At 42.0% G+C, this 130,541-nt stretch overlaps 6 protein-coding genes and 5 gene segments (V, D, J or C); 8 read left to right on the top strand and 3 right to left on the bottom strand.

Moving 5' to 3' along the window:
- Window positions 1-20,930: 20,930 nt before the first annotated feature.
- LOC138608609 (Ig kappa-b4 chain C region-like) lies at window positions 20,931-22,476 on the top strand (the record flags this gene model as incomplete). The annotated part of the segment is given in 2 exon segments: window positions 20,931-20,970; window positions 22,151-22,476. Coding segments are annotated over 2 exon segments (366 nt in total), but the record flags the coding sequence as incomplete, so codon positions are not given.
- Window positions 22,477-25,113: 2,637 nt separating this feature from the next.
- On the top strand, window positions 25,114-27,425 carry LOC138608608 (Ig kappa-b4 chain C region-like). The segment is given in 3 exon segments: window positions 25,114-25,149; window positions 26,023-26,098; window positions 26,964-27,425. Coding segments are annotated over 3 exon segments (441 nt in total).
- A 10,986-nt stretch (window positions 27,426-38,411) lies between these two features.
- Window positions 38,412-42,993, top strand: LOC138608607 (Ig kappa chain V-III region MOPC 63-like). The segment is given in 4 exon segments: window positions 38,412-38,498; window positions 38,606-38,928; window positions 41,820-41,853; window positions 42,668-42,993. Coding segments are annotated over 4 exon segments (735 nt in total).
- A 5,567-nt stretch (window positions 42,994-48,560) lies between these two features.
- On the top strand, window positions 48,561-52,588 carry LOC138608604 (Ig kappa-b4 chain C region-like). The segment is given in 2 exon segments: window positions 48,561-48,744; window positions 52,122-52,588. Coding segments are annotated over 2 exon segments (510 nt in total).
- Window positions 52,589-55,666: 3,078 nt separating this feature from the next.
- LOC138608603 (Ig kappa chain V region 2717-like) lies at window positions 55,667-56,148 on the bottom strand. The segment is given in 2 exon segments: window positions 55,667-55,989; window positions 56,097-56,148. Coding segments are annotated over 2 exon segments (375 nt in total).
- A 3,837-nt stretch (window positions 56,149-59,985) lies between these two features.
- On the bottom strand, window positions 59,986-61,096 carry LOC138608692 (pro-opiomelanocortin-like). Its single transcript, XM_069681251.1, has 2 exons — window positions 60,980-61,096; window positions 59,986-60,522 (listed from the first exon to the last, which is right to left on the bottom strand). The coding sequence occupies exons 1-2, from the start codon at window positions 61,094-61,096 to the stop codon at window positions 59,986-59,988; spliced, it is 654 nt and encodes a 217-aa protein (XP_069537352.1).
- A 4,841-nt stretch (window positions 61,097-65,937) lies between these two features.
- On the top strand, window positions 65,938-74,490 carry LOC138608602 (angiopoietin-2-like). Its single transcript, XM_069681193.1, has 7 exons — window positions 65,938-66,006; window positions 68,487-69,041; window positions 71,272-71,506; window positions 72,415-72,549; window positions 72,839-73,055; window positions 74,062-74,257; window positions 74,344-74,490. Exons 1-7 carry the CDS (start codon window positions 65,938-65,940, stop codon window positions 74,488-74,490), a joined length of 1,554 nt encoding a protein of 517 aa, XP_069537294.1.
- Window positions 74,491-76,225: 1,735 nt separating this feature from the next.
- Window positions 76,226-79,958, bottom strand: ndufb9 (NADH:ubiquinone oxidoreductase subunit B9). Its single transcript, XM_069681657.1, has 4 exons — window positions 79,832-79,958; window positions 78,111-78,303; window positions 77,838-77,951; window positions 76,226-76,605 (listed from the first exon to the last, which is right to left on the bottom strand). Exons 1-4 carry the CDS (start codon window positions 79,918-79,920, stop codon window positions 76,480-76,482), a joined length of 522 nt encoding a protein of 173 aa, XP_069537758.1. The 5' UTR covers window positions 79,921-79,958; the 3' UTR covers window positions 76,226-76,479.
- A 248-nt stretch (window positions 79,959-80,206) lies between these two features.
- On the top strand, window positions 80,207-84,947 carry tatdn1 (TatD DNase domain containing 1). The gene is made up of 12 exons (XM_069681741.1): window positions 80,207-80,285; window positions 80,951-81,016; window positions 81,094-81,143; window positions 81,492-81,555; window positions 81,661-81,804; window positions 82,164-82,206; window positions 82,547-82,632; window positions 82,725-82,765; window positions 83,119-83,195; window positions 84,039-84,109; window positions 84,420-84,546; window positions 84,669-84,947. Exons 1-12 carry the CDS (start codon window positions 80,207-80,209, stop codon window positions 84,769-84,771), a joined length of 951 nt encoding a protein of 316 aa, XP_069537842.1. The 3' UTR covers window positions 84,772-84,947.
- Window positions 84,948-85,921: 974 nt separating this feature from the next.
- rnf139 (ring finger protein 139) lies at window positions 85,922-96,264 on the top strand. The gene is made up of 6 exons (XM_069681372.1): window positions 85,922-86,237; window positions 88,805-89,460; window positions 90,373-90,520; window positions 90,780-90,886; window positions 92,080-92,331; window positions 92,494-96,264. Exons 1-6 carry the CDS (start codon window positions 86,075-86,077, stop codon window positions 93,274-93,276), a joined length of 2,109 nt encoding a protein of 702 aa, XP_069537473.1. The 5' UTR covers window positions 85,922-86,074; the 3' UTR covers window positions 93,277-96,264.
- A 1,760-nt stretch (window positions 96,265-98,024) lies between these two features.
- Window positions 98,025-128,375, top strand: tmem65 (transmembrane protein 65). Its single transcript, XM_069682158.1, has 7 exons — window positions 98,025-98,593; window positions 121,390-121,434; window positions 122,568-122,635; window positions 122,767-122,821; window positions 126,646-126,688; window positions 127,265-127,370; window positions 128,198-128,375. The coding sequence occupies exons 1-7, from the start codon at window positions 98,329-98,331 to the stop codon at window positions 128,327-128,329; spliced, it is 714 nt and encodes a 237-aa protein (XP_069538259.1). The 5' UTR covers window positions 98,025-98,328; the 3' UTR covers window positions 128,330-128,375.
- Window positions 128,376-130,541: the final 2,166 nt, after the last annotated feature.

The raw sequence follows: 130,541 nt of genomic DNA, 5'->3' as shown, positions 1-130,541 counted from the left end.
GGAATCCCTGATGCTCGACCGCTAGCAAGGTAAATCAACAGTTTAGGAGTTCCTCCATCTTTCTGTTGGTACCAGGCTAAGAAGTCATTGTTATGAACATCCTGACTGGTCCTACATGTGATGGTGACGGAGCCTCCCAGAGCAGAGCTCACTGCTGCTGGCTGAGTCACTGTGACCTGGCCTCTGGACTCTGAGGATACAGAGACAAACACATAAAGCAGCGTCATGGTTTTGTCGGCTTCATTTCAGAGGGACGGATGTTCATAGAGGAGAGGAGTTTGATTCTCTGGACTTTACCTGTGAAGCAGCAGCAGAGGAGAGTCCAGATGAGGACGGAGGTCAAAGTCATGTTTTTGATGAGGAGGATTTCTGTGGCTTCTGTTGTCATGAAGGACAGCTGTCAGTCATCCAGTGTTCAACTGTCAGGACTATAAACTCTCCCAGAGCACTGGAGCATGGTGCTGCTGATGCAAAGTGGCTCTCTATGGAAATGCTCTGACCGACTCCAACAGGGACTCTGCTTCTGTCTTCACCCTGCTGTTGCTCTCAGTCTGCACTGTGTTGAGCTGTCTCTCTCTGTTTTGCATGTTTGTCTGTTACCATTAAAATTGGTTATATTTGGTATATAATCTACTCATAATGATAAAAGCATAGCAACAGAAAAGCAACGAGTCACATCACTGAAGTCTGCTTTTGATGCTTCAGATGTTGTCAGTTCTTAACTTGTGAGAAGAAATAATGAATTCTTTGAATAAATTTAAACAGGTCAGAAAATTGATTAGAAATATAAAGCAGGATATCATCAGCATGGACTCAGACTTCTTTGAAGGCTTCAACCAAGTCCAGTTACCTTCACAGACAATAACTAGTTAATATTGTGAAGTCAGACTTGGAATGGGTTTGAATTTATTTACATAAAGAAGAAGACTCTCAACATGCTTCAAGAAAATATCAGAATCTTATTTCTTAACTTTTTACTGAAGTCACAATAATTGCATCTAAATTTAGTCTTTAGGTTCAACCAATGTTGATAGAAAATAATCTCCCAAAACTTTAGAAAACGTGTAAGTCAAATAAAAATTATAAATGTTTATCTGAGATTCATTGGAAATTCCACATCATCTGTCCCATTTCAGCCAAGGCGTTCCTCAAGGGTCAATATTATGTCCGTAACTGTTCTCAATTCATATGCTTCCCCTGGGTCGAATCACCAGTAACCATAATGTACAATACCTCAGTTATGCAGATGACACCCAGCTATATGTACCTTTGCATTCCACTAATCACAACAGTCTAAATCAACTTACCACCTGCCTTTCTGACATCAATTGCTGGACATCCCAAAACTTCCTTAAACTAAATGACGACAAAGCAGAAATGATCGTGTTGGCCACACCCAATTCTTCAAGCATCATAATTGGCAATCTCTGACCAATGTCACAAAACGTTACGCCAACTGCAAGGAATTTAGGTGTTGTTGATTCTGAAGTGTTTTGGTGTTCAGGTAGAGAAGGTCGTTAAGGCATGTTTTTTCATCTCTGAAATTAAATTCTTTTTATCCTTTAATGACATACACAGGGTTGTTCAGGCTTTTGTTTTGTCCCATTTGGACTTCTGTAATGCTCTTTATACTGGATTATCTCAGACGTCCGTTCACTGCCTTCAATTGGTACAAAATCCTGCAGCTAGACTGATCACTGGTTCAAGAAAACATGATCATAAAACTCTGATCCTGGCCTCCCTGCATTGGCTTCCTGTCCATTTCCATATTGATCTTAAAATTTTACTACTGACTTTGAAAGCTGCACATGACCAGGCCTCTAAGTATATCATTGACTTACTAAATATCAAGAAGGGCTACAGGGCTAGACCACTGCCACACCTGGGCCAGTCTAACCACTTGTCACTGCTTTTAATCCCGGCATATGCCCCCCTCAGGAAAACTGTTCTCACCACCATAAAGACAGTTAAAACTTGGCCTGATGGTGCCTCCCAGCAGCTGCAGGACTGTTTCAGTAGGACCAACTGGGACATTTTTGAACATCCAGATCTCGAGGTGTTCACTGACAGTGTGTTATGTTACATCAAGCAACGCATAGACACTGTTACTGTGGACGGACACATCCGGAAGCCCTGGATGAATCCGGAGGTTCAGCAGCTGCTGAAGAAGAGGAACACCGCCTTTAGGTCTGGGCATAGAGCTCTCTACAGCACGGGCCGAGCCAACCTGAAGAGAGGCATCAGAAAGGCCAAGTTGGAATATAAGAGGAGCATCGAGGACCACCTGGATAGTAACAACGGCAGGCAGGTGTGGCAGGGGGTCCAGCACCTCACCAACTACAGGACCAACCTCAGTGCTGCAGATGGTGACGCCTCACTGGCAGAGGAGTTGAACATCTTCTTTGCCCGTTTTGAAGCAGAGTCACCAGATGCAACCATACACCACCCGACAGCCCACAGCAGCGCCACTCTCACAGTGGAGGTGAGTGAGGTGAGGGGCGCACCCTGCGGACCGTCAATCCAAGGAAGGCAGCTGGACCCGACGGCGTATCAGGACAAGTACTGAAGAACTGCGCGGATCAGCTGGCTGGAGTCTTCACCAGGATCTTCAACCAGTCACTGTCCCAGTCCATGGATCCACCCTGCCTGAAATCCTCTACCATAGTCCCACTCCCAAAGAAACCCCACATCACCAGTCTCAATGACTACCAGCCAGTTGCACTCACTCCAGTGGTGGCGAAGTGCTTTGAGAAACTGGTACGGGGTCACATCACCTCATTCCTTCCACCAACCTGGGACCCACACCAGTTTGCCTACAGGGCGAACAGATCCACGGAGGACGCCGTAGCCACAGCCCTTATGCTGCACTATCCCACCTGGAGCAACAGAGGAGCTACATGCGGCTGCTTTTCGTGGATTACAGCTCGGCGTTTAATACGATTCTCCCGCACAGACTGGTGGACAAACTGGTGGACCTGGGTCTCCTGCATGCTACCTGGATGTGGATGAGGAGCTTCCTGTCTGACCGCAGTCAGAGGGTGAGAGTGGTCCCTCATACATCCACGGCCCACTGAACCTCAGCACCGGCTTGCCACAGGTCTGTGTGCTGAGCCCCCTGCTCTATACCCTCTACACGCATGACTGCACCCCCACTCACCACAGTAACACGGTCGTCAAATTTGTTGACGACACCACGGTGGTGTGACTCATCTCTGGGGGGGATGAGACCGCCTACCGGAAAGAAGTGGAGCGACTGACTGTGTGGGGTGGGGAGAACAACCTGCTGCTCAATACCTCCAAAACCAAGGAGGTTTTAATTGACTTCAGGAAAAAAAGTACGGACATGTTACCACTTCACATCGGCGGGGATTGTGTGGAGAGGGTGACTGACTTCCGCTTCCTGGGAGTCCACATCTAGGAGAACCTGACCTGGAGCATGAACACCTCTGAGCTGCTGAAAAAGGCCCAACAGAGACTGCACTTCCTGAGGGTGCTGAGGAAGAATAACATCTTTCAGAGACTACTGGTGTCCTTCTATCGGTGTTGCATCGAGAGCACACTGACCTACTGTATATGTGTGTGGTACAACAGCTGCACAGTAGCTCAGAGGACAGAACTTCAGAGGGTGATCCAAACAGCTCAAAAGATCATTGGCTGCCCTCTCCAATCACTGGAAGAACTACACAACTCCCGCTGCCTCAAAAAGGCACACAACATTATGAAGGACAATACACACCCTGGACACACTCTGTTTGAACTGCTGCCGTCAAGCAGACGATACAGAGCATTGAAAACAAGGACAACTCCGTTGGCCAAATCTGTCTCTGCTTTCAAATCTCTTCTTAAAATATTCTTTTTTTTAAAAGGCTTTTATCTCTCTGTGAATTTCCCCATGACAGCTTTATCTATTTAAATATGTCACTTCATAATATAAAGGAGAGAGAATAGGTTTTAATTCCTGGTGACATTATGGACTTGAAGAATAGATCGGGTGTTTTGGGATGTATAACTGGATATCATCAGCGTACAAGAGAATCTTCACTTTGTGTTACTCTGAGAAGAAATGCTGAAACTTTTCTGTCTTATAAAAGTTTAAATATGAAAGTTTTCAGATGTTTCTATTTCATCATGTCTTAATTATGTGTGCAAAAATGTCTGTGTGACTTCTGACCAGGCATTGACTCTTGAGCAGAAGGGGACATGTTTGATTCACTTCTGTTTTGTCCTGTTGAGATTCGATTTTAAACTTAGGCCCATTTACCTCAAGCTGAGGTGAAGCTCATCATACACACACTTGTTGTAACTTTCTTTAGCCTCACCATAATACTAACAAGTGGTCCAGAGGGCTGTTGTATGACTCATGATTTCAGTTCATTAAACGACCTCATCACACCTGTCTAGATTTCTTGTTCCCACTGGCTCCCCTTGAATTGAGAATCACATCTAAGTTACATGTGGTGACTCAGAAGTGAAGGTAACAGTGCCTTTGACATGAGGACTTTTAACCTTTAGGAGTCACTCCAGTGAGACACTGAGGACCCTGAGGAACTTTTCAAAGGCAGGTACCAGTTAAGAGTTGTGTGTGTGTGTGTGTGTGTGTGTGTGTGTGTGTGTGTGTGTGTGTGTGTGTGTGTGCGTGTGTGTGTGTCCTCAGTGAAGTGTATCAGTCTCTGCAGTAGCTTCCAGCTGCAGCAGTCAGTTCAGTTTCTGTTCAGTCTGACTGAGGGAGGTTTTTGTACGACGCTTTTTCACTGTGTGAACACCCACTGACTGTTGATGATGTGAAAACTCTGACAGTAGTAAACTGCTGCATCTTCAGCCTGGACTCCACTGATGGTCAGAGTGAAGTCAGAGTTTGATCCACTGCCCGTAAAGCGACCTGGAATCCCTGATTCTCGAGTGCTGGCAGCATAAATGAGCCGTTTAGGAGTTCCTCCATCTTTCTGTTGGTACCAGGCTAAGGCATGGTAAGTAGGGCTGCTGCCCCAACTATGAACATTCTGACTGGTCCTACATGTGATGGTGACGGAGCCTCCCAGAGCAGAGCTCACTGCTGCAGGCTGAGTCACTGTGACCTGGCCTCTGGACTCTGAGGATACAGAGACAAACACATAAAGCAGCGTCATGGTTTTGTCGGCTTCATTTCAGAGGGACGGATGTTCATAGAGGAGAGGAGTTTGATTCTCTGGACTTTACCTGTGAAGCAGCAGCAGAGGAGAGTCCAGATGAGGACGGAGGTCAAAGTCATGTTTTTGATGAGGAGGATTTCTGTGGCTTCTGTTGTCATGAAGGACAGCTGTCAGTCATCCAGTGTTCAACTGTCAGGACTATAAACTCTCCCAGAGCACTGGAGCATGGTGCTGCTGATGCAAAGTGGCTCTCTATGGAAATGCTCTGACCGACTCCATCAGGGACTCTGCTTCTGTCTTCACCCTGCTGTTGCTCTCAGTCTGCACTGTGTTGAGCTGTCTCTCTCTGTTTTGCACGTTTGTCTGTTACCATTAAAATTGGTCATACTTGGTATATAATCTACTCATAATGATAAAAGCATAGCAACAGAAAACCAACGAGTCACATCACTGAAGTCTGCTTTTGATGCTTCAGATGTTGTCAGTTCTTAACTTGTAAGAAGAAATAATGAATTCTTTGAATAAATTTAAACAGTGTTCAACTGTCAGGACTATAAACTCTCCCAGAGCACTGGAGCATGGTGCTGCTGATGCAAAGTGGCTCTCTATGGAAATGCTCTGACCGACTCCAAAAGGGACCCCTGATTGGGTTATGTATGTTGTGGTTATGTAACTAATATTATATATACTGAGCAAACTGACACAAACACATTCCCAAAGTCAGTGAGCCGTGTCTCTGCAGTGAGAGTTTTTTGTAAGGCGGCTCGATGAGTTTGTGTCACTGTGGTGGACTTTTGGTGGAGGAACCAGACGGCGTGTTGGACATAAGTTTCTGCACAAACACTAAATTTAATGTGTAAAGGCATTTTTAAGTTCAGCACTCTGTTTAAAGTTGTCTTTTTTTAAAGTCATAATATCTTGGTTCAGAGCCATTTCATTAAACAAGTCTTCACACATTTCTGCATACTGATATTCAAACCGCTTCAAGCTTGTTCTGCCTTCACACCGTCGACAGCCGTGGCTGGAGGCATTATGTTTTCCAGGAGTCCGTACATACGTCTGTCTCATTCTTGTGAACACGATTTCTCAGAAACACCTTGAGGGAATTTCTTCAAATTTGGCACAAACGTCGTCTTGGACTAAAGAGTGATCTGATTAGTTTTTGGTGGTCAAAGGTCAAAGGTCAAGGTCACTGTGACCTCATGTCCATTCTATTCTTGTGAATGCTATATCTTAGGAACGCCTTGAGGGAAAGTTTTGCACAACTGTTCACTTGGAGTAAATGATAAACTGATGAGATTTTGGTGGTCAAAGGACAAGGTCACTGGGATCTGCGCAAACATGTTTCTGGTTATAACTCAAGAATTCCTACACTAATTATGTTTCAATTACAACGTTACAATGTTACAATTTCATTTAACAGATGCTTTTTTCCAAAGCGGCGTACATCTGAGAGTTAATCCAACACAAGCAACGATCAAGACAGGAGGGAACAAAGTCAGTAAGAGCCAACAAACAGCTTCAAGTGCGATCGGACACTGGTGCCAACAGGCAGTGTAGAGGACGGTTTTTTTTTTTCTTTTAATAATAATCATCATCAGCAACATCAACAAGACGAGTATAGTCATCATCATCATGAAAATCCTAGTCAGCATAAACTTTAGAAAACATTATTAAGTGAAATTATATCAGTTCAGTTTCTGTTCAGTCTGACTGAGGGAGGTTTTTGTACGACGCTTTTTCACTGTGTGAACACCCACTGACTGTTGATGCTGTGGAGACTCTGACAGTAGTAAACTGCTGCATCTTCAGCCTGGACTCCACTGATGGTCAGAGTGAAGTCAGAGTTTGATCCACTGCCTGTAAAACGATCTGGAATCCCTGATTCTCGACTGCTAGTATCGTGAATGAGAAGTTTAGGAGTTCCTCCATCTTTCTGTTGGTACCAGGCTAAATCATCAGAGTGAATATTCTGACTGGTCCTACATGTGATGGTGACGGAGCCTCCCAGAGCAGAGCTCACTGCTGCAGGCTGAGTCACTGTGACCTGGCCTCTGGACTCTGAGGATACAGAGACAAACACATAAAGCAGCGTCATGGTTTTGTCGGCTTCATTTCAGAGGGACGGATGTTCATAGAGGAGAGGAGTTTGATTCTCTGGACTTTACCTGTGAAGCAGCAGCAGAGGAGAGTCCAGATGAGGACGGAGGTCAAAGTCATGTTTTTGATGAGGAGGATTTCTGTGACTTCTGTTGTCATGAAGGACAGCTGTCAGTCATCCAGTGTTCAACTGTCAGGACTATAAACTCTCCCAGAGCACTGGAGCATGGTGCTGCTGATGCAAAGTGGCTCTCTATGGAAATGCTCTGACCGACTCCAACAGGGACCTTTATTACCCTGATGACTGTGTTACTCTTGTGCTTTTAGATTTGACTGCTGCATTTAACACAGTTGACCATGCAATCTTGATATCTCGTTTGGATCGGTGGGTGGGCATCAGGGGCGTAGCTCTGCAATGGTTCAGGTCCTACTTGGCAGATCGAACTTCTGTGTCAGCCTTGGTGACTCTGTGTCCTCCTCTGCTCCTCTCTCGTGTGGGGTCCCTCAGGGCTCACTTCTAGGCCCTCTTCTCTTCTCTCTCTATTTGCTCTCACTTGGTTCCATTCTTCAGAAGCATGGCATTTCATTCCACTGTTATGCAGATGACGCATACTCTGTCAGAACGCTACTCAGGTGTCTTGACAACATAAAGGCCTGGATGGCTCTTAACTTCTTAAATTTTAATGAAAATAAGACACAAGTGATGGTTTTTGGTGGCACCTCTGGGACCTCCCTTGGACACATGTGATTCAAGGAATAACTAGTTCATGTTGTGAAGTCCGACTTGGAATGAGTTTGAATTTATTTACATAAAGAGGAAGACTCTCAACATGCTTCAAGAAAATATCAGAATCTTATTTCTTAACTCTTTAAATTATTTAAATTGAGTATTAATTTAATCATCATGTTCAACAAATGTTGATAGATTCAGATTAATTAGAGAAATAATCTCACAAAACTTTAGAAAACATTATTAAGTGAAATTATATATGATCATCTGTTTTAACCTGCTTGTTGAAAGAGTTTACATAAAACTGATGATGATAGATTTATCAGAGAGAATTGGTCAAAACAGTATAAACATGTTTTAATGTAGCTGCGCGTAAGTTCAACCAGGAAGACTGTTCCTACTCATTCATTCATTAGCATCATTCATTCACGTCACGTTCTCTCTCTCTTGTCCTTCCTGTCTGGTGATCAGCTGATTATGGGCGTATACTATTCAAGTACTAAACCAACCAGATTCAGTCTCAACGTCTGTCGACCAATCATCCCCATGCTGTCAAATTTTAAATCTGTTCTCCTCTCTTCCGCAGACAGTTTGTCGTTTCAGCTCGATCATTGCGAACGCTCACCTTTTCAGTTCATGTCGGAAGCGGTAGTAGGCTAGCCTATGTTTGCTCTCAACCTCATGTGTATTCCACGACTCTGCGCTGCAGAAAACGCCCGATCACAAATAATGCTGTGTCTGGTAATTCATCTGTGGCAATCATCTGTCACGTAAAATATCTGTGTCATCTTCAGCGTCTTCATGGCTGCAGGCCGGCCGCAGCATGCCTTCACGTCCGTTTCACAGCCACGCCGTACAGCACGAGCAACACTGGCTTCTGTCGCTTCAGCCTCTCACAGGTGGGCAAGTTTGTTGGCAGCAGCTCCTGCTTTACTCAGGTAACAGGAAACGTCCTGCTAACCTTCTCATCTGATGTGTTATGATCGCTCACATCCAGAAAGGTAACAATATATGTTTTTATGTATGTTTTTGCCATTGACTGGTTCCCTTATAATAATTCAGGGACTTTGTGCTTCAGGAAAAATAATCGGATATTCATTCTATCGTTTTTCTCTTTATCTGCCTCATTCAGTGTTGCATGCAGCGACACTTTCTATCAGCTTTCTCGTCATTATTTAATTACAGGACTCATTATTTAGTAGGTGAAATAAACTTGTGGGGGTTGCCGTGGTTTAATTATAAGACTCCAGTTAACGCCATTGTGACAGTGAGGCTGGGCAGGCGCGAGTGTGGCGTGCATCGGATCCACACGGCCTCCGCCTGCGAGGTTAATCCCGGTCACAAGAGCTCCAGCCGCTCAGCGCAAGTTTCAGGCACTAAATTTCACAGCATTAAATTGACGCGGTTATTTCCTGTGGCCTTTCTCTTTAAAAGTTCCATCAACAGTCGTATCACCTGGCTCAGTGTTAAAAACGCATTTCATGCATTCGGGCGTGTATTTATCACAGTTTTAGTCAGAGGTGCTCATTTAGGGTGTCATCACACAGCGTTCCCCTGTCTGACGGGGAAACATATAACAATCAAATAGCCTCTGTATTTGGTCAGTTCTGTTTAAGTAAGCTATAAGAATTTATTTAAGCAGAGGAGTGAGAAGCACTGTCAAACTGAGTGGTAATACTCAGTACATAAAATCTGTCTCGAGTACAAGTCTGACACTGATATAAATACGCGTGCATTAACTAATAAAGTAAATGTGCATTCCTTAGTTATATAAAAATAAATAATAAAAAAATATCAGCATGACTATTCACATGTATATGGTATATTAATTCATCTATGCGTTCATCACCTTCATGTTCATTGGTTTAATCATCATCTCATCTTTTTAGATTCTACATTCATAAAATGGCAAGCAGTATTTTGCATGCATGTCTCTATACGATCAGAGAAATATATGCACAAGTCACTTAGTCAGTTAATATCATATTGTGTCAGCAGTTTAACTCATACCTTGGGTCAGGCATTACTAGAAGTTTGTGCTGCAGGAAGATGCGTAACAATATGTCATCAGGCTAGTTTCTTTCCAGCATGATTTTAGTAGGGCATGGTCTTATCTCGTCATGGTTTGTTTGTAGTCCGAGTTCCTTGAACAATCACCTATCAGCGGGTTCGTCTGCAGGAATGCACTCTGTGCGAATGCAAAAGCAGCAGATCGCAATCCGCCTATTACATCCAGCTCCCATCTGTGATCATCTGACAATTCGCTTCAGATTGAGCTCTCATTTATCGCTATCAACATACACCTGCATGTCAGTAAGCAAACAATTCATCTAGAAGCTGAGACATCTCTGATGACCATGTCGCACAAGCCGTTCAGTGCTTAGATTTCCAACTTTCTCGAAGGCATCAGAATGATGGATCCGACCTCTTCAACAAACGAGCGCCTTAAAAGCTGTTCTTCTCTTGATGTAAGAATGGACTTAACGTGTTCATTTTACTAATCTGCATCATGATGGTATTATTCAGCTAAGTTAAAGTAACATTCTCAAAGATTCTCATGTAAATAAATGTCCTTTAAGTCCGCAAATGCCGAATGAGGTAACACAATGTGTTTGAGCCTATGGCCCACTGATGAAAGCCTTCGTTTCCGCAGTATATAGTATTATTATGGACTGGGTGTTTGTAACGCGTCTTCCATCACCCAGCAGTGGTTGGTCTGCCAGAGAGGGTAGGCGGAGCTAGTGGCTGCTTTTCCATCTCTGAAAGTGTCTCGAGTAAACAGTAATCTACTACGGCCGAGTAAATAAAAGTTCAATGACTACAGATACAAGGGGATGTTATGAACCAAGAATGACGCAGTTTATTTCGCTGATATATCTGGTGTGACATTCGCTTCATTTTATCTGAACACACGGCCACTTCTCAAGTTGCCTGGTCCCTAAACAATCCAGCACGGGCTGTCATCTAATTCTGTTTGCCTTGTTCTCATGTTAAATACAGATCCTACTCTGTATGAAGTTCTCACAGTGCTTCATCAATCTAAGGTTATTATTTATGGAATGTGTAATCCCACACTCTTGTAGAGATCAATAGCATTTCTACATTTAGTCATCACGACCTCTTCAAGCTAGTGAAGGTCATCGTACCTCATTCAGCAATCGCTGGTCAAAGGTCTATCCTGACCTCACTCATGCACGGTCAATCGCTGGCTATCAAGGTGAATGTGAATGTCTAATTGTTTTAATAAGGCAATCAATTATTCATGTTACTGTGTTATGTTCTTTTAACTCTTGTTAGAATCCTGTTGCTGCCTGTAAGGTAAGGCCTGCATCACTGAGAGTGGTCGTATGGCTCTCCTGTCTTTTCTTCACATTATTGTTTGGGGGGTATCCTATCCTGCTCTCGGCCTCTCGACATCTTCATTCTTTCCAAACTTGTAAATAAATAATTGTTCAATCTTAATGAAGTCTCTCCTGATTGAAATAAAGTTAGCGTTATTAGTGTAAATTGTTTGAATGACATGTTTATAATGAGGTTTGTTTAGTTCCGTTGTTGTCTTTCAGTCTCAGTCTGGACTCCTCTGATGGTTAAAGTGAAGTCAGTTCCAGATCCACTCCCACTGAAACGATCTGAAACTCTGGATTGACGAGTTTCAGCAAAGCTAATCAAGAGTTTGGGAGATTCTCCAGGTTTCTGAAGATACCAGTGAAGGTTGGTACCGATGCCTGAACTGGCTTTACATCTGATAGAAACAGTCTGTCCTGGAACAACAGACTGAGCTCCAGGAGACTGAGTCAGGATGATATCACCTGAAGAACCTGGAAAACATGAAAAACAGGAGAAGAGTTATTGAGACAAATACAGCTTGGAGAAAGATAATTAACATTTGAACAAAGAAGTGAACTTTCTTGATCATGGAGAATAGATGTAAGACAGTAGATGCTGCTTGTTTCATTGTTCTTTCATCACAGCAGAACATCATTGAGGTGAACCTGGCTTCATCCTGAAGCAAAGTTTTCAGAAGAGAGTCTCACCCTGAAGGGACTCTGCTTCTGGTTTCACCCTGCTGCTGCTCTCAGTCTGCACTGTGTTGAGCTGTCTCTCTCTGTTTTGCATGTTTGTCTGTCACCATTAAAATCAGTCAAGGCAGGTAAAAGTGCATTGATGTAAATTGCCACACATTAGTATTGAACATGCATATTAAATATATTGCACATATTGTATAATAAATAAAATGTCACAGAAACTGTTCAACAGTCTAGTGGTTCGTCTTTTAATTGACCTGTATCGCCTCCCTGAGGTCAGGAGGTCAAGCAGGTGGTGGCCGGGGTGAGGAGAGTCCTTGACAATGTTCTTTGCCTGGGAGAGGTAGCGGGTGTCTGCAATATCCTGGTGTGAGGGAAGAGGGCAGCCGATGATTTGCAGTGCTGTGTTAACGACCCTCTGTAGTGCTTTTTGTCAGCTGCTGAACAGCCCACATACCACCCTGAGAGGCAAGATGTTAGGATGCTCTCTGTGGCGGAGCAGTAGAAGGCCAGCAGCAGCTTTCCACACAAGTTGTTTTTCCTCAGGACCCGCAGGAAGTGCAGCCGCTGCTGAGCCTTTTTCACGGCAGCTGTGACGTTGGTTGACCAGGAGAGGTTGTCTGATATGTGGGTCACCAGGAATTTAAAGCTGTGCAGTCTTTCCACACAGTCCTGTTGATAAAGATGGGAGGGTGGTCAGCTCTGTGTTTCCTGAACACCAGGGTGACTTCTTTGGTTTTCTTTGTGTTCAGGGTCAGATTATTTTACAGAGCACCACAGCGTCAGAGTCTGGACCTCATCCTGGGAGGTGGATTCATCCCCACCTGAGATGAGTCCAACCACCGTCGTGTCACCCGCAAATTCTATAATAGAGTTTGAGGCATGGGTGGGTGTGCAGTCAAATGTGTAAAGTGAGGACAGTAGTGGGCTCAGCTCCAGCCCTGTGGGGAACCAGTGCTGAGAGTGAGGGTGGAGGAGAGGTGGGGGCGGAGCTTGACAGACTGAGGGCGATTTATGAGAAAGTCCATAATCCAGGGTCAGAGGTGAGCGGAAAGGCCGAGGTGAAGCAGTTTCCTTATCTGTATGTCTGGTAGGATTGTTCTTAAGGTGGAGCTGTAGTCAATGAAAAGCATCCCGACGTAGGTCCCTCTGTGTGATTTTGCCTATTGGCAGCATATAAATGGAAAAGAGAAATGGGCCTAGGATGGAGCCTTGTGGCACTCCGCAGTATAAGTTGGATGTAGAGGAGGTAGAGTTGCCTGAATTTACCGAGAAAGTTCTGTTACTGAGGTAGGAGGTGAACCAGCTGAAGGCAGTGCCACAAACCCCAACCCAATGCTTGAGACGGTCGGTCAAAATGGCGTGATCCACTGTGCCGAAGGCGGCACTGAGGTCCAGTAAGACCAGGATAGAACAGTTTCTAGATTCGACAGTCAGAAGAAGGCCGTTATGGACTTTCAATAATGCAGACCATGTACTGTGAGCCGCCTGAAAACCTGACTGAAAATTATCCAGGATGTTTTTTTGGACAAGACGTGGCAACAGTTTGGACTATTAGGACCTTGGACAGGAAGGGTAGTTTTGAGATGGGTTGGTAGTTACGAGGTAATCCAGGGTCTAAGTTGGGCTTTTTTAGAATGGGCTGGAGTGTTTGAAACAGGAGGGAATGGAACCAGAGGACAGAGAGCAGTTTATAATGCAAAGGATGCTGGAACTTATAAAGTCAAAGGCCTCCTTACAGAGATGACTTGGGACTCCATAAAGGGGGCAGGTGGCAGAATTCATGGTAAAACCAATCTTCCTGAGTGAAGCCAAGGAGATCAGTTGGAAACTGACTAGAGAGACAGCCCGGTCTCTGGTGGGGGCAACAATGTTTAAAACTTTATGTGTGAAGGACTAAAATAATTCTTCACATTTAGATGAAGACACGTCTAAGCTTGATGTGGGAAAGGGCCAAGTGAGAGACTTTATAGCGCTGAAGATGAGCTCATGATCATGTTCTTGGAGATGAGACGAGATCGGACGTATGTCCTGTGAATTGTAAGGAGTTTTAGACTAATCAATGAAATACAAGTTTGCGTGTTTGTGTGTGTGTGTGTGTGTGTGTGTCCTCAGTGAAGTGTATCAGTCTCTGCAGTAGCTTCCAGCTGCAGCAGTCAGTTCAGTTTCTGTTCAGTCTGACTGAGGGAGGTTTTTGTACGACGCTTTTTCACTGTGTGAACACCCACTGACTGTTGATGCTGTGAAAACTCTGACAGTAGTAAACTGCTGCATCTTCAGCCTGGACTCCACTGATGGTCAGAGTGAAGTCAGAGTTTGATCCACTGCCTGTAAAACGACCTGGAATCCCTGATGCTCGATAGCTAGCAGCATAAATGAGCAATTTAGGAGATCCTCCATCTTTCTGTTGGTACCAGTGAAAATAGCTAGTACTAGCAACATTCTGACTGGTCCTACATGTGATGGTGACGGAGCCTCCCACAGCAGAGCTCACTGCTGCAGGCTGAGTCACTGTGACCTGGCCTCTGGACTCTGAGGATACAGAGACAAACACATAAAGCAGCGTCATGGTTCTGTCGGCTTCATTTCAGAGGGACGGATGTTCATAGAGGAGAGGAGTTTGATTCTCTGGACTTTACCTGTGAAGCAGCAGCAGAGGAGAGTCCAGATGAGGACGGAGGTCAAAGTCATGTTTTTGATGAGGAGGATTTCTGTGGCTTCTGTTGTCATGAAGGACAGCTGTCAGTCATCCAGTGTTCAACTGTCAGGACTATAAACTCTCCCAGAGCACTGGAGCATGGTGCTGCTGATGCAAAGTGGCTCTCTATGGAAATGCTCTGACCGACTCCAACAGGGACCAACCCCCTCCAACCCCTGATTGGGTTATGTATGTTTTGGTTATGTAACTAATATTATATATACTGAGCAAACTGACACAAACACATTACCAAAGTCAGAGAGCCGTGTTTCTGCAGTGAGAGTTTTTTGTACGGCGGTTCGATGAGTTTGTGTCACTGTGGTGGACTTTTGGTGGAGGAACTGTTGTACCGGTAAAAAGGGGAAATAGTATTGGAATAAGAATGAGGGAAACACACACGCAGCTCTTGCTTCCGCTCGTCTGTATTCAGTCATGTGCAGATACAATTAAAACTAATCAAATGTACGTACTTAAAAGCCCATTCCAAACACATTCTGAAACACACTCAATTACAGGGCCACAGGTACCATTACAAGTGTATCTTTTTAACTAAATATATCATACAAAATATAAATACGCTGCTACATGACCTAACATTGGCAAAATACATATATTGATCTTAAAGTACAAATGCACTAATGTAACTACTTTAAACGCCGTGGACTCAACAGTTGAAAACGTCAGCAGAGCTTGTGGTCTCCTGGCGCTAGCTTACACATTGTCTGAATTAGCTGGAAACACACTCAACAGTTAATCAGTACAAAACATATCTTTCTGTCATTTAAAATCACAGTAACATAAGGAGAACTATTGCTAACATGTGTCCACAAGTTAACGGTGCTTTATGTACGGTAATTACCTTAAAAAGGGGAAATAGTAGTGGAATAAGAATGATGGAAACACACACGCAGCTCTTGCTTCCGCTCGTCTGTATTCAGTGAGGAAGCAGAGCGCTATCTCCCCTACTGGAACCCCAAGGCATTACCAATGGATCACAGAGCAGTTAACCCATTCATTCAAGAATCTGAACTATTATCTTTGTTCCTTGCTTGCTATTACTACCCATGTAGCCTTACCAAGAAATACTAATGCACAATAATAACTAAGAATGAAACCACATCTTATGAACAGTTAATACATTAACAACTGAAATAAAGGGAGAATGAAATTAGATCAATTATCATTTACTTTAGTCTGTCACATACAACCTGTCACAGAACCAGACGGCATGTTGGACATAAGTTTCTGCACAAATACTAAATTTAATGTGTAAAGGTATTTTTAAGTTCAGCACTCTGATTGAAGTTGTCTTTTTTTAAAGTCATAATATCTTGGCTCAGAGCCATTTCATTAAACACGTCTTTACACATTTCTGCATACTGATATTCAAACCGCTTCAAGCTTGTTCTGCCTTCACACCGTCGACAGCCGTGGCTGGAGGCATTATATTTCTCAGAAACACCTTGAGGGAATTTCTTCAAATTTGGCACAAACGTTGTCTTGGACTAAAGAGTGATCTGATTAGATTTTGGTGGTCAAAGGTCAAAGGTCAGGCTCACTGTGACCTCACAAACCACCTCTCCGGTTATAACTCAAGAATTCCTACACTAATAAGGTTTCAATTTCAACGTTACAATGTTACAATTTCGTTTAACAGACACTTTTGTCCAAAGCGACGTACATCTGAGAGTTAATCCAACACAAGCAACGATCAAGACAGGAGGGAACAAAATCAGTAAGAGCCAACAAACAGCTTCAAGTGCGATCGGACACTGGTGCCAACAGGCAGTGTAGAGGACGTTTTTTTTTTTAAATTTTAATAACAATCTTCATCAGCAAAATCAGCAAGATGAGTATATTCATCATCATCATGAAAATCCTAGTCAGCATAAACTTTAGAAAACATTATTAAGTGAAATTATATATGATCATCTGTATTAACCTGCTTGTTGAAAGAGTTTACATAAAACTGATGATGATAAAAATGTTTTAATAAAGTTAGTGTTATTAGTGTAAATTGTTTGAATGACATGTTTATAATGAGGTTTGTTTAGTTCTGTGGTTGTCTTTCAGTCTCTGTGCAGCTGTTGACTCAGATCAGTTCCTCTAAGCTGAGGGAGGTTTTTGTACGACGTTGTATCACTGTGTGAGCGGGAAGCTGTTACCCTGCTGACAGTAATAATCTCCTGCATCTTCAGTCTGGACTCCTCTGACGGTTAAAGTGAAGTCAGTTCCAGATCCACTCCCACTGAAACGATCTGAAACTCCAGACTGACGAGTTGTAGCCCTATGAATCAAGAGTTTGGGAGATTCTCCAGGTTTCTGAAGATACCAGTGGAGCCAGCTACTGACGCTTGAACTGGCTTTACATCTGATAGGAACAGTCTGTCCTGGAACAACAGACTGAGCTCCAGGAGACTGAGTCAGGATGATATCACCTGAAGAACCTGGAAAACATTAAGAACAGGAGAAGAGTTATTGAGACAAATCCAGCTTGGAGAAAGATGATCATCAACCAAACAGAAGAAGAAGAATCATTCCTTTAACATGGAACAGTTTGAACAAGATCTCAGAACAGTTTTCAGAAGAGAGTCTCACCCTGAACAAGGAGCCCCAGGGTGGTCACAAGTAGAATCAGTGACATCATCATTGTGCTGCCGGCGTGTCAGTGTCTCTGAAAGACCTGGACAGCCACTGATCAACAGCGGCCTCTTAACATCTGGGAGCAGAGAGGCAGGACACATATGCAAACACACAGAGTCAGTGAACTGTAAGCAAATAAGAAGACAACATCACATAACAGCAAGTCTGTAAAAGTGAGTTTGGAGAAGCGGTTTAAAAGATGTCACTGATTCTCTCTTATCTCCGCTTGTCGGCCGTTCCAAAGTCATTGTGCTGTGATGGCAAAAGCACGATCACTTTGGTTTGAAGCCGCAACTTTGGAACGACCTGAAGGCCCCCACCTGAGGATCTAAGGCTGTGGGCTGGCTCATGGTTAGGGATGGGTACCGTATTCGGTACTTTTATAGGTACCGACCGAATTCCGTTGGTACTACCGAGTACCGATTCACGTAAAATCAAACGGTACCATGTTTCGGTACCTAAACGCATCCTCGTGACTGTGAGGGAGTGGAAGAGTAGGTGATTTTCCATGCCGGACTTGAACACAGCATTGCACGTACAAGAGCGTAATGACGTCAGTAGCCGCAGGTTCAGTCAACAAAGCAAGCATGGCTGATAGAAAGCGCTCGAAAGTATGGCTCCACTTTTCAAAATGCGATGCAGATTACGCTCGCTGCAATATTTGCTGCGCGAAGTGCAGGCCAGCGGCGGGAATACTTCCAATCTGAGGAAGCACCTGGTTAAGCACAAGATTTTTATCAAGGCTAAAGAGTGCACAATTTTCGACAGCCTCAGATCTACGGCTACAACTCCTGCATTCGGCACCGTTTGCACGCCTGCATCCGTTAGCGACTCGTCGCCTGCAGCCAGTAACATGGGAGAAGAAATGGCCTTAACATTTGGTGATGGCAACAGCGACAATGACGATGCAAGTGAGGCATCATCATCTTCGTCTGCTCCAGGTAAATAAGCCCAGTGTTTAAGATGACGTTAGCTTGGCATTTTAACTTAGCATTAGTTATCATTATCAGCTCGGTTCCTCGTACTTTGTAACGGAAATGTAAATGCTTGTTTTCATTTACAGGTCCGTCAGACCCATTGTCAACCCGCCCTAAAGTTAAAGTGAGAGCTGCAACGGTGACTCCCTTTACAAAAGCCAAGGAGACAGCCTTTTCCCGTCAGAGGGCAGATGAGTGTCACAGGGCTGTGACTGCTGTGGAGCTGCGTTTTAATTTGTGCATTATTAAGAAAAAACACTGCGTAGTTGTAGTTAAGGCTTCATGTTGAAGAAATTTGTGAAACAACTGCGATGTTACAATACAAACAGTTGGATGTTGTTTTGATATATTTGTCGAAGTTTATATAATGAGAAATAAATATGTTAAATACAAAACATTTGAGATTTTATTATTAAACAAATTAACATTTATTACCACATAAACACACAAAAGTACCGAAAATTGGTACCGTTGAGTACCGATATCGATTCCCAGGTACCGGGTATCGGTACCGTATCGGTTCAAATGTGAACGGTAACCATCCCTACTCATGGGGTTTCAAAAATTGTAGCTTGGAGCCAGACCCATACGTGCTATAAAAGGTTTCAGTAAATTCTTAAATCAAGTCTAAAAGTAACAGGAAGCCAATGTAGTGAAGCCAGGACTGGGATCATGTGATGCCGTCTTTTAAAACCAGTAAGAAGCCGAGCTGCTGCATTCTGGACTAGTTGGAGGCGAGAGAGTGATTTGTGGTTGATTCTGGAGAGGAGGGAGTTACAGTCGTCCAATCTGGAGAAGATGAGTGACTGAATTACTTTTTAGAGGTCCGGTTGAGAAAATATTAGTTTAGTTCTGGAGATGGTACGTAATTGGTGGAAGCAGGATGGTACGACTTTCTTTATGTGGGTTTCAAATGTCAGGTCAAGGTCAAATATTACACCAAGATTTCTGGCAGTCGGCTTCACGTTGGCAAATAAGGCATCAAGGCCACTCTCGATATGATGGGTGGAGTTATGTGTATTGATCAGTCTTATTTCTGTTCTTGAGTTATTAAGTTGAAGAAAGTTTTCAGCCATCCAACAGTTGATGTCACTGAGACAATCTTTGACAGCACCTCGGCTTCTAGAGTCCCCAGGTCTCAGTGGAGGGTATATCTGTGTGTCGCTGGATTATTTGGCCGAGTGGAAGCAAGTAAATCGAGAATAAAATCGGACCTAACACTGAACCTTGCGGTACGCCACAGGTAATGTTAGTGGTAGAGGAGGATAATTACCTGTGGTGACCGCAAAGGTTCGTTCTAAAAGGTAAGAATAAAACCAACAAAGTGCAGCGTCCCTGATGATATGATTATAATTATAAGACAAGAAAGTTTTATTACGAAACTTTGAATACATGTTGGTGAGTAGGTAAAGCAACTGTTGGAGGGTTCATTCTGCTTAATGAAAGTGTGTGTGTGTGTGTGTGTGTGTGTGTGTGTGTGTGTGTGTGTTTGTTTGTGTGTGTGTGTCCTCAGTGAAGTGTATCAGTCTCTGCAGTAGCTTCCAGCTGCAGCAGTCAGTTCAGTTTCTGTTCAGTCTGACTGAGGGAGGTTTTTGTACGACGCTTTTTCACTGTGTGAACACCCACTGACTGTTGATGACGTGAAAACTCTGACAGTAGTAAACTGCTGCATCTTCAGCCTGGACTCCACTGATGGTCAGAGTGAAGTCAGAGTTTGATCCACTGCCTGTAAAACGACCTGGAATCCCTGATGCTCGATAGCTAGCAGCATAAATGAGCAATTTAGGAGATCCTCCATCTTTCTGTTGGTACCAGTGAAAAAAGCTAGTACTAGCAACATTCTGACTGGTCCTACATGTGATGGTGACGGAGCCTCCCACAGCAGAGCTCACTGCTGCAGGCTGAGTCACTGTGACCTGGCCTCTGGACTCTGAGGATACAGAGACAAACACATAAAGCAGCGTCATGGTTTTGTCGGCTTCATTTCAGAGGGACGGATGTTCATAGAGGAGAGGAGTTTGATTCTCTGGACTTTACCTGTGAAGCAGCAGCAGAGGAGAGTCCAGATGAGGACGGAGGTCAAAGTCATGTTTTTGATGAGGAGGATTTCTGTGGCTTCTGTTGTCATGAAGGACAGCTGTCAGTCATCCAGTGTTCAACTGTCAGGACTATAAACTCTCCCAGAGCACTGGAGCATGGTGCTGCTGATGCAAAGTGGCTCTCTATGGAAATGCTCTGACCGACTCCAACAGGGACTTTAATTACCCTGATGATGCTGTTTAATAATGGATCAATCAATGAATCTGACTATTGATTAAACATCTTTTAACACCAATCCAATCTGATTTTAGGTTCATGCTTCTGGACAAATTGATGTAGAAAAAATGTCTTTGGTTCTAACAAATTAAACACTACAGAAACAAAATAGTTCCAACATTAAAACATGATCAATAAAAACATGCTGTCTTAAACTTTGTAGCATTGTATTATTGTCAGTTTTGATTGAATGTGTAAAAATGTTGCACACAGAGACTCATTTTGGTGAGTTTGTTTGTGTCAAAGTCAGAGAGCCGTGTCTCTCTACAGTGAGAGGTTTTTGTACGGCGGCTCAATGAGTTTGTATCACTGTGGTACACGTTCGGTGGAGGAACCAGACTGGAGTTTGGAAGTAAGTCAAATATTTACACTTGAAATGATTTCAGGAGCTTCTTTTCTTTATTGTTTCTTTCTATTCAAACTGGAGGACAAAAGTTTCCTTTCACTTTTTAATTGAATGTTTTTACAGGGATATAGACAAAATTCAGCCCAGCAATAGAAATACAAAAAATCATTGTAATGGAAAATATAAAGCTGGGTTAATTATAGTTTCTCACTTTCATTGTAAAATTGCATCTTGGTAGTTTGAAAGTTTAGTTCAGTGTGTCAAAGTCAGAGAGCCGTGTCTCTCTACAGTGAGAGGTTTTTGTACGGCGGCTCAATGAGTTTGTATCACTGTGGTGGACTTTTGGTGGAGGAACCAGACTGGAGTTTGGAAGTAAGTTTCTGCACAAATACTAAATCTAATGTGTAAAGTAATGTTTCAATTCAGTTTGTTCATGTTTGATGCAGAAAATATTTCTTTTTTAAATGTGACACTTTAACTATGAATGTTTTTCTTTGTCCTCCTTTACCATGGAGGTTCACTCAGGACAGTTCACTAAACAGTTCTTTACAAATTAGTGTCAGACTGAAAGTTCAACTTGAAGCTTGAAGTGCAGAAAATATAAAACCTGTGTTTCAAATGTTTTGTCAATATTACATTTCATTTTACAAATCAATGATAACCGTTTGGACATGAATTAAGTGTCATTGATTGAAGTCAAATGAACGATGTAAAGATAAATCATTCCATTTAAAAATGAACACTATCTCAGATATTTTCAAAAACTGTTTGACATTTTGAAAATCTATTGACCTGTTTGATTAGGATGGTCATTTGATTGTTACTTCATATTTTCACTTTGCTTCTGTTTTGACTCAAAAGTTTATAATACTGTTTGTTAACGCTTGTTATAATTATGCAGAAGAAGTTTTAAAATCAGGCCAAATTTCATATTTCAATTCAAGCTTAGTTCTGTGTATTTCAGGTCATTCTGTGTGATGATTGTCTCTGTGCTGATGTGCATGAGAGGCTTCTTAAAGGGAAGTGAAACAATGTGTGAGTGAGTGACTGATGGAGCAGAAAAAACATCTGACAGAAACTCCTTAAAGCACAAAATCAACTCTCACACAGTAAAGGTGTCCAAGTGTCTGCTGTTTGATTGACAGCTGTGTGCTCCCTGTCCTCTAACCTGATTGGTGTCTCCTAGGTGATGTCCGTCCCACCCTGACGGTGCTGCCCCCCTCCAGTGAGGAGCTGCAGCAGGGGAAGGCCACGCTCATGTGCCTGGCCAACAAGGGCTTCCCCTCAGACTGGAGTCTGGCCTGGAAGGTGGACGGCGGCAGCAGCAGCAGCGGGGCGCAGAGCAGGAGCCCCGGGGTGCTGGAGAAGGACGGCCGCTACAGCTGGAGCAGCACCCTGAGGCTCACTGCAGACCAGTGGAGGAAGGTGGGCTCTGTGACCTGTGAGGCCTCCCAGGGCTCCCAGACTCCTCTCTCAGAGACTCTGAGGAGAGACCAGTGTTCCCAGTACTGATCTGACTCACTGGGACTCTGCTCCTGGTTTTCCTCTGCTCCTGCTCTCAGTCCGACCCCCTGTCTCTTAAACTCTTTTTCTCTCTGTTTCAACATGAACGTGTTTCTGCTTGTGTTAATGGTTTCACCATTTCAAACAATAAAGATTTGATCATGTATATTCTAACAGTGAATTGTCCTGAGACTTTCTTTCTTTGATACAGACTGTATCATTAAAGATAAGATTAGATAAGATACACTTTATTGATCAGCTCAAAGTAAAGGAAAGGGGAAAACAAGTGATGGATAAAAGAGGCAAGACAAAAAGACAATAAAATACAATAATATAAAAAGAATCATAAATATATACACTATGTACACCTTTCACTTATTGTGGATGGTTACGTTTTTGTGCAAAAAAACTGCACCAAAAACACACACGGTGTGTATCATGGTGATATGGTTGATGATGAGTAAAGTGAAATATTGCAGAATAAATAACAATTGCACATGAGAGGTATTAGCACAGACATAATTGCACGGTATGGATGAGGTAATAAAAATGCATCAGTACATGTACCAAAGTATACTTTAATAATATGTTACAGTAGATATGCATACATAGAAAAACAGTGCAAAGCAGCTGCCATGTAGTGACTGGTGGATGAGTGACAGAGTATTGTGATCAGACAGTGATGCTGATGTTATAAAGTCTGACTGCAGATGAGCTGAAGGATCTGCGGTAGCGCTCCTTCTCGCAGGGTGGGTGTCTCAGTCTGCTGCTGAAGGAGCTGCTTAAGGTCCCCACAGTCTCATGCAGGGGGTGGGAGGGGTTGTCCATGATAGATGTCAGCTTGGCTAACATCCTCCTCTCACCCACCTCCTCTATGGAGTCCAGAGGACAGTCCAGGACAGAACCGGCCCTCCTGACCAGTCTGTTTAGTCTCTTCCTGTCCCTCTCTGTGCTCCCTCCTCCCCAGCAGACCACTGCATAGAAAAGTGCAGACGTCACCACAGTGCCGTAAAATGTCCGTAACAGAGCCCCGCATACTCCAGAGGACCTCAGTCTCCTCAGCAGGTGCAAGACGTCTGTGTTGTGTGACCAGTCCAGTTTGTTACTGAGGTGAACTCCCAGGTACTTGTAGGTCTCCACCCTCTCAATATCCAATCCCTGGATGTTCACCGGTGCAGTCCGGGGTGTCCTCCTGCAGAAGTCAATCACCACCTCCTTCGTCTTGCTGGCGTTGAGCTGAAGATGGTTGAGCTCACACCAGTCGACAAACTCCGTGATGACCTCCCTGTACTCCTGTTCGCTCCCCTCAGATACACACCCGATGATGGCTGTATCATCGCAGAGCTTCTGGAGGTGACAGCTCCCAGAGTCGTAACTGTAGTCCGAAGTGTACAGGGTGAAGACAAAGGGGGAGAGCACTGTACCCTGTGGAGCCCCTGTGCTGCAGACCACCATGTCCGAGTCAGTGAACTGTAGCTGACATCAACATATCATGCTGTTTCCCCCTCAGAGCTCAACAACTTGAATAATCTTATAGAACACTGATCTGGTGATTTGTGGACATGTTAGTCACATGTTTGGTATTTTTTCTGTGTTGGTTCTTTTTAATTCTTTTCATAAAATGTAAAACTGAGATGAATTTTCAATAAACAGGTGTTTGTGAGTTATTTGTGTCCTGTAATAAAAAAGGGAACAACTCTTCATATAAAAACTGTGACTCCAGTCTGAGACCTTTATCTCCTTCATTTTTAGTCCTATAAAAATCACAGCAAAGAAAAAGCATTTTAAGAAATCAAACGCTTCATGTTTTCTGAAGAGACTCTGATCAACTCATAATAACAACATTAACTGTGTGCCACAGTAGGTACGAGGGAGACGCTTCACAGAATAAGATGGTAGTAACTTTGTGTTGAGCATGGACCTAGAAATGAATGAGACTCTTTGTTCTTTCACTCATCACCTGAGTCAAAGTACCTGATCCATTAATTACACTTTCATTGGAATAATGGATCATCTTGGAACGTGTCCAGTCTCCTTGTGGAATAATAGAGTTTCAGTTTGATGTACTTTGTGCACAACAATTAGCCCTTTAGCTCCACTGTTTTATCTTGTTTGATGGTTTTACTGCAGAAACAGACGACTGACAGATGTTACCAACTGGCTGAAGTGATAACAGAGTTCTCACAGCTTCATCTTTGGACATTTAACTTCAGTGAGGAGCCAAATATATGTGAGCTAACATATAAAAACATATCATTTAAAGGATGTAAAGCTTTGTTTGGACCTTATAAGTTCTCAGATGATCATCTGTCTTTGTGTTTTCTTGGAATTATGAGGTTGAAATGGTACTGAGTCAGTGTGCAGGAGGGGTCAAAGGTCATGAGGCTTCTCTTTAATTGTCCCAATTTGCCTTTATGTATGGTGTGTGTGTGTGTGTGTGTGTGTGTGTGTGTGTGTGTGTCCTCAGTGAAGTGTATCAGTCTCTGCAGTAGCTTCCAGCTGCAGCAGTCAGTTCAGTTTCTGTTCAGTCTGACTGAGGGAGGTTTTTGTACAACGCTTTTTCACTGTGTGAACACATACTGACTGTTGATGCTGTGAACACTCTGACAGTAGTAAACTGCTGCATCTTCAGCCTGGACTCCACTGATGGTCAGAGTGAAGTCAGAGTTTGATCCACTGCCTGTAAAACGATCTGGAATCCCTGATTCTCGAGTGCTAGCAAAGTAAATGAGCAGTTTAGGAGTTCCTCCATCTTTCTGTTGGTACCAGGCTAAAAGGTGGTAGCTGCTCAAAGTACCAACATTCCGACTGGTCCTACATGTGATGGTGACGGAGCCTCCCAGAGCAGAGCTCACTGCTGCAGGCTGAGTCACTGTGACCTGGCCTCTGGACTCTGAGGATACAGAGACAAACACATAAAGCAGCGTCATGGTTTTGTCGGCTTCATTTCAGAGGGACGGATGTTCATAGAGGAGAGGAGTTTGATTCTCTGGACTTTACCTGTGAAGCAGCAGCAGAGGAGAGTCCAGATGAGGACGGAGGTCAAAGTCATGTTTTTGATGAGGAGGATTTCTGTGGCTTCTGTTGTCATGAAGGACAGCTGTCAGTCATCCAGTGTTCAACTGTCAGGACTATAAACTCTCCCAGAGCACTGGAGCATGGTGCTGCTGATGCAAAGTGGCTCTCTATGGAAATGCTCTGACCGACTCCAACAGGGACTTTTATTACCCTGATGATGCTGTTTAATAATGGATCAATCAATGAATCTGACTATTGATTAAACATCTTTTAACACCAATCCAATCTGATTTTAGGTTCATGCTTCTGGACAAATTGATGTAGAAAAAATGTCTTTGGTTCTAACAAATTAAACACTACAGAAACAAAATAGTTCCAACATTAAAACATGATCAATAAAAACATGCTGTCTTAAACTTTGTAGCATTGTATTATTGTCAGTTTTGATTGAATGTGTAAAAATGTTGCACACAGAGACTCATTTTGGTGAGTTTGTTTGTGTCAAAGTCAGAGAGCCGTGTCTCTCTACAGTGAGAGGTTTTTGTACGGCGGCTCAATGAGTTTGTATCACTGTGGTACACGTTCGGTGGAGGAACCAGACTGGAAGTTAACTGTAAGTAACTTTGACTTCTACATGAACTCAAACTCAGTCATTTTTCTTGTTTATTGAATAAAAACAAAACATTTTGTCTTTGAAACTAAATCTTAATATAATTGATGTCAGCATTACTCCAGTGTTGTACAGATAACATTGTGTCTGATGAAAGAAGTCTTTAGCTTCACTCAAATGTTCATAATGACAGTTAGTATACGATCATCATTTTATTGTTCTTCAAAAGTTAGATAACAAACTTTTCCCTCATTAAAAGATCTTTTTGAAACTCAGACTGAAATAAATGTTACATTGTTTAAATGTGATAATTATTATATTTCAGATCAAGAAATCTACAAAGTATTTATTTAGTGAGAGTATTATCAGTAACAATTGCATGTGTCTTACTTGCTCTTCCCACAGTCGGATCATTTCACATACTCAGTACAATCAATGGATATTATAATGTCACTGCAGCTACTACACACTGTATTTTAGCAGTGACACAGTTTCTCAGCAGTAAAGTGTCTCTTTTGTCCTGTTTAAATAGTGATGTTTGTGGAAATGGTGAGAATTAAAACACTCTGATGAGTTTGGAACGAGCTGAAGGTGAAGGCTTGTTGTATTTTTCAGAAAGTGTAATGATTGAACACTGAAGACTTTCCCGCTTGAGACGTTATCTTTAGCACTGAAACCTGTCTGTTTCATGGTTCAGCAGTGACGCCTGTCTGTTGTCATGGTTACTCAGCTCAGAGAGGGAAGTGAAACACAGAAGACCACGTTGATCCAATCTGAGGAGGAGACCCAGCAGACTTAGGCTGCATCTAACAGGGTGGAGTTTTCTTCTTCTACTTTCTTCATGTTGTCTCTCTGTTGCCTCCTCCAGTGGGACGACTCGTCCCCACCCTGACGGTGCTGCCCCCTTCTGATGAGGAGCTGCAGCAGGGGAAGGCCACGCTCATGTGCCTGGCCAACAAGGGCTTCCCCTCAGACTGGAGTCTGGCCTGGAAGGTGGACGGCAGCAGCAGCAGCAGCGGGGCGCAGAGCAGGAGCCCCGGGGTGCTGGAGAAGGACGGCCGCTACAGCTGGAGCAGCACCCTGAGGCTCACTGCAGACCAGTGGAGGAAGGTGGGCTCTGTGACCTGTGAGGCCTCCCAGGGCTCCCAGACTCCTCTCTCAGAGACTCTGAGGAGAGACCAGTGTTCCCAGTACTGATCTGACTCACTGGGACTCTGCTCCTGGTTTTCCTCTGCTCCTGCTCTCAGTCTGCTCTCTCTCTGTGTCACTTACTCTCTTATTATATGTTTCATTGATAAAGTTTGTTGCTTGTTTTATTATTTTTTTCCCAACACAATAAAAATCAGATTTCAAATCACTTTTTTCCTGCTTGTTATTCTATATCTAAAACGTGTTGATATCTTAATCTGTTGTTTTCTATTTTTGTAACAAAAATAAAAATATACAAAAGAAAAGCTTAAATAGTCACAGATAACATTGTAATGACTTTCACTAAATTCCTAGGAGTCATAGTGGATTAAAAACTAACATGGAAACACCATATTGAACTTGTCTGTAAAAAGTCAATGAAGTCACTTGGTATCCTGAGTAGCGTTCATTCACTGATGAATCATTCCTGTATGTTAACCCTTTATTACAGCTTAATTTACCCTCATATTATACACTGTGATACTGCTTGGGCTGCCACATGTCCAACTCATCTTCATAAGATCTTTCTAATCCAAAAGACAGTTTTGACAGTGATCAGCTTTTCTAAAAGATGTGACTCATCTGCTCCTCTCTTCAGAAAACACAAACTTATTGTACAAACTAAACGTGTACACGTCACTCATGACCTGCCGTGCACTTTCCAGAATGTTTCTATGATTTCGTCAGATATTCACTCAAACTCCACGAGACACTCGCATGACTTTCATCTTCTGTATTGTCGGACTTCTCTTCATCAATATTCTTTGAAACACAGAGGAGCATCTCTTTGGAACAACCTACCTCCATGACTACAATCATCACATTATCATCATTCAAAAAACATCTGAACATTAGCCAAGACTTTGAACACTTCATGGATAGCATTTTAATGCATTTCCTTGTTAAAAATAATCCTCAGTTGAGTCAATATATCTTTAATAATGTTGCATTACGACTGCTTAGTCTCAACATTTTGGTTTTTATCTTTCATTGATATCTACCAGGCGAGGTATCTTCACAAGCCTTTCTTGGCTTCTAACCTCTCCGGCACAATGTGCATCTTTTTACTAAATTGTCATCATCTGTTTTGCGTGTGTGTATATGTGCAAATAAAATCAAATATTAAATTATAACATTTGAACGCCTCTGAGTTAGAGTTAAAATGTGTTGAATGGTTTTAGAGATAAACTATGATTTAACTCAATGTTGTGTTTAATATGCCTCAGATTATAAAAACAATAAACTGTCACATCGTCAGCATGTGAGGTAAATGTGATCCAGACATGAAAGCAGTAAATTCATCTTTTGTTCCACATTCCTTAAAGACGTCAGGAACTACTTCATTCATCTATTTGTTGACTTATTTTCCTTTTTGATCACATCAAATATTATAAAGAACGTCAGTGGTCGTGTATGCTTCTTAACAGTGAGTTGAAAAAGTGTCCAGAAAGTAAAATGAATCAGTGTTAAACACAAAGTCAGAGAAGAATTATCCTGATACCATCACAGTATCACCTATATATATAATATAGATTTCAAATCATGTTTAATATCTCAACCGGGAACAAACCTGAAAATGAACATTATATTTCATGTGCTCTTTATGTGTTGTTCTCTTAATGAACTGATCTACTCTGCAGCTTTTCTACAGCAGATGTTTGTTCAGACTGTAAATATGTTGAAAATACTTTGTTCAAAAAAACTCAACATTATTAAATAATACATTATAAATAGTGTTTACGTATATTATTCTGTTATTGGAACTATGTTGTCAGTCAAACTTCAAAAGTGTCTCTATGACTGTGCAGCTGTTGACTCAGATCAGTTCCTCTAAGCTGAGGGAGGTTTTTGTACGACGTTGTTTCACTGTGTGAGCGGGAAGCTGTAATCCTGCTGACAGTAATAATCTCCTGCATCTTCAGTCTGGACTCCTCTGATGGTTAAAGTGAAGTCAGTTCTAAATCAACTCCCACTGAGACGATCTCAAACTCCAGACTGACGAGTTGTAGCCGTATAGATCAAGAGTTTAGTAGATTATCCAGGTTTCTGAAGATACCAGTGGAGCCAGCTACCAACATGTGAACTGGCTTTACATCTGATAGAAACAGTCTGTCCTGGAACAGACTGAGCTCCAGGAGACTGAGTCAGGATGATATCACCTGAAGAACCTGGAAAACATTAAGAACAGGAGAAGGGTTATTGAGACAAATCCAGCTTGGAGAAAGATGATCATCAACTAAACAGAAGAAGAAGAATCATTCCTTTAACATAAACATTTTGTGGATGTCAGAACAGTTTTCAGAAGAGAGTCTCACCCTGAACAAGGAGCCCCAGGGTGGTCACAAGTAGAATCAGTGACATCATCATTGTGCTGCCGGCGTGTCAGTGTCTCTGAAAGACCTGGACAGCCACTGATCAACAGCGGCCTCTTAACGTCTGGGAGCAGAGAGGCAGGACACATATGCAAACACACAGAGTCAGTGAACTGACATCAACATATCATGCTGTTTCCCCCTCAGAGCTGACAGAATGATCCTACACATTTACATATTTACATGGATATTTTTTAAAAAGCCATTGATTGATTAGTGGACAGTTTGGTAACACGGTTAAGTTTTCACGTTCAATGTGGAGCGTGGCACTAGACAGGGTTGTCAGGCCTCCCTCCTTCTGTTTGCCCTCACCATAGACCCCTTGGCAGGCCCATAAGAAGTGATCCATTAGTAACAGGTATAGAGGAGGGTCTCATGCAGCATAAAATCTGTCCATACGCAGATGATGTTCTGCTATTTTGAGTCAAACCTGAAGGTTCTGATGGAAGAGCAGTCAAGATGATTAGATCCTTTGGCCAAAATTCAGGTTACAATATTATTAACTCTTACTCTGAATGCCCCAGACCTCCAGTGTATCCTGGTCTCCATCAGGTTTTATCTACCTGGGTATACATACCCTCTAGTATCTCTCTAGTATAAACCAAGCTAATTGTGTGCCCCTGATTCACAAGGTCAGAGTGGACGTGCCTTTCCACTGTCCCAGGTTCTGATTCATTCATTTAATTTTGTTTATGTCTGATTCATATTTTCTTTCAACCAAATATAGTGGAAATATGTTTAATCAAGTGTAAGGTCAAAGGTCATGAACAACTCTTTCTTGTCCTACACTGATTGTCTGACAAAACAGATTAGATAATATTATTATAATTGACCCTTCGCTAAGTCCCACCCCCATTGGTTACTGTTGCTACGCCTGTGAAGCTGACACACCAGCATGTAAATATTATGGCATTTCCAACTATAACAGTGAGAGGTGTTCCAAGGGAAATAAGAGCAAATGTCTGGAAAAATAGAGCGTTGAGAATGAAGAGAACGTAAAAATGGAGGCAACAGCTCACAGGTATGAATGTGAGCGACAGTCACCCCGCGTCTTGACAATTCATGTTCAGGACAATCACACAGGATCAACAACGTTCTTGCACAGCAGGGTAAGTCAATATATTGTGTAGCGTGGCATCAGGATAGGCCTGATCCAGGCCTGACCTGGTCATTTGACCCCACCAGGAAGAGAGCTAGATCACTAGCTCTGCTCTGGATCAAAGTGGATACTGAAGGGGAATCAGAGAGAGGGACACACTCCAATGAACTGAGTTGATTGTGGCTTTGTTTTATAAATTTGCATTTAGAATAATATGTGTATGATTATTATCCAAATGCTTCATTAAAGTACTGTGACACAGCAAGAGAGAACTTGCACCCCAAACTCCTGTAAAGAGACGCAGGAGTGTGTGAAGGTCTCTGCTGCCCAGCTCTTCCCCCTCTCCCTCACACAGAGAGGAGAAGGGAGGGGTGAAACAGAGCTAACCCAGGACAGAGAAGATGTTGATTCATCACTGTGGCTCTTTTATTTGGTTTAATAGTCTGTAAACACACGCACACATATATATATGCACACACATATCCACACATATACATTCACATATAAATGTGTGTTCACCATGATATGCTTATTGCTGAATTAACTATTACTTTCATGAAGTGTTTATTTAATCTCATTCTGTGTATCATAACCCAGCGATGTTTGGAGTCTACACGCAGCTGAGAGTCCAGAGGTATCGAAATATGGGGGGTTTATATTGATGAGATTGACTACTTTAAGTTTAGGTAGAAATAGTTTATTCGATAAGAATGTTTTGGACAAAGGATTGGTCAACTTCGCGCCGTTTTGCTTGGACACTGCCCTCGGGAGAAGAGACCCTTTAAATAAGAGACGACACCCCAAGATCTCTCTTTACGCTCTTACCCTCTTTTCTCTCTTTTCACCCTTCTCGTTCCTGCATCCTCTTCGACCGGGCAGATGACCAGCACCACACCCTGCTCTGGAAATTTTTAACCCTTTCTTTATCTTTTAAGTTTTGCCCCGCGAGAAGGCCCAGAGCCTGTGTGCGCCATGGCGCGCTGAAGACCTCGCGAGTAGACATTGCCCCAAGTAAACTTCAAGCTGTTCTAGCCCTGTGTCCCAAGAACTGAAGACAACAGCTCTCTTTTTGCTCCAATCCTTGCGCTCTGAACTGCCTCAAACTCAGAGCCCAGAAGACGCACCCAGCCTCCATCCAGTACCAGTCACAACACGGAGTGACCTGCGCATTGTCATCTAGAGAGACCGAACCGGCCGTGCCGTGATGTTACCCGGGTCTAAGCCCAGGGCACCTGAAGCTCCAGGCCACGCCGGTCCGACGGCCTCCATGCGCCTTACCGACAGCGCGGTTGACCCTCTCTTCCATCAGAATAGGTCTAACTTTGCTTTACTGTATATCGGAGTTGATGTGGTAGTATTAAGGGTATTAGGGGTTAGAGTAGAACTTTAGCAAAGATACCTCCCAATAGCTGCTGCACCGTGCTCCCTTTATAGGTTTCATGTTCAGTCCATCTTTCCATCATATTCATCCTGTTATTAATCGTTTTCATGCTCATCACCATATTCATTTCTCTCATGTATATTTAGCCCGTGTAGACTGTAACTGTCACTGTAACTGTTGTCCTCACTTTTTCTCTTGTTTACCCATTTGGCCTCTTTGATGCCTCTTTTGAGGTCACTAACATATTCTTACATCACATGTGTTCTAGAACAGGTAACAGGTAGAGGGTACACATTAATGTCAGTCAGCTGCTGTGCTGTACAGACACCATGGAGCAGATTGTAATTTAAGCTCTTTGGACCATATCTGAAATTTATTGTGCTTTAATGAAGAGAACATTGTTTTAATCTGCTTTCCTGCTGAATGCTTCAATTATGAACTTTAATTTTCTGTGTCAGTGTCTTTACCTCAATGAAGGATATCATATTTGTCAGTCAGCCTCTGAGTTAAACTGTGTGTGTGTGTGTGTGTGTGTGTGTGTGTGTCCTCAGTGAAGTGTATCAGTCTCTGCAGTAGCTTCCAGCTGCAGCAGTCAGTTCAGTTTCTGTTCAGTCTGACTGAGGGAGGTTTTTGTACGATGCTTTTTCACTGTGTGAACACAGCTTGACTGTTGATGATGTGAACACTCTGACAGTAGTAAACTGCTGCATCTTCAGCCTGGACTCCACTGATGGTCAGAGTGAAGTCAGAGTTTGATCCACTGCCTGTAAAACGACCTGGAATCCCTGATGCTCGATAGCTAGCAGCATAAATGAGCAATTTAGGAGTTCCTCCATCTTTCTGTTGGTACCAGCCTAAGTAGTGGTAGCTACTATAAACATTCTGACTGGTCCTACATGTGATGGTGACGGAGCCTCCCACAGCAGAGCTCACTGCTGCAGGCTGAGTCACTGTGACCTGGCCTCTGGACTCTGAGGATACAGAGACAAACACATAAAGCAGCGTCATGGTTTTGTCGGCTTCATTTCAGAGGGACGGATGTTCATAGAGGAGAGGAGTTTGATTCTCTGGACTTTACCTGTGAAGCAGCAGCAGAGGAGAGTCCAGATGAGGACGGAGGTCAAAGTCATGTTTTTGATGAGGAGGATTTCTGTGGCTTCTGTTGTCATGAAGGACAGCTGTCAGTCATCCAGTGTTCAACTGTCAGGACTATAAACTCTCCCAGAGCACTGGAGCATGGTGCTGCTGATGCAAAGTGGCTCTCTATGGAAATGCTCTGACCGACTCCAACAGGGACCCCTGATTGGGTTATGTATGTTGTGGTTATGTAACTAATATTACATATACTGAGCAAACTGACACAAACACATTACCAAAGTCAGAGAGCCGTGTCTCTGCGGTGAGAGTTTTTTGTACGGCGGCTCGATGAGTTTGTGTCACTGTGGTGGACTTTTGGTGGAGGAACCAGACGGCATGTTGGACATAAGTTTCTGCACAAATACTAAATTTAATGTGTAAAGGCATTTTTAAGTTCAGCACTCTGTTTGAAGTTGTCTTTTTTTAAAGTCATAATATCTTGGTTCAGAGCCATTTCATTAAACACGTCTTTACACATTTCTGCATACTGATATTCAAACCGCTTCAAGCTTGTTCTGCCTTCACACCGTCAACAGCCGTGGCTGAAGGCATTATATTTCTCAGAAACACCTTGAGGGAATTTCTTCAACAAACGTTGTCTTGGACTAAAGAGTGATCTGATTAGATTTTGGTAGTCAAAGGTCAAAGGTCAGGCTCACTGTGTCCCACACACCACCTCTCTGGTTATAACTCAAGAATTCCTACACTAATTATGTTTCAATTACAACGTTACAATGTTACAATTTAATTTAACAGACGTTTTTGTCCAAAGCGACGCACATCTGAGAGTTAATCCAACACAAGCAACGATCAAGACAGGAGGGAACAAAGTCAGTAAGAGCCAACAAACAGCTTCAAGTGCGATCGGACACTGGTGCCAACAGGCAGTGTAGAGGACGTTGTCTTTATTTTAATAATAATCTTCATCAGCAACATCAACAAGATGAGTATAGTCATCATCATCATGAAAATCCTAGTCAGCATGAACTTTAGAAAACATTATTAAGTGAAATTATATATGATCATCTGTATTAACCTGCTTGTTGAAAGAGTTTACATAAAACTGATGATGATAAAAATGTTTTAATAAATTTAGTGTTATTAGTGTCAATTGTTTGAATGACATGTTTATAATGAGGTTTGTTTAGTTCTGTTGTTGTCTTTCAGTCTCTGTGCAGCTGTTGACTCAGATCAGTTCCTCTAAGCTGAGGGAGGTTTTTGTACGACATTGTATCACTGTGTGCACGGCCAGCTGTAACCCTGCTGACAGTAATAATCTCCTGCATCTTCAGTCTGGACTCCTCTGATGGTTAAAGTGAAGTCAGTTCCAGATCCACTCCCACTGAAACGATCTGAAACTCCAGACTGACGAGTTGTAGCCAAATAAATCAAGAGTTTGGGAGATTCTCCAGGTTTCTGAAGATACCAGTGAAGGTAGTTACTGACGGTTGAACTGGCTTTACATCTGATAGAAACAGTCTGTCCTGGAACAACAGACTGAGTTCCAGGAGACTGAGTCAGGATGATATCTCCTGAAGAACCTGGAAAACATTAAGAACAGGAGAAGAGTTATTGAGACAAATCCAGCTTGGAGAAAGATGATCATCAACTAAACAGAAGAAGAAGAATCATTCCTTTAACATAGAACAGTTCATAGAAGATTTCAAAACAGTTTTCAGCAGAGAGTCTCACCCTGAACAAGGAGCCCCAGGGTGGTCACAAGTAGAATCAGTGACATCATCATTGTGCTGCCGGCGTGTCAGTGTCTCTGAAAGACCTGGACAGCCACTGATCAACAGCGGCCTCTTAACGTCTGGGAGCAGAGAGGCAGGACACATATGCAAACACACAGAGTCAGTGAACTGTAGCTGACATCAACATATCATGCTGTTTCCCCCTCAGAGCTGACAGAATGATCCTACACATTTACATATTTACATGGGTAGCATTTTAAATAAATTAATCCTTTAATTAGAGGACAGTTTGGTAACATGGTTAAGTTTTCATGTTCAATGTGGAGCGTGGCACTAGACAGGGTTGTCAGGCCTCCCTCCATCTGTTTGCCCTCACCATAGAACCCTTGGCAGGCCCATAAGAAGTGATCCATTTGTAACAGGTATAGAGGAGGGTCTCATGCAGCATAAAATCTGTCCATACGCAGATGATGTTCTGCTATTTTGAGTCAAACCTGGAGGTTCTGATGGAAGAGCAGTCAAGATGGCCCAAATTCAGGTTACAATATTAATAACTCTTACTCTGAATGCCCCAGACTTCCAGTGTATCCTGGTGTCCATCCACATTGTTGGTCTCCATCAGGTGTTATCTACCTGATGGAGGAGCGGCTGTGGCTCAGTGGTAGAGTCGGTCGTCTTTCAATCGGAAGGTCGGAGGTTCGATCCCCAGCTCCGTCAGGCATGTCGAAGTGCTCTGAAGACACTGAACCCCAAATTGCCAATGGGTATGAATGTGGTATCTGATTGACAGTTGCGCACTTTACGTAGCAGCCTCTGCCATCAGTGTGTGAATGAGTGAATGTGATATGTAGTGTAAAAGCAGCTTTGAGTGGTCGCAAAGACTAGAACATAACAAGACTAGCGCTATATAAGTACAGTCCATTTACCATTTACCATTTACCTGGGTAAACACATCTCCAACTCCCTCTCTAGCATGAACCAAGCTTACTGTGTGCCCCTTATTCACAAGACCATATCGTTTTCCACTGTCTGTCCCAGGTTCTGATTCATTCATTTCATTTTATTCATTTCTGTTTCATGTTTTCTTTCAACCAAATGAAGTGGAAATACCTTGAAGCACATGTAGGGTCAAAGGTCATGACCAACTGTTAAGTCATGAGTCCTTGGACTGTGCTTTTTTTCTCTTTTACGTTCTTTTCTTGGTTTGGTATATTTCGGATCATAGTTTAAAATCATGTAAATAATTAAGTAGCGCACAAGAGGTCAGCGTTGAGCCGATTGAGAGGTGTGGCAGCTCAGGCTCCAGGCGTGCAGGTAGAGAGAGAGAGGCTTTGATTAGGAGGTTCACCTGTGCAGCTGCGTTTTGTCTTTTGTTTGCCCAGCATGGCAGGCTCCTTCAGGGAGAAACGTGCCGATGAAAAGTTTGTTTGCATCAATGCTTAGAGCACAGAGACGCTATTGGTATGTATATGTTTGATTGATTGTAGATAATATGATCTGTTAGTCGGCACGAGAACAGTTGAAGTTTGATGTGGTGTTATGTTGTGCAGGCGGTCTGCTTGATTCATTCATTCATTGTTACTTTGGTTATTTTGGATTGTGTGTAACTTTGTGTGACTGCGCTGCATTAGAATCAGATATGTTTGATCGCTTTATGTAGCATTTAATGCGATAATCTGTGGTTGATGCCTGAATTATTTAAGGCGGCTGATGTTAGTTTGGAGCCTTGTTGTGTTTGTGATCTGCATTTTTGATGGGCTTAATTATATTTCAAATGTTATATGGAAATTTAGACATTTAAAGCTGCCATGATATTTTTGGTCAAGCTTATTTTCTGAAAGTAATTTGATTAATTAATGTAATTTTAAATTGAAATTAAATTAGTAATGATCGGTGAAAAAATGACTGATTAATTTTAGTTTGTAGAAATAAAGTTCTTAAGTTAGTAATGAGGAAACTTTAATCTTTAAAAATCAGCATTAAAAAGTGAGATTAAACTTGATGTAAAATGAATAAATAGTATTTAAAAACAGTTTAAATGGAATGATTTACAATTGGCATAAATATGATTAAAATTGTAATGACTACATTTAATATTTACCATGACATGAGATTGATTATGCTAAATGAATGATGGCTTCAACATGATTTAATGAAGATGATTTTCAATGAAGAGATTTGAATGTTACCTTATCTGATTGAATTGACTGATTTAATTAACATGATTTTATGTTTCCTATTTCCTTAAATCAAATCAAATCAAATCAAATTTTATTTGTATAGCGCCAAATCATAACCAGAGTTATCTCAAGACACTTTACAAAAAGAGCAGGGGTCCGTTTCAGAAAGCGGGTTTAGTGAAAACCCCGAGTTTGTTAACCCTGAAATGAGGGAAACCTCGGGTTTGCCGTTTCAGAAAGAGAGGTAACTTTAACTCTGAGTTGGTTACTATGGTAATTGTGTCTGTGAACCTAACCTGGTCGCGAGCAGGTTTTCTTCAGGAAAGTTTCGCTCTGTCTCCTCCCTCTAGAATATGAAACCCTCATTCGACTTCCTCATTCATTCAGCCCGTCTCACGCGTGTGTTTGAGCGGTTACCGAATTAAAAGAAGAAACGTTGCGTCTCTGTGCTGCTCTGACCTCTTTGCAAAAGTCTTTTATAATCATGATAAAAAAATCAAAAGACAAATCTGTGTCAAAGTCATCATTATTAGATTTTCCACCACCACTGCCGAGAGCGCTCAAATAAGACGGCGTAAGATATTGGATGTTTTTAAACTAACACAATTCAGTTTAATCAACATGAATTATAATGTATGTGAAGTCAGCATCATGTTAGGGATGAAGCTAATGCACATTAAAACAGCCACTGAATGATTTTTCATTAGTTTAATATTTAAAATAGGATTGAAGTGAGGTTCAGCCATGAGCCTGTTCTGCCTGAGCCGCACCTTTGAATGATGTTCTGGTATTTTATTTTCAACTGCTTCCATGTACATTTTTCTCCCGCTGGATTGCTCCTAAATTAAGATACATTTTATAATTAAGTATTAAATAAATAGACCAGTTCAAACTTGCACATTTACTCGAGCAGCAGTTTCTTCCCAGTTAAGGACTTACAACATCTGAAGCATCAACAGCAGACTTCAGTGATGTGACTCGTTGGTTTTCTGTTGCTATGCTTTTATCATTATGAGTAGATTATATACCAAATATGACCAATTTTAATGGCAACAGACAAACATGCAAAACAGAGAGAGACAGCTCAACACAGTGCAGACTGAGAGCAGCAGCAGGGTGAAACCAGAAGCAGAGTCCCTGTTGGAGTCGGTCAGAGCATTTCCATAGAGAGCCACTTTGCATCAGCAGCACCATGCTCCAGTGCTCTGGGAGAGTTTATAGTCCTGACAGTTGAACACTGGATGACTGACAGCTGTCCTTCATGACAACAGAAGCCACAGAAATCCTCCTCATCAAAAACATGACTTTGACCTCCGTCCTCATCTGGACTCTCCTCTGCTGCTGCTTCACAGGTAAAGTCCAGAGAATCAAACTCCTCTCCTCTATGAACATCCGTCCCTCTGAAATGAAGCCGACAAAACCATGACGCTGCTTTATGTGTTTGTCTCTGTATCCTCAGAGTCCAGAGGCCAGGTCACAGTGACTCAGCCTGCAGCAGTGAGTTCTGCTGTGGGAGGCTCCGTCAGGATCACATGTAGGACCAGTCAGAATGTTTTTAGTTTGGGCAGCAGCCACTTTTTAAACTGGTACCAACAGAAAGATGGAGGAACTCCTAAACTGCTCATTTACGATGCTAGCACTCGAGAATCAGGGATTCCAGGTCGTTTTACAGGCAGTGGATCAAACTCTGACTTCACTCTGACCATCAGTGGAGTCCAGGCTGAAGATGCAGCAGTTTACTACTGTCAGAGTGCACACATCATCAACAGTCAGTGGGTGTTCACACAGTGAAAAAGCGTCGTACAAAAACCTCCCTCAGTCAGACTGAACAGAAACTGAACTGACTGCTGCAGCTGGAAGCTACTGCAGAGACTGATACACTTCACTGAGGACACACAAACATGCACGCACACGCACACGCACACGCACACGCACACGCACACGCACGCACGCACACACACGCACACACACACACACACACACACACACACACACACACACACATACTTTAGTCAAGTAGAAAAAGCTTTTCTCCACCTATTTTATACAATCATGGTCATACTTTCTCATTTGTTTTCTCAGACAATCACTGTTGGACAAGAAAAGATTGATCATGACCTTTGACCTTACACTTGATAAAAGACATTTCAACTAAATTTGGTTGGAAGAAAATATGAACCAGAGCACACACACATACACACACACACAGTAACTTTCACTACATTTATTAGATTTAAACACTTTACACTTTACACAAATACACATACTGTCTATGAGTCCCAAAAGAGGTGTTGGACAAACATCCAATCTTGGAGTCTAACTCAGTGACTGACAAACATGATATCCTTCATTGAGGCACAAGACACTGACACAGAAAATTAAAGTTCATAATTGAAGCATTCAGCAGGAAAGCATTGAAACAATGTACTTTTTATTAAAGGTTCTTAAGGCCTGCGCCGACGAGCTTGCTGCTGTCTTCACTAACATCTTTAATCTGTCCCTTGCACATGCTATCGTCCCACCCTGCCTTCAATCAGCCATGATCATCCCAGTCCCAAAGAAGCCTGCTGTCGACAGTCTAAATGATTACAGACCCGTCACTCTCAGTCCCATTGTTACAAAGTACCTTGAGAGACTAGTACTGAGGCATATTTAAACCAGCCTCCCTCCCACCTTCGACCCTCATCAATTTGCAGACAGGGAAAACAGGTCCTTGGAGGATGGCATCACCTTAGCTCTTCACACGACACGAGAACCTCTGGAACACAGAGGGACCTACGTCGGGATGCTTTTCATTGACAACAGCTCCGCCTTCAGTACAATCCTACCAGACATACAGATAAGGTAACTGCTTCACCTCGGCCTTTCCGCTCACCTCTGACCCTGGATTATGGACTTTCTCATAAATCGCCCTCAGTCTGTCAAGCTCCGCCCCCACCTCTCCTCCACCCTCACTCTCAGCACTGGTTCCCCACAGGGCTGGAGCTGAGCCCACTACTGTCCTCACTTTACACATTTGACTGCACACCCACCCATGCCTCAAACTCTATTATAGAATTGGCAGGTGACCGGACGGTGGTTGGACTCATCTCTGGTGGGGATGAATCCACCTCCCAGGATGAGGTCCAGACTCTGACGTTCAATCAATCAATCAATCAATCAATCAATCCAATTTTATTTGTATAGCGCCAAGTCATAACCAGAGTTATCTCAAGACACTTTACAGAAGGAGCAGGTCTAGACCGTCTCTTTGTTATGTTATTTAAAGAGAGGCCCAACATGAATCACCATGAGTAGCACTTAGCAATATTCGGCACATTGGCAGAAAAACTTCCTTTTAACAGGCAGAAACCTCGAACAGAACCAGACTCATGTTGAACATCTGAAGAGACTGGACAGGCCGAAAATGGGATAGAAGGAGATGCAGGATAGAGACAGGCAAAGAGGCACCTCTGGGACCTCCCTTGGAGATCCTGGCTCCTTGTCCCAGTATATTAAGCCCACCATCACAAACCTAGGGGTTAAAATGGACTCTGATCTTGTGCTCGACAGTCAGATCAGGGCTTTCGTTAAATCAAGCTTTTTCCAGTTGAGGCAGCTGGCCAAAATAAAGCCAATTCTTCCGAGGCAGCACTTTGAGACAGTAATCCACGCCTTTGTCACCACTCGGCTGGATTACTGTAATGCACTGTATGTGGGGGTTAGTGGGTCCTCCATCGCCTGTCTCCAGATGGTACAAAACGCTGCTGCGTGTCTTTTAACTGGCACACGTAAACATGAGAACGTTTCCCCCATTCTAGCCTCACTCCACTGGTTGCCCGTACATTTTAGGATCCATTTCAAAATTATTTTATTTGCTTTTCAATCTGTCAGTGGTCCTGCCCCGCCCTACCTCTCAGAGCTGCTACACCCCTATACACCCACCCGTGCTCTCAGGTCCGCCGATCAGCTGCTTCTGAGTGTGCCAACAACTAAGCGTAAGCTCAGAGGGGACCGTGCCTTTGCTGTTGCGGCTCCAAAACTGTGGAAAGATCTGCCTCTGCACATTAGACAGGCCTCTTCACTGTCTGTTTTTAAATGTCTTCTTAAAACCCACCTCTTCTCCTTGGCCTTTGACACCTTGTAAGAAGTTGATTGTATTTGTATTTTATGTCTATTTTATTTATTTCTTATCTCTTTCTATTTATTAATTTGTATCTTATGCCTCGTGTGAGCTGTGTATTTTGTGTCTTTTATTCTTCTGTACAGAACTTTGGTCCTCTGTGGTTGTTTTAAAGTGCTTTACAAATAAAGTTGGATTGGATTTGAATGATGCTGTTTAATAATGGATCAATCAATGAATCTGACTATTGATTAAACATCTTTTAACACCAATCCAATCTGATTTTAGGTTCATGCTTCTGGACAAGTTGATGTAGAAAAAATGTCTTTGGTTCTAACAAATTAAACACTACAGAAACAAAATAGTTCCAACATTAAAACATGATCAATAAAAACATGCTGTCTTAAACTTTGTAGCATTGTATTATTGTCAGTTTTGATTGAATGTGTAAAAATGTTGCACACAGAGACTCATTTTGGTGAGTTTGTTTGTGTCAAAGTCAGAGAGCCGTGTCTCTCTACAGTGAGAGGTTTTTGTACGGCGGCTCAATGAGTTTGTATCACTGTGGTGGACTTTTGGTGGAGGAACCAGACTGGAGTTTGGAAGTAAGTTTCTGCACAAATACTAAATCTAATGTGTAAAGTAATGTTTCCATTCAGTTTGTTCATGTTTGATGCAGAAAATATTTCTTTTTTAAATGTGACACTTTAACTATGAATGTTTTTATTTGTCCTCCTTTACCATGGAGGTTCACTCAGGACAGTTCACTAAACAGTTCTTTACAAATTAGTGTCAGACTGAAAGTTCAACTTGAAGCTTGAAGTGCAGAAAATATAAAACCTGTTTTTCAAATGTTTTGTCAATATTACATTTAATTTTACAAATCAATGATAACCGTTTGGACATGAATTAAGTGTCATTGATTGAAGTCAAATGAACGATGTAAAGATAAATCATTCCATTTAAAAATGAACACTATCTCAGATATTTTCAAAAACTGTTTGACATTTTGAAAATCTATTGACCTGTTTGATTAGGATGGTCATTTGATTGTTACTTCATATTTTCACTTTGCTTCTGTTTTGACTCAAAAGTTTATAATACTGTTTGTTAACGCTTGTTATAATTATGCAGAAGAAGTTTTAAAATCAGGCCAAATTTCATATTTCAATTCAAGCTTAGTTCTGTGTATTTCAGGTCATTCTGTGTGATGATTGTCTCTGTGCTGATGTGCATGAGAGGCTTCTTAAAGGGAAGTGAAACAATGTGTGAGTGAGTGACTGATGGAGCAGAAAAAACATCTGACAGAAACTCCTTAAAGCACAAAATCAACTCTCACACAGTAAAGGTTTCCAGGTGTCTGCTGTTTGATTGACAGCTGTGTGCTCCCTGTCCTCTAACCTGATTGGTGTCTCCTAGGTGATGTCCGTCCCACCCTGACGGTGCTGCCGCCCTCCGATGAGGAGCTGAAGCAGGGGAAGGCCACGCTCATGTGCCTGGCCAACAAGGGCTTCCCCTCAGACTGGAGTCTGGCCTGGAAGGTGGACGGCGGCAGCAGCAGCAGCGGGGCGCAGAGCAGGAGCCCCGGGGTGCTGGAGAAGGACGGCCGCTACAGCTGGAGCAGCACCCTGAGGCTCACTGCAGACCAGTGGAGGAAGGTGGGCTCTGTGACCTGTGAGGCCTCCCAGGGCTCCCAGACTCCTCTCTCAGAGACTCTGAGGAGAGACCAGTGTTCCCAGTACTGATCTGACTCACTGGGACTCTGCTCCTGGTTTTCCTCTGCTCCTGCTCTCAGTCCGACCCCCTGTCTCTTAAACTCTTTTTCTCTCTGTTTCAACATGAACGTGTTTCTGCTTGTGTTAATGGTTTCACCATTTCAAACAATAAAGATTTGATCATGTATATTCTAACAGTGAATTGTCCTGAGACTTTCTTTCTTTGATACAGACTGTATCATTAAAGATAAGATTAGATAAGATACACTTTATTGATCAGCTCAAAGTAAAGGACAGGGTAAAACAAGTGATGGATAAAAGAGGCAAGACAAAAAGACAATAAAATACAATAATATAAAAATAATCATAAATATATACACTATGTACACCTTTCACTTATTGTGGATGGTTACGTTTTTGTGCAAAAAAACTGCACCAAAAACACACACGGTGTGTATCATGGTGATATGGTTGATGATAAGTAAAGTGAAATATTGCAGAATAAATAACAATTGCACATGAGAGGTATTAGCACAGACATAATTGCACGGTATGGATGAGGTAATAAAAATGCATCAGTACATGTACCAAAGTATACTTTAATAATATGTTACAGTAGATATGCATACATAGAAAAACAGTGCAAAGCAGCTGCCATGTAGTGACTGGTGGATGAGTGACAGAGTATTGTGATCAGACAGTGATGCTGATGTTATAAAGTCTGACTGCAGATGGGCTGAAGGATCTACGGTAGCGCTCCTTCTCGCAGGGTGGGTGTCTCAGTCTGCTGCTGAAGGAGCTGCTTAAGGTCCCCACAGTCTCATGCAGGGGGTGGGAGGGGTTGTCCATGATAGATGTCAGCTTGGCTAACATCCTCCTCTCACCCACCTCCTCTATGGAGTCCAGAGGACAGTCCAGGACAGAACCGGCCCTCCTGACCAGTCTGTTTAGTCTCTTCCTGTCCCTCTCTGTGCTCCCTCCTCCCCAGCAGACCACTGCATAGAAAAGTGCAGACGTCACCACAGTGCCGTAAAATGTCCGTAACAGAGCCCTGCATACTCCAGAGGACCTCAGTCTCCTCAGCAGGTGCAAGACGTCTGTGTTGTGTGACCAGTCCAGTTTGTTACTGAGGTGAACTCCCAGGTACTTGTAGGTCTCCACCCTCTCAATATCCAATCCCTGGATGTTCACCGGTGCAGTCCGGGGTGTCCTCCTGCAGAAGTCAATCACCACCTCCTTCGTCTTGCTGGCGTTGACCTGAAGATGGTTGAGCTCACACCAGTCGACAAACTCCGTGATGACCTCCCTGTACTCCTGTTCGTTCCCCTCAGATACACACCCGATGATGGCTGTATCATCACAGAACTTCTGGAGGTGACAGCTCCCAGAGTCGTAACTGTAGTCCGAAGTGTACATGGTGAAGACAAAGGGGGAGAGCACTGTACCCTGTGGAGCCCCTGTGCTGCAGACCACCATGTCCGAGTCAGTGAACTGTAGCTGACATCAACATATCATGCTGTTTCCCCCTCAGAGCTCAAAAACTTGAATAATCTTATAGAACACTGATCTGGTGATTTGTGGACATGTTAGTCACATGTTTGGTATTTTTTCTGTGTTGGTTCTTTTTAATTCTTTTCATAAAATGTAAAACTGAGAAGAATTTTCAATAAACAGGTGTTTGTGAGTTATTTGTGTCCTGTAATAAAAAAGGGAACAACTCTTCATATAAAAACTGTGACTCCAGTCTGAGACCTTTATCTCCTTCATTTTTAGTCATATAAAAATCACAGCAAAGAAAAAGCATTTTAAGAAATCAAACGCTTCATGTTTTCTGAAGAGACTCTGATCAACTCATAATAACAACATTAACTGTGTGCCACAGTAGGTACGAGGGAGACGCTTCACAGAATAAGATGGTAGTAACTTTGTGTTGAGCATGGACCTAGAAATGAATGAGACTCTTTGTTCTTTCACTCATCACCTGAGTCAAAGTACCTGATCCATTAATCACACTTTCATTGGAATAATGGATCATCTTGGAACGTGTCCAGTCTCCTTGTGGAATAATAGAGTTTCAGTCTGATGTACTTTGTGCACAACAATTAGCCCTTTAGCTCCACTGTTTTATCTTGTTTGATGGTTTTACTGCAGAAACAGACGACTGACAGATGTTACCAACTGGCTGAAGTGATAACAGAGTTCTCACAGCTTCATCTTTGGACATTTAACTTCAGTGAGGAGCCAAATATATGTGAGCTAACATATAAAAACATATCATTTAAAGGATGTAAAGCTTTGTTTGGACCTTACAAGTTCTCAGATGATCATCTGTCTTTGTGTTTTCTTTGAATTATGAGGTTGAAATGGTACTGAGTCAGTGTGCAGGAGGGGTCAAAGGTCATGAGTCTTCTCTTTAATTGTCCCAATTTGCCTTTATGTATGGTGTGTGTGTGTGTGTGTGTGTGTGTGTGTGTGTGTGTGTGTCCTCAGTGAAGTGTATCAGTCTCTGCAGTAGCTTCCAGCTGCAGCAGTCAGTTCAGTTTCTGTTCAGTCTGACTGAGGGAGGTTTTTGTACGACGCTTTTTCACTGTGTGAACACATACTGACTGTTGATCTCGTGAACACTCTGACAGTAGTAAACTGCTGCATCTTCAGCCTGGACTCCACTGATGGTCAGAGTGAAGTCAGAGTTTGATCCACTGCCTGTAAAACGACCTGGAATCCCTGATGCTCGCTGGTTAGCATACTTAATAAGGAGTTTAGTTCCTCCATCTTTCTGTTGGTACCAGTGTAAGTAGCTAGAAGCAAAAACATTCTGACTGGTCCTACACGTGATCCTGACGGAGCCTCCCACAGCAGAGCTCACTGCTGCAGGCTGAGTCACTGTGACCTGGCCTCTGGACTCTGAGGATACAGAGACAAATACATAAAGCAGCGTCATGGTTTTGTCGGCTTCATTTCAGAGGGACGGATGTTCATAGAGGAGAGGAGTTTGATTCTCTGGACTTTACCTGTGAAGCAGCAGCAGAGGAGAGTCCAGATGAGGACGGAGGTCAAAGTCATGTTTTTGATGAGGAGGATTTCTGTGGCTTCTGTTGTCATGAAGGACAGCTGTCAGTCATCCAGTGTTCAACTGTCAGGACTATAAACTCTCCCAGAGCACTGGAGCATGGTGCTGCTGATGCAAAGTGGCTCTCTATGGAAATGCTCTGACCGACTCCAACAGGGACTCTGCTTCTGGTTTCACCCTGCTGCTGCTCTCAGTCTACACTGTGTTGAGCTGTCTCTCTCTGTTTTGCATGTTTGTCTGTCACCATTAAAATCAGTCAAGGCAGGTAAAAGTGCATTGGTGTAAATTGCCACACATTAGTATTGCACAAGCTTATTAAATATATTGCACATATTGTATAATAAATCAAATGTCACAGAGAGTCAATGTGTGTGTGTGTGTGTGTGTGTGTGTGCGTGTGTGTGTGTGTGTGTGTGTGTGTTGAGAGATTGTATGGCTTTGGGAAAGAAACTGTTCAACAGTCTGGTGGTTTGTGTTTTAATTGACCTGTATCGCCTCCCTGAGGGCAGGAGGTCAAACAGGTGGTGGCCGGGGTGAGGAGAGTCCTTGACACTGTTCTTTGAATGGGAGAGGTAGCGGGTGTCTGCAATGTCCTGCTGTGAGGGAAGAGGGCAGCCGATGATTTTCAGTGCTGTTTTAACGACCCTCTGTAGTGCTGAACAGCCCACATACCACCCTGAGAGGCAGGATGTTAGGATGCTCTCTGTGGCAGAGCAGTAGAAGGCCAGCAGCAGCTTTCCACACAAGTTGTTTTTCCTCAGGACCCGCAGGAAGTGCAGCCGCTGCTGAGCCTTTTTCACGGCAGCTGTGACGTTGGTTGACCAGGAGAGATTGTCTGATATGTGGGTCACCAGGAATTTAAAGCTGTGCAGTCTTTCCACACAGTCCTGTTGATAAAGATGGGAGGGTGGTCAGCTCTGTGTTTCCTGAACACCAGGGTGACTTCTTTGGTTTTCTTTGTGTTCAGGGTCAGATTATTTTACAGAGCACCACAACGTCAGAGTCTGGACCTCATCCTGGGAGGTGGATTCATCCCCACCTGAGATGAGTCCAACCACCGTCGGGTCATCCGCAAATTCTATAATAGAGTTTGAGGCATGGGTGGGTGTGCAGTCAAATGTGTAAAGTGAGGACAGTAGTGGGCTCAGCTCCAGCCCTGTGGGGAACCAGTGCTGAGAGTGAGGGTGGAGGAGAGGTGGGGGCGGAGCTTGACAGACTGAGGGCGATTTATGAGAAAGTCCATAATCCAGGGTCAGAGGTGAGTGGAAAGGCCGAGGTGAAGCAGTTTCCTTATCTGTATGTCTGGTAGGATTGTTCTGAAGGTGGAGCTGTAGTCAGTGAAAAGCATCCCGACGTAGGTCCCTCTGTGTTCCAGAGGTTCTCGTGTCGTGTGAAGAGCTAAGGTGATGCCATCCTCCTAGGACCTGTTTTCCCTGTCTGCAAATTGATGAGGGTGGAAGGTGGGAGGGAGGCTGGTTTAAATATGCCTCAGTACTAGTCTCTCAAGGCACTTTGTAAGAATGGGACTGAGAGTGACGGGTCTGTAATCATTTAGACTGTCGCCAGCAGGCTTCTTTGGGACTGGGATGATCATGGCTGATTGAAGGCAGGGTGGGACGATAGCATGTGCAAGGGACAGATTAAAGATGTTAGTGAAGACAGCAGCAAGCTCGCAGGCGCAGGCCTTAAGAACCTTCCCGGGTACTCCATCGGGGCCTGCAGCCTTCCTTGGGTTCACCGATCTAAACACCTGTCTCACCTCGTACTCCTGTACAGCCAGTGCCTGGGTGCCTGTAAGAGGAGGTGGTGTGTGTGACAGTGGAGTTCTCACTTCGGACCATGCAAAGAAGCAGTTGAGCACCTCTGTCAGTGAAGCGCTGCTGTGAAAGGTGGTGGTGATGCTGCCCGTGTAGACTGTAATTTTCGTGTGTTGTTGTCTGTCAAGTGGTCCTCACTTTTTCTCTTGTTGACCCATTTGGCCTCTTTGATGCCTCTTTTGAGGTCAGCTCTCGCGGTGCTGTAGAGCGCCGTGTCCCCTGAGCTTTGAGGAGTGTGTGGACTTCTTTTGTCATCCAGGGTTTCTGGTTTGTAGAGACCCTAAATGTTCATGCTCACTAACATATTCTTTCATCACGTGTTCTAGAACAGGTAACAGGTAGAGGGTACACATTAATGTCAGTCAGCTGCTGTGCTGTACAGACACCATGGAGCAGATTGTAATTTGAGCTCTTTGGACCATATCTGACATTTATTGTGCTTTAATGAAGAGAACATTGTTTTAATCTGCTTTCCTGCTGAATGCCTCAATTATGAACTTTAATTTTCTGTGTCAGTGTCTTTACCTCAATGAAGGATATCATATTTGTCAGTCGGCCTCAAAGTTAGACTGTGTGTGTGTGTGTGTGTGTGTGTGTGTGTGTGTGTGTGTGTGTGTAATTGCGCTTTAATGTTGACCTGTTCAGCTGCATTGTATGGGAGTTTGATATACCTGGCTGAAATGCGGATAATTCCGTCCCACACGGCCGGCATGGCTCCACTCAGGGTCGACTGGCACAGTCCCAATCGGTCGGCCAGCTCCCTCTGGAATGTCCCGGTTGCTAGGAACCCCAGTGTGGTCAGCACCTGTATGGGCACAGGCAGCGCATGGCTCCCCGCTGTGTTGTGCTCCAAGGCTGGCCGCAGCTCTGTGAGCCAGTTGTCATCATGTGCCAGTAAATCCCCTCTGTCTCTGAACACACGCTCTCTTCGTATTGCACCATTTACAATGTCTTCTAATACTGCTAAAGCAGCCATTGTTTTTAACGGTATTTTTTGCACCACTTTGCGCATGCTTTTATATCCACTCATGTAATTGCAGACACGTGGGTGTGTTAATTGTTCACCAGTGTTAATTGTTCATGTGTCTCTGATGTGCACATCACTCAGTCTGAGGACTACTTGTTTTCACATTTCCCAGCATCACCTCTAAATGTCGCCAAAGGATCAACAGCTGTAGAAATGTGCGTACGCCAGCCATGAAGTTGGTGTGAGGCACCGCACATTTCCACGATCATTTCACTCTCGATACATCTGAACTTTGCAGTGAAAAAGAGCGTACGCCACGTTTTTGTGCATACGCACCCTTTGTACATGAGGCCCCTGGTGATTTGTGGACATGTTAGTCACATGTTTGGTATTTTTTCTGTGTTGGTTCTTTTTCATTCTTTTCATAAAATGTATAACTGAGATGAATTTTCAATAAACAGGTGTTTGTGAGTTATTTGTGTCCTGTAATAAAAAAGGGAACAACTCTTCATATAAAAACTGTGACTCCAGTCTGAGACCTTTATCTCCTTCATTTTTAGTCATATAAAAATCACAGCAAAGAAAAAGCATTTTAAGAAATCAAACGCTTCATGTTTTCTGAAGAGACTCTGATCAACTCATAATAACAACATTAACTGTGTGCCACAGTAGGTACGAGGGAGACGCTTCACAGAATAAGATGGTAGTAACTTTGTGTTGAGCATGGACCTAGAAATGAATGAGACTCTTTGTTCTTTCACTCATCACCTGAGTCAAAGTACCTGATCCATTAATTACACTTTCATTGGAATAATGGATCATCTTGGAACGTGTCCAGTCTCCTTGTGGAATAATAGAGTTTCAGTTTGATGTACTTTGTGCACAACAATTAGCCCTTTAGCTCCACTGTTTTATCTTGTTTGATGGTTTTACTGCAGAAACAGACGACTGACAGATGTTACCAACTGGCTGAAGTGATAACAGAGTTCTCACAGCTTCATCTTTGGACATTTAACTTCAGTGAGGAGCCAAATATATGTGAGCTAACATATAAAAACATATCATTTAAAGGATGTAAAGCTTTGTTTGGACCTTATAAGTTCTCAGATGATCATCTGTCTTTGTGTTTTCTTTGAATTATGAGGTTGAAATGGTACTGAGTCAGTGTGCAGGAGGGGTCAAAGGTCATGAGTCTTCTCTTTAATTGTCCCATTTTGCCTTTATGTATGGTGTGTGTGTGTGTGTGTGTGTGTGTGTGTGTGTGTGTGTGTGTGTGTGTGTGTGTGTCCTCAGTGATGTGTATCAGTCTCTGCAGTAGCTTCCAGCTGCAGCAGTCAGTTCAGTTTCTGTTCAGTCTGACTGAGGGAGGTTTTTGTACGACGCTTTTTCACTGTGTGAACACATACTGACTGTTGATGTAGTGATAACTCTGACAGTAGTAAACTGCTGCATCTTCAGCCTGGACTCCACTGATGGTCAGAGTGAAGTCAGAGTTTGATCCACTGCCTGTAAAACGACCTGGAATCCCTGATGCTCGACTGCTAGTCTCGTAAATGAGCAGTTTAGGAGTTCCTCCATCTTTCTGTTGGTACCAGTGTAAGTAGCTTGGATTCTGACTGGTCCTACATGTGATGGTGACGGAGCCTCCCAGAGCAGAGCTCACTGCTGCAGGCTGAGTCACTGTGACCTGGCCTCTGGACTCTGAGGATACAGAGACAAACACATAAAGCAGCGTCATGGTTTTGTCGGCTTCATTTCAGAGGGACGGATGTTCATAGAGGAGAGGAGTTTGATTCTCTGGACTTTACCTGTGAAGCAGCAGCAGAGGAGAGTCCAGATGAGGACGGAGGTCAAAGTCATGTTTTTGATGAGGAGGATTTCTGTGGCTTCTGTTGTCATGACGGACAGCTGTCAGTCATCCAGTGTTCAACTGTCAGGACTATAAACTCTCCCAGAGCACTGGAGCATGGTGCTGCTGATGCAAAGTGGCTCTCTATGGAAATGCTCTGACCCACTCCAACAGGGACTTTTATTACCCTGATGATGCTGTTTAATAATGGATCAATCAATGAATCTGACTATTGATTAAACATCTTTTAACACCAATCCAATCTGATTTTAGGTTCATGCTTCTGGACAAATTGATGGAGAAAAAATGTCTTTGGTTCTAACAAATTAAACACTACAGAAACAAAATAGTTCCAACATTAAAACATGATCAATAAAAACATGCTGTCTTAAACTTTGTAGCATTGTATTATTGTCAGTTTTGATTGAATGTGTAAAAATGTTGCACACAGAGACTCATTTTGGTGAGTTTGTTTGTGTCAAAGTCAGAGAGCCGTGTCTCTCTACAGTGAGAGGTTTTTGTACGGCGGCTCAATGAGTTTGTATCACTGTGGGACACGTTCGGTGGAGGAACCAGACTGGAAGTTAACTGTAAGTAACTTTGACTTCTACATGAACTCAAACTCAGTCATTTTTCTTGTTTATTGAATACAAACAAAACATTTTGTCTTTGAAACTAAATCTTAATATAATTGATGTCAGCATTACTCCAGTGTTGTACAGATAACATTGTGTCTGATGAAAGAAGTCTTTAGCTTCACTCAAATGTTCATAATGACAGTTAGTATACGATCATCATTTTATTGTTCTTCAAAAGTTAGATAACAAACTTTTCCCTCATTAAAAGATCTTTTTGAAACTCAGACTGAAATAAATGTTACATTGTTTAAATGTGATAATTATTATATTTCAGATCAAGAAATCTACAAAGTATTTATTTAGTGAGAGTATTATCAGTAACAATTGCATGTGTCTTACTTGCTCTTCCCACAGTCGGATCATTTCACATACTCAGTACAATCAATGGATATTATAATGTCCCTGCAGCTACTACACACTGTATTTTAGCAGTGACACAGTTTCTCAGCAGTAAAGTGTCTCTTTTGTCCTGTTTAAATAGTGATGTTTGTGGAAATGGTGAGAATTAAAACACTCTGATGAGTTTGGAACGAGCTGAAGGTGAAGGGTCGTTGTATTTTTCAGAACATGTAATGATTGAACACTGAAGACTTTCCCGCCTGAGACGTTATCTTTAGCACTGAAACCTGTCTGTTTCATGGTTCAGCAGTGATGCCTGTCTGTTGTCATGGTTACTCAGCTCAGAGAGGGAAGTGAAACACAGAAGACCACTTTCATCCAATCTGAGGAGGAGACCCAGCAGACTTAGGCTGCATCTAACAGGGTGGAGTTTTCTTCTTCTACTTTCTTCATGTTGTCTCTCTGTTGCCTCCTCCAGTGGGACGACTCGTCCCCACCCTGACGGTGCTGCCCCCCTCCGATGAGGAGCTGCAGCAGGGGAAGGCCACGCTCATGTGCCTGGCCAACAAGGGCTTCCCCTCAGACTGGAGTCTGGCCTGGAAGGTGGACGGCAGCAGCAGCAGCAGCGGGGCGCAGAGCAGGAGCCCCGGGGTGCTGGAGGACGGCCGCTACAGCTGGAGCAGCACCCTGAGGCTCACTGCAGACCAGTGGAGGAAGGTGGGCTCTGTGACCTGTGAGGCCTCCCAGGGCTCCCAGACTCCTCTCTCAGAGACTCTGAGGAGAGACCAGTGTTCCCAGGACTGATCTGACTTGATAGCTCTCTGCTATGGTTTTACCCTTCTCCTGCTTCCTGTCTGCACTGTGATACACCGTCTCTTTCTCTCTGTGTCTCTAGTTAAACATTTGTTCTTGCTTGCTGTATTGGTGATATTTTTAATTGTTCAACATAATAAAAATAATCACAATATGTTGATTTCTGTTTGGTTTTCTTTGCCATTTATTTCACATTAGAACCATAAGTTAGGCATGAATCCAAAAGTAACACGAGTTGTTTCCAGACCTTAATGATTGGAGAAAGTAGTTCATAGTTGTTGTAGGTTTGTCTCTTATAATGAATCAAAGAGTCAATATATGGTATATAATCTCCACATAATGATCAGCTGCTCTCTGCTGCTGTTCTCTGTCCACACACTCTGTTTCTGGTTCTTTCTTTCTCTCATGACACTTTTCAACATTTACATGTTCCTGCTTCTGCTGATGAATTAAATCCTTTAAAACTCCAGTTTTTATTGTGTACATTATAAAAGTGTCATGTATTTTCACTTGACCTCATATCCACAGTCAGAGCATTGGTTGAATTCAGGCTCTTTCATAGCTAAATCAAATGTTTCTTATCTCACAGCTAACTGAAAAGAAGATCATTGTTTATGTTTCAGTGTTGCTGAAAAATACATTATTTCTTAAGATGTGAATAAACAGGTTATTTTCAGGATTATGAATGTAAATCAGGGTATCATCTGCATAATGTCGTATAGAATTGGTCTGATTCAAGATTTAATACCGATTAATATTTAAAGGAGAAAATAACAGTTCACAGAAATACTCAACATAAACTAGACGATAATACACTCTTTCTCTCTCTTGCTTTCTGTCAGCACAATAAATAAATTGTCTTTTTTATATCAATAAAGAATAAATATTGATTAATCAAATCATCAACAATTGCGTCCTGCCTATATGAGCTACTTGCTTTAATGAGACAAGAGATCCATGTAATCCTACAACAATGATTTGTTTATGAATGATTAAAGGAGTTTTATCATTTGATGTGCATTTTTTACCAAGAGAAATTCTCAGTATGAACTCTGAGCTGAATGTTAATGCATGATGTGCTCTGTTGACATATTTTAATTTATATAACATACTTAAAGTCTTGGAAGGAATAAATAGTGGAATAAAATAAATGTACAAATAAAAACATTCTAAAATAATGAATGTATCAATAAAATGCATATTATAACAGTATTTAATCAAAGTAAACTTTGTTATTAGTTGAAATTCTTTCTTATTGTGCTGCTCTGAATCTGAAAATATGAAGCTCTGACATTTTCAAAACAAACCATAAAAGTCAGAATTAAATGTGACATTTATCAAATATTTAAACTTCAACACCTCAAAGTAAATAATTTTAGTGACTGTGATACTTTAAAAACACAATCTGAAATGATGCAGCTTCTGTTCTGAATTTAAACAACTTTCCTTTTTCACTTTTTCTATTTACCAACAAACTGCAGCAAAAATGCCTCCAAAAGTGTATTTCAGAGGAGGATGTTCTTTGATGTGATTGACCTTTAAATCTATTTTAATCAAACATCGAGTGTTTCAGTCTCTGTGCAGCTGTTGACTCAGATCAGTTCCTCTAAGCTGAGGGAGGTTTTTGTACGACACTTTTTCACTGTGTGAGCGGCCAGCTGTAACACTGCTGACAGTAATAATCTCCTGCATTTTCAGTCTGGACTCCTCTGATGGTTAAAGTGAAGTCAGTTCCAGATCCACTCCCACTGAAACGATCTGAAACTCCAGATTGACGAGATGTAGCATATCTAATCAAGAGTTTGGGAGATTCTCCAGGTTTCTGAAGGTCCCAGTTAAGGCAAGTACCTGCACTTGAACTGGCTTTACATCTGATAGAAACAGTCTGTCCTGGAACAGACTGAGTTCCAGGAGACTGAGTCAGGATGATATCACCTGAAGAACCTGGAAAACATGAAAAACAGGAGAAGAGTTATTGAGACAAATCCAGCTTAGAGAAAGATGATCATCAACCAAACAGAAGAAGAAGAATCATTCCTTTAACATAAACAGTTTGTAGATGTCAGAACAGTTTTCAGAAGAGAGTCTCACCCTGAACAAGGAGCCCCAGGGTGGTCACAAGTAGAATCAGTGACATCATCATTGTGCTGCCGGCGTGTCAGTGTCTCTGAAAGACCTGGACAGCCACTGATCAACAGCGGCCTCTTAACGTCTGGGAGCAGAGAGGCAGGACACATATGCAAACACACAGAGTCAGTGAACTGTAGCTGACATCAACATATCATGCTGTTTCCCCCTCAGAGCTGACAGAATGATCCTACACATTTACATATTTACATGTAGAGAAGTTACTGATTAATTAGTGGACAGTTTGATAACATGGTTAAATTTTCACATTAACTTTTCGGCATGGCACTAGACAGGGTTGTCAGGCCTCCCTCCTTCTGTTTGCCCTCACCATAGAACCCTTGGCAGGCCCATAAGAAGTGATCCATTAGTAACAGGTATAGAGGAGGGTCTCATGCAGCATAAAATCTGTCCATACGCAGATGATGTTCTGCTATTTTGAGTCAAACCTGAAGGTTCTGATGGAAGAGCCGTCAAGATGATTAGATCATTTGGCCTAAATTCAGGTTACAATATTAATAACTCTTACTCTGAATGCCCCAGACCTCCAATGTTTCCTGGTCTCCATCAACATTGTTGGTCTCCATCAGGTTTTATCTACCTGGGTAAACATAACCCCCACTCCCTCTCTGACATGAACCAAGCTAACTGTGTGCCCCTTATTCTCAAGATCAGAAACGAGAGTGGAAATATCTTTAATCAAGTGTAAGGACAAAGGTCATGACCAACCTTTACTCATCCTACATTGATTATCCCACCAAACAGATAATTTTATGGCAAGAAAAGTTGTATTATTGAACTCCTGAATTATTGAATTTTGGTGAGTCGTTTAAACAAAACTATTGTAAGGTTCATTCTGCTTGATGAAAATGTGTGTGTTTGTGTTTCTGTGTGTGTGTGTGTGTGTGTGTGTGTGTGTGTGTGTGTGTGTGCGTGTGTGCGTGTGTGTGTGTGTGTGTGTGTGTGTGTGTGTGTGTGTGTGTCCTCAGTGAAGTGTATCAGTCTCTGCAGTAGCTTACAGCTGCAGCAGTCAGTACAGTTTCTGTTCAGTCTGACTGAGGGAGGTTTTTGTACGACGCTTTTTCACTGTGTGAACACATACTGACTGTTGATGTAGTGTCCACTGTGACAGTAGTAAACTGCTGCATCTTCAGCCTGGACTCCACTGATGGTCAGAGTGAAGTCAGAGTTTGATCCACTGCCTGTAAAACGATCTGGAATCCCTGATTGTCGAGTGCTAGTATAGTAAATGAGCCCTTTAGGAGTTTCTCCATCTTTCTGTTGGTACCAGTGTAAGTAGTTATTACCATAAACATCCTGACTGGTCCTACATGTGATGGTGACGGAGCCTCCCACAGCAGGGCTCACTGCTGCGGGCTGAGTCACTGTGACCTGGCCTCTGGACTCTGAGGATACAGAGACAAACACATAAAGCAGCGTCATGGTTTTGTCGGCTTCATTTCAGAGGGACGGATGTTCATAGAGGAGAGGAGTTTGATTCTCTGGACTTTACCTGTGAAGCAGCAGCAGAGGAGAGTCCAGATGAGGATGGAGGTCAGAGTCATGTTTTTGATGAGGAGGATTTCTGTGGCTTCTGTTGTCATGAAGGACAGCTGTCAGTCATCCAGTGTTCAACTGTCAGGACTATAAACTCTCCCAGAGCACTGGAGCATGGTGCTGCTGATGCAAAGTGGCTCTCTATGGAAATGCTCTGACCGACTCCAACAGGGACTTGAAAAACTGTATCTGGTTAAGAAAGGATCAATCAGTTTATCAAAGTATTGATTACTAATATTCAAGTGTGACATGCTGATGTGCTTATCTGTATGTGGCTTTGGTTTGAGCTCAAAAGACACATTAAGCAAGATAATTAATTGTGAATTCTTCACATTCATAACCACAAAAATTAACATCAGTGTTGAAAACATTAACGCAAAACTTCTTTATAATCTTTATAATAATATATTTTTTGTACGGCGGCTCGATGAACTTGTGTCACTGTGGTGGACTTTTGGTGGAGGAACCAGATGGCATGTTGGACATAAGTTTCTGCACAAATACTAAATTTAATGTGTAAAGGCATTTTTAAGTTCAGCACTCTGTTTGAAGTTGTCTTTTTTTAAAGTCATAATATCTTGGTTCAGAGCCATTTCATTAAACACGTCTTTACACATTTCTGCATACTGATATTCAAACTGCTTCAAGCTTGTTATGCCTTCACACCGTCGACAGCCGTGGCTGGAGGCATTATGTTTTCAGGTAGTCCGTACGTCCGTACATACGTCTGTCCCATTTTTGAGAACACGATTTCTCAGAAACGCCTTGAGGGAATTTCTTTAAATTTGGCACAAACGTCGTCTTGGACTAAAGAGTGATCTGATTCGATTTTGGTGGTCAAAGGTCAAAGGTCAAGGTCACTGTGACCTCATGTCCATTCTATTCTTGTGAATGCTATATCTTAGGGATGCCTTGAGGGAATTTCTTTAAATTTTGCACAACTGTTCACTTGGAGTCAAGGATAAATTGATGAGATTTTGGTGGTCAAAGGTCAAAGGTCAAGGTCACTGGGATCGGCGCAAACATATTTCTGGTTATACTTACAGAATTCCTACACTAATTATGTTTCAATTACAACGTTACAATGTCACAATTTCATTTAACAGATGCTTTTGTCCAAAGCGACGTACATCTGAGAGTTAATCCAACACAACCAGCGATCAAGACAGGAGGGAACAAAGTCAGTAAGAGCCAACAAACAGCTTCAAGTGCGATCGGACACTGGTGCCAACAGGCAGTGTAGAGGACGTTTTTTTTTTAAATTTTAATAATAATCATCATCAGCAACATCAACATATTAAGTGATATTATATATGACTTGAGTTCAGCACTCTAATGTTTGAAGTTGTCTTTTTTTAAAGTCATAATATCTTGGTTCAGAGCCATTTCATTAAACACGTCTTTACACATTTCTGCATACTGATATTCAAACCGCTTCAAGCTTGTTATGCCTTCACACCGTCGACAGCCGTGTGGGGGCATTATATTATGAACACGATATCTCAGAAACACCTTGAGGGAATTTCTTGAAATTTGGCACAAACATTTTCTTGGACTCAAGAGAGATCTGATTAGATATTGGTGGTCAAAGGTCAAGGTCACTGTGACCTCACAAAACACGTTTGTGGCCATAAGTGAAGAAGTCATATGATATTCATACACATTTCTAATAGGTTTAGAATGATAAAGTGATGACATTTTAACCCAAGACAGAAATGCAACTCCAACTTGACTAGTTGGCAGAGGCAAACAACTGTCAGGTGGTAATTCCAGTTTTATGGATGTTTTTCCGTAAAAACATTATATCTTGTGTTGTTTTTCATTATGAAAAACTTTGAATCAGAGTGGTAATGATGATTGAAATCAAAATAAGATATTTATTTTCTGTATATGTTCAATTAAAGTCATGTAAAGTTTTAAATATTTCGATTGTTGTTAGAATTTGTTTCAGTGTACTTTGATATATTTCAGATCATTCTGTTTGGTAATTATCTCTGATGTGCATGCGGGCTGCACGGTGCAGTGGTTGCAGCAACTTGAAGGATTCTGGTTTCAATCCCGGTTCAGACGTAGTGGGCCTTTCTGTGTGGAGTCTTCAAGTTCTCCCCGTGCATGCGTATGTTCCCTCTGGGTACTCCGGCTTCCTCCCACAGTCCAAAGACATGCTCGCTAGTTTCACTGGTGACTCTAAAATTTCCTGTAGGTGGGAATGTAAGCGTGAAAGGTTGTGTGTCTCTGTGTGTCAGCCAGGTGTAACCCCGCCTCTCGCCCATTGAACCTGAACAGGATAGCGATACAGATAACGGATGGATTGATGATGTGCATGAGGGGCTTCTTACCGGGAAGTGAAACAATGTGTGACTGATGGAGCAGAAAAACACCTGACAGAAACTGGAAATGAATTTTTCTGTGTGTGAACCTGTGCTGCCCTCTGGTGGAAGTGTTTTGGTCCAACACAAGATTTCAGATTGCATTATAAATAAAATGTATTATTATTATTTTTAGAAAGCAGAAAGGACATTGGTGACATTTATGCTGACTGACATAGATAGACAGACAGATAGATAGATAGATAGATAGATAGATAGATAGATAGATAGATAGACAGACAGACAGATAGATAGATAGATAGATAGATAGATAGCAATCGATATGTAAAATAAACATGTCTGATCGATTTTGCTTGCAAATAACTTTATGTTTTCACGTCATTTACAGTTATTTACATTCATTAACATATAAAACATCTCTCCCTCTTTATCTTTCTATGTCTCTCTCTCGCTCTCTCTCTCTCTCTCTCTCTCTCTCATTTAAAACCACCTTCCTGTGAGCGGAGGTTCAGACAGGCAGAAGGAAGAAGTCCAGCCATTATGCAAAGTCTCTTCTTATTAATAACGAGCAGCCTTTGCAAAACAATTAAGTGAGCACATCATGGGGAACAGATGCAGCAACATGTGTGTGTTTTTGTCAATAGAAACCAAAGGTTACATCATTTTTCTTTCTGAGTGTATAAACAACCTTACTTTACAAGTTTTAGTTGCCTGAACCCAATCACTTTAAGAGACACTGAGCAGCAATCTGATCCTGCAGTGTCTCCCAGGAATGTCTGACTAAATAAGAATACAACATCTTCAGGTAATATCTGTTAAAGGTTAGACCCTCTCCTTGTCCAAAGTGACCGAACTCAACAGCAAACAACCGACCGTCGTCACATTCTGTTTCATTTTGTTTCTCTGAACCCTGATTGGTCCAAAGACGTATGTGACATCACTATGTTCCAGGCAAGCCTCGCCCACTTTAAACCACTGAGAATACAGAAACTTAAACCTAAGTTCAAAGGGCCTCTGAGGTTAGACATCTTGTTTTATTGAACATTTACTTTAATATTATTTAACCTTACAATTCTTTCTTTACCCTGAACCAAAGTGCTTCTGTTGGCTCATCATAATCTCACACAGGAATCAGGATATGAACCTTGATCTGTGATGTCCACGTCCTTGCTAAAGAGTCTAACCTGCACATATTTACTGTGTTCCTGTGTTTTATCTTGCAGACTGGATTTATTTCGGTTGTAGACTGTTGGTTCGACAAAACAAGACTTCTGACAACGTAATCGGGACATAAATCTGAAGTTTAACTGCTGATAGGATAATCCTTTGCTGAGACATTTTCCTATTAAAGATGACATATAGGAGACAGGGTTGATGTCGATTATTTTGGAAGGCATGAAAAACAATATAATTAGCATTTAGTTTGAAGATTTGTCAGCCTGTCAGATGAATATTCTCTCTCTGTCTGCTCCTTTTCTATCCATGTCTTCCCTCCCCCCTCCTCCCTCCCTGCTCTCACTCCTGCTGCTGTCCTTCTTTGTTGATGACGTTTTTGAAGAGCGTGAGCAGCGGCCTCTGGCTGCGCTCGTCCCAGCTCTTCATGAAGCCACCGTAGCGTTTGCTGGCCGGCGGGCCGCTCCAACGGAAGTGCTTCATCTTGTACGTGCCGTCTTTTTTCTCGTGGGTGTCGTCCGGGCGCTGCTCCTCCTCCTCTTCCTCTCCCGCCTCCTCCTGCTCCCTCTCCTCATCTTCTTCTGCGATCATTTTGCTAGCGAGCTCCCGCCTCTTCATCTCTCCGGGGAAAACCTCAGCTGACTCCTCCTCCACGCCGTTGGAGGTGTAGACTTTGATTGGGCGACGCTTCCGCCCAACAGGCTTCCCCCAGCGGAAGTGCTCCATGGAGTAGGAGCGCTTGGCCTGAGGAGAGGTGGAGGAAGATAAAAGAGGAAGCAGAGACTCGAGGTCTGATGGAGGAGGAGGTTGGAGGTGGGCATCGCCCGGGATGATGGGAGTCTCAGCTGTGAGGTCGGAGCGGCAGAGCTGGATACAGTCCTGCAGCAGAGGACCGACAAGTTGTAAGAGGATGGTTGTTGGAAATAAGTGAACAGAGAAGAGCACAGAGGAGAACTGATGTCATCACAGGCAGCATAGTAGAATAGTAGCCAGCCCAAATTTTGAACTCTTTCTAAAGCTGACCGAGTAGTTTTTGTGCAAATCAAAAATCAGTCGTTGTTTTGTTTTGTTTTGTTTCGGCTTAAAAAACTTTGTGCAGACTGACACGATTAACACGGACATTTTTGCCCATGTATTTGATTCATTTCTTGTCTATTTCACAAACTACCATGAGGCCAGGTAGCAATTTAACAGTGTCATTAGTAGTGCCACACACACTTGTTGTACAGCTCTGACAAAAAAGTTATATTTCATTCTTTATTTTTGCCTGTGTGTGTGTGTGTGTGTGTGTGTGTGTGTGTGTGTGTGTGTGTGCGCGTGCGTGTGTGTGTGTTACCATCATGCTGCTCTCAGAGTTGACGTCCTGACAGCTCGGATGATCCAAGCACTTACTGACAGCTCCTCTGGCCACGCCCACCATCGCCACAGCCACCAATAGCCACACAGGACACATTCTCCTGTTGGCCAATCAGAGAAAGCCACACATATAAACATAAAGGGCATTTTTTAAATTATGATGTTCTGCAGAAATGATAAAATAAAAGCCTCTTGTAACGACACTTGTGCAGTATGGAGGCGTATTACATTCACTTGTGGGCTCAGTTTTTCTGAATTCTGAGATAATTATCTCGTCAATTCAGAAAAACAGAGCAGACAAATTTTTTTTTCTCAAGTGAATGTAATTTTCTGTACCAAAGTTTAAAAAGCAGCGTTAAACATGTAAAGAAATACAGTATTCAAATTTTATACATTTTGTACTAGTTGATACACTTAAAGGGCTATTACAATTAAAACAACTAAAATGTAAAGAGACTAAACTTTTTAATAAACATAATAGAATAAGAAACAGTGTTAAGTAAATCTGAAGGAGTAAAAGTTTTTAAAAATGCAATAATATAAAAAAAAAACAACATGAGCCAGAATTGTTGAACAACTGAAACAGTAAATATTAGAATAGAACTTTGATGTGCTTGTTCTTTACTCGAGTTATTTCATGTGCTGTTACTCTGTGCTCCTACTGCACCACATTTCTAAGGAAAAATATTATTTTTACATCAGAAATCCAACAGATTAAAAATTCAAAGTGTAATTAACAAACAAATTATATTGTATTCTTGCAAGTTAAGAAAATGGAGAGATATCACAGGCTAGCACCGCATCCGCTCGACTTTTACCGGCTGCAACACTGAAGTGATTCTTACACATCTTAACTCGATAACCATCCATATCTGTACCGCTTATCCTGTTCAGAGCTTCTTACACCCTGGACTGATCACCTGTCAATCACCGGGCGGACACACAGAGACAGACAACCTGATGTGACTTTTCTGTTGTTGTTTTTTAAAACACTCTGAGCTGCATTTCTTGTGAAAGATACATTAAATATAAAAATAATATAACAGTTATAATTAAATGTTGTTTATCTCAACAGCATTATTTAGTTTTCAAACTTTTACAACAAACTTTTACTGAATTGTCGACTGATACAAGTTCTGTCTGATTTTTATTTTGTTTTTATTTATTTCTGTGTTTTTTTTCTGTAGTTACATTATGTTATTGTACATTGTGTTGTGTTGTTTGTTAGATTAATTTATAATGTGTTGTAATCATTTGACAGGGATTATAAAAAAGACACACAACAACTACACATGCAATAATAATGATAATATTGGTTAATATATATTAGCCTGTGTAAAGTATGTTTATTAAAGGCTCTAGATATTCTAATTTGTAAAACAAAAGTAAACATACATTAAAAGAATAAATAAGTAAACAGATTCTCACCGCTGTCCTGCCTGTCTCTCTCTTGTCTCTCCTGTTTCTCTTGTCTTCGTTGTTTCTAGTTGTTCGGCCGTTGGACGGATATTTCTGCTTTCCCCTCCACTTATGTCCCTCTGATCGAACGGACGATTTTATATCTTGTCAGCCAAGGACACACGCACACACACACACACACACACACACACACACACACACACACACACGATGACGTCATTACCTGAAATCTCCCCATCACTCTCTCGTTCCTGCTTGTAAGCACACACTGCCGCAAGAAAATGGACAATAATTGAAATCTCATCCTCCTCCTCCACCCACACACTCCATCATCACCATCATCATCACCATCACCACTCTCTAATAAAAGTCTGCAGCTGCTAAGAGGCTGTAAAGTTCAGTGTAAAGAATACCCAACTGTTAGAAAGTTCTGGTTATAAGTTTGGTTTCTGTCATTCCTCCGGTTCTGTTTAACAAAAGGAAAAAAAAAAATGCAAAACTGATCGTATGATATTGTTTATAGCTTGTTAGCAAGAATGTGCCTGTCTTTCACAGGATTTCCTGGTCCATCTATATTTATATTTTTATAATATCTTTGTTGTTTATTGCTGTGCAGTACTCATCAGATAACTAAATTAACAATGCAAACAGATAAACCAAATCATCCTTTGACTTGTTCTTAAACTCCAGACACAAAGTGAGAACAACAACAAACACAACGCGCAAGTCTCCATTCAGCGCCTCTGCTGCAGCTAAGTGTTAAATGTCAGCCGACATTTCAGGCAGATTAACACCAAGCCGACATGTTGTCAGAGGGGGGAAAGGGAGATTTTAAACCTGAGGGTCAAAGTCTACAGTTACACACACGCCCACCTGCAGCAGCATCTTTCCATTGTTGGAGCTAACTGCATGACTAATAATTGATCTACAGGGGATTAACTCAATTAAACAACCTTTTCCCTATAAGACTCCATGACTACTGGTATGGTCTCTTTGAGACTTAACACCCTCCAGGGGCAAGACCCCTCATGCACCAGGAACCTCTCTTTAACGGCTTCAGCACTTCAGCAGAAGTGCTAGTTATATGGTAAGACGGTATCTGCAAACTCCCATTGGAACACAAGTCACAATGTATGTTACACTCATGTATAGAGCTTAAGTATGCTTGCATGATAGTATAAAATAGATGGCCGACATGACAGCTCCCTAAAAGTGAAGCCAAACCCTCTCTATCGCCCCCTGCCGACTGGCTGCAGTATAGCTCATAAAGCCCGCCTCCTCCATGTTAACAGATGGGACATGAGTCAAACTATAAAATCAAAATACACGTCAAATACATTTTTCTCAAACATGGTTTCTGTCATTATAGTTAGTTCTTATCATGCTGATTTATGTCCAAGTGTTCATTTTCCTGACACGTTTAAATTTAATTAGTTATTTGATGCTATAAAAAGGGGGCGTGGCCTCATGATTGAGAGCTCTGTTGACAAATGGGGCTCCTGCAGCGTTCTGTTCCCGAGTAGCAGAGTAGAGGAGGAACGGCAAGAGGAGACGTAACGAACACTAACACGACAGTCATTGAACTTTCCATCAGCGTGAATATCTGCTTCAGACCGACACAAGAAGCTGTTCTGCTGCAGACTGAGCCCACCTGAGGGCTCCAACACGCCAAGGACACCTGAGGGCTCCAACACGCCAAGGACACCTGAGGGCTCCAACACGCCAAGGATACCTTAGGACTCCAACACGCCAAAGACACCTGAGGGCTCCAACACGGCAAGGACACCTGAGGGCTCCAACACGCCAAGGACACCTGAGGGCTCCAACACGCCAAGGACACCTGAGGGCTCCAACACGCCAAGAACACAAGGTAAAGGTGTGTGTCAATTAGAGGAAGGGGCGGGATGTCAATACTGCGGCTCCACCAGCCGATCTCTACTGCACACACTCTGGATACAAATGAGCACGATGGCAGCGCCCGCTCGTTTGTACAACAAGAGGAGGTGGAGATGTGTCGTCCATCTTTACATGGTCATGGGTTAGGACGTATAGGTCCAGACATAAATTATACTGGATTAGCTCTATGCTTTACATACTCTAGGGCCTCCCTTTGATCCTTTACGACCACCTGTCATTAACAGCACACTCACATCAGTCTCCAAATTTCCTCTCTGGCGATCAATAAAGGATTGTCTTATCTGGTTGTCACAATATTCACATTTCTCCTGCTGTGTTCTTAAAATTGAAACAAACTATAGCAATGAACTTAGCTGTAACATGAATTCATGTTACAAGCTTATTGTTGAGAATTGTGCTCTGTCTTGGATGATCAAACTAATGGTTTCGGATGTCGGTGTCTAAAGCCATTAGAGAAAGAATCTGCAGTCCTTTCCGTCAGTCGCTCATGGTAAAGTTCTTTCTATCAGTTCTTCAGTTTTTTCTTTTCTTTTAATGGAACAAACTGAGGCAGGCAGGTAAATATAAACCCATTAGAGGAATCCCACAGCCTTGAACCTCCATTTAGTCCTTTTCAGACAAATACACGCGCGCACACACACGCACACACACACACACACACACACGCGCACACACACACACACACACACACACTCTCTCTCTCTTATATGTTCAGGAAGAATATGAGGAGGTAATGGCACGATGACACAAAAGTCAAACCAATGGCATTGTTGAAGCAGAATTGGAGGAACTTCATTCACTATTTTCCTCTTTATCAGGCTTAATGTTATACTTCTACATTTAAACTATCGTGATCTTTGGCATCGCCTTCAGGACGAACTTTATGTTCTGGTAATATCAATATGGGGTTTTTAAATTATGAGATTGGTATGTTTTCAAGGCTGCCCAATGACCAAATACCTCAAAAGCGCAATGGGTAACAGTTTCAAATCCATCCATCTGTTCATTATCTACACCGCTTATCCTGTTCAGGGTCGCAGGGGGCTGCAGCCGATCCCATTGGCGAGTCATTGGGCGAGAGGCAGGGAACACCCTGGACTGATCACCACCACGTAGAGACAGTCAACCTGTCCCGCTCACATTCACACCTACGGGCAATTTAGAGTAACCAATGAACCTAACGAGCATGTCTCTGGACTGTGGGAGGAAGCCAGAGTACTCAGAGGGGACCCACACATGCACGGGGAGAACATGCAAACACCACCAGAAAGCCCCCTATGTGCAAACTGGGATCCGAACCAGGAACCTTCTAGCTAAAAGGAGACAGCGCTAACCGCTGGACCAGTGGTATCAGTTCCTTAGTGAGAGTAATGATTTGAATGATTATGACACTAGATGAGAAGTTAAGGGATCCGATGTCACACCATCCATTCAGTGGATCACCAAATTCAGGATCTGTCCTATGAGGACCATGAATGTTATTGATGGAGTTAAAGCATGGCACAAGAATGTTGGCGATTTTCATATATATTTTCTGATTCCTGTGACTGGGTCTCAACGGTATCATCAATATCCCTGGCAGAGGTTGCTGGGGAAGTCAAGATGCTTCTCAGCAGCAAGGTGCCAGGTGTGGACTCAATTCGCCCTAAGATGCTGAAGGCTCTGGACGTTGTTGGATTGTCTTGGCTGACACGCCCACTGGGTTTCCAGTGGAGGTCTAGGACAGTGCCTGGGTAGTGGCAGCTCAGGTTGGTAGTTTCTATATTTAAAGAGGGGGACCGGAGGATGTGCTCCAGAGGAAGATTTTTTTAAGGATGCTAGAAAGGACGCCCTGCTGTTAGTCGAACATCGGATACAGGAAACACAATGTGGAATCTGTCCTATACGTGGAACAGTGAACCAGCTCCTTACCCACGAGGGGTTACCGGGGAGGTCACTGGAGTTTAGTCATTCCATTTACATGTGTTTTGTAGGCTTGTAGAAGGCCTATGGCAGTGTCCCTCGAGTTCTGTGGGGGTACTGTGAAAGTTCTGGGCTGCTGCTGCCAGTCATTTGGTCCTTATGCAACCAAAGTGGGAGCTGTGTCCAAACTCTTGGCTTGGGTGGGTGGTGGCCTTCACCAGGGTTGTCACTTGTCACCTACCCGTAAGACACTGCCAGGGGGGGAAAGAGTCAAGTTTCTGGAACTTTCATCCCTGCTTTTTGCAGATGATGTGTTTCTGTTGGTTTCAATAATCTGTGACCTCAAGCAGGCACTGAGGGAATTTGCTGTCAACTGTAAAGCTTTCAGTATGAAATTCAGCACCTCCAAGTCTGATGCCACCATCCTCTAATGGAAAACTGCGGATTGCTCCGTCCAGGCCAGGACTGAGTTACTCATCAAGCAAATACTTCAAGTATATTAGGGGCTTGTTCACGGCTAAGTGCAAAATGGATCACGAGACCAACAGGCATTGGTGTACCATCAGCAGTGATGCAGGTGTTTTGATGAACCATAATGTTGAAGAGGGAGCTGAGTTTGATTTACCAAGTGACCTATGTTCCAACGCTTACCTCTGGTCATTAGCTTTGAGTAGTGACCAAAATGAGGTTGCAGATACAAGTGCAAGAAAGCAGTTTCCTCCTTAACTCAGCTTTAATGATGAGGTAAGTGAGCTCAGACATCCGGAGAGAGCTCTAAATAGAGCTTCTGCTCTTTCTCGTGGAAAGGAGCCAGCTGAGGTTGTTTTAAGTAACTGATTAGGATGCCTCCTGGACACCTTCCATTGGAGATTTTTGGGGCACATGCATTCGTTAGGGGCCTCGTGATAGACCCAGGACATGTTGGAGTAAATTCATATCTCATTTAGTCTGGGAATGTCAAGGGATCTCCCAGAAGGTGCAGGAAAATGTTTCCAGGTAAAAGATACCTGTACTAGTTTCCTTGGCTCGCTGCCATCCTGTCCCGGCCCCGGATCAATTCTGTCCCTTTTCTTTGCTGTGTTGCGTCAGTTACTGTTACTTATAGTGACTTTACTCTAATCCCATTATATGTAATCTATTACCTTCCAGGCCAATGGCTGCCAATCCCCTTAGTGGATTATCAGTATAAGATGTCATACCCGGTGCTGAGTACACACACCCACATACAAACAAGTCTCCTGGCTGTCCTAATGGTTTTCCACTGAGTTGTATCCAGTGCTGAGGCTGGGACATACAGGGCGACAGGTAGGAATGTAGTTTGAATATAAACTGTGTGTTTGAACTTTCATGTTAACAACACCGGTAACTTTTCACAACTTGACTCATTGAAAAAATGTCCTGTGCGCTTCATTTATACATTTTCTAAAATTTCGTATCATCAGACTGTTTTGGAAACTTTCTGTGAGGTGCATTTAAGGTCAATGAAAGGTCAAACACATAATATGTAGACAAGTTTGTGAGGATTAGGTGATTGTGTTCAATGATCATGTTTTCTTAAGACCAAGATACTGGAATCCTAATTCCGAAGATTTCCAGTATCTGAAATTTGGTCCTCTCCCAAAGGTTAATGTTCATCAGCTGACTCTCAAATCTCAGATGTAGGAGCATCCTTTGGGAGGCTTCCTGTGTAGCCAGCGGTTATTCTGAGCTAAGACTTCCTTTTCCGCGCGCTGTTCATTGTTTACAGTTAGACTTGCATCACCTTGATCTTGTTTTAGCTGGTCAACAGTTTGTTTCCAACTTCAACCAGCAGGTTTGACCTTTGAACCTTTGACCTGACTGAGATCTCTGCAGGGTTTACATCTGGTTTCACAGGAACAGCATCCTCATATTTACTTGGCTAAGCAAGCACTGGCACTCCTTTCATTGGACCAGGTTCAGCATCTTCACAGAAACCTGGCAGGGATGATACCGAGTTTGAGGGGATCGAGCTGCTATAGTTGTAAGTCACAATGTATGGAAAGAAATTTCATAACTTTCAGCAAGTCTGGGCAACTTAGTGCTTGTCTGGACATCTTTCTTATATGATGCCTGACCCTGATGATGCTGTATTTCAAACTAATCGTACTTGGGACTTCAATCAAAGTTGCTATGGATAAAAGTCACAGACGAGTGTACGTTACTGAATAATCAGGATGAAGTGGCCATTTGTTTTACTGACTTTTTTACTGACCTGGTGGTGTTACCAGCCTGTCACTGGGAACTTTGCTGCCTCTGATGAACACCCCGATGTCGGCCATGATGATGTATACCCAAACACCCTTACAGAAACAAACGCAGATGCACTGGACATGAACATACAAACAAGCAGAGACGTATCAGACACAAACTGGGACCTACCAGACATCAACAAGGACAACTATGAGGACGCTGACTGGCATCCTCCGTCATCCCACCTGGAAACACACTACGATCTGCACCCGGATGCCCCGCCAAGGATGCGCAGCAGCAACACCGGTGTTGGAGAAATTACCAACCAAAGTTTAGCAAATCTATGTGGCGAGTACAGCAGCCAGCTTACATCTAATGGCCAGTGCAGGCTGATGGCAACACTGCCGCCCATGCCGGTGGGGGCCTTTCAGAAACGCTGCCCAGATATGTTCCGCTGTACAGACGACATCTCATATTGGCTCCACGAGAACCAGAACAGAAAAGAGCAGCTGGATGAGCTGAAGGAGACGATGTCAGAGCTGCAGGAAGAGTTGAGGAACCATCGGCATCGAGTGAAGGCCCTGGAGATGCAGGTACACTACTGTATGCTAGGTTCAACATTTTGGGGATTATACTAAAGTGTGTGTTAAGAAGACTGTAGAAGCTCTGCAATGGGAAGGTGGCAGAAGACTGTATTTTTGCTCAGGGCGCGTGTTTGACCAAGTTAAGTTACATGATTCCCATGGCTTATGAATTTGCCATAATTACATAATTTGTAAGGAGGTGCTAGGGAAAGGGACTGGAGGGAAGGAACAAAAAGTTGGGCTTCTGTTGAGTCCTGAGATCAGACAGAGGCTGAGCTGAACACACACTCCCAATGAAACGGTCAGAGCATCGTTTTTTAGCAACCTAAACATCTGTACAGTGTCCGGACATTTTCTGTTTTGGTTGTATAAAAGCCAAGAGAACAGAAAATGCTTTGCTTTTTGACCGAACACACGTCTATTTGCCTCTACTGAGAATTGGAAGGGGTCATATCTTTTGAACGGACATTCTCATGTTTTCATGGGTTTCACATTTTTGGGTGTTTATTGTTCACAGTGAAAAAGTGAAAACTGCATAATTTTGTGGTTTTCCAGAATTACATTTTTAAAAAGGCGAAAAAGCCGTTCAGAACAGCTACAGGTTTCTGCGTAGAACCGTGCTTTCGCTTTCTCAACTTACCGTTCTGATACCTCCCTGCGATTCTGGCTCGTACTTTTAAGGCTGAATAAGCGATCCTAGAGCAGCCATGTTTTCTACAACTTAGTTCGTTTCAGGAGGAAGGAGAGGCTCCGAAAAATAATTACATTAAAATACATATACAATTTAAAACAGGTTCAGGTTTAAGGTTATGGTGCACAATTAGCTGCTATTTCTAATGAGCTGCTCGCAGTTGCGTGAAAGTGGTAGTATTCTTCTTACATGGTAAATGGACTGTGCTTATATGGCACTTTTCTAGTCTTCCAACCACTCAAAGCACTTTTACACTACATGTCACATTCACCCTTTCACACTCACAATCACACACTGATGGCAAATGCCTAAGGCCAATCTCCAGTCAGGATCTATAGGCATTGATACGGCAATTTGGGGTTCAGTGTCTTGTCCAAGGACACTTTGACTTGAAGACTGGAGCGGTCAGGGATCAAAGCTCCAACCTTCTGATTGACAGGCGACCTTCTCTGAGCCACAGCCGCCCCTATAATGCCAAATTGATGACCAATGACCAATAGGAGCTGTGCACAACTGCAAACATGGCGAACAAAAGAGGAAAGAAGTAGGGGGTGCTTTAATGGCTGTTATTGCAATTACATGTTTATGACAAGCTTTCCTTTGATATTGTACTTATTTGTACACCTTTTTAACGATGGCATTTAAACAACTTTCTCCCAGAATCAATCATTTGTTAACAAAACTGATAATACAAAAAGGTGGTGTTTCCAAATTTACAACTTCGTCTGAAACCTGGAAGTATGGATTACCATTTACAAAACGCTGTTAGCATATGACTTCAGTTATTTATGTAATTTAAGGTTGTCAATATATATGAACCGGCTGAACACTCTGAAACAATACTAAAGATGCTTCAAACACTTACAGTAACACTGATAATACTACATGTGTGTATTTATAAGGCAGGTAAAACTTGGCACCCTTCTTTCACAACCTCTGTCATCTGTTAATCTCTGCCTGCCTGTTTTTATTCAACTCAATTCACTCAAACTGGCTTTCTTGGCACGGATGTTTGCTTTGCCAAAAGCAACAGTGTAATTAAAACAAGAACAAAAAACAGTAAGACAATATAAACACAGCCTGCCTTTATCGCACTGTTTCTCTTTATCTCTCTGTCTTCACACCCACTAAGTCCTCCTTAACCCTGAATGCTAACAGGATTAGATGCAAACCTTTTGTCGGGCCCAGCATCCTTATGAGCCACCGTGACCCAGAGAGCTTGTTGCTGGGCTGCAGTGTCCCCAGGCTGCCCCTTCTCAAAATCCAGTTAAAACTGCAGTCTGACCTTGTGACATCTGTTTCATTTACAAGCTTAGATCTGACTACACGTTTTTTCCTTTAAATTGAAAAGTACCAGTTTTTAAGATCCCAAATTTCAGTTTTATAAAAAGCTATAGCAGCCTAACCTAAAGGGAACTAGTGGACAGCAGTAGTGGCTTGTTGTTCTGTTGAGATTCATGTAATTTGGAGCTGGCCACCTTTAAATTACACAAGACAAAATCACCTAATGCAAAGTATTCTTCTTTCTTCTGTCGTTCTTTTTCTCAGGATGTAGAACCTGTTACTTTAAACTCGACCTTTGACCAGCGGTTGCATTCTCTGGAGTTGCGTCAGTCCGAGGCAGACACGTTGCTCCATGTGCATGCAGCGCTGCTGTACGAGCTGCAGGGGCAGCTCCGGAACCTGTCAGCCACTGTGCAGCGCATTAGCCTCAACACGGGCTGCTCCATCAACGTCATCAGAACTTCATCACTGCTCAGCATGCGAGACACACTGCCACCAGGTACACGTCATGCACCACCTTGGCAAATAAAGGAGTTCCTCGGCTAACCACCAAGCTGGCTGCAAAAGCGAGTCAATCCCCAGAGAACAGCAGAAAATAACACGTTTAAAGACCGGTGCAAAGATCAGTTTTGGTCTCCAGTTCCCTGTTCATGACAGCTGCACGGGGGTTGAATTTTTAAAGGACTTATCCAATTAATTATATCAAGGCTTAAAGTTATAGATAATTAAGGGCCTATCCACTTTGAGTGGCAGGTGGGGATGGCTAGCTAAACTTAACTTGACCTCTTGAGTATCCACTCTCGTCCAAATATTGTCCCTTCTAGCTCCAAAAAGCTCCAAGACGGTGATGAGCAAAATGCCAAACATTAAACTTCCAAACCGAGGCTACATCCACTTGTCTACGATACACATGCAACAAACAAAGTGGTGGGTTTCACGTGTCATGATGTTTGTGCAACCTTCATACCCCATGGATTATTTTACTGGAAGCCTTGCTCTTACATCAGCAGGTCTTAAAGATGAAATTTTATTCTATTCAAAACAAGCTAACAATCAAAATCCAGGCGTAGAAGTTTCATGCATTTTAAACTCTGGAAGTGTTTAATGCACGTTACATACTTATCAAACTCCAAGTACCATGATGCATTGCAGCTGACCCCGAAAGTGTCCAGGTCCATTGAATTTAAGTAATTATGAATACAAGGAGCAAAGTACGCCATTGTTTCACAAACTTGTCGGGTTAATCATTGGTATACGGTCACTTAGTTATGACTAATAATGCCGTTATTAAGAGAGATTATGGATAACGTGTTTACCTGCAGCTCTTTGTCATTTGCAGTTTAAAATAAGAGCAGCTCAGTATTTTACCAGTTTGAGTGTTTCATGCTGTGTCTGTCTCGCCCTCAGATGGAAAGCACCTGTCTCTCTGTCCATCAGACTGTGCGTCTCTGTATTACAATGGTGTTCGTCGCTCTGGTGTTTACAGCATCGTCGTGTCACCAGGCTCCTCCCGGCCCGTCTACTGTGACATGGAGACTGAGGGTGAGACACACACTGTATGCTGCATAATGTATGTGTGCACACAGCAGTTCAAACACCACCTCTGGAAGTATATATGTACATCCATGTTTACCTTTATCCAATCACTGTTGTTTTTGACCAAGCGTCAAAAGCCTATTTTCACTCCGCTTTATAGTTCCAGCAATATCTATATTTACCTTGCTGTGTATTTATGTAAACATCTTTGTATGTCTTTGTTAGTGTGCATACCTTTGTGTGTATTTATGTAGCAAATACTTACATGTACCATATTTCTTTGTGTGTACCCCAGGCGGGGGCTGGACGGTGTTTCAGCGGCGTCGCGATGGATCCGTGAGTTTTAACCGCGGCTGGTTGGACTACCGTGAAGGCTTCGGTGAGCCGCGTGGAGAACACTGGCTGGGAAACCAGCAGCTCCACCTGCTGTCCAACCAGGGACACTACAGCCTCCGTATCAACCTGCAGGACTGGAGCAACGCCCACAGACACGCCCTGTACCACACCTTCAGGTAGAACGACAGGTAGAAGGCGAGACTGTGGAAAAAGGGTGTCATACTTGTAAGGAGGGTGGTGTCGTTTTTTTACTTTGCTCTTCCAAAACTGAAAATAATCATTACTGGATTTAACAGTGTGAACAGAAATGACTTCCATTATTAGAGATCACAGCAAACCTGGACTTAAACATCAAGGTTCAGGAAGTTTCAATTCCATAGAAGTTTCTAGCTTCTAGCACGGGTTGGTGCAGCGTCAGCAGTAATGCGGGCGTGATACCGGACCGTCGTGGTGAAGAGGGAGCTGAGCCTGAAGGCAAAGCTTTCAATTTACCAGTCGATCTATGTTCCAACCCTCACCTGTGGTCACGAGCTCTGGGTAGCGACAGAAAGAATGAGGTCGCAGATACAAGCTGCCGGAATGAGTTTCTTCTGCAGGGTGTCTGGGCTCAGCCTTAGAGAGAGGGTAAGGAGGGAGCTCAGAGTAGAGCCGCTACTCCTTCGCATCGAAAGGAGGCAGTTGAGGTGATTCTGGCATCTGATCAGGATGCCTCTTCGGCATCTCCCTGTGGAGTCGCGTCGAAGTGGGAGGAGACCCAGAGCTCGCTGGAGGGATTATTTATCCCACCTGGCCTGGGAAAACCTCGGGATCCCCTTAAGAGGAGCTGGAAAATGTTGCTAGGGAGAGGGACGTCTGGGCTACCGTGCTTAGCATGATGCCACCGCGACCCCGGATAAGCAGAAGAAAATGGATGGATGGATGGATGGATGGATGGAGTTGTTATTGAAACTAGTTTCTAGATGTCTGGTTAAAAGTTTTACAGATATCTTTTGACAGTTGTGGTCTTTGGGAAATATGCTTTTTGGAATGCAGGGGAATTTTTCGCTGCAATACTGAAGAGACAACCTCACAAAACTGGAAGCCAGGCTTAGTGGCAGCACCATATTCAGTTGTACAGTAAATGATACCTTGAAATGATTGTTTTACCGTACAGTTTGTAGAGTATTGTGTGTTCTCTTGCAGGATAGAGGACGAGGAGAACCACTACCGCCTCCATGTGTCTGGTTTCAGTGGGACGGTGAAGGATTCGTTCAGTTGGTACCACGACCTGCAGAGCTTCAGCACGCCAGACACCGGAAACATCTGTGCCGAGATCAGCCACGCCGGTTGGTGGTTCCACCAGTGTTTCTACGCCAACCTCAACGGCATCTACTACAAGGTCAAACTGCCTGCTAAAATAGACTGAAACATGTAGGAGGGCTGTGCCCAAAACTGTATTTCTCATGAAATTTTGTTTTCCTCCAGGGGGGGCGCTACTCTCTGAAAGCTCAGAACCTGCTCGGACCGGACGGCATCGTCTGGTTCTCGTGGAAGGAGTCAGACTTCTACTCTCTGAAGGCGGTCACCATGATGATACGACCGAGCAACTTCAGACCGAGCTTCTCGCCATAATGATGGAGCGTTCATCATTAAGCGACAAGAATCTGAGTCCCTGCTGCTCAAGATGCTCACTACAGTTCAAATGTGTATGCGTTTGCTGCTGAAAATAGACCCTGCCTGATGCACTTTCCACTTACTTTATAACAGTTTGAGAGACTCTGTGTTTGGAGCCACAGGTGGGGAGGGGAAGTCAGAAACTATTGAGAGATGGACTAACACATTGTTGATTTGAGGCCTTAGAAGAACCCTGCTTTCTTGTCATTTGAATAATCAAAGATGGGTTCCTGACTTCAAAGGGTCAGTAATTCTTTTTGTACACGGCTATGTAGAAACGTGGCACACGGAAGCATATGTTGTTTTAATGGAAAGAATCTTTGGCTTACATGTAACCTGTAATACGGTAAGAGCTTTAAACTGTTTGTTGCTGCTTATGTAGAGTGGCCTAGATACTTATTTATGAGCATTACCCCTGGACAAGTCAGGTAAAGTTATATTGTTATGGTTTTAGAGAACAAACTGGAGCAGCAACAAGTCCGAGACAAAACTGCAATATCAATAATAGTGTTGTTTAAAGGCTCTGAGTATTAACATACAACACATCTTCATGTAGCGTCCATGTTGGTATCACAGTCTGACCAAAAGCTCTTGGGCACAATGTCTGGACAACGATGAATGCAGCAACAAAGGAAAGTACTTATTTACATTATCACAAGTCAAAAAGTCCTGGAGTAAAGGTTTAAGAAGCAGCACTGACAGAAAGAAGGCTACTTCACGTTTAGGTCTAATCAATCTTGGAACCCATCGGCTATCATCTGAGACGATATATCCTCTGGGAGCAACGGTGAACATGTCAGGCGTGCTTGGTTTAGCAAGCAGTTAGCAATAAACGACTTCCAGCCGAGACTTCCTTCTCCGTGCGCTGCTTTGTTTACAGTCCAGTTAGCAGCTTGAGAAGCGACCGTGTGTTCAGATCATCCTCAGATCCATCCCCTGGAGGAGCGCCCGTTCATCTGTCTGTGCTGAGTCTCAGTCTCACTGTAAACAGTAAGTTACACAGAGGCTGCACTCTGGCTTACTGCAGCGGGATGAAGCCCAAACAGAAACAGATTTTCTTGTGATCGACTTTAATTAACGGCTCTCCAGTTTCATAACATCATGATGCAGATTAGGAACAATATGAAGCTTTGTCAGGTCTGTCCTCAAGAGGAGAAGAAAACTACTTTAACATGAGACGTCAGAGCAATCATTTCTGATGCATTCAGGGAAGTCGGGAAATCTGAACGCTGAATGGCATTCGTGACACAATGTCAGGGAATTAGTCTTAAATTGAAATTTTTTATTATAGAGCTTAATAATGACCAATCACAGTTCAGTGGGACCTGACATCCCGGCTCCCATTGGCTGCCATCTGACAACAATTTAGCTTCTTATTAATCTCTATAAACAGACATCTGTATGCATGTGTAGCTAAATATGCGCTCTTAGACATTGTGCTCTATGCAGCGCTTGGACGAAGAAATCTCGGCCCACGCTCCCAGAGGCTAATTGTTGCAGACTATAGATGATGGATTTCAAGATTGCAAGGCCATCAGGTTCCCCGTTTCCATTTTTATATGCTAAGCTAACAATCCCCTGGCTGTAGCATTATTTAAAAAAAGATGTGATTGGAATATCAGTCTAATTGTCCAATTAAAGACAATGAATGACACAATGAGTCTCCTTGTACACAAAACACAAACACAGTATGTATCATACATGTATTTATTGGAACAGTTACAGGTATTCAGTGATACATCTATAGGACTCCTCAAAGTCCCCGACCACCTTAAACTGACTACAGAAGAATCAGGTGAACTCAGGCAGGTTGTTTTCTCAGTCATGCTAACTGTACAGACATGACTCGAATAAACATTCTTTACAGACAGATGGTAAACCGACAGGGTCAGGACTGGTTCTCCCTCAGGCTGCAGGGGCTGACTGACCTCAGGAGGTGGGGGGTGTTTATGTGGGGCGCTCCCTGGGGCGGGTGACAAACTGCCACCACAGAGGGGGGAGCTCGCCCTCCTTGCGGGCAGGAGGGAGGGCCTCGGTCTTGATGTTGCTGCCTTCAGCCTGCAGCTGGGCGACCTGGAACAAGAGGTGGGACAAAAGATTACACAATGGTTTCAACACACATGAAATGTCAGAGAGAAGGGAAACGGTCCAATCAAGATTTCACAAAGAAGCAATGTTTTCAGCAAGAGTTCAATGGAGAGGACACATTTTTCTTCCATCATGATGGTGGTTAACTTCTAATGATTTAACATGTCGTGTACATAATGTATAAGACGCACTTTTATTATGTTTTTTTTTCATCTAAAAAGTGGGCTGTGTCCGATACACCAGTGTGACCATTTTTATCAGTATAAAGGCAGAGAGGTATTTTATTGTTTTATGTTATTTTACCCAGATGATGGCCATCCTCACAACAATCAGTGTTACTGTAGGCTGAGCTCAACTACCGTACGTGTAGCGAGCAGGATTACTAACCCGACATGGTGAAAACAGACGGTAGGATATAATTTGTGTGTTTTGAACACGTTTCAAACGAAGATAGATTGAAATACTGTTGAAATAACTAAAACATTTTTATTAATAAATAGTGATCAAAAACCTTTTTCCCTCTGGAATACCCCGAAAGAAAGAGTGCGACTTCTTTCCAGTGCGATTTATATTCCAGATTTTACGGGAATAATTATTTAGATTATCAATGAATCTTGTGATTCTGCCGTTTTCCAATTGAACTGAAAGACATCTTGTCTACAGAAAAGGTTAAAGAATACTTTGGCTAGAAAACAAACTGCACCTATTAAAATACAGAATGATATATGTACAGTCAAATCGACAAATTGTTTAATCTCTAACTTTAACACAGAGATGGGCTCTGACATGCTGAGTGGTACCCTGTAGTCTTATTTCACTCTGGTGCCACCAAGTGGAAATAACCGATACCTATGCTCTTGTTTCAGACTGAAGTTTAAACTATGCCGGCAGGTGGAAATGTTCAAATATTTTTAGTGTTTACTTCTTCTAACATAGACATCTTACAGCAACAGGTCCCAACCTTAATCTTTGTTTACAACAGTATGCAATATGTCCCAAAGTGCTGCAAAGGTTTTGTTTTAAGGGGCTCATAAATCAAAGAGCAAAACAGAAATCATACATTTGTCATTCCTTCATAAAAAGAAGTATCTGGTACTGTAATGTCTATTTTAATTTAGGTATATGCTACACCATGATATAGCACAAGCAGAGGGGACATGAGCGCTGGTGGGGAGTGAAGTGTGTTGCGTAGACAGACAGGACGCTGAACAGCTCACCTCTTTGTCCCAGCTCTGCATTCTCAGTTTCTTCCACTGCTCTCTCTTGGAGAAGTAGTCCGGGTACATGGCCTTCTCTGAGGGATGCCAGTGCTCCAGAAGCCACTCGGGGACCTACAGGAACAAAGCAGGGCTCAGGACTTTCATCAGGCAACATAAGGTCAGTCAGTCTTAACACAAAGTTATTTTAATAACAAATGAATCTATAAAATGAATCCTTACTAGCTAAAAAAAAAGAGCATTCCTCTCCAGATAAAGCCCAAGCAGCCTCACCTTATAGCACTCGTATCTCTCGTAGGAGGTCCCACCAGGAGAGTCGGGGAAGATGTAGGGCTGAGGATGTTGGTTGGCCCAGAACTCCTCCTCTCCTGCCTTCAGCATCACTGTGGCCTTCACCATGTCCTTCTCACTTTTGCTCTCATCGAAGCGAGCCCGCAGCATGCAGGCGTAGAACCTGTATTTGTCTCTATATCAGGGAAACAACACAACATTTAAGATACTTTAAACTGCTTAAATCACTGACAATAACTGGCAGTACTGAGGGGGACATCTAGGCATCACAAACACATCTAATTCTAGTAAAAAAAATGTAGCTACATACAATAAATCTAATTGTAAAAATGTTTTTTAAATTCCTGATAAGTCTGCTCATTATTTTCTTTCGTTAGTTTGGTTTGCTTTAAAATAAGACCAACAAAATGCTTAAATCCTTACAATGGAGAAGCTGAAACTCATGAAAGACAAATGTGTTCACTTAGTCTCACATTAGTTGCTTATAATTTTTTCTACAATTTATGCCTTTCAACTCTAACAAAGATCATTTCTTCTTCTTGAGAACACCTTCCAGCCGAAGCCTTAGTTTGCACCGTAACATTTAGATGAACACTTTCCTAATTATTTTAAATGGCAGATCATTATAACACAAATGAGATGGCCTATATGATCATGTAACTGTCAGACATGTAAAAATATATTCCAGCACAAGAAAGCACTTAGTATTGGCAATTATTAAAAACTACATACAAGTCATGTACATCTTAAAACCACATTGTTATCTGTTTTAAAGCCTCACAAGTCCATAGTCATTCAGGCTTAAATTAAGTTCTTGGGTCATAAAAGTCTTCTTTTAATGTGACTTAAAGACATGTGAAACTTTTTTCAGTATGAGTTATATATCAACTACATCAAGAGTGAATGACATTATAAAATCTCAGTACCTTACTCTTCAAATACAGTTGCCTTAAATTATTTTCTTATATGATAAATGATATAAATCATAAATCCTTGTTACTATCATCCCTTACAGGAGCACAGCTTGTTTTTACACTCCTTATCCTGACCAACAAACTACTACAACAAAAACGTACACATTTCCTAATTTTGGACATAGCTGAACCATATAGGTGTGACTTACGGGGTAACTTCATTAATTCAAACTGAGTTCATTCCTTATACTTTCACTAAGTGTGTATATGTAGAGCAGGACCTACTAAAACCTCATGACATTGTTGTGAGGATGTGTGGATATGAGGTGACATCTGTAAATATGCCTCATAAGTATTTTCTAAACTTTAAAATATGTCAACTTGTATAAGAAGATTAATGGTTATAATAAGTCACACGTGAGAAAAAGTCAGCTTATGGTTTTGCTGTAACTTAGCTGTCAACTGTTTTTGACGCTAGCTAGCGCCAGGTGAAAGAGTACATGAGCAACGTATCTCTCTCAATATAACTTTATCTGTTCAAAATATACAGATACCGTCATATTGGTAGTTTCAGGGATATATTCTTTTTGGATTTAGAGTGGTTGGGCTGACGATGTTGATCATTTTGCTGTAGAACTGACTGACTTAAGGAATGAGTGACCTGGCTAGCACCAGCAAGCAGTTAGCTTAGCTGTTGTTAGCAGACAGCAGACAGACTGCACTACAGACGCTGTATTCTGTATTTTCGTCTCTACACATCAGAGCACAAACAAAGTCAGCTCCTCTTACCTAAAGATGCACCATGACTCGAGGTGTCTCAGTGATTTCTTGTAAAGCCGCAACACTTTTTGCTGGTGAGTAAGATAGGCAGTGGCCATTTTCACCGTCCCCTGTCACCTTCTCGCCGACCGGCGCGGAGGACTCTGGGACTTTGTGGCGATTGGACGTTACGGCCGTAAAGACCTGCAACGTGCGCAAAATATTTCACATCTTTTTGTCTTGGTGGGGATTTAATCGCAGGTGTTGGATATGATTACTTATATAAAGCTAATACCTCACAAAGTGTTTTTTTTTTTTTAGATAAGATGGGTAAAGTAACCAAAAAACTAGCTATGTCAATAATCTGAATTCCCTCTATTAGTGTAATTACGGTATTTTAGCATTATGGGACTGGTGAGAACTGCATGTGTGGCTCTCTTTAGAAGTGTTGCTCTCACAACCATGGCTCAACACAAATTCATTGGTAAGACAGTTAATTAATGAGTTTAAAGGCTACATTAATACAAGTTGAAGATAAACTAGAAATGGTTCAGTGTCACTCCGTGCTGTTGTTTGTTGTAAGCAGACATGCCTGCATGTTGGGTTAGCATAGGAGCTATGAGTTAGCCCTGCAAAAAAATGACAACACAGCAATCACAGAGCTTTGCAGCTGTGCAGGGAAGTGTCAGATGGTCAGTTTTTAGGTGTCAGCAGTTCATTGCTTCTCATGACAGCTTACATTGTACAACAGCTTCTACCAGCAGCAGACAATGTGTTTGCATTAAAGTTAGCAATCCAAACTTAACATGAAAGGGATGTTAGCACAATAGTTGACTTCCCTCTGTTAAAATCAACCCACATGGAAGTTAAAGCCTTAAAAAGCAGCCTGTGCAGGTACAGATTACAGAAATGCTCTCTTTAATCATCAACAGTTACTTAAAACGGGGTACATGGGTCTAATGTGTGTCAGTCATGAACCCCAGGATGTACCACACAGTGCAGGAAGAATACACCGGTGGATGTTTGTAGCTGTATTACAGTACTTTATGACATGAGACCATGTTATTACTTCCAGTTCAACAATGTATTATGATAACAATCTTAATGATGTGCTGCAAAATTGATAAGAAACATCCTATCCCTGTCCAGATATCGGTGTGAACCTGACAGATCCCATGTTCAGAGGACTCTACAGAGGGAAGCAGAAACACGACGGTAAGCTGCTTCTCTGATTTTGATTCATGGCCTTTTGTCACAAAGTTTGTCTGAGAACTGCTGCGTGTTTCTGACAGACGACTTCAATCAGATCATCGACAGAGCTGTCAAAACCGGAGTAGAAAAGGTAAGCAATGTGTTATCACTGTAATATAAGTGCATCTATTCAGGTGATAAACCTTGCTGGATTTGGTGATTCCCTCTATTTTCCTCTAGTACCATCCTCAAGTCCAACTTGTAATTTGTCCAAAACTTTGGATTATGTCCAAATACCTGCACAAATGATGACATCTCAATCTTTCTCTGCTGCTATAAGCAAATTTAGCCTGCTAGCAGACTAAACAAAGATGTTGAACATGTTAGCATGCTGGCATTAGGATTTAAAGCACAGCTGCACAGCCTCACAGAGCAGCTAGCCTGACTTTAGACTTGAGTCGTCATTGTCTGCAATGCAATATGTGTTTCTGCTTTGCAGTTTATGATCACAGGAGGAAACCTTGAAGATGGCAAGGAGGCGCTTAAACTAGCAGAGAGCAGAGGTAATGATCCATTTCTTCATGATTAAATTAAGCCAAATCTTCCTGATGCTTTCCTCTTTATTCTACCTTTATAACTTTACATAAACTCCCTCCTTTTTATTACAGATGAGTTCTACTGCACGGTCGGCTGCCATCCCACGCGCTGCAGTGAGTTTGAGCAGAACGGAGAAAGCGAGTACTTCTCGGGGCTGAGGGAGCTGGCGACAGCTCACAGAGGAAAGGTGGTGGCCATCGGAGAGTGTGGACTCGGTGTGTACTGTTCACAGTGTTTTAAGGTTCACTTTCTCTCGCTTAAAGAAATTAATTACGTATAGCTCCTTGGTTTTTCTTCCCTTGAGCGTTTGTTCTGCATCTATTCTATACATAAAGTATGTTCAATAATAAGATAAGATCATATAAGCTTTTTTGACAGTGCTATGGCACAAAGACAAGTCAGTGAGTACAGATAAAAAGGTGGTAAAGTAATAATTACAAAATAATAAGTCAAAATAAGTATTATCAATATTTAATAGTTGAAGTTGGATGTTTGGATTGTAACAATAATTATTTTCATTATTTAGTGATGCGTTGAGGCTGAATGGTCTACCTGTCTTTCCTCCTTGTTCCAGATTTCGACCGGTTGGAATTTTGCCCAAAAGAAACTCAACTCAAGTAAGTTAGTTTGTCTCTACTGATTTTTAAAAGCGGCTCTAATCGGCCGCACAGAGTGAAATTTTAACTGTACCTGTGGCTAGTTGTGATGCATCCTTACTGATTGTGGATGTGAGTTAGCTGGGAAGAGGAGTTTTAAATGCCCAAAGAGGTAATACCATCAAATCTTTTCACCAAAAAGAGGATATTCTGAGGCGTCTGAGGCTAAGGAAACATAAAAATAACAGCTTATTTTAACATAGTTAAGTGATCGTCCGGTGATGGGTAATTTTACCTTTGGGATACACTCTTCACATTTAATTCTTCTCTCTGTCTCTTTTCTGTTTCCGGGCTGAAACAGATACTTTGAGAAGCAGTTTGATCTCGCAGAAGAGACCAAGCTTCCCATGTTCCTGCACTGCAGAAACTCCCATCAGGAGTTCATCGGTACGTTCAAACACCAAAGACCTGGTCTGGTTCACGAGAGGCGACTTTAATACAAAGCTTTTCACTGTTTCTTTGTCTCTGTTTTCAAAAAGACATCATGAAGAGAAACCGAGACCGATGTGTTGGAGGAGTGGTGAGGACATTTGTTTTTAATTACTCCAAAGCATTCACTGTGCACTGTTCTTCAAAGTTAGCTGTTTGGTGAAAGTATAAAAAGAAAGTAATACTAAGTAACGTGGATGCAAGGATGTTACTCAAACTGTCTTATGTTTATGATGTAATTCTGATGTGCATTGCATTCTGGGATCCTGGGAAGTCTACAGGAAGTGATGCATTTAAGAGGCATGTTATGTAGTAAAGTCTGTACTCCAAAGATTACCAACCTTAGAGATTGGATTTGCAACAAATTCCCTGAGGGGGAAACATCGACAAAGAAATGAATGCATTTGTGTAAGAATGTCTGATTACTTTGATTTTCCCCTTTAGGTCCACTCATTCGATGGAACTGCAGAAGACGCTGCTGCTCTCATTGACCTGGACCTTTATATTGGAATAAACGGATGGTGAGAGGATTTTCCAACTTGTCCTTTCATGAACCACATCAGAGCTTTGTCCTGCATCAGGTTTAACTTTACTTTTTGAACATGACAAGCAAAATATTTAGTTAGAACCATCCATGGACAGATTTGAGAGAAGACAGGACACCACATGCTGTGATTTTGGAGCTTGAGGCTTGTAAATCAACTTAGAATTTGTTCACAGAGTCGAGCAGTTTTCATTCTTTTATGTCAATACGCCCTGATGAGATTATGAAAAGACAGAAGTATGTAGCTGCTTATTTTGATGATGTAGAGGAGAGAAAAGAAATTCGACCAGCCCAGCCCTGGGGAAGTGTTCAAACGTGTTCTGTAATAGCTTCAGAATCTCCTGGGACAAAGGAGCTTGACATGACTCGTATGATAAGCAGCTTTTAGAAGATTTTGGGGCTCCTCCTGTTTTTAAAAATATGTTAAGATGAGGCCTGCAACATTGTGAACAATAAGGCACTGAGATAGATTAGATGAAATATTTTACCTTATACTAACAGTCGCAAAGGTTCAACAGGTGTATTGTGCATTTCCAGTATATATTAATTGAATATTCTCAATCCTTATAGCCTGGCCAGGCTTACACCTGTCTCTGAGAATATATAGTGCTTATAAAGCTGACACCACAAACTGATTCAACGATGCATTTCCTGTCTTTGTGCAACCTTGTGGCCTTGCAAAGTTCATGTTCCCTCAACCTGGCTTCGTTTTATACCTGAGGTCTAATTTCTTCCCTTATCTCCTCTAAAACAAGATAATGTCTTTATTTAAAGGTACATATTTACAATACTGCAACTTTGAATGTGTTTTATTTTTCAGTTCTTTGAAAACAGAAGCCAATATTGAAGCGATGAAATCTGTCCCCACTGAGAGACTCATGATAGAAACAGGTGACTTGTTGCCAGTTTATTGTTATAATGAAGGTCTAATGTGGCCTCTGGAAAAAAATAAATAACAAAATAGTTAGCTGTCATATTAAAAGCAAAACATCCTGATATTTCAGTTAAATAGCTACAGACTTAATGTTTATAACATCAGCTTTATCACAGTTGTAAACATGCAAATCCAAGATGTTTTTCATGGCTTAGTCATTCAATTTAAAAAGAAAATGTAGATGATTTTTGCATTATGTTGCTGTTGTTAATGTGATGAGAACACTTGTATTTATTTAAACATAGATACTGTCCTTATCCTTCCTAGATGCTCCGTGGTGTGGCGTGAAAAACACTCATGTAGGCTCCAAATACATTAAAACTACATTTCCCACGAAGAAGAAATGGGAGGCAGGGCACTGTCTGAAGGACAGGAATGAGCCCTGTCACATCATGTGAGTAATGTCTCGGTGAAGTGTCCTTTTTAGAATAAGTTTTTAGTGTATAGATCAAGCAGTGTTTTTCAGTACATCTAGCATTTAATTTGAATAAGTTATGAATGGATGTTTTCTTCCAGACAAGTTCTAGAGGTGATGGCAGCAGCGAGGGAAGAAGACCCGCTGGAGCTGGCAAACACAATCTACAACAACACCATAAAAGTCTTCTTCAGCTCCAGCTAATGAAAAACCTGATTAAAGCTTCATAAAACAGACTGACATGGCTTTATTTTAGTTCCAGGCCTGATAAATGTTTATATGTGTCTAAATGATGGATCCAGGGGTAACTATTGAAATGGGTTGCTGATCGGTTAAACTTTGCCAAGCATTGCCAAGTTTGAAAAGTCAAATTGTTTAAAATCTGTCTTCTTTTTTAATAAAAAAAATGACCTTTTCATTGATTGCTGTTATTTAAATGTGTGTGTGTACCTGTCAGTTAAGTTCCTATTGTTTTTAACTGTTGGATGCATAAATTATATCATGATTATTTAAAGTGTGTCTCAATCCAAATATTTGAACTTAATGCTTACTTTATACAAATAACTTTCAATGTATTTTTTTCCATTAAGTGAACTTTAGTCAGAATGCAAAAAACATTTTCAAATCCTATCTTAGGGTATATATCAATTAACATTTGCGTATTATTTACATAAAAATATAGTTTGGGCATTTTGTTTTCAACTTGGTGCAGAATAGAGGAACGCAAATATGATTGAATGTTGATTCAGAGATGATACCCACTGCATTTATGTCTATTAAAAACTTTTTTCCAAAGTCTATTAACCAAATGTATGTTGCCATTCACAGCAAAAATGGAGTTGTGCAAAAGTGCAAAAGTTTAGGACAAAGAAAAGGAAGTTAAAGAAAAATATAAAATTTAAACAACCACTTTAATACATTTTAATACTGATTTTGCAGGATGACATTAATATATAACTAAAAGTAAAATTATTTTAAAGCTATATAATAACAAAACAAAAATATTTGAAATTTGCTACGTCGGCTTCCGCGCCCTCTGGCTCCTAAAGTCACGTGATAATATCTCGCACTCTCATTGGTCACACCCAACTATCAAACAAGTTTTCTGTCTACCCGTAGCTAATGTTTTTATTTTTAAAATGAATTGAATTAAATTAAGCTATTTGAAATAAAAATGTAATTGTTTTTTTAAATTGTCAATTGAGATATATCCTAATATTTTTCATGATACCAAACGACACATGTTTTGATGTGAGCTTCGAGGAGTAACGGTTGGTGGCGGTAACACTCCGGATGGAAGCAACCCGAAATTAACCAGAAGAAGAAGAAGCAACAGGAGGTTGAGCTGGGCGGATATGGCGGACGGCAGCAGGTTCACCGCTATCAAATAAACGCCAGGCAAAGTGAAACCAAAGACGAGAGGCGGCTGCTGGGGGACTTTAACTTATTTTGATGTTACATGGATAGCACGGACTCACGGGGACTGTAAGCCCTGTACTGAAGCCGCATGGCGTCCACTCAAGCCCGGATAGGCCAACAGGCCTTAGCGGTGCTAGATGTGGCTCTGCGAGTTCCCTGTATCTTTATTATCGACGCCATTTTTAACTCCTACTACGACCCCGGTTCGGGGTGGGCCGGTGCCATGGGGAAAGTGTTGGTCAGAGTCATGGGTATGTATTTTAAAGTCCAGTAAATGAGGTTTCAGATTCTGTCAACAGCACACAACAAACTGACAGCTAGCTAACTGACGCTGCGTTAGCCATGACGTTCAACAGCAGTGTGAAGCTATGTCACCTGTCAGAGGGACTAAAGCCGATTTAGCTACCAGCAGTGATATCAATAAGCCAGACTGGTCTGACACAATGCTTAACTTGTTTCCCTCCAACTTTATTCAGCCTGATCTGATGCTAGCAACTTGCTAACTAATAGCTAACCTCAGGTATGTTATCACAGGTGTTACGTCAAATAATCTATCCGACGAAAGTCCTTAAGTTGCCGTTGGGGATAATTCTAGTAGCCTTTCCTTCTGCCTGTCAAAAAAATACGTCTTTATCTGAGGACAAAGCACACGTATCAATGTATCTGAAAATGTGTCAGTGTTTGCAAGCTGGGTTTCAGATGTAAGCCATTGGCCAGGTGTTTTGGAAGCAATTTACCTTGAAAGTTGCTCTCCTGAACTCTGTATATGACTTGGTGAAGGCATGGGGGGTAATTATCTACATTCATATACGTGTGTTGTAGCTATCTTTTTTTATTGTATTGTTTGGTTTGTAAAATGTCAGAAAGTAGTGAACAATGGCCTTTACAAATGTCCCAAAGCCAAATATGATTTGATGATTTCTATCTGCACCTCAAAACCCAGATATGTACAGCTGACTGCCATAGAAAACTACAAGAAAAATAGAAAATAGTCTATATAACTATCCACTAACTATATCGCAATTAACAGATAACCTAAAGGTTTCTTCTGTAGATAATTTATTTTCCCAAGCGACTGATTAAAGCATGATCTTGATATTCCTCTGAACTACAAATTAACCCTCCAGTACTTATGAAGAAACATTGAACCTTTCTCATAATAGTGGATTATTCATATTCTAATGGCAATAAGTAAGATATTGTATTTAAGATTTGACTATATGACAAATGTTGCTCAGCTTTTAACTGTTTTAGTATTTATGAAATTACTTACATAATTGTTTGGGGGGATTCAAGTCTGATGCCCTTTCAGTTTTTCTTTGACAGCGGAGCAAATCACAGCTCATGACATGACATTTTTATTCTTATCATTCGACTCAGGGCAAATGTTTTGTGGCACTTTCCAGGCTGAACTTAAGCTCTTCAATGCCTTTCACCCAGTCTACAAAGGTCCCAGCTGTTTTTATTCTCCTCACAAAGAACAACCTGGTTAACTTAAAAGAAAACTCTACACAGACAAACAACTACAAGGTTGCATAACTCTCCGTTTGAGCAGTGTGAGGACCTTTGAACAGCCCAGCTCAAAGGAAAGTCCTCTTGGTGCGAGCAAAGAGCCCGGTGTTTCGAAGAGGCAAGGGGCCAAATAAGGTGCCTTTAAAAGTGGGTCAACAAACAGTATTATGTTACTTGAAGCCAGTAACAGCACAGAAACCCTGAAATGAAGCTAAAAACACACTTTGAAAATCTGCTGAAAAGTGTTAAAACTAAATGTGAAAGATATTTCAAAATAATTAAAGTGAAAACAACAATTTAACAATACAGTTCATTAACCTCAGTCCTTTTAGTCATTGAACTCTTACATTGAACTCATACAAGATCCAAGGTTAACTTTGAACTTGATTAAAGATTTGCAGTTTGAGGTAAACGTGCTTAGGTGCATAAGGTCAAGGTGGCTCTGTGTACAAAGGTAACTGAGACGCAATAATACAGACATAGATTCACATACCAAAACTACATCAGCTTTAACACCTGTATGGTTTTATTGCTGCCTTTCATTTTGCTGCTGGATATTGTTAGTTTAAGCATAAAAAAAATATAACAGTATACATTGAAAAACACACATTTTGAACCTTCCTTTGATCCTACCTGGAAGAAAACGTAAAATAATGAGGGTAAAATAATTTACAACAGAATGACAGAATAATACAAATGATGCAGGGAAGGGGCTGTTACATACATAACACACAATTAAATAATATTAGGACATGGAGGTTCATGTCAGTCAGTGTGTTGGATTGGTGCTGTAACTGTGCTCATTATGTTGAAACTAACATCTCATTATGGTCATACACCACAAGAATAAGTGCACGCAAACACAGCTTAAAAAGTTATCTTTCATTTGTGCACCTGGAACATGCCAGTTTTTCTTTTTTAATTGTCTACGTTTTTAGTAGCACGTACACACGACAACCCCCTGCCACTAAACGGTTATTTCTTTATTTTTAAACCCTTATTTTTCTATATTTTGGGGGTCTAAATGACTACTTGTTATGTAAACCCTGTTTTTTTTTTTTTTGCAAAGACAAGCACTTAGTGGACTAAATTTGCCCTAAATGTTGCAGCCATTATAGCCTGTTTGATTAAATGTCTGATTACTTCTCTGTTTGCCCTGTTGCTTGTCCTGTCATTGGGCTCTTAGTTTTCAGACTACAAATCATACAGTCTGCTATTGTCTTCTATTTATTTTCTGTTTCTGGGTGAAATAATTCAAAATTCCATCACTGAGTTTTTGTCTAACTGCCTCTCTTTCGTTTCTCAGGAGTCCTCATCTCCAGCGTGGTGCTGCTGCTCTCCCAGAAGGCCTTGTTCAAGTTCTACACCCTCTTCTTTGCCGTTCTCCTCGGCATGGCGGCGGTCCTCTTTAACTACTACGCCACCTCGCACATAGACTTCTACAGCGCCTACTACAAAGCGGCGCTGGGGTTCAGATTGCTGCCCAGAAACGGGCCGACGCTGTGGCTGGGCATGGCCGCAGTCCAGCTGGTTTTTGGCATTGGCTACGTGTTCCTGCTTAACCTCCAGTCGCTGTTTGCAGCACTGGTGGTCTTGGACATCATGATCCCTCTGTGGGGGCTGATGATTGAGCTGCCCGCAGACGTAAGACAAATGGTGGCTGTGTTCTCGGGCCTGGCGCTGGCTCTGAACACGGCCGTGTGCCTGGCCATGAGGCTCAAATGGTTCTACTACTCGTGTCGGTATGTCTATCTGCTTGTACGGCACATGTACAGGATCTACGGCCTTCAGCTGCTGCTAGAAGACACGTGGAAGAGGATCAGGTTCCCTGATGTGCTGCGGGTGTTCTGGCTGACCCGGGTTACAGCCCAGGCGCTGATCCTGGTCTACGTGGTGCGGGCAGTCAGAAGGGAGAGTGGTGACGCTACAGGCGGTGCCACAGACGGGAGCGCCGACTCACAGGTAGGATCAGAACCTTTAAGATTGCCTTAAATCAGGTTACCTGCATGTCTGGAAAAACCTTAAAAAGCACTGAATATAGTTCCTTCAAAAAGACCCTTAAAGGCTATTTTAAGTCTTTTTTTTTGCCTGCTGTAGACACGAACAGTAGGTATACATCTTATTGTATGTGGTGGCAAGTGGGAGATACACATCCACAAATGGGAAGTGTGATGTTTGCAACAGTGGATTATTTCTGCAGGAGGCTGTGAAATTATTTTTGTGGCGTCAAGTGTAAAGTAAAAACTTTAATTAACATATATGAATCATATGTAATTGTTTAATAAACCATACATTTTCTGCTGTTGATCTGGGTCCAGGTCACAGTAACAAATGTGTAAAATATACTGCATGTCAGAAAAGGCTTTATTGTGCGTACCTGTTTCCTTTTGTTTGACCAGTAAAACTCTGAAATGTGATCCTGTGAAGGATTTACAAAGGTCCTAAAAGTCTTAAATCAAATATGACTCCAGAAGAATTATTAAATGGAAGTATGAAGGGGTAGTGATATAACAATATGTTCTTTTTTCACTTTTTTTAGATGTATAAAATTTCCCTCGGTACTACATATCATAGCTATAACTCCAACCTTGTCCAAATTTAAAGATTTTCTATCTAAATATGTCTTCATTTAACAAGTGATAAAAATAGATATTGGTTAATATATCACCATTGGTACTCAAGAACACAACATGGAACTTTTATGATAGATGTCTTCATTTCTTATCCCTGTTTGGAAAGCAGAGTTACATCTGATGCTAAAATCTTGTAGCGCTTTGGACCTAAAAGTAAAAAGAATTCCTGGTCTGTATGCAAAGATAAAGGGACTTACAGGTAATGTTGACGTGTGTTAATGTGTGACTGCATGGTTTTCAGGGTTACCTGCTGAGCTGGGACGTGTTCTGGGATCTGACGAGTAACCTGATCATCTCCGGCTGTGACTCCACCCTCACTGTGCTGGGCATGAGCGCCGTCATCTCCTCTGTGGCACACTACCTCGGCCTCAGCATCCTGGCTTTCATAGGTACCACCCTGTGTGTGTGTGTGTGTGTGTGTGTGTGTGTGTGTGTGTGTGTGTGTGTGTGTGTGTGTGTGTGTGTGTGTGTGTGTGTGTGTGTGTGTGTGTGTGTGTGTGTGTGTGTGTGTGTGTGTGTGTGTGTGTGTGTGTGTGTGTGTGTGTGTGTGTGTGTGTGTGTTGCAAGTCTGCTGTACAACTTTCATAACATGCGAAACATAACTGCTTGTTCCTGGAGTTTAAAGTCTGTCTCATTGTGACTCTTCAGGTTCTACAGAGGAGGAGGACAAGCGTTTAGGCTTCGTGGCTCCTGTTCTGTTCTTCATCCTGGCTCTGCAGACCGGCCTCAGCAGCCTGGACCCTGAGGAACGCCTGGTACGTCACAGCAGGATACACACCCCTGCTCTCCTGTTTATTGATAACTGTGACTGGATGAATAAGTGGATGTGAGATGTTGGATGCTCTTTGTGTTCCTGAATCTGTTTTCATTCTTCTTCCTGTGTCACTATCTTCTCTTTGACTCCAAACCACCAGTAACAAAACTGTACCAACGCTCCTGAAATACCTGCCTTCATACAGAATACCATACAGAAACCTGTAGTTTGCCATGTTGTGCAAAATCTGAAGGATTTGTTTTATCCGTCTTTTTGCCCTTGGTTGTTTTTCTTATGACAGTTGAACCTATTGATGGTATGAGGTACTCGAGCCTACATTGGTCATCACTACATAAAAACTGTGTTCGTGTATTAGAGACAGTAAAGAGACGACGGGAAACAAGGTTGCGACCGAGTCCAGGAAGGTCTGTAGCCGGACTTGAACCGGATGTTGTGGTTTGCTCCACTTGTCTCGTCGCCAAGGAGGCTTTAAGTTTTATTTTTACTTGTAATTGGCTGAGATAGGTCATATGTCAGGGCAACATCACCTGCCTGAGCTGCAAGTGTGTGTCACTAAGCCTCATGTTTGACATTTTGGTGCCCTGCTAACAGGTCACAGTTTGGGGTTGGCTGTACAATAGGTGAAAATTCAGTTTCGGGCCGCACCAACTCTTCTATCTTTTACAGCGTATGGTTGGACATAAAAAAGTTTTCAGCCGACTACTTTGTGTGTTAAAGTCACAATACTCTTGTTTTTGTATCATGTATCATCCAACAGGATGCCTGGATTTGAAGTCCACAGAATTGAGTTAGTTTGCTTGCAGCCCCTTCTGACATCCTTCCCCTCCTGTGTCTGTGGAAAAATGTCAGAGAACCTGTGATTTTTAATGTTTTAAAGAGTTTGAATCACCTGACCCTTTTGTTTTGGAGAGGAGAAGAACTCTACGTATAAATCAGCTCACGTTAAAAAGCCTTGTGAACACTGAAAGGTCATTTTCAGACTTGTTTAGTAAAGTTCACAGCCTGCCCTGCTGTGGCTCCTGCATTGATCTGTGTCTGAGTTAATAAAACTTAAAGACACTGATAATGTGAGAAACGTCTTGTTGATTGTCTGGTGTATGATTAACAAATCTCACTCTAGCAGATGTTATGATCTTACACATCAGTGACTGAGACTATCTCTTTGATCCAAAGGTCCGTCTGAGCCGTAACATGTGCCTTCTGCTGACGGCCATCCTGCACTTCATCCACGGCATGACTGACCCTGTCCTGATGTCCCTCAGCGCTTCCCATGTCTCCTCTTTTCGCCGCCATTTTCCCGTCCTGCTAGTGTCCACGGCGCTCTTTGTGCTCCCCGTGGTGCTCAGCTACGCCCTCTGGCACCACTACGCCCTCAACACCTGGCTGTTTGCCGTGACCGCCTTCTGTGTGGAGCTCTGTCTCAAGGTGAGGGTGGTGAAGTTACAACAATATTATAATTTAAAACGGAACATTTAATGTTTCTTTTGTTTGCAGTTATATTTTGATAAGCCAGAATGATTCTTTTCTACTGGACATAAAACTGATACAAGCTGATACAAGCTAATACAACTCATTCCCTCCCTCCAGGTGGTGGTGTCACTGACAGTCTACGGCCTCTTCATGGCGGACGGCTTCTCCAACGTCCTGTGGGAGAAGCTAGACGACTACGTCTACTATGTGCGCTCCACAGGAAACATCATCGAGTTCCTGTTTGGCGTCATCATGTTCGGGAACGGCGCCTACACCATGATGTTTGAGTCGGGGAGCAAGATCCGAGCCTGCATGATGTGCCTGCACGCTTACTTCAACATCTACCTGCAGGCCAAGAACGGCTGGAAGACCTTCATCAACCGCCGCACAGCCGTCAAGAAGATCAACTCCCTGCCGGAGGTGCGGGGGGACCAGCTGAGGGACATCGAGGACGTCTGCGCCATCTGCTACCAGGAGTTTTCCACCTCGGCCCGCATCACGCCCTGCCACCACTACTTCCACGCGCTGTGCCTGAGGAAGTGGCTCTACATCCAGGACACGTGCCCCATGTGCCATCAGAGAGTTTATGTGGAGGATGATAGCAGAGACAGAGCCGCTTTTTCTAATAACAACGGAGGCTACGCAGCGCCGCAGGACGCCGCTGCTGCAGCCCCGCCCGCTCCAGGGGAAAACCAGCACGGACAGCCAGGTGCCGAGCTGCCGGACGACGGAGCCGCAGCCGGCGTCCAGGCTGCAGGAGGACCAGGCGAGCTGGACAACGAGCTGCTGGAGGACAACGACAGCATAGAGTATGACGAAGACGAGTGGGGGACTCAGAATGGCAGCACGCCAATAGAAGAAGACTATATCAATGACGACACAGACTCCACCGAGGACTGACGAGAGAGATCTATTGAAGAAAATAAACATATATCTTTATTATATTTAAGTTAAAAAGAATTCTAAAACTTCAGCATCTTAATTTCTTCTTGAAAAATGTCAGGGATGTCATTCTGTTTCTTCTTGTTAGTTTCTTTTGTTTGATTTTGAGTTTGGTTTTACTCTAAGGGCTCGTGGAGGAGTAACAGCTGCTCTCATTCTTTCAGTGTGTGTGTGTGTGCGTATGTGTGTGCATGCGTGCCGGGGCTGCGTGATGTAGACCAAAAACTCATACTGTTTATCTTTTTACGTTATCTCAACATTAGCTGAGATCCTGATCCAGGATTCACTGCTGTGATACTGATTTGGGAACAGCCGACTCTACACACTTCTTTCTGGATGCCTCAAAGCTCATGCATTTCAGTTCAACTCGCATTTCTTGCGTGAGATTCTGCAGAAGAGTATTGTGGCCAGGATTGAAATGAGTAGAGGACTTTGTTTATAGGGAATAATATTGAAGTGCCAGATATTAGAATAAACAAGTAAGAGGAGGACGTTTTTTTACTTTAAGGATTAAAGGCGCAATTTTGCCCTCTCCAAAAAAAATGTAAAAATGAAAAGAAGCCACACTTCAGTAACATCTTATCTTTGTTTAGATTCTGTGACTTATGCAGCCTCGGTTTGAATGTGAGTGTGTGTGTTAGGATATGTGCAATCCTGTGTGTGTGTGTGTGTGTGTGGGCCTGCCGACATGTAATGTGCTTAGACGATGTCTTAAAGATGCAGTTGATGTTCCCTCGCAGTGTATTACAGGGGAAACGCTGGAGTGTGTTAGTTTGTTAAGGACGAAACTGTGGAGCGACTAAACAAATCTACGCTTTGATCGATCTGCTTGTTTGTGAGTTTGTAGAAAGACGCTTTGTATGCTCTCATTACTTCTCCAGCCGTTTTTAATCAGTCTAAGTTTCAAGTAAATTCTTGCACGTTTAAACAATCGGCTACACTCAGAGGTCCGGCTTCACTTCCTGTTAAAATGTCTTTCTAAACCAGCTGCTCAAATCCTGACTTGCAGATTGATCAAGCTGAAGTTTGTGGCACACTTGTTCAACGTTTCTGTCCTTAACTGAGAGAATATTTGTGAGCATGTTCAGATTGAGTGAAAGCCAGAGAATGAAGCAGTTTTCTATCAACTCTGCGCCAACCAGAGATAAACAGAGAGGTGTGTCTGATTAAAAAACAATGACTTGCTACTGTAATCACTGATATACCTCTATCATTACTTACTACTGGTCTCTTGTGTGACCTCGCTTACATTTGTGTACATTATTGTACATATAATAAAACAAAAACATGCACACTTTCTCCCGTAGGATAAGAAAAGAGTTTATTTTCACATTTTTTTCTTCAATGATTTAACTTCACATAAATCAGTATTTAGTTTGGTTAAACGCTTCAGACCTGGAAGATGATGTTTGTGATAAAGAAGCTGGTATGGAGTCGAAGGGCAAGACACAACTGAAGATCTCTGTTCAAAAAGAATGCACATATTGCATTGTGTAACCACCATGAACTTTAAGGACTTGTATTTTAATTCATAGGGTGCAAGAGAACTGTTTAAGTGTCCGTTTATTAATCTTGTTATAAGAGCAGATTTTTGTTTCGTCATATTCAGTACGATCACGGCACCTTCCCCAATGCTCAAACGCTGCCTCTCGTCTCTGCTGGGCTGGAAGAGTGTTTTTAATCCATCGAAGAATTCAAGAGCTGCAGAAAAGTCTGGAAAACACAGACATTGTTTATTTGGCAGTAAACTTATAAAGAACTTATAAAGAGGTTAGGGTCACATGTGGAAGTTTTATTTAAGTTCTGAAATTTAAAGTCGGAATCTTAAGTTTATTTACAGAACATAAAACATTTAAAGTCTGGATTCTGAGGTTATTTGCAGAAAAAAGTTAATTATAAAAACATTAAGAAGTCAGAATACTAAAATGTTTGTCATATTTCTGCGATTAAAGTCGAATATGGAGTTTATTTGCAGATGAAGAGGAATTTAATGAAGAAAAAAGTTAAAGTCTGAATCCTGAGGTTATTTGCAGAAAAAAAGTTCATTATAATTTTTTTTTTTTTTTAAAGTCAAAATTGTGAGTTTTAAGTCAGAATACTGAAATTAAAATCCAGTTCTTGAGTTTATTTGCAAAAACAGTTGAATTAAGATAAGAGGTCAGAATCCTGAGTTTTAAGTTCGTCTACTGAAATTTAAATCATTTTTCTGAGATTGAAGTCATGAGTTTATCTGCAGAAGAAAAAGTGTAAGTAATGATTTAATTTTACTTAATTAAAGTTAAGTCCCAGAAGAAGGAAAATTTTAAAACATCCATCAAAAGTCTGAAGTTAAAGTTTTTTTGCAGAAAAAAAGTGAATTATTTGAATGAACTTAAAATTAAGTGGTAAATTGCAAAAGAAAAAAAAAAGTGAAAAATTAAAATCAGAACTCCAATAAATGTTCACATGTGGCTCGAATCATCTCACATATTATAATGTTCAGCGACAAGATTTAACTACTCAGTTCTGCTTTCCAGCATCAGCTGTCCGACTGATCCAACACTTTGACTCCTGGCATGTAAACCTTTAGGAGCCATGTTCTTTCATCAGAACGGCTCGGCCGGCAGGTCCCTCAGTGACTCCAGAGATCTTTATTGTGAAATTGTATCCAAAAGCTTCTAAGCACAACTCCTGCGAGTATTCACGTTGTTTAGACTTCCACGGCCTGAACGTCTTCTAAAGGGTTTGAACTCAAACTCGTGCTCATTACTGTTGTAATAACTGGTGACAGAAAATAAGCTGCGAGGACTCCATTAAGGTCTTGTTGATTATGAGAGGGGGGGGGGTCTCGTTTGGTGAGAAAGCTGTGCTTTTTGACACGTTTCAGCCATGAAGGACTTTGATTATTAGTTTGATTGTTCTGAAAGCTTTTTAAAAAGGTGAAAGCTTGTTCATTTTGCCTTTTGTTTTAAAAAGAGATTTATGTAAATAAAATCATCTTTGATAATGAGTTTATACTTGATCTCTATTCTCACTGACATCACATTTGATCAAATCATACGCATGTGAACCCACCCTTGTGAGTGTGAGGCTGCAGTTGATGCATTATACCAGTAGGTGGCGGTATCTCACCGTTTTTAGTTAAGTACGTTTCATCAGTTGACAGATTTTTAAATACAGTTTGCAGTTCTGAGTGGAAGTTTGTGAACACCCAGGAAAGTAACAAAGAGGAAAAGTTCTGCTTTATTTTGTGTCGCCTTCAGGGCAGTACGTCTTTAAACACTTTCTGTTGAAACTTTAATCAAATATTTATAACATCGATCAGAGCTGGATTCTTCCTCTGCAGGTTAACTGTAATCCTAAAGACTGGGCTCCCCACAGAGAGAAATGTCATATCCTGCAGGTGCTTTATTTTATCAGTCTGATTCTGTTTTATGTAGTACTAAAAATAAAAACATAAATGTGTGCAGGTGCTGGGGAAAAGTTAGAAAACATAATGAAGTTTGTGTTTATCAGTCCAAATGTTGAGTCTGGATCACACTTTGAGGAACGTCCACTCACATCGTTTAGAGCTTTGGACACCAAGAACAGTCTCTGTCAGAAACTGAGTCAAATTCTAACAATGTAAAACACACCATTGACACATAATACAACATAGAATGACAAATAATTCTCTAGCAAACGTTGTCAGCATCAAGAGACATTCATATGTCACATTAGCATGTATTTATCTAAGCTTAAGTCCAGCTTATTTCATACCAAAACTGAGCACGATGGCTTGAGCTTGCCTAATGGTGCATTTTTAAAAACCTGACAATTCTACAGGGGGATCATGCCAGATATAATATAATGTCAGATCTTACCATTTAGATTCTCCAGGCATTTATTGCACAACCTGACATGCCTCGAAACTGACACGGTACAATCTGACAGATTGCATCCAAGATTTCATTATAGACATCTCACCCAGTGTGACATGCAGTCAACCTGCCTGCCTTCTGTGATGACACAGACTGAAAAAGATGTACCTGTAAATTGTCTCACCCAGAGGCGCTGATCCCTTTTGGGCATAGACATGTTAAAGGCCTCCCATACCTGACACCAACACTGACAGTGATTTTAGTGACATTTCAGGTGAAGCTGAACCTTCAGGTGCTGCTCTGTTACAAAAACTGCACCTGATCATCGGTATTTTGTTCATCCTGTAGAAACAGAGAGGAAACCCTTATATGAAGTTAGCGTGGCAGGTACTAAAGCACAGATGCTTTGTTATTGCAAAACCGATAGAAACTTTCACTTTGAATTGGAGCATAATTTTCAAAATAAACCTCAAGCTGTATTGAAGCAGAGTTGAAACTAGCGATCAAGACCATAAACTTGCCTCATTTTCTCATAAATTTATGTACAAAAATACTATGAACTTCCTATAAATCATATCGTAGTATTTGTCAAAATAATGATTTATGATCTTTTTTTTCTCTAAGTTTTAAGAGTCTTAAGTAAAGGACTTAAAAGCTTAAAGAATTAGTATCACTTACTGTGAATGTTTTAAATATTTAGTAATATCTTTTGAGTCTACACCAGTGATGTTGAATGATTTCCCTTTTTATCTTACGTTGCAATGTGTGACCGGAAGCAACGTCTTTTATTTTGAAAGCTGTCACAGGAAGTGTGGTTTTTAATTCCGGCTGACTTGACTTTCAGTTCTCTTTCGTGTTTAGCTTGAACTTCATGTGCCAAACTCCTGACCGCCGCGTCTTATAAGATCATGAGACCGTTTGGACGCAGGACAACACGAAAAGAAGACATGTGCGGCTGTTTGAAAGTTAACTTCAGTTTTACAGAAACCGCCTTTTCAAGTCGTTGGATTATTTCTCACTGAATCGAACGTTAGCTAGAAGGAGCGAAGAAGAAACAACTTCTCTCCGAGCGCGAGACGTACGAAGACGGAGGTCGGCGCTGAAAGAAGCGTGAAAGACAGGAGGTTTTACACTTAATAGACTTGAAGGACTTGTTTTTTATACCTCCACAATGCTGAAGCTTTCCCTACAGAGAGTTCTCAGACCGGTTGTACTGAAGTTTCCGTCGGGACTGAAGCATGCACAGGCGGTGAGGCTGCCGGGGACAGGGCGACACACACCGGTCTGCTGTCTGGGAACACACGGGAGGAACGAGCCGAGGGAGCCGCTCAACTCCCCGAAGAGAGCCAAAGAGTTCATTTACCGACTGCAGCCCAAGGAGAGGACGTGTTTACTACACGAGCTGCAGAGTTTCGAATCCATAGCTATCGCTCAAGGTAAGAAAGGTGACATAAGAAGTTCTGACTTTGTATGACGAGTCACATGTACAAGCAATGCACCTGTCCCAATACTGGTATACACATTTAAATCACCTTTTCTTCAAGTGCAGGTGTAGTAATGTCTAAATGTGATAAAGTCAGAGGTGGCCAACATCTCTTACCTGAGCAGGTGATTTTTACTGTACTGAAAGGAGTGCTCATCAATGGGTGGAGGTGTTGTTTGAATGAAAAGCTGCAGACTGTTGTACGTTACAGGCACGTGATTGGCCACACCTTACCCAATTAGCTCCAAAAGAATGAATACATTAAAAAAAACCATATTGCTCATGAGTCCACAGGTTAAAATAATCTGATGGTGCTATGTGTATAAACAGAGCTCTTTGTTAACATCAGGCGGCAGCTGGAGAAACTGCGAAAAACCCAAGTTCTGAGAAACACAAGTTCTGTTGTGGTTTGATTTTAGATATTTATTTAAGTTTATGTAACCACGTTTGTCCCATTAAGAACAAGAGAGACATAGCAAAGAATAGCAGCAACACATAGTTTCAACAATAAACAAGCAAACCAAATGGTAGGTTACACAATGGTACGTTAAATAACATCAAAATAATCAGATAAAACATTCACACACAGGCAGTCAGGACTCAAAAGATATTACTAAAGATTTAAAAACATTCACGCTAACATATAAACTTCACTTCTTTAACCTTTTATGTGCTTTACTTGAGCGTTACGTCAAAATCAGCCTTTTTATCACACATTTTACTTTTATTAATAAAAGTGCTGCTCCTGCAATCTGAATAATGCAAACAGCCATGCAGCGATTTCAATAATTGTTTGATTAGTTGTGCAGCTGGTTGTAATTAACCTAGCGTAACACTGGCACACATGTAACAAGCACAATCTACATGAGTGGATGCCAAAGTTGAAATGAACATTTGGTTGCTCTCCAAACGCCTGGCAGAAACTTTTGATTGATTTTTGCTCCATCTTGCCCCTGTGTTGCAGGTAACAGAAATACGACCTACAACGTACGGATAAAAGAATACAGGTCCATTAGCATATATAATTTAAATGACTTGTCAAGGCTGGGTCCATATTAAGAGGTTATTATACACTTACTGGCAACACAGCTGTCAAGAGATGAAAGCAGACTGTACTTTAAAGTTTTATAATTTTTCTGGACTTAAACTTAATGTTTTACTTTTTTACTTTTTGCCCAATATTTCAAATCCAACAAGGATGTTTAAGAACAGTTTGTTCAAGATTTAAACATCTAATGTGAAGGTTGCAAGTGTTCTACCCTGCCGAGGAATATGTACGCCTTTTAATGCAGCAACAACGGTCTGACCCAAGCTCTATTATGAGCGTTTTGTGCCTGTAAAGCTTTACTGAATCCCTCTTTTAATTACAAAGATCAATACTGGCACATTAGCAACTCATTGTAAACCTGTGTGTGTGTTTGTGCGTGTTTTTTCAGACTTTAGCCTGCAGCATCTTATTGTACTATCAATTAATCAGCTGGATGTTTCCTATTTTCTGTTCATTGTTTGGTCTATAAAAAGTCAGGAAGAATAAAATAGGGAAAAATGTCCCGCCCACTTTCACTTTCAAAAGATATTTGTTTAATAAAATATAAAAAAAGAAGCACATGAAATCTTAAGATTTGACGGGCTGATAGCAGCATTTTCTGCTGATTCTGCATGTAAAATTCCTAAAGGTCAACCATGATATTTATAGACAAGCAATCAATCGTTCTACCGATCATTGAAGCTCTATTAACACTAATTTCGGTGGGCATTAGCTTGTAGGCGTATGCATGTATGCATTTCCTCTTTTGAGTCACCAGAGGGTTTTTTTCTGTTTGCTTACAAAGAAAAAAATAGTCTCCATGTGAACCAAAACCAGAATGACTCATCGAAGAACTGAAATAGTAAAATCAGCTGCAGAAGGAGGAAGAGAAAGATCTGAGTAATGTCCTCAAGGCTTATTGGAGACTCTCTCGCTCATTGAAACAAACGGCCTGGAAAATGACGCCGTGAAAACGTTTTCAGTTTAATTTTAAAGTATGTTAGCGTCTGTGTTAGTCAGAACAAAGTGTCCAGATAAGCTCAGGTTCATGCACAGCAATAATGAACAAGGGCTGTGAGTTGTGTTCGTGAACAAAGCACCTGTGTTATGCAACATCTCATTACTATTCCCCAGGAGTTAGTTAGTAAGTTAGCTCGTTAGCAGCTACGAGCCAGGCTAAAGAGACCACAGACTTTGTCTAAGAGGTGAATGCAGTCACCATAATGCCATGCGTTGGTTTGTTGTTTAGAGTTTTGCGTCTTTTTGAAGGAAGTGTCCATATTTGGAGAACAGGGTAGATGCATATTGCTTCTTCTCTATCCTGGTTGATCATCGTCATGGTGGCTTTTCAATCCTCGATCTGCATTGAAGAAGACTTAAAGCTAGTGAATGAGACTATGAAGTAATTACAAAAATCTTTTTGCAACTAGTGTGCGCGCCCCCCTGCTGGCCGTTTGAGGCGCTTTCAGATCTACTTTAATATTGAAACCAAGAGGCGATTATAAGTCTGCAGTAAAAATTGACGTATGGCTTTAACTTCAAACTAAGCAACCAGAAAAATCTTTAGTCAGAGGCAGCCGTACAAGCTGCAGGACATGGACCACCAGGGTGCAGCTCACCAGGTGGTCTGTATTCTGAACGGTGCGTTTACTGTCCTCCTGGCCTCTGCAGTATCCCAGTGTTCTCTGCCCCTTTTCCTGTCAGATAATGCTGACACACTGCTTATTCACAGAGTTCGAGTTGTGCCATCGAAGCAGCTCCTCATCACTTTGTTGTGCAACGCACTGCTTTCACTACCACTGTGCACCTGAACTGTTTCTCTGGGTGTTATGTGAGATGATCTATAAGCAGATTTTTAGGAAATTGATCCCCTTTTCTGGCTGCTAATCCGTCCGCCTACCAAGCAATGATATTTTAATCACATTAAAGTGGATGTAGGAGTGTTTTTACAGCATTGCATCACCTGTAGTTTTGTTGAAAAAATGTGCTTTAGACGACCAGCTTCGAGTCCACACCCTGTAACACAAACATGTCTTCAGAGAGACGGTTGTGTAAGAGAATTCATGTAGGAATGTGTCCTCCATGGCCTCTGCACAGGTGTGGAAGGAGAGTTTAAAACCTTGTTGATTAAAGCATAAAAATCTTACTAATTAAATAATAATTATCTTCTCAAATCCCTATAATTTATTTCCTCTCTCTCCTCTCCAGCAGTGTTGTTAAGCTGCTGAGGGAAATAATGACAGTGTGACTAGCCCCCGGCATGTTTTAAAGGTCGCACAATGTGTTTTGTGTATTTTATTTTAATCACTTGAAAACATTTAATGTCAGCCTGGCAGCACAAAGCTTCAGGTCCTCCTGAGAGAGTTTGACCCAAACAACTAATTTCTCCTCAGCATCACAGGGATGCATCGCAGCGTCATTTATTCTCCTCATTACTTTTAATCTCTGTCAGACCTTGTCCCCACAAATGTCTTTCTCTACAGATTAAATCACATTTAAACAGTGTTGGCTCATTAAAATGAAGATTTCTGAACACATCCTCTAAGGGGCAGGTTTTTCAAAATGCTTCTCCTGCGTTTTCATGTGCATGTAAAATAAGGAGCTATTGGGAAACACTGCTGTCTTTAGCTCAAGTTGCAGGTGCCTGTTGTTGCTTAATATAATGAGCAGGAGCTGAGTGAAATTTGGAGGATATAATAGGACATTTATTAAGTCCGTGAAGATATTTGTTCCCTTCCACATATCCCTGAAGATGTTTGTTTGTAGTCTCCTAGAGCTCAAACTGTCAATTTTTGGAGGTCAGAGGTGGGCTCTCTTCAAGGGCTGCATAGTGGATTGAATATTAATCCTAAAAACGATTTTTGCCTCCCACGATTAAGTAAACATGACTGACGGTGATATTGACGTTTAAAATGCTCCGCACGTACAAAACTCTTCTGCAAATCAAATCAAGCGCTCCCTAAACTAACAGCCGCTCGCCCGGGGGGGCGATGGAGAGCTTTTGGCTTCACTTTTGGGGGAGCTGGCATGTCATGTGACGAGCGCCTACCTTGCAGCGTCAGTTTAGAGTGGAAGAGTAAACAACAGAGACGGTCGGAGAAACTAAAGTCAAACGTCTGGAACAGAAGACGAAGAGCTGGTCCCCTGAAACGGCTCGTCAGCGCTTGTTTGGAGGTGTTTCAGGTTTAAGTGATGTGAAGAAGAAACAATAATATGCAGAGTGATGAAACTTGCGTCTGCGCTGCAAAGCAACACGACTAACTTGTTCAAGCAGCTGAAAAAACAGCACAAAGTGCAGCATGATGAGTGTGTGAAGGCCGAGAGGAAGAACGAGCTGCTCGCCGTCCTTGTCTTCTCTGGTGTTTGACATCACTCTGACTTTATTGCCACCTTCTGGCCTAGCATGGTTGTTTGGGCATTTGAGATTGTCTTTCATGCCATTGTCGTGAGATATATTAGTAAATTTGTTATTTAAATGGAGAGAAAAATATCTAATATAGTTGGACTCAAAGACTTTGCAAGCTGAACGTGTATCAGAACATCAAAGAAGCCAGAGCACATAGTAATCAACCCGGTAATTGTCGAGCATGTCACCACCTCGTACCTGACTTCTCACAGTAGCTTGGTTTCTGCTGTGTATGATAATATAGCCAAAAGTTAGCAAGTAAAAATATGTCTGAGTTATATTCATTAAACAGCCCAGTATGGCTCCGTAAGTCCTCACTAATAAGCGTCTGTCTCCAGCAGAACCCCGTTCCTCTTTACGTTTACTACTAATGAGCTAAACACCAAAGAGCACCGGAAGCTGTTTCTGTGAAACATTTTCAGCTCAGTGAGTCAGTGTGACAGCGAGCCGAGCTGCAGGCTCATTAAAACATTACGTCTACGTTTCACACATTTAACAGACGCTCTTAGCTCCAGAGGCTCGGTGAGAATGTAAAAGTAGAAAAAGCAGGAGGTGATATTCAGCTGAAAATGTTGTAAATGCCTTTGTCACAGCAGATATTCTGACACGTCAAACATTGGTGTAACTTAACATTAATAATGCAGATGCAGATGTTGCCTTCTAGTGTGTCCACTATTTATGCATGCTAACCGATTACTCAATAGAAAAATGAAGCCAAATATCTACGGAGCGGACACTGCCATTTTGCACATTTGTATCCAGAGTCGTTCGTCCTCTACTCTTCTACTCGGGAACAAACCGCTGCAGGAGCCGGGTTTGTCGACAGAGCTGTCAATCATGAAGTTACTCCCTCCTTTTTATAACATCAAATAACTAATTAAAACTAAACTTAACTAACTATACCAACTATAATGACAGTTATCTAACGTGCTTTATCCACACCAGCCTGCGAGAGTTGGCGTTTTGCCCTTCACCACAGCTGTTCACAGCAGACTCTGAATTCTCACATCCAGTTTGGCAGTCGGTCATATCAGCTGTCACTAATTGACAATAATTCTGTGACTGATTGGCTTCTGGCTGGTGGAGTACCGCAAGCTGGTGTCTGTACTCTGCCAAAGATCTTCTCTGAGGGAAGAAGCTCCACTCTGTGACATTGCTTCACAAAGTGTTTTGGTAGTACCAACACATCCAACAGAGAGATTAGGCATCTCAATTTTATGGGACATATTCTGTTAAGTTAAACTTTCATTTATATCATTAATTTTAGATGTTTAAGTTAACAGTTTTGAAGCAGGACTTTCAGTATTTTAATCAAGGAGCTCATAAACGTTTAAATGAATTAAAGTATGTATTAAAGATGTTCTAAACTTTCCCGATACGATTCCGATACTTCGACTTGAGCTTTGGCCGATACCGAGTACCCCTCCAACACTAGTGCGGTTTAAAAAAAATCCATTATATGAATAGAAAAAACTCTGATTGCTGACATTTTGCTAGCTTTGACCTACATTGCTCTGCTAGCATCACACTGCTGTTGGTTGTCACATGATAATTTACCTGAAAACATTAGATTTGTTATGGTATTCGATGTCTGCATTGACGGGCATACCTGCAGACACCTACCACATGTTAGGCAGTATCAAAGGCAGATACGGACACAGGTACTGGTATTTGTAAAACTCTAGTATGGACACGATATCAGCTAATATTTTTGAAATGAAAGATTTTTGGGCCCCATTTCAAATTGTTGGTGCTCGTCAGGATCTGAAGTACTTCTAGTTAGGGATGGGTATCATTAGGATTTTATCGATACCGCTATCAATACTAATACTGCTCATCGATGCCAATACTTTTTGATACTGCTCTCTCTTATTTGGTGCAAAAAATAAAGACGTCTTTATTATGGGGTCAATCACAGTAAATGTAATGACAGTAACAATCACAAGCAATACAAACATAGTTTTCCGGCTGTCATTGCATCTTAAATTTCACACGAGCTATCCGTTACTAGCGCACCTAAACCAACTGGACTCCACTGTAGTTATGTAGATCTTTTACAGTAACCATGGCGACAGCTCTGCGACATTCTGCGGTTTGTTCCTGTGTCATGTTCCCTCGTTCAGCGATGGAGGATGGGTTTAACTTGGTGTCCAACGTCTGCTAACGTTACCCACTGCAGATGACGCTACCCATCCCTACTCGCAGTGCCAATGAATATCTGAGCTTTTAATCAATCAAGAGAAATCTTTGAACCTCTGAGTTGGCTGTAATACGCTAATCGTTTCATAGTTGGATTTCTTTTGAGTTAGGACTTTTACGATCTCACCTGCTTTATCAAATCAAAACTCTGTTAACTTGGAAATCATGAAATACTTTGCTGCCATTTCATGGAAAGTTTAGAGACTGGAACTCCTACTGCTTGGCCCAACAAAAGAAGATCATCTCAGTCTATTAAACATGACTGAAATCTGATCATAACCCCAACAGCGGCCAAAATGAGCTCATATTCAAGTTTTAATAACACTTATCCCCAGTCCCACTGATGGTTTCTATCAGTACGTCCTGTAGTCAGTAGTACTGGGCGATAACAGATTGTTTGCTCCACAGTAATTTGTCTGAAATGTCACACTGCTACTACATTGTTCTCACTAATGATGCTCTAGAGATCTGCGTGGTTTGTAATTGAATTGGCTGTTGATGCTTTGATCATGTGGTGACCAAAGAGAAGGAGGGATGAATAAGAACCAACAGGGAAAATGTATTTTTGAGTGTTCCCTCATTATTTCTTCCCCCCGGAGAGACCATGTGCGTGTAGCGGGACGCATGTAAAGATCTCCTGTCACTTTTTTAAACCTCTTTTTAGTTTTATATAGACATCAGACTGTGTAGGGGCTTGTTTACTCTTGGTCTAAAAATGTATTTTGGTGATTCAGCCGCAATTTGAAATGGAAGGTATTAAGTATTTACTCTGGAAACCATATAAGAAAAAAAGATTGAGTCACGAGTATTATCTTTTTCCGTCCGTCAGGTAACACTGTCTATAAGCTGAGACGTTTCTGCCGCTTGGCTGTGATTCTGGTTTTATTTCTGAGAGAGAAAAACAGTGAAGTGTTGAAAGTATTGGCAGGAGCTCCGTCACAATCTCACTGTGCTTTGAAGCATGTAAAGTGTATTTAAACAAGTTTCACGAGGCCACTCCTTTCTTCAGACAGAACCTCCGTACGCTTTCCCTGTTACCTGTCACCAGGTGCTCTCAGCTTATTTTGTAGGAATAAAAATGGAAGTGTATGGATATTGTAAAGATTGTTTTAGCACTATATTTAACACTGAATCCATCTGTCTCCTCGAGTTATACCTTCTACTAATTTCTCTGACTATGAATTATGTGAAGTTATTATTCTTGTGTCTTTTAATGATCCCAGCCGCGCACGATGTCCCACTGAGTCCAATTACAGTGCTCTATAAAAGTGTGAATGTACCGTTAATTGTGTCAGTTGGACAGGACAGTAAGAGGCTGTAATGTAGATCATTCTAGAGAAACGGAAGCTTACAGTCTTAAAAAGCAGCTCTGAGAATAATGGGTTACTCAGATAATTAGTTCTGTAAGGTATCAGAACAAATACGGTTCCACATTGCCGCACAGCAAGGCGAGTTAAATTAGAATTACTTTATTGTGATGTCATTATCGTGGGCCACAAATCACGTATCGTGAGTTACCCTGTGATTCTAGTCCAGGCTGTTGTCGATGATTATCTGTAATCGCTCGACTGAATCATCCGTGTTGGGTTCTGAAATTAAAAGCGAGGCCTTTCAGAGATTCAATTATTAAACCCAGCAGTTTGTAGCTCAAATAAAACCTTTCACATCAAACGCTTGTGCAGTAGAAGAGTGTGAGAACAACTCAGTGTTTGGGTTTTTATTGCACATCAGCGGTGAGTGTCAACAAATATTGATCTGTGCTTTTCACACCAAAGACTCCAGTTTGAGTCAGAGCTAAGCTGGTGTGTGCAGTATTGAGTCGGGGGTTTTATAGAATGCTGTTGAATCCAAATCCCCAAATGTTATTTAGATTGTCATATTTGCAATCAACCAAACTGCAAAATAACAAATGTATAAAAAAAACAAAAAGGTTTTTAGTTATAACCTCACCGATGTTGACAACCTGCAGCTGCAACCTGAATATGAGCTCAGTAGAAGATAGAAAATGATGACCTGAAAGGTGCAACGTACCAACAAGATACTTGCTCCAAATTCTGCTGCTCCTGATTCACAATTTTAAAGTTAATCAGCTTAAAATATTTATATGAAATGCATCCATCTTCCAAGTGCAGGTTGGGACGATAGATGCCATTGACTGTGTACCATCGACCATTTGATTTAAAGCCCCCATCCCGACTATTGTTCCCTTTAATGCCTCCATGCTGACTGCAGCAGTGGCCAGAGTCATGAGGGTTTCATGTTGTCCGTCTCTTAGTCTACCTGTACATACACCCAGTTCTTATGAATGCAATATCTCAGGAACGCTTTGTGGGAAACTCTTCAAATTTGGCATAACTCTTAAGGACGAACTGATACGATTTTAGCGGTCAAAGGTCAAGCTCACTGTGACATCATTTCCATTCCAATCTACTGAACGTGATTCCTTTGCATCATTTTATTAGATCAGGTTTGTACATTGAAACATTGCCCGAGTACTGTCCTTATGCTTCACAGAAAGGTTGAATGGTCCAGCTGCTCCTTACAGGCTCAGTGTCCAAACTCCTTTTAAACACCTTCAAAATGCAGTGTGCCAAATTATAAATAAAATGGTTTTATTTCATGTAAGATTTTGTCGCAGAATATTTCAACTTGCATTATTGTAATCCAGCTCGTGCTATACACGATTTACTGATTTGGTCACTGGAGACGCAAAGCCCCAAACACTGTGTGGTGACATTTTCATCCTGTTAACACTGCAGCTGTTTAAAGTGAGTCCTCTGTCTGTGGTGCAGCTCACTGCCTGCCTGATGGATTGTCATCACCTCTGCATACTCATACTGTAGCTTATAATTAACCACTGAACTCAAAACACTCACAGTGAACCAGTATGTATTTCAGGCTGCAGGTGGGTTTCACTAAAGCTGTTAAACTCTGCACTTCAGCCCTTTTGTCTTGCTTCTCTGGCTTTTACAGTTGGAGCAAATAGTCTTACTATATAGCCTACTACTTTATAACAAAAATATAGGGTTATTACTCCCATGTAAATAGGCCCATATTGGGAGATAATACCGGCAGAAGCATGTAGCAGTTGGGTTATATTCTTCTTCTTTGGATCAAGTGCTGGAGGCTTCTTTCAGGTTTGCTGTGTGTCTGTGCTGAGAGCATGTCCCACCAGCGACAATAATAGACGCCAGGAATTAATTCAAACAAACAATACAAACCTAAAGGGAGTTAATTAGTGAGAACACGACACTTCCCTCTGCTGTGGCGAACACACGGTGCAGTTTTTGTTTGCACACAAATCCTGTCGTGTGCAGGTATTGTCATTACAACTATCAAGTTTGGAGCTGGATGAAGTACATGTCGATAGTCAATTTGTTAACTTTGATTCAATTACTCTGCTGTTTGTGCAGCTCTGTATTACAGGAAGAGATGCAGGTTACCAAAGGAAAACAGCGTGGAAACATATATACAGCTATAAAAAAGAGAAATAAACTGATTCATAACTGATATTGATCATCTTAACTCTAAAATACTCTTATATCCATCCATCCATTTTCTTCCACTTATCCGGGGTCAAGTTGCGGTGGCAGCAGGCTGATCAAGTCAGCCCAGACGTCCCTCTCCCTAGCAACATTTTCTTGCTCCTCCTGGGGGATCCCGAGGCGTTCCGAGGCCAGACGGGATATGTAATCCCTCCAGCGAGCTCTGGGTCTTCACCGGGGTCTCCTCCCAGTTGGACGTGCTGGGAAAACCTCCACAGGGAGGCCCCTAATCAGATGCCCGAATCCCCTCAACTGGCTCTTTTTGGTGTGAAGGAGTAGCCCCTCTAGTCCGAGCTCCCGTCGGATGTCTGAGCTCCTTACCCTCTCTCTAAGGCTTGGCCCAGACGCCCTGCAGAGGAAACTCATTTCGGCGGCTTGTATCCGCGACCTCATTCCTTCGGTCACTACCCAAAGCTCATGACCACAGGTGAGGGTTTAAACGTAGATCGACTGGTAAATTGAGAGTGTCTCCTTAGTGTTCAGCTCCTTCTTCACCACGACGGTCCGGTACAACGCCCGCATCACTGCTGATACTGCACCAACCCGTCTGCCAATATCACGATCCACTTTACCCTCACTCGTGAACAAAACCTTGAGATACTTGACTTGGGGCAGTACCTCTCGTCCCACCTGAAGGGAGCAACCCACCGTTCCCAGGGCGGAGAACAAAATACTTTTATAGCCTCATTAAAGAGGTAAATAGGTGATGTAGTCATTATAGAGACTGAGACAGACATTTATCCTCCTTATAAGAACTGAAATAAATATCGCTGCCACTCACGCTCTCTTTCCTTGCAGTTTGCCGACACACCTCAGGAACTTGTCAATCTCATGGCGTGTGGTGCATGTGAGGTTGAGGAGTGCTGAGAATGAAGCCGTTATTTCCTCTGAGACTCAGAAAGACGAACAATCTGTTCAGGAGGTGGTTTGAGGCGCTCGGCGGCACCTGGGAAGTTTAGGAAAGATTAAAGGAGAGGTGCGGTTTGACTGACACATAAATTTAGACCCTCACTTCAAATCCGGAGCTGCCTCCTTAAATCGGTGAGTGAGCCTGCCAGATCGACAGCAGCATGATATCGCTTTCAACTGAGCTGAAAATGGGGCCCCATGCCGGGAGATTGAGATGAATCTGCTCCTCATCTCAGAGCTGACAATCACATAAACAGTCAGAGAGAGAGGAAGATGGAGAAGTGCAGGGGGAAGAAACACACAGAGAGAGTGCTGAGACGCACAGTCTGCTGCAAAATAAAACTCCAAACTTTAGAACACACTTACCCAAAAATGGATGTTTTCGCCCACGAAATTATGCAGGTGTAGCAATGAGCACCTTAAATGTATAATCACAATTTCACAAAATCAAACCACGATTGAGGTTTGTTTTTGTTTTTGTGATTGCAATTCAAGTTTGGGATTCCAGTAGTGATTATTTTCCTTTATTTGTTTGGCCTAAAAAATGTCTCACAATGGTGAAACATGTTGTCAGTGTCACCCAAAGCTCAAGATGTCTCGTTTTGTCCACAACCCAAAGATTTTCAGTTTCTTGTCATAGAGGAGGAAAGGAACTAGAAAACATCACGTTTAAGAAACTAGAATCAGAGAAAATGTCCTTTTTTTTCTTGAAAAATTAATCGATCTATGATGATCAAAATATTTGGCATAGAAATAAATAGTTAATACATTGATTTATCGTTGCATTTCTTCTGGTAGTTTGTATTGTTAAATTCAAAACAGTTTTTACTACATGTTGTCCGTCACATAAACAAAAGCATTGTTCCAGTCATGCGTAAACAAAGGTGGAGAAATAAGCGTGTTGCCTTCACCTCTACCTGATAATCCTTTATGTGAATGACACATTTATTTGTTGACTAAGTGTAGCGACAAACCATGAGACCTAAAGTGTATCTGTCCTCTTTGTCTAGTATAAAGCCTTCGGATACATCCTGTTGTCTGTCCGGCAGGAAGCAGAGGCCCTCCTTTAACAGAGTCCTGTTAGGTCCTAATATCCTGTTACCCAAAGGTGTACCTGAACATGTCTGAAGAGTTAGCAAAGCAGAATGTAAACACTCACGGCCTTTAAAAATGAGAACAAACAACCTGAAGCAGGTGCACAGGTGAGGATGTGTTTTATAGCTTTGCAGTGTGCCTGCAGCTCTTCCAGTCTTCAGTTTACTTTCGCAAGACTGACAAAATGATAAATGTTCTTCACTTGAAAGCTGCTGGAGGAAAGTTTCTTTCTGCAAACTCTCATAGAACATTTTCCTTCAGGTGTTTATGACATGGCATATCTTCTGACTGGTTCATACTGAAAACACAACTACGGAGGTAGAGGTGAATGTCGTAGAAAGCCAGTTTTAAAGTCGAGCTGAAGCGGCATTTCCAGAGTATCTAGCTTCCGTATCGTGACGTATTTCCGAGTGAAACAGGACGTGCAGGCGGGACATATCGTTAGAGGGATTTGATTTGATCGTTGAGAAGTGGGCGTAGACAGACGTTCTCCACAGCGCAGTAGCTAGCTAACTGACCGAGCGTTCTTGGTGCTCTGCGGCTAAATGTTGCAGACTGATTGGTTTAAATTGTTTGGTGCTAACGTACGTAAGCACGCGTGAAATTTAGTTTTACGAAGAAATGGATTTTCTGTATTTTTTTTGGCCTATATTGTCAAATAGATGCACAATGTTACCGGGGACGTGATCTAAAAGGATTAAAATTACATTTTTCATTTCACCTCGACTTTAATAAAACAATAACGGTGACGATAATCTAATCATGTGACAACCATCACCAGGTTAACCAGTTAATATTTGCATTGCAAGTGATCTACAAAAAAGTGCACTTGCACATATTTTGGTGGCTAACGTTGCACCCTGCCAGACGACACTGCATTGCATCAAAAGTTTGGCAGAGTTGAACTTTTTCCTGGATGACTATTTATTTCTCAGGAGCCTTTACTTTCAGCAGCCCAGCTGTGCCTACGCAGTGGTCCCCATGAAATCAAAGAGGAAGCTGCATTTTATGTCACAGCGAGCGCTGGAGGACGAGGCACAGAGCAGTAAACCTGTGTTTCTGTAAGAGAGAGTGCCAGGTGATGCTTATCGCCACTGGAGGTATTAAATATTAATCATGTTTGTGGTGTGATGCAACACGGCGCCTGTACTTTAGTGGAAACCCCACAGCTGTAAACTGTCCAGGCAGCAACACAAGCAGTCAGAATTCTAACACACTGGAACCACAGTTTATTTATGATGCCTGAAAGATGAGATAAAAAATGTATCAAAATAAATAAAGTTTATTGTTCGATCCCAGCTAAACTTCTACCAGAGACAGAGGCGTTCTCTGACTGATGTTGGGCTCACGTAGTCTGTTAGCAAGCACATACGAGGGATTTATCCAGCAGCGACGGCTTTGAAGGTTTCACCTGTGGGCGTTACAGCTCCTAACCAATTTTCACACCTTTTTGATTTTTAAGAAGCAGCAGCAAATGGTGAAAGCACACACGCAATATATTATTTAATTTGATTGCATATGCTATTTGCTTGAAATAATCCAGGTTCATTCCTCAAGAGTTTATTTCTAAACTGTTGATTCCACAGAGACAAATCCCCCTCAGATTCTCGAGTGCCTCGGCATCGTCCATTACAACTTGTATTCGGAGCACAACCCCCGTCCTAATATTCAGCGATACATTCAATCAGACTGCCTCATAATTCAGTGTCAACACTCATCACACTGAACTCGTATCTGATGTGTGGAAACTAATTAGTAGACAGCAGAGTGAAAACAGTGATGAGTTTCCCTCAAAGCTGTTGGCGCTTAAAGGAGACGGTGCCAGTTATTCTGACTCTGCATGAAGGTCTGGCTTCCAGAGTTTTTCTCTTCCTGCTGTGTGACGGGAGCAGAGTGTGACGTGGACCCTCCGTAGGACCGACTGTTAACAAACTAATAAAAGATGGTGATTGAGCAAAATTTGAACATGAGGGGGGGGGTTACAGAAACAGGGTTTACAGGATTTACACAGTTTATCAACTAGTGTTGTCCACCATAGTCACACAGCGGCCATTTTCCTCTGGCGCCATGCTCAAGCTGTGAATCTCAACAGCTTTTATTATTTTGCACTGCTAAATCCTGAGTGACATTTGGTCTTATTTCGAAGTAAAACAACATGCATGATAACTCAGAAGATCAAGTTTGACGACGGCTAACGTTAGGATTCATGTTCCTCGCTAACAGTGAGCACGCTACTGTCCTAGCTATTTGTGAGCTAGCTTTCAGTACTGTTAGCAAGGAATTAACACAATTCCTACCTAGCGGCCATTTTTCTCTGATTTCATGCTCAGGCTGGGAATCTCAAAGGCTTTTAGTACTTTCTACTGTTGTATTTCACATTTGCACATCATATAGTGATGGGCAATTTGTCAAATATTTTTCATTTGATAGCTTGGGAATGGGAATTGCAAATGCAGAGACACATTTGGCGATATTTCAATGCAAAACAACATATTTCATAACTCATAAGCTCCAGTGAGAGATAGTGTTAGCATTCAACGTGCTCCTAGCTAACTGTTAGCTAGCTTACATTACTGTTTATACACTTGGCAGACCTAAAACCAAAGACGGTCCACTCCATGACAACATCAAACACGTTGCATCGCCCTCTTCCACGCCACCAGACTCCACTGACAAGAATAGTAATTTTACCTTGAACACAGGAGTTACTGGTCCACCGCTGCCTCAATCAGTTAGTCTGCGTTATCAGTCAGAAAGTTTTTATGTGATTGAAAACATGCATATTGTTCTGTTACTTATATATTTGAAAATGCTGTTCTTTGTAGGCTCTCCAGCAGGTATCAAATGAATATTAACTAAAGGAGTTCAGTGTGACAATGAGTCGTCCTTGAATGAAGGTCTAAAGTAAATCTACCGCTTTGTGTATTTCTAAAATCATTTGGGAATTGTTGTTTTCACTTGAGACAGGACTGTGGCAGGTTACTGGAAGGTTTTCAAGGGCAACGATCCAAGTTTCAAAATGCAAATGTCTGAGAGGTATTCATACTCAAACCTGCCAGAGTGCTAAGAAGTTTCTTTCTTTTGTTCTTTTGACGTTCACAGTGACGGTGTAACGGTTCAATGCATGTCGGCATCACAGTGAATTAAAAAACATCTCTTTCAGCATCAGTTGAACTTGTAAGATCTGATAAAGTGATGTTTTATTTACCATTTAATCACAGCCTTTAAATTACTGTTGTCTGTGTGTGTTCTTCATGTGTGTAGTGTGTGTTCAGTTTTTACTTTATTTGAGATTTATTTATTTATGGTTTTATACCTTTTAGTCTGGCCTTTTATTGAGCTTTATTTAGGCTATATATAAGTTTAATTATTTATTGCATTTTACCTTAAAGTCTGGCTTGACTTTATTTTTATCTGGTTTTACTTATTTATCTGTCCGTTCATTTCTTTATTTCAGTCTGTTTTTACTGTTTGTGTATACTGTTAAGAGCTTTAAATTCTTTCTTACTCTGTCTCTGGTGTTTCCTCCGGGTACATTGATTAGATTTAAAGTGTTTTCTCAGTTCCTGTAATAAAAAATAATAAATATAGTCTGTCTATTGATTCTTTGTTGCAGGAAACAGTAACACTCTGTTAATCAGCCGTCTGACAGCAGACAGATGATGCAGCATCTGCTGATGTCTTATTATACACAGACAGTCAGCTTATGTTTGATTCTGTTCCACAGTGTTGGACTCACTCTGCTGTCACTGTTATCTGTATGAGACATTTCCTCGCTCCCTGACAGCTACAACTTTTCCGCTCTTACTCGTCTCACTCCAGATCTGCTGCTCTCTGCAGATTGTTCCAGTGATGTTAATTTCCGCCTGCGTCAGTCAGACTTATTCCTGAACACGTTTTCCCAGGAGTCCGAGTGTTTGTACTCACACAGCAGTCATTAGAAAGTCAAAATCTGAAAGTGTGAAAATGGGTTATTCCCACAGTGTGGCCGGGTATTTTCAGCAGCGAATGATAAAATTAACATCCTTCTTTCAACAAGAAAAGTCAACATCCACTCCAGCAGCCCTCTGAGGCTCCTAATTACAAATTCTTGGATGGATGGAAAATTACTTCCTCTCTACAAACAGGAAGAGTAACGTAAAGTTTGGCTAAGTGAGTCCATTTGAGGACTTCTGAAATGTGTCAGGCTCAGCTTTGTGCCGTCAGAGCTGTTTTGTCGGTGTAGTTTGGAGCAACATTTTTGTGCTCCAGTTGAGGGAGGAGGAAAAGTCATGCAATCTTTTATTTTACATGTTTTCTCTCGACTTCCAGAGCTGTCTGCATGATATGAGGAAAATCTGCAATGTGCGATTACATAACTTATTGCATTGATGACGTGTCGTGTTCATCACATTTTGAAGTTAGCATATTGGCAATAATGTTCCCAGGTCTGTTTGTAGTTTGGCATATTTTACACGTCTTTGTTTGTAATCACGTCTCTCCGGTTTTGTAAGTTCTGTTCTTTTTCTCGCTCTTTCTACGTCCTCAGCCATTTTGCTCCCGAACCTCTAAGTCGACACCAAATTGACATTAACTCACCTGAGGGGAGCTGGAGGCTAGCCAGGGCTTGATTGGCCAAATGGTGTGAATGAATTGTGCATGTATCAGGCCTGCAATAAGTGAGAAGACTCAATGTTGCGATAACATTTCTATGTCTGTCTGCTGTTCTGCAGGTTTTATACCTCCTGAAGTAAAACCAAAAGCTGTTGTTTTTTTCACCACTAAATTTACACTGATCAATCTAAAAGAAGCTGATACTTGTTCTTTGTCTGATTGCATCAAAATGGTGTGAAAGCACGACTGTTATACCCAGGACTCCAATCGAATACGTACAAATGTTGCATGCTTGATGGGAAGCATGGTTTGTTTACATACAATATAATTAGTTTTTATTCATTAGGATAAATTCAGACTTTTGCGATGTGGTTACTCATATTGAATACTCATATTGCAATCTCTTTTTATTTATTTTTTTCAATTTGTATTGGTCACATACAGAGTTATACATATTAGAATGCTTTGTGAAATGTTTATGGTACCTGTCCAGCCAAGAAAATACGCACATTTATTTACATAAAATGTATTTAAGAAAAATGAAATAAGTAAAATACAGCACTGTAATGAGTACGATAAAATATAAAATTGATGAAATAAGGATGAAAGCAGTTGGTATCCAGTTGGGCAAATGTTTGCCTTCAGGGTGTGAATGCTGAGCACAGTAACACAAAGTGTTTTGTCTTTTGTGATGTGTTTGTTGCCCATGTTCATTTTCAGATGATAATGAAAGTTTGATTTATTGTGCAAGTTTCACATCAGAGAGTTTGTGAAGTTTAATCCTGATCTGCAACCACATGGGCCTGCGTCCACTAACAGCGTTTTTTTGTTTTTTTTTGCACTGGCTTAGTGTTGCTAGGTTACGAAAGTTGTCTGGCGGCACATCCGCTTCCCTTGGCGGTGACTGTTAAGTGTGTTTTAAATCGCTCTGTATGCATGTATATTAATATTTGATTTGATTAAAAGACATTTTACAAAGAAAACATGAAAATTTTAAGTAAGCGCGTCCTGATGTCAGCAGCCACGAAAAAAAGAAAGGATTAATGTCCCCGCCATTGTTGTTGACAAAATTGATATCGGAAGTCCCGCACCTTGTTGTTCGAGGGTTGGGGTTAGAACACATGGACATAACTTTCCTGATAGAGCAGAGTTTGTTTACTACCAACATGAAAGACAGAGTAATGTGTGTGAGCCATAGAGATCAAAGTGTGATTCATTACTGGCCTGGCTTCAGAGAGGATCGGGTTTAACGAGATGAGCGTACAGCAGTTTGAGGAGCGATGGATGCTTAATCATTTCACTGGCAAGTAGTTTTGATTAATGAGATAGGAGATGATTGTCCAGGTCCAAGTTTGAACTTCTGCTCATACTGGAGCTGCCAGAATCTAAAGCTGGACTGAGGTCTGAACGATTCAGCCAACTGTGGCGATGAATTGGTGCTTAATGATTAAACTTAGGATCAATGTGGCTTTAAATAGACTCTGATGCAGAGATTAAATTGGTCTGTTGTTGCAGTAATACAGCAAAAGCTGAATAGTCTGTTTAAACTTCAATTCAAGATGTGCCAAACTCTCTGTGAATAAATTATATAAACTGATAAAATGTTTATATTCCAGAGTTTGTGAAGAGTAAGGCAGACCTACATTTTTAATGTATACTCGGCACATAAGCAGAATAAATCATTTTTAATGTATGAATGGAGCAGCGGTGCAGTGAAGCAGCTCTCACAGATCCTCATTCAGATTCAGTGATCCTCCGTCACACAGACGAGCCTCTAATATCTGCATCAATATAAACTGAAGGCACATTTCGATCTGTTCTTCTCCCGTGCATCATAATTACAACATTTGTAACTGATTTCTTAATCGCAGTTGTAAAATATTGGACTGGTTTCTATGAAGTTAAATAAAACGAATGTCTAATTAAAATGAGTGAACTTCGTCTAAGAACCTCGTTCAATATTTCATTCAGATCGAACGTCCAAGTTTTAATTTGCATTTGAATGTGTTTTAATTCTTCATTTATCGCTGCATTGACCATTTAGTTTGTTTCTGTTTCTTGTGTTGTGTTTTTGGACCTGAGGCAACACCAAACTCTCCCAACAGTGCAAACAAACTAACCCGTCGACTCAGCACTTCAGGAAAAATTACTGTTTTTTTTCAATGGAGTCTGGTGGCTTTGATGACGGATGTCTCTGTAGGGATTCTTCTGTAATGTTGTCAAAGAATAACAATCTGAGCCTGTCAGTGGAAAAGACTTCTTTTTTTCTTTTTGTAAAAGTAAACATTGGTCCCAAATTAGATCCCTAAATATTAGAATTTTCCTTTTGGCATGTCTTAGAACTATACGGACTATTTGAAAAGTATGTTTACACTGGAAGCCGGTTTGTTTGAAGTCCAGGTTTGGGCCAGAGATGTACTATACTAAGTGTTCAACGCAAGATGCAGTATGCACATGAACAGTAGGGGCAGTGTAGAGGCAGAGGGGATGTGACAGGGTCAACACAGCAGCAGGGACAACAAGGGCAGAAAGTTCTGAAGACGAGCTGATAGACCAAGTCCTCAAAGATCCAAGGTCAAACAGCTGCAGACAGATAAGTTCTGTTTTAGAAGTCGACGTGGAAACCTGCAAAACTAAATGGAAACAAGTCCGGGACCGTCCGAGCACGGAGGAACATGATGGAGAAACGATGTGGGAACGAGCCCAACAGTGTGTTCTGTCCACCGGTCATCAGTCGCCTGAGCTGGCTGCAGAGTTTTGTCCGTCACCGGGCCACTAAGAATTCAGAATTAACATTATAGTAACCTCCTCGAGTGTCGGCATGTCTGGTGCTTACATCCCGCACATACGGTAGTTGCATACGGCCTGAGCTCTCTGGTGTGCCCTCTAGAGGTGTCCTCCAGTAACACGCGTAGTGCAGAGACAAGTATGTGAACGATTACGCTCATGACAGCAAGGATTTTTCTGGCCTCAGTCTTTGTAATTGAGAGACAATCAGTCATTATTCGAGGTCTTTTTTCTACTTAAGAGAGTTATTCCTGATGTATAAAGTAGTTAGAATAAGAGGTGCACTTCAGGTCAATATTCCTGGAGGCTTGGTGTGTGTGTGTGTGTGTGTGTGTGTGTGTGTGTGTGTGTGTGTGTGTGTGTGTGTGTGTGTGTGTGTGTGTGTGTGTGTGTGTGTGTGTGTGTGTGTGTTTATGTTTGGAAGGAGCCTTCGACTCCTCAGTCCTTAAATAGATCCTGACCTTTCCACAGCGCTGGGTCGTTCAGAGAGGTGTGATTCTGTCCACAGAGCTGCTTCCTGTTTGTTTTGAAACATTAGTCATGCTCCTCATGCAGCCACACAGACACCTGAGATTTCTACGTCTTGCACAAAACTTTCAGGAAAAGTTTGTGAGAAAACCACATGCACACAGCGAGGTCAGGAAGTGAGGGAGTCAACACATTTATGTTTTGCTATAATTGACCCACTCCTCTAATTGGTCTGTAGCCAAGATTTCACCCCTGCTCCAGTGACCCACTTCTCTTGAGTAAGCTCTGTGTGTGTCCCCCCCTCCCAGGCTTCTTGATGCACCAACTCAAGTCTGAAACCTCTCCACTCCTCTATTACCAGTTAAGTGAGACGGTAGATCAAACCAGGATGTGAAATGATTCTAATACAGCCACCTGCATTTTATTTGACCTGGACATGCACCTTTATTTGGCATGGGTCCCTTTGCGACTTGTTACACATGTGGGTTATACTTGTCAGGACGGCGTGTAGCCTGCTGTACGTCTACCTTTGAATGTATCAACTCTACCGTCATTGCATCGCCTCGTTTACGGCCCATAATCTGTAACTCTGCAGCCTAATAACAGGAGTGACAGACGCAGTATAACCTTTACAGCTCTTTATTATGCTAACAGTCTGACAGTGAACGGGGCAGAGGCATACAGTGTTTTGCACAGCTGTCTCCATGACAACAATACAACACAGGCTCTTAGTCCCACCAGTGTTGTGGAGCTGTGTTTAGCTGCAGATGCTTCACATTTGAAGTCGAGCTCTTCACAGCTGACGAGCACTTCACTTACTTTTTATGAAAAAGTAACTAAATAAGGGATTACTTGCAGAACACGTTATGTTACTCGTTACAACAAAAAGGTACTCTAAGGGATTACTTTGTAACACGTAACCCCCAACACTGATCACCATACACGAGTTATGATTCAATATTGTGATGTATTTTTACTTTGTACTTTCTTACACCCCGATTCAGAAGTAAAGGAAAATAATCATTAATTTATAGTCGTTTTTTGTCCACCTTGTTAGTCCAATATTCCCCCTCTTTTAGCTCTTCTTTCAGACTCCACCAACTCCTGAGGGGAATATCTGCCTCTTTAACTTTTAAATGCACCTCTAGATAGTCTCTAACTGTGTCTGTCTGCTGTTACAGTAGGTTTCCGCTGAGAACAACGCTATGTGTTCACTGAGACTGAACTGAAATCATAAATCAACTCCCTTCACATTGTCACGCTGTTGCCCTGCAGTTGTCTAAGCAACTGATGGTGGTAAGAGGGAGCTTTTATTTGCCTTACAAACACTCTAACCTTGGGCAGCCATGTTGGAAGCACTCTGCTCCAAGGCTGAATGCAGACTCATCTTTCTTTTTAATTAGACCTCTGTTTTTTGGCACAGTGGAAATCCTGCTGCAGACAGAAAACTCAAGTACAGACTCTGGTAAAATACAAGTTGGCTCTTTTATGTTAAGATCAATCCTAGCTATTATTTTCACAATGATTAGCTCATATTCCTCGTGCTTTTGACATCAACATTTAATTTTATTTTGAATTATGTAAAAGCTTCAAGAAGTTTTAATTTAACTGAACAAAACTGGAGCTCCTCTGTATGATAGCTTCTTTAATTTGTAAATATCCAGCCACAGAAACCAGGAGCTTTGATGTAAATGAATTTCAAGTAATGTATTCATGGTGAAAAAGCATATATGCTTTTCATTGATGGTCTATGCCAGTGCTTCTCAACTGGTCTTGCCTCAGGACCCACCGCCTCCTCCTTAATGACCAATCGCGACCCAAATTTCCAATCCAAAAAATCCAATCAAATGTATTTAATTAAAAACTGTGCAATTTGCATCCGAACAAATTCCATCTACAGTTCATTCAATTAACAGGCTTTTTTTCTCCAACAGAAACAAACTTAAAAAGAGCAACGTGAATGCAGCTACTGTCGGGCTCATCAGGTTTCAGGAATGTAAATGTAGCCGTAGCTGGGATTAACCGATCAGTGGATACATGGAGTGTGATTAAACTACACTACTACTGCACGCGCGTCACAGGATACCCACGTTCTTCAAAATAAAAGTGCAGACTTTTGGCCACAACTGTTTTTTTTTTTTTCAAGCACAAATCCAACTGAAAACAGCTCCGCGACCCACTTTTGGGTCCCGGTCCACCAGTTGAGACCCAGGGGTCTAGACGCTCTGAGCTGCATCATCTTTTCAGACTGTCTCGACCATTTACAGACCGCCTTCTGGCATTTATAAACAGCATGACTGGCATTTTGGAAAGCTATAATTAAAGGTCAGAGTCTGGAACTGAAACGAAACATGTAATGTGAGTTTGAAGAAACTGGGACGATACATTTTGGCTCTTGGGTTGAAAGAATTCATGCATTGAAAGTGATGCCTTTTAGAATTTGCAGAACCTTAACTTTTCCACTTTATTTCACGATTGATGATGCATGAACAGACAGAAAGAGAAATGACACATCCAGACGGAGAAACCACCATCCAGTCCTGGTCGACTTGGTGCCATCAGAAGATACTGCAGCGCGTCGACTTCGAGTGTAAACTGTTGAACATAAAAGCCCACTGTGATGCGTTCAGGGCGGGCTAACTGTGTCTCTGTGTTGCTGCGGGCCTTCAGCAGCTAATGAGCGAACTTCTGATGTGTTTTGATGTTTTTTTTCTTCTCAGAGACGGTGGAGCCCTCGCCGCCGACTGCAGCTCAGATCAGATACGGTGAGAGATTAAGTCTGACACACACACACACACACACACACACACACACACACACACACACTAATCCTCTGTATTTTGCAAAAGAAGAAATTGCAATATGAGCGCTATGCATCAGATTTTCTGTGATGTCAGCGGTTCTGATTTGACTATTTGATGGTTTACTTCCTGAGTAAATGTTTTCTGCTGTTTTTCAATGTTGAAATTGAAGCTTTTTGAAGTTACTGACCCCTCTGTCATTAGCTTTGTTGACTTTTCTTGTTGATCCTTCCATCAAATAACAATTTGCTCTGTGAAGTCTGAACATCAAAGAGAGCTCGTTAATCAGACTCTTCATCTTTTGAAGCTGACATTTTTCTCGTAGTTGGCGTAGAGATCTCTGCAGCTTTAATTGCTCAACAGACGCCTTAATCAGAAGCAAGTAAACAGCAGAGTTTTATGAAGTGTTATGCAGCATTTAGGGGCGGCTGTGGCGTAGTGGATGGGTCGGCCGTTTCCCAATTGGAAGGTTGCCGGTTCAATCCCCAGCTCCTGCTGTTGAAGTACATGTCGAAGTGTCCTTGGGCAAGACATTGAACCAAAACATGCTCCAGAAGGCGTAGCCATTGGCGCATGAATGAGCGTGAATGTTAAATCCTGATTAGTACTTTGCACAGAAGCCTCTGCCATCAGTGTGTGGATGTGAGTGTGAAAGGGTGAATGTGACATGTAGTGTAAAAGCGCTCTGAGTGGTCTGAAGAGGACGAGGGAAGCGCTGTTTATCATTTAATTTCCACAGCAGTTACAGCCATCAGTCTGTTTATTAATATGTTTACGTTTATCTCCACATACTCGCACAATATTTATGCAAAATCTCCAAAACTTTTGTACTCAGATTGTACCTGAACTGTCTGCACAATGTCTTTGGAAATAATCCATCACGTTTTTTGTCACATCCCTGGAAAGACGTGCCTCATAAATGTAAAATATCTTTGTAACGTGGTGGTTAAAAAGTTCATAAACAGAAAGTAAACTTTATTTTATTTAGCAGTCAGGTTGTTGCTCTGTGCAGCAAAGTGCCAAACTTAAAATTGAATTTAAATGTCAGATCATCTGTTAATCTTGTTGTTAATTAACTTCTCTGTGTTTGTTTGCAGTTTTGTTCCACAACGCCCTCCCCTTTGTTGGATTTGGTTTCCTTGATAATGCCATCATGATTGCTGCAGTAAGTGAACTCATTTACACAGTGATGGAGCTTAATCGTGCTGAAATTACTTCTGTGAAAGAAAAACAGATTTATTGAATTGGAATTAAATCTTGAGATAAGACTTAGTTTTCTTCTGATTGCTCCTTCAGGGAACACAGATAGAGCTCTCTATCGGAGTCACTCTGGGCATCTCCACCATGGCAGGTAAGAACATTTACTATACAACATGAAGAGGAACAGGGCAGGCAGTCGGTTTTAGAGTCGGCAACAACAGCTTTGATTTGGATAAACGAGCATCAATCCAAACGTCCTCTTGTTCCGTCTTCTCAGAAATCAATATTTTTTAAATCAAGTGTCGTTGGTTGAACAATACAAGCAACATGTAGACATGTGCTCGGGCCCTAGCAGATGTGGTGACGGGCATGTTTCACTCATCTATAACATTTAAAAGCCTAAATGATAAATCAAAACATTTATGGATGATGAAGTTGCAGCTTTACACACATTACACCTTTTTATGGAAAAAGCTTTTCCAATTTTATCTTCTTTTTTACTCCTTCATCCAAGAGGAGGAAAAATCCTTTACATGGTGAATAAAGGAGATGCCAGTAAATCTCTGCCTCGACTGGTTGGTTTATTTGGCGTTTGTAAGCGTTAGTTTGGATACAACCAATGGAAATTACATGAAAGTCACACAACAAAACCGCCATCAGTCGAGGCAGTGGTAGGCCAGTAGCTCCTGTGTCCTTGAAGTAAAATGACTGTTTTTTCCGCTGGGGTTTGGAGGCTTTGAAGAGAGCGATGTAACAAATCTTCCTCCTGAACAAAAAGGAAGAGCAATCTCAGCCTGTCAGTGGAACAGGGTGAAAAAATACAGGTTGTCCCCACAGGTGTTATTGCTGTAATTCAGGCTAGAAATCATAGCATGCAACCTCTTCCATCAGCCATCACCTGGAAGTTTTGTATTACTCATAGCATAGGTAAGGCTCAGGTGATGCCACCAGGTGTGTAAAATTGCACTAAGTGTCTTTTCTAAGCTCGAAAGCCCATCGGTTGTCCTGGATCCCTGTCTGCGGTCATCACAGCTGCTGTTCTGGGTCTCGGTTCGAGTCTCTGTTACAGAACTGAAAGCTGTGAACCATACAGGCACTGGAGCTCGCCTCCTCCCTCTTTTCGCCACTAGATTATTCAGTTTCCATGGATACTTGGCTCCAATTTCCTCTGCAAAGTGCAAATCAGAGGCTGGAGACGGGCTCTAGATCAATAGCTGTGCTCGGGCTCATGCTTTATATTTGTTTCATCATCATCCATCCTGCACAGATGCTCAACTAGTTTACCGATTGCACATCTTTATTATTTTATGAGAGCATCTCCAGCTTTTATTGCTGACTTTTATTCCGTCAAGAAGCACATCTCTGTCACACACAATCACTGTCAGAGGTGCTGGTGAAAGATTTCATCAGTGTCGCCAAAAAGGAGTTTAACTTTGAAGGAAAGTTGAGATTGAAGCCGTCCATCTGGTGTTTTCGTCCCGCAGGAAACTCGGCTTCAAGCATCGTCGCTTTAAACGCCTCCCGAGACAAAACAAACACATCCATCGCATGTTTACGGTTTTAATGACCACGGACAAATATATCCGTAAACCACATTGTCAGCAACACCCTGTGAAAATCCAATCCACAGCGTGAATTATTCATATCTGCCAAGTATTGTGGATGGAGGACATTAAGTTGTTCTGAAGCTGATTCTGCTGACAGTAAAAGGCAGATGGAGAAAGAAGCTGACTGGTGTCTTGGTGGTTTTCCAAACGTGCTCTTTGAAATGTAAAAACTTTCACACCTTCTCTCACTCCTACCAACTCGCATGGTGCATTGTGCGGCTTTGATCTATTGTTTGGACTCCTCGCTATGCTTTTCATCTTTTAATAACACAGAGAGATGTATGTGGGCCACTCGCACTGGAGGGATAAGGTATATTCCTTTTAGGTTCTGGTTGTTGTGAGTGTGGGTGAGTTGCTTAAGTTTTCACAAATGGGAGCAGGTTGGAGGGGCGACGCTGGCTTTTAAGATTTATTATACCTTTAAAATCAGCCAAATATTTGTCCTGGTGGGTTTTAACTCCACTCATACATGCATCCTTCTGTTTTTGGAAACATTCCTGGTTTTTGGATGCAGATGCAGCAGAAAAGCAAAGAAGCCCTGCCTCACCCGTATCCTCCTGCTCTTCCTGGGGTGTGTTCTGGGTCTGCCTGAACTTCTCGTCCTAGTTGGACGCTCTCCAATCTCTTAACCTTACTGCCATCGTCTGACGATATATATCCTCTGGGAGCGAAGAACAACTTTTCAGGGCTTCCGCCTTCCAGTGTAGCCAGCAGTTGCCGATAAATGAGCCCAAGCCAAGACTTCCTTTTCTGTGCGCTGCATTGTTTACAGTCTGACTGTAACTTTAGAAGCTAGAATGGAGTTGGAGTTGAGATGGGACGTCTAAGAACGGTTAGCTGAACTTGCATGCAGATGTCTGTTTAAAGAGATTAATAAGAAGCTAAATCCTTGTCAGATGACCGCTGATGGGAGCTGGGGCTGATGGGAGCTGGGGCTGATGGGAGCAGGGGCTGATGGGAGCTGGGGCTGATGGGAGCTGGGGCTGATGGGAGCAGGGGCTGCCGTTACGGCAGATAGCGTTCTGCCCCTTTTACTCTCCACATGGACCGTTTTTCCTGCACGCAGCCAAACCCTGCTGATACTTGATTGGTCAATACGACGTCCACTACAAGCAGAAACCAGAACAGTTCCAACACCAAAATCTTGACCCATTGAGATTAGACACTCCCTAATCTTTTCTAAAAGATATTTGATTGTCAAAGCAGAGTCTGTAGGCGAAAACATCGTTTGTTTCTGTAGTGTTGACCAAATAAGTTTAAGCTGTGGAGAGCAAAATAATCACAATGCATTTGGGGAAATGTAACCCTTGACCCCACTTCCTTCTCATGTATCTATGTAAACACATTTGAATCAAACACAAGATACTTGTGCCCTAATGATAAGGATCAGCACCAGTGAAGTAACCCCTCCCATTGTGCCCTCATCCCGATACGTTTAATCTACCACGTAGTGGTCACCACAACCCAAGCAACATTGTCACCTTCAACAGACCCAGGCTCCATCATGCGAGCTCCAGGTATTGAGCTTGCATGACTCCCAAAACTCAAACTTGTCGTAAGATGGACAGCAAGAGCTATCACATCAATGGGGTTATCATGTGGAGCGCGACGAGGAGGAAGTCTTGGCCAGAGTTTCTCTCGTTAGAAAGAAAGTTTATCCAGAAATCATTGGCTAAACTGCAGGCCCCAAAAGAGGTCAAATCATCCTCACGATAGCCGACGCTTTCAGAGATTGGATGTTCCATTGAAAACCTACAGAGAGTCCAAACCACTTTATCTTGTCCCTCAGCGAGATACTGAACCCAAACACTGAAGGCTCAGTCCCAAGGCACAGCCATTGGTGAGTGTGTGTGACTAGTTAGTTAGATTAGATATCAGTGGGCAGGTTAGCAACGTCTGCCTTTGCCCCATTGTCTGAATGTCTTTGTGAATGTGACGTAGTGTAAAGCGCAAGACAACAAACGTTGACTGCAGTCCTTTTCCATTTGCCATTCTTTGGAGGGTGACTGACAGTTCTGTGAACTTCAGTCTGTCAGATTTAATAGGGCGCATATAAGAAGTCAACACAGCCAAGAGCGGATTTGGTCCCAACAGTCCCAGAGGAAAATTACATTGACAGAAAGCTGATGGCTGCAGAAGATTGTCGATCTGTTCAGATTTAATCTGAAGAAAACCCAGAGAGTGATGTGCAGTTTTAAAACCACTTATTTCACATTCCAACCCGAAACACGCCAATTTTGAGTCCTTAGATTTCAAACTACACCCGATGAAATGAATCGGAGGTGCTGCAAATCACATTACAAAATTCATTGTGCATTTCATCAGAGAGCAGCAGAAATCAAAGTGTTTCCCTCTTTGTGTTTTGCAGCTGCAGCTCTGGGGAACCTGGTTTCAGATCTGGCCGGTCTCGGGTAAGCAGCTTTTTTAAGCGTCTCTGAGGGTTCAGTTTTATTTTGAGGTAGTCGTTTGAAGTCTTCTGAAGGCTGCTGCAGGTTAAAACAGTTCAGGGTACAATCTGTGTTTGCTGCTTTTTTAAATGAACAAAGCAAATGAATGAAGGTTCTTTGTCTCTTCGTTCTGCCATGTGGGATCTTAATTCTTCTCTTTGTAGATTTGAGTTTTATTCATGCGTTGCATTCACTGTGTTTCGTCTTGTATTACAACAGCTTATTTATTCTCAGGCTTTTTACATGAACTCATACCAACAGTATGTTTTGGTTTCCGTGTTCTTTATGCTCGGATCCTTGGGAAAATCAGTCGCTTTTATTCCTTCAAGTTGATGACATTTTTTAAATGATTAGTTTTCACAGAAACGTTACATAAAACATGTTAATACTTTGTCCTTTTGAGAACCAGTTTCGGTTTAAGACCTTCAGAGTGAGCACATCTTTTTAAATTCAACAGCTCCTTAGGTCTATAATTCATCCAGGATGTAAATGAAGACACGGGAGAAGTTAAATAATAGTCACATATATCTGTGTTTGCAGTCTTGCAGGTTATGTGGAGTCTCTGGCTTCCAAACTGGGGATGCAGGTTCCGGATCTGACGCCCAAACAGGTGGACATGTGGCAGACCAGAGTCAGCTCTCACATGGTGAGTTTTTGATATTTATTCGGGGCTGGGCAGCTCTGCAGTGTGGTGGCCCTTCAGCAGCTGTCTAAAGCACCGCTGCTCTGCTCAGTTTGGTAGAAGTTGCAATGTTTCACAACTGACGCCCAAATTGTTCGCTTCAGGGACCGCAGTGTACTTTTTACATCACATCCTTCCTCTCATCCTCCCCCTCTCCTTTTCTTCTTCTTTAAAAATACCCAGCCCTGACTGACTTCTGTGCAGCAGCGATACTGACTATAATGCCTTTTATATAAAGCCAGCAGTAGATGACAAATGAGGATGAAAATGAGAGGAGAGTGAGGTGGAGAATGTCATGAAACAGTCCCCAGCTGAAGTTGAACTCTCTATGCAGCATTTATAATGACATCTCAACCCTCTAGGCAACCAGGATGCCCTTATTCTTTATATTTTCATAGAGAATTTTATCTTTGTGAAAGGTTTAATCTCTCCAGGTGACCCTCAGGTATAAAGGTAGGGAGGAAACTGCAGGAAACTTACCAGAACAAAAAGACTTTTGCAGGAAGCTGCAGCTGCTAGAGGAGGCACATCAGAGGATAAATGCTGAATAATGACGAGGCTCCAAAGAGAGAGTGAAGTCAGCAGTCTGCAGAAGCGTTCAAAACAATCAAATCTATCAAAAGCACATCTGGAGATAACAGTTTAGGAGGAAGCAGCACCTGCAGCTGGTGAGCCAAAGCTACCTGCTTCTAAATCCACAGGAACGTAAGCGTCCAGGGTTTGCAGGGAAACTAAAACCTGAATACTTTGTTACTTTTTGTGTGATGATGTGATTTCTTCTCGTCCTGCAGGGGAAAGCCATCGGAGTTTCCATCGGCTGCATTCTGGGGATGTTCCCGCTGTTTTTTCTCGGCGACGATGACGAGAAGGAGAAAGAGAAAGAAGCACAACCCTGCAGTGACGCCGCATCACACTCCTCCTAACAAAGCACTACAGCTACTCAACACAGTCACACCTACAGACTCCAAACTACTGATGTCAACTCTAAAAAGAAGTATTTACAGATGGATGTTTCCCTGTCCTCCTGCTCAGGCGGCGTTCACACCTCCTCGGTCCCTGAGCGCTCTGAAGCAGTCTGTGTAAACTTCACTGGCTGGTGCTGATATTTAACCAAGCTGTGGTATTTTCACACTGTCTGCTCCATCAGCACATGCCGTCTGTTTATTCAGTATGTCAATTTAATTGGACGTTTCATTCATTTTAAATTGTGACAAATGCTCCCGGGACTCTGTGGAGTCGTTTCCTTTAAAGGAATACTACTTTTACTTTTTGTTTATGTCAGAGTCGTAAATTCACCAAACTGACTCTGATTGCAGAACTATATAAGTATGAACACTATAAACTAATTACAGTCAATGTGTACTAGAAGTAGAATCGCCGGGTATCTCACGATACGATACGCGATGCGTAGCCCACGATAACGATAATATCACGATACAGCAATAATTGATATATTGCGAGACAATCATATAACGATGCATTACGATATCTTATTAACTTATCCGGCCAATTAATTTCCGTTCACGTTACCCTTATATCATAGATGTCATAGCCGCCACAGCTAGGAGTCGTGGAGTAGCGACACGATGAGTCAAAGTCGCAGGGAAATCTGTTTAGAGCGCTGTATCTGTGTAAAGTGAAATGTTGGCGCCAGCCTGTCGATAATTGTATTGCACGAGTCAGGACGACGATATATTGCCGTATTGATATTTTGTCCCACCCGTAATGTATACAGCTATAAATATACATAAATACCCAGTTTTTGTACAAGTCTAAAACCAGTTAAAATAAGCAGAAATGAGCTCTACTTAGAGTTCTTTGTATCTGTATCGAGGCACAAGAGGAACAATGATGAGGAATCGATTCTTTTCCTTAAATTTCCAACTTTTCACCGTTTTCTACCAAAAAAGCCCCAAAAAAATGTTTCCAAAAACCAAAGGAAGACGACGTCCTCAAATGTCCGCACCTAAAGACATGCAGTTGATATATTCATTTAAAGAAATGTATTCAAACCGAGCAATCTGTATTTAAATAGCCGGTGATTAAGTTCATGGTTGGAGCGAGTGCAGAACATTACTGGTGCTTTTTCCACTCTTGTTTCGCCTTTTAAAAAATGTGTATTTAAGCTTCGACACCGATAAGTAAATTGACGGTGTTTACATGAAATTATTCTTAAACATTGAGACAATCTTTAGTTTCCATGCCAGTTTTCTTGTGAACGCTGCCTGAGTAGCTCCCGGGATCGGAAAGGCTCACCTGTCTCAACACTGTCAGACTACACCTGATCTGGGCTCCTGATTTTCCTTACAGCGTGTTAGACAACCTCTTGTTCCCGGAGAGGGGAGTAAATCCAACAATCCAGCTGCCAGCCTCACCGTTTACAAGCGAGTGTTCAGTGACTGGTGTTCGTTTCCCGTCCTGAGAGCTGAAACGTACTCACCGACTGTTCTTGCAGTTTGGACACTATTTAATGTCCTTTTTAAAAAATCTGAAGTTTACAGAAAGAGCAGCACAGGAATAGTTTTTGTTGTTTTTTATGTCTTTATATGTCATTCAAAAAGGTGTGCTTTACTGAGTTTCTGTGGGCCAAGATTGACTACATTGACTAGTGTGTAAAAACGTTATAACTAAACGCACCTTTATTCACTGATTTAGCTGAAACTGGATCATATTTCTGCTTCTTCTTGAAGGACAGATATTTTTCTTTTTGCATACATCTCAAGTGTTATGATTTGCAGGATGGACATGGAGCTTCATCGACTGCTACATAACCGCCAACTGCTGCTTATTGTGGCAGCCGTTAGCTGGTTAGCCAGCTATGATAGCAGCATAGCTAGCAAACCTGTGTCTGAATGCACAGATGTAAAAAAAAAAAAAGAAGAAGTCTGCAGCCCACAGAAAATGTACAAATCTAGAAACAGAAGCTTCAATTACTCCGATAAAAACAGGTTACAGTGAAAGAACACCTTTTTAAATGACATTCTAGTCTGTAATTCTCTTTATGTATTCTTTATCCTCACATCCTCTCATCCTACAAACACTATTTCTCTATTTTGGATCAAAAACGACAGATATTTCTCCTCACTTGGGCTGAAACTGAGCAGACTTCAGTCTCAGAACTCCAGCTCTTTGGCT

The sequence above is a fragment of the Semicossyphus pulcher genome, unplaced genomic scaffold, assembly GCF_022749685.1.
Source record: "Semicossyphus pulcher isolate SPU_LCO1_2020_fin unplaced genomic scaffold, fSemPul1.0.p SCAF_5, whole genome shotgun sequence".
In the NCBI taxonomy this organism is placed as follows: Eukaryota; Metazoa; Chordata; class Actinopteri; order Labriformes; family Labridae; genus Semicossyphus; species Semicossyphus pulcher.
This window is presented reverse-complemented; position numbering and strand designations above follow the sequence as displayed.

What these genes read in the sequence shown, in the direction of transcription:
- tmem65 (XM_069682158.1), top strand. Translation starts at nt 98,329, where the DNA reads ATGCTGAAGCTTTCCCTACAGAGAGTTCTCAGACCGGTTGTACTGAAG. An exon ending in TGCAGCTCAGATCAGATACG is followed by an intron (nt 121,435 to 122,567) that starts GTGAGAGATTAA and finishes GTTTGTTTGCAG; the next exon opens with TTTTGTTCCACAACGCCCTC. An exon ending in TCAGATCTGGCCGGTCTCGG is followed by an intron (nt 126,689 to 127,264) that starts GTAAGCAGCTTT and finishes CTGTGTTTGCAG; the next exon opens with TCTTGCAGGTTATGTGGAGT.
- tatdn1 (XM_069681741.1), top strand. Translation starts at nt 80,207, where the DNA reads ATGGGACTGGTGAGAACTGCATGTGTGGCTCTCTTTAGAAGTGTTGCT. An exon ending in GGCTCAACACAAATTCATTG is followed by an intron (nt 80,286 to 80,950) that starts GTAAGACAGTTA and finishes ATCCCTGTCCAG; the next exon opens with ATATCGGTGTGAACCTGACA. An exon ending in CATCGGAGAGTGTGGACTCG is followed by an intron (nt 81,805 to 82,163) that starts GTGTGTACTGTT and finishes TCCTTGTTCCAG; the next exon opens with ATTTCGACCGGTTGGAATTT.
- ndufb9 (XM_069681657.1), bottom strand. Translation starts at nt 79,920, where the DNA reads ATGGCCACTGCCTATCTTACTCACCAGCAAAAAGTGTTGCGGCTTTAC. An exon ending in GAGTCATGGTGCATCTTTAG is followed by an intron (nt 78,304 to 79,831) that starts GTAAGAGGAGCT and finishes TCCCTGATATAG; the next exon opens with AGACAAATACAGGTTCTACG. An exon ending in AGAGATACGAGTGCTATAAG is followed by an intron (nt 77,952 to 78,110) that starts GTGAGGCTGCTT and finishes TTGTTCCTGTAG; the next exon opens with GTCCCCGAGTGGCTTCTGGA.
- rnf139 (XM_069681372.1), top strand. Translation starts at nt 86,075, where the DNA reads ATGGCGTCCACTCAAGCCCGGATAGGCCAACAGGCCTTAGCGGTGCTA. An exon ending in CAGCATCCTGGCTTTCATAG is followed by an intron (nt 90,521 to 90,779) that starts GTACCACCCTGT and finishes GTGACTCTTCAG; the next exon opens with GTTCTACAGAGGAGGAGGAC. An exon ending in GTGTGGAGCTCTGTCTCAAG is followed by an intron (nt 92,332 to 92,493) that starts GTGAGGGTGGTG and finishes CCCTCCCTCCAG; the next exon opens with GTGGTGGTGTCACTGACAGT.
- LOC138608692 (XM_069681251.1), bottom strand. Translation starts at nt 61,096, where the DNA reads ATGTGTCCTGTGTGGCTATTGGTGGCTGTGGCGATGGTGGGCGTGGCC. An exon ending in ACTCTGAGAGCAGCATGATG is followed by an intron (nt 60,523 to 60,979) that starts GTAACACACACA and finishes CCTCTGCTGCAG; the next exon opens with GACTGTATCCAGCTCTGCCG.
- LOC138608602 (XM_069681193.1), top strand. Translation starts at nt 65,938, where the DNA reads ATGCTTCTCAGCAGCAAGGTGCCAGGTGTGGACTCAATTCGCCCTAAG. An exon ending in GCGAGACACACTGCCACCAG is followed by an intron (nt 71,507 to 72,414) that starts GTACACGTCATG and finishes TCTCGCCCTCAG; the next exon opens with ATGGAAAGCACCTGTCTCTC. An exon ending in GCCCTGTACCACACCTTCAG is followed by an intron (nt 73,056 to 74,061) that starts GTAGAACGACAG and finishes GTTCTCTTGCAG; the next exon opens with GATAGAGGACGAGGAGAACC.